The 144,179-nt window shown below is 38.3% G+C and overlaps 1 protein-coding gene and 2 long non-coding RNA genes across 3 annotated transcripts; 2 read left to right on the top strand and 1 right to left on the bottom strand.

The window, feature by feature from the left end:
* The first annotated feature begins 12,324 nt into the window (after positions 1–12,324).
* Positions 12,325–16,013, top strand: HAND2 (heart and neural crest derivatives expressed 2). Its single transcript, XM_089684040.1, has 2 exons — positions 12,325–13,349; positions 15,314–16,013. Exons 1-2 carry the CDS (start codon positions 12,813–12,815, stop codon positions 15,410–15,412), a joined length of 636 nt encoding a protein of 211 aa, XP_089540166.1. The 5' UTR covers positions 12,325–12,812; the 3' UTR covers positions 15,413–16,013.
* Positions 16,014–27,677: 11,664 nt separating this feature from the next.
* LOC149457126 (uncharacterized) lies at positions 27,678–29,375 on the bottom strand. The gene is made up of 3 exons (XR_016313745.1): positions 29,218–29,375; positions 28,031–28,128; positions 27,678–27,950 (listed from the first exon to the last, which is right to left on the bottom strand). It is a non-coding gene; the product is annotated as an uncharacterized LOC149457126 (long non-coding RNA).
* Positions 29,376–37,627: 8,252 nt separating this feature from the next.
* Positions 37,628–105,321, top strand: LOC149457125 (uncharacterized). The gene is made up of 2 exons (XR_016313744.1): positions 37,628–37,867; positions 105,081–105,321. It is a non-coding gene; the product is annotated as an uncharacterized LOC149457125 (long non-coding RNA).
* The last annotated feature ends 38,858 nt before the right edge of the window (positions 105,322–144,179 follow it).

The following is a 144,179-nucleotide window of genomic DNA, read 5'->3' as shown; positions in this document are numbered from 1 at the left end:
CTATCTAGCTGATGACTACTGAACACCTCTCACCTACAGTATGCTGTAGAATAGGGTTGAGGAGGATGTGTTCTGCAGTTCAATCCTAAGGTGACAACACTGCTCCTCAAGATATAGTTCTGTGAGTGAGGAAGAATAATACAGGCAGGATCATTCACCAGTTGAAAAAAATAAGACTTAGTGCAGCCACCATATCTCAGCAGAGTTAATTCTGATTGGTTGCTACAAATTATTACACCAAGATTATCCCAGCAAGCCAAAACGTTTTAAAGATGAGTAGAACAGTTCATGCAACCATAAGAAAAACAAGTAATAAATATTATATTTAAAAAAATTAAAAAGCCCAACCTAACGTCATGCTTAAAGGAGAAGTCTCATTAAATGTTTACTTAGCCCCTCCTGTCACCCAGAGTACAAAGTGAATGTAGTATTTGTCCAATGTTTCTATCTGGTTTGGCTGTTGAACTATCATGGTTGACAACAAATCCATCCACCCTCCGGTTGGTTGACCACACCACTTTCAGGAAGCAATGAGAGTAGATTGACAGCGTTAGTCTCAGCACTAGGTGCTTGTCCAAGGCAAGCACTTTTACCAGACAAGCAGAGGATGGGTCATGTCAGCTTTGCTGCCAGGATATAGGCAGGCTTATAGCAGAGGCAACAGAAGAATGCAGAGCTTTATCTGAGTACTGCGGGGAATTCATCTGTTACTCTGTTAGTCACACATCAGAAAGTTGGCCCTCTTTTACCTATAGTAACTCATATAACTTATTTGATCCTGTAAATAAAGTGCTACAATATTTAAATACAGTCAAGTAGCTCTAACAAACTGACATTTGTGGGGATCAAACACTTGTCTCTCTATTATTACCAGTAGCTGTACAGTTGTACTGTTGTGTGGTTTCCAGAGTACTCGAAGCAGACCAATGGTAATTCCCCCAGGGATGTAGGTTTGGATGTGGCACAAGAGTGAGTGACTTTCACTCCTGAACAAATAGCGTTGTCACCCTATTACAGGAAGTGGGGGAAAAGGGATCTACTTGCAGAATCAACAGAAAATAAAACTCTGTTACAGGGGAGACTGAGAAGAACCAAAAAATGCTTTATTAATGCTTTTGACCGACTGTGGCTAAATGGGTAACACTTCCACTTGGCAGCACTAGGTTGGTTGGTTCGAATTCCAACCACAGAACCAACTGCCTGTTTGCATGTTCTCCCTGTGCCTGCGTGGATTTCCTCTTGGTACTCCGGTTTCCTCCCACACTCCAAAGACATGCTGGTAGGTTAATTGGATCCTGTCTAAATTGGCCCTAGTAAGTGTCTGTATGAATGCAAGGTAGGGACTTTAGATTGTAAGCCCCTTGAGGGTTAGGGACTGATGTGAATGTACAATATATATGTAAAGTGCTGCATAAATTGACGGCGCTATATAAGTACCTGTAATAAATAAATAATAATAAATAATAAGCCCACATGTGCGACTCTATAATCACATGGGCTGCTCAAATGTGATAGGGAGGAAATGTTCAGGGTAGAAATACACTGAAAACTGAGCATGCACAAGCTGCCAACACTGCCCTGCAAAATCCCCAACTGCAGTGGTGACATGGACAGAAGGCAGAGATAGAGAACAGCAGGATCAATCAGGTTTTTTGCAGAATACAGAAAACTAATCCCATAGTGACTGAGTGAGTATAACCAGCATGTAATATTGCATTTATCAATAGTTTTTAAGGATGTGAGTTTAATGACACTTTAATTGTAAGCTCTAACGAGCAGGGCCCTCTGTTTAGTCTTGTACCAAATTGAATTGTAACTGTAATGTCTACCTTTATTTTGTAAAGCGCTGAGCAAACTGTTGGAGCTATATAAATCCTGTATAATAATAATAATTGTCAAAAGACTCCATTAATTAAGTAAAGGTTTCTTATTCTTCCATATTAATATTTAAAAGTAGTGACCCATAGCAACCAACCAGTATCTATCATGTATTGGTCTGACATTAGCAGAGTGACTTCTGATTGGTTGCCATGAGACATTGCACTTGAGAATTAACAATGAAAAATATGAACCCCTTATTGAACATCACTGTTTGTGTTTTTAGTAGCAATAATACATGATAAAGGTGCTTTGCGCACATATATTGCATAACACCAGTAAACCCTTTACTAAAATTGCACTTTTAACAGTCTAAACAACTTGCCAGAAGTCTTTAGTGTTAGGTGCTCCTAGCCTCATCTGATACAAATGAGCAGTATATCATCCAGCACAGACATAAACTAAACATATATAAGCAGGAAACTCAAGTGAACAGCGGTGTGGTTCTGAATTTATTTTTTCTTCCTTTAACAGTTTTTAAGAGGATTTAAACAAGAGTGAAGCAAGAAAAATGCAGCTGTGGAAAAAGTAACAAATCATAGCAGTAGTTAGACACGGAGAGAAATATGGCACGGGGCTTGGGCCTAATCATGCATTAAACTAAGGTAATGGAAGAGACTCAGCTAAAATGTGTTACAGCTAAGTCTGTAACTGCCACTAATGCCAAATGGAGGAAAATAAGAAACATGACTGCTCGGGAACCTTCTTAGCTCCCATGCATCACTACATAAAATGTATTATGTTCCTAAGCACAAGCCATAGCTTGACCATAACCCTAAAGAGTGAAATAGCCGAGGCACTGGAAAAAGGGGAGCCTTGCCCCCTCGCCTTTGCAGCCACAAGCCAATCTGTAATTACAAAGCAAACACGGATGAAATATTGGATTGGTTTCACTAGTGACAAGATCTACGGTTTTTGCCGCCAATTTGTTTGTGCAGCACTATTTAAGGGCACTTGATTGAGGAAATGTTGAAAATAGCAGTTAGGGTTTCCCTAATGAGACCTCTAGAGGAAACTAAGAAACATTGAAGGCTCAAATAAGATGAAGAGCCGGTGGAGGAGGTATTAACCCTTCAGAGCCCTTTGGGCTGGTGCCTCAAATCTGGCAATAGATTTCTTTTGTTGTTGGGTGTTCAAGATAATAATATGTCTTTCGAATAACTGTGCAATTTCTTGAAATGTAACAGTGTGTTTTAGCATTAGAATTAAAAATTGTATCCAAATTTGCTGCTGGTTGCAATGTAAATCCAGAATAAAACAAAGCACATTAATATCAATAGAAAATGTAAGGGTGTGTGCGTGCTATATGCCACCTTTAATAAAAAATAAACTAATCTTAATTATTTGTTCCTATTAATATCATTTCACATTTATTTCGGCCATCATAGTATCCCATCTTTAACACTTTTATGAAATTAATGCATCATCAACTTATATTGTAAAGCGCTGAGAAAACTGTTGATGCTATATAAATCCTGTATAATAATAATAATAATTAAATTGCTTTATGTGTTGTTAATTACTTGTTGTAACTATAAAAAAAGCTGGAAACTCAGAGGTAAAATCCATAAATTAAATAAGAAAAACCTCTTTATGGTGAATCCATTGATCAAGGATAAATGGTTATATTTTCAATACAATATTAGCCTAATTAGTATTTTGGAATAGCTGTATTGCTTTTATCTACTTTTTGAAAATTGGTGATATTATGTGGCTTTGTAGTTTTGTTTTGTTTTTTTGCCTTGTCTTTGTCTTGTTTTTTTTCTTTTTTTTAGTTCTTTGGTGATTAGACAACAAAGAAAAAGAATATTTAGAAGTAGGCTGTATAAATATACAGACATCAAAGAAAAAATGAGTACCTGAGAGCAAACTGCTGTAGAATTACACCAAAAACGTCAGCAATCTCAAGTTGAATTTATGAGACTTTGTTGATATTTTATAAATGAGAGGAAGGGAGTGTGGTGCTTTGAATTAAACGTCCAAGCTATGATCTATTAAATTATACACTTAGGCATATGATCCATTAAATTATACACTTCACTGACATAACAGCAATAAAATCACTTGCACAAACAAAATAGTATGGAAAGAACTAGTTCACATGATATCAGATTGCTGGGTTTAGATAATCTGCCGGTTCCTGAGAGCAGAAATCGTCCACTTTTCCCTTTTCATGTAATAAGTCAAAGTTGATGCAGCCCCTGCTGAATGTTACCTGAGCTCAGGGCAGACCTCCGTACATTCTGGGATCTAATGCATCCTACTGGTGACGACTGGTACTGCACATTCCCTACTCTGCCGGACAACAGCAATGTGAGAGAGAGATCTACTAAAAGAATATTCTTCCTCTGGTCCTAGGAACTTACAATCACATCAAGCATCCACTCAGCTTCAAGGGGAAAATATATATTTTTTTATTTATTTGAAGAACCACTGTATTATTGTATATTAATTTTTATCTTTCGTATCTGTTACCTGATGTAATATTATTTGGTATATGAATTCCTTTTTTTATTTTTTATACCTTTATTTAGATTTTTTCCACGATGCAGACTGAGCTGACCACCAAAAATGACAGTTATAGGGTTGGAATAAACCATACAACACTGTCAGGGGTGCTTACAACTGTCAGCATTGTGGATTGAACAAAAGAGATCTTACAGATCCCTAAACCTGGCCAATTTTGGTCAGTTCAGCAGGAACCAGCTGAATGTCAATCTATGTGTGGCCAATGCATTTGATCTACCGATCGACTTCTGTTCATCCTCCCTGTAGGATACAAGTCGCTCGAATCAGCGCAGCAGGCAATAGACTGCAGCACTGATCCATTTATTCTGAAACGGGGGGGGGGGTCACTCCACTGTCAGAGTACAATGGTTCAGTGAAGATGATTCCCCCATACACCTTGAATGTGTGGATAGGGGAAATTGGTTCAGTTTTTTTTCATTCAGCCCTCTGGCTGAAAGAAAGAACTGAACCATGTGTGTGGCCTGTATGTGCTGATGAATTAATCCCCCCTACTGGATTATTATATTTTGGCAACCAGAGCCTCTGGCTGCAAGACCACCTGACCAGCAGAGGAGGTGGTGTTTGGATGAAATTTTTTCCAACAGGCTTCTTCAACGACAATAGTCGATTGAACAATCAAACAAGCTGTTCCTTCAGGGCTATACACAGCTCAAATTTTAGCTGAACCATCAGGAATCAGTGTCAGTTTGAGTAGAGTATTGGCAGCTTTAGGCTTTCATAGACCATTTAAATCTACACTAACCTATAAGTCGAACCTGTCCGCAGGGTGACAACACTGCTGATAGATTTCACTTCTGATGAAATAGCGTTGTCACCCTATAACAAGAAGTGGGAAAAGGGATCTACTTGCAGAATCAACAGGAAATAAAACTATGTTACAGGGGGACTGAGAAGAACAAAAAAAATATTTGTTAATGCTTTTGACAGACTGTGGCTAAATGGTTAGCATTTCCACTGGGCAGCACTAGGGTCGTTGGTTCGAATTCAAACTACAGAACCACCTGCCTGGAGTTTGCATGATCTCCCTGTGCCTGCGTGGATTTCCTCCTGGTTCTCTGGTTTCCTTCTACACTCCAAAGACATGCTGGTAGGTTAATTGGCTCCTGTCTATTGGCCCTAGTATGTGTATGTATGAATGTAAGTTAGGGACCTTAGATTGTACACTCCTTGAGGGTTAGGGGCTGATGTGAATGTACTATATATATATATATATATATATATATATATATATATATAATTATTATTATTATACAGGATTTATATAGAGCCAACAGTTTGCTCAGTGCTTTACAATATAAAGGGAGACAATACAGCAACAATACAGTTCAGTACAAGAGGGAAAGGAGGGCCCTGCTCCTTGGATATCTATCTATCTATCTATATATATATATATATATATATATATATATATATATATATATATATATATATATATATATATGTAAAGTGCTGCGTATATAAGTACCTGTAATAAATGAATAATAAAATATATGTTATTTTTATTATTGGCCATAGTTACACTTTATGCCAACTGGCTAAGTCAAGATCTCTGAACGAGGATGAAAAGGAATCATTTAGCATATCAGCAGGATTATTTAGCAAAAGCAAATATTACAATTTGCAATTAAAAGTTAGCAAACTAGAAATTTGTATTAATTTTATACTATCTTCCTGATGGTCAATCAATCTATACTATGAAGCTTCCACAAATACTATGTTAGATGTCTGAAGCCATAGACAGAATTTTTGATATCAATTATAAATGCTATATGATTGGGATATCATCTTTTGCAATGTGCAAGGGAAGTCTTCCTCCTAGTGATACAAGTGAAGCAGTTTCCAACTTTGATTGCCCATCATGGAATTATAAAATGTTTTTTTTTTTTTTGCTTTGCACATGCCTGGATGATTGAACACAGCTCCATTTCATTCATTATTTAAGTGAATATATTCCACTCATTTAGTAAATGAACTCCCAAGTAATTCAGCATATCAGATGGAGTTACCGCATAACTAGTACTAAAATCACCATTTCATTGTACAACATTGTCAAACTCTGCTCTCTGCAAACACACCACATTCTGATTCATCCTCATCCAGTTAGATGTGCAACTTTATTTCATTTATATTTGGCAGAACATCGCCATAAAGTCGGTCTAAAATATGTAAATAAGAAATATAATGGATCTAATGCCAAATCCAACGAAGGAGGGAGGGAGATGCTGGTCCTTTGGCTCGTCTAATCAGCTGCAAGAAATCGAATTAGATTTTCCAGTAAGCATTGTGTGTGTGTGCTGTGTTTATGTTATAACAGTCCTGTCCTCAGTTGTTTTATTGCTAGGCATGGCATTTAACATAGCCCAGAAGTTGGTTGTTTGGTATACAAAGTCTCCATCCTGATAAGATGTTTTTTTCTTTTTTTTTTTTCAAAGATCCTAGCTAATTTATAACATTTTAAACCCTGGTCCTGGCTATCCCATTATTCCCTGCACTGAAAAGCCTACCCCTGTCTTGCTTTATTTGTAGGGCTGAAATGCAGCTTGAAAGGAGATCAGAGAGTGCAGGAGGGCCTTGTAACAGGAGAGTGACCAAATGACCTATTGGCTGATTATATGTCATTAACTGGAGACTCCACGTATCTAAATTACCGAGAGGACCTCACTCAGCCGGGTCAATTATCCTTACATACATTTAACAAAGTTTCCTCCTGCTAAAAATACTGAGCACTGCCATGTCTTACTATGTGTCAGAAATAGCCTTCCTCTGGGGTATTTATTTGTGTGAACTCAGGGAAAAAAATAAGGGAAATTTTACAAAGCATTCTAGCTATTCCATTGTGCTGATCCTGGCTACCCATATACTTTCTCCAACCAGACCACAATCATCAGCCATAGCTGGCAGTATCTCTCTCTCTCTCTCTCTCTCTCTCTCTCTCTCTCTCTCTCTCTCTCTCTCTCTCTCTCTCTCTCTCTCTCTCTCTCTCTCTCTCTCTCTCTATATATATATATATATATATATATATATAATTATTTTATACATATATATATATATATATATATATATATATATATATATGTATCATGAAACAATGTCCACCATCAGTATACCTATACCTCTATATATGTATATATATATATATAAATATATATATATATATAGACTGTGTAATTATATATATAGAGAGAGAGAGGGGAGACAGGGAGAGAGAGAGTTATAGGTATACTGATGGTGGACTTAGTTTCATGATGTAACATGGAAAGAGAGAAAACAAACTCCATACTAAGGTACACCAATATTAGTGTATGAAACAATCATAAAAACAAGATAAACATAGAAAGAACTATAGGTAGTTAATCATAAAAAAAAGGTTGCTGCAAATAGGTTGATTTTTAAAGCTAAGTAATGCAAACTGGAAAGAAAGTAATACTGTTGTGTATATAGCAACCAGGTTTCTTATTCCATCAAAAATATAGAATCCAACTTGTTGCTATGGGTAATAGCTTCAATTTTGTGTTGTTGATTTTCTTTTGTTTTTTTCTGTTTTGTTTTGTTTGTTGTTTCTTTGTTTTTTTGTGCTTGGGGTTTTTTTTTTAGGATTTTTATATTGCTTCCAGGAAGAAAGAAGGAAAGATCACTGCGTATGAATTGTTCAATTAGCAAAGGAAATAAAATGAAGCTGCGTTCACTTTGCTTACCCAACAGGCAGGGAAATACATAAAACACAAGATTTTGCCTTGCTCATTATTGGATGATTAAAGTGAACACAACTTCATTTTATTTACTTTATTTACGTGAGTTTTTTTTACTCTTCTCTTAGTAAATCAACCCCATAGTGTGCACTAAAGCAAGAATGAGTATTAATATGTTTATGTGTTTGTTATGGCGTAGTTGATAAGAATACATAAGGTAACCAACCCCATTGGGGTTTAATTACAAAAAATAGAGAGCTATATAACATATTTCTCTTGCACATTATTACGTTTTACTCAGCTTCACCTTACTTACTAGCAGTCACTTTGCAAAGTGAACATTTTCATTTAATTCCCTCTTATTTTTTAGAAAATAGGTATGGATGGCTATCTATGTGACATGTCATCAGAGGCTACCTCTGTGACTTCACAACCATATTTTCCTTTTTGTTGTCATATTATACAGCACATGGTGTTTGGCCATGAACCCAGGTGAATGCAGGTGATCCGGCTATAGCGAACGCTCCCAGTGACAGATGATGACAGCAGAATACACCTGATCACCCTGATCAGGGACTCCGTCCTCCAGGTACTATGAGTGTCGGCCCCGGGCACTGGGCTCATTTACTGCTATCATAGTCAATGGATTAGTACAAATTTCAGCATCTACCTAGCCTTGCCTCACATAGGTATTCCACCCACAAATACAAGACTTTGAAGAATTCCTGCAGCGCTCACTACAAAGCCGAACATTTATCACATTGACTACTTGATTGCTGTATTACAATTATGTCTGAACCAAAAAAAAATCTCTGAGACCAACTTTTCTATATTTCTGAGCTTACATGCATCGCAACGGCAAGACAACCTGAAATATCAGGTGAAGTCACAACCTTTGTATAATAATCATGACTGAGCTTTGTAGCCTACCCTACATATACATAGCACAAATATACATATGAACACAGATCAAATCCATTACCTCTTTATACTCTCTTCTACTTTTCTAGCAAAATATGATGCAAATGCAGACACAGACACAGTGTATTTACATATATAGGTGTGTGCATGTGTGTAGTACATGTACATATATAAGTACGTGTATAAATATTTCTGGTACATTGGACTGAAGCTTTATAATGCTTTAGTATAAATGTATAGATGTGTACATGTGTACAGATCTAATGTGTGTGTGTGTTTGTAGAAATATATATTTATATATATATATATATATATATATATATATATATATATATATATATAAAATTATATATTAGATAATGCAAAGTCTCCACTGTGAGAGGCATTACTGTAAATAGTAGACTACAAGACTATACTAGTATCATTGAGGAATGGGTACTTACTTAGGCTGGCCATGTATTATACAATTTTCTTATATAATTTTGCTTTAGAGTTACCAAAACCAAATAATATGAGGTCAGACCTAAACACAATTTGCATGCAACCAGGCAAACCCTTGCACTACATATTTGAAAGTAAATCTAAAAGGAAATTGAACAAGACAATTGTATAATGTATGGCCAGATTTTAGACAGACTTTAGGCAATAGGAACCCTCAAATACTAAAAAATAAATATGCTCACCAAATGACCTAATAGAGTACATCTGATATCTAACATACATTCATAACAGACATTGATATGAATGTGTACATGTAACTGCAAGTAGGAGCCGTCAAAACTATAGAGAGTTGGTGTTTTTCTTTATTATAATTCATTTAGATTCATTTTCATTATATTTTTCTAGCTGTGATGTCCTATAAGTCATATGTCTTTATACTTATTAGTCTATTAGTGGCTAATGTATTAGTAAACATCAAAAGCCCATTTTATGACTTTCCCTGCCTGGTGTTTTGGTTCTATCCCCACTGTAGATGTTATCTGAACTTTGCGGTTTATTAGAAAGGCTAAAACTACGTGATGGACAGGCCACCAGCCAGCATGTGCTGGAGAACCATCCCAAAGTTGTAGTGTGCATAGTGACATCCAGCGTCTTCTTCTGCTGCCATAGCAACTGCTGCCCAGGCTGCCATGGTACCACTGGGCAGGGAAAGAGTGATGACTCCTGGCTCCATCCTCACACTCTGCTCCGCTTATTCTGAATGAGATCAGAGGGTTACATGCAGTATACACGGCATTATATTCAATGGGTAACCTATGGTGTTAAGTGTGTGTATTATAAATGACCACTGCAATACAATCTATAAATATTTCCTGTGACTCACAATGAGTACTATACATTTCCCAGCACTATATTCATCATTACAGACATTACATGGTCTCTGTTTCCCAGACAGTAGAAGCAGCTCCTGAAGGCGCTATATAACACGTACAGCTTCAATACCAAATTGTGGGACAGCCTCAGCCACTGTCATTGTATCATTAAACATCCCTGGCAGTAGAAATGGATGATCCTATAATAATAAAATAGACACTCAGTTGCCTTGAATGAATAGCTTAACACGTTCTGTATGCTGTTCCTATAAATAACGGGTCATTTATACCTAAATACATTAAGAACCGTCCAAAGTTTATGTTACATATAACATTAACAAACATAATGTAAGTCATGCAATAGGAGACTGACAGGTCACCTTTAGTATATATTTCTGTGTCCTGCTGATCTGAACACATGCTTGGAAAGACATTTATTATTTAGACACAAATTATTAACAATGTAAATGAAACATAAAAGAGTCATTAATTATGGATCAGTAATTATAGATCAGTACAGGCACATACTCTGTAGACTCCCTGATAGATACAAGGTAGCAAGTAACAAAGCAATAAGTATAAAACTGACATCAAATAAAACGAATAGGAGGTAGCATCAAATCAGAATAAAATATACAGCTTTATAAGAAAGAGAAAAATAAATTACCAATGTACAATAGCCATCTGATACATCTACATGTGATAATATAAAATGTTATAATAAAGAAATTTAAAAAAAAGTTATAATAGGATATAAGGTATCTAGATGCAATATAAAGTATCTAATTATAGATCAGGACAGAAACATACTCTGTAGACTTCCTGAAAGATGCAAGGTGGCAAATAAAGCGTGCAGTATAAAAGACACAAAATAAAATGAATAGGAGATAGCATCAAATCAGAAAAAAATATAAAGCTTTATGCGAAAGAGAGAAATAACTGAGCAGTGTACAATAACCATCTGAGACATCTGCATGTTATGATATAAAATGTTATAATAAAGAAATGAAAAAAGTTATAATAGGATATGAAATATCTAAATGCAATATACAGTATCTAATTATAGATCAACACAGACACATACTCTGTAGACTCCCTGCAAGATGCAAGGTAGCAAGTAACAAAGCATGCAGTGTAAAAGAGATAGAATAAAATGAATAGGAGGTAGCATCAAATCAGAAGAAAATATCAAACTTTATGAGAAAGAGAGAAATAACAAGCAATGTGCAGTAACCATCTGATACATCTATAACTTATAATATAAAATAAAGATATATGTTTTAACAGGATACAAAAGAATATAAAGTATCTAATCATAGATCAGTATCAGGCTCTGAAGGACTCCCCGAAAGGTACAATGCTTTTGGGCAGCAAGTAATAAACAAAGCAATATAAAATAGACATACAAATAAAATGAATGAGATAGCATCAAATCAGAATCAAATATAAAACTGTATGAGAAGTAGAGATAAAACTGACCAATGACCATTTGCTACATCTACATGTTGTAATAAAAAAAAGTTATAATAAAGAAATTAAAAAAAATATAATAAAGAAATAAAAAAAATAATAAAATAGATTCAACATAAAGTATCTAAATGATCACACATGATAACATGTCATGATAATAATAAAGCATCTATAATGACACTAAATTGTCCAGAAAGGATACTGTACCTGAATGGGGTTTATCCAGTTTATTGATTAGTATCAATAAGTGTACATCAATAAATCTATACATATACATGTGTGTGTGTATACAGTAAAGCATCTGCTGCACACTTGCATTAACCTCTGTCGATGGAGGACTCCTTTCTTGTTTTAATGATATTATGGTTGTGCAGAGGCAGCCAATCAGGAAATAGAAGTCCTACAATTAGCAGAGTGAACATCAAAAAGGTTTATGGCTGAACGTGCGCGGCCACGCCCCTCCTTCTCCGGGATTGGCCGATCGGGCCTCTGACGACATATATTAACCCCAGCCTCCCTGAAGATGTAGCTGTACATGGAGATCTTGCTGGGATATAGTGCCAGTGCTGAGCCTTGCCTGCTGCTGCAGTATGGGGTGCGGGGAAGACTCAGGGAGATAGGTCTCCTCTAGGTGTCTGATGAGGGCTCCCCTGTCTATGGATTGAAGGGATGACAGCTCCCAGTGACACCTGATCAGTGATCTGGGGGGGGGACTTCCCATTGGGGACTATGGACAAGACCTGCTGTAAGTAACAGATCACTTGATTGCACCTCATGCAGCTGTGTTATGGCAGGACCTTGACAGCTCCCATCCAATGCCTGATGCCTTCTAATACTTGAATCCTTCAATCGATCTGATTGTTGCCTGCTGCTCCATTGACACTGCGATCTGATCGGGGATCTATCTATGGAGAGCTGGACATAGGCGATCCATCCCCCCACTTGTCTTCTATTCCTCAGCCCAGACCTGCTGCTCCCAGGGAAAGGACTTGGCAGAAGGTGCAGAGGAGCCATGAGCCTAGTCGGGGGATTTCCTCACCATCCGGTGGTCCATCACGATGGCTATCCGTTCGCGGCCGCCGCAGCCGCCGCCGCCGCCAGCCGCTGCCACGAAGATAACCCCTATTTCCACGGCTGGCTCATCAGCCACCCCGAGATGTCTCCCCCCGACTACAGCATGGCACCTTCCTATAGCCCGGAGTACGCCAATGGCGCGGCCGGCCTGGACCACTCCCATTACGGGGGTGTCCCGGGAAGCGGGGCCGGAGGCTTGATGCAAAGGCCTGTGAAGCGGAGGGGGACTGCCAACCGCAAAGAGAGGCGCAGGACTCAGAGCATTAACAGCGCCTTCGCTGAGCTTCGGGAGTGTATCCCCAATGTGCCCGCCGACACCAAACTGTCCAAGATCAAAACCCTGAGACTGGCCACAAGCTACATCGCCTACCTCATGGATCTGCTGGCCAAGGATGACCAGAACGGGGAGACAGAGGCCTTCAAAGCCGAGATCAAGAAGACAGATGTCAAGGAGGAGAGGAGGAAGAAGGAGCTGGTCAGTACTCCCCAAGCCACATCTCCCCATGATTGGCCGAGGGACAGATCGATAGAGAGAGAGATCGATAGATAGATAGATAGATAGATAGATAGATAGATAGATAGATAGATAGATAGATATAGATCAGTAGTTATATAGAGATAGATAAATAGATACAGAAGCCAAGAGGTATCAACAAAAAGATAGACGATAGATATACAAAGATAGATATAAAAAAGGTACATAGATAAATACAAACATACAGACATACAAATATAGAGATAGATTTTAGATAGATAGATAGATAGATAGATAGGCCAAGAGGTTTTAACAAAAAGATAAATAGACGATAGATATGTAAAGAGAGTTAAAAAAAAAGATACATAGATAAATACATACATACAAAGAGATAGTTAATAGATAAGTATACATAGATAGATTAAAAAAATAGAGGGATAGATATGCCAAGAGGTATCAACAAAATGATAGATAAATAGATACATGCATAGAGTTAGAAAAAAAAAAAAGAAAGATAGATAGATAGATAGATAGATAGATAGATAGATAGATAGATGTCAAGAGGTATCAACAAAAAGATAGCTGAACAAAGATAGATAAAAAATACATACATACATATATATATAGATAAATAGACAAATAGACAGACAGACGGATAGATAGATCGATAGATAGATAGATAGATAGATAGATAGATAGATAGATAGATAGATAGATAGATAGATAGATAGATAGATATGCCAGCAGGTATCAACAACAACAAAAAATATAATATATAGATACAATAAACACTACAGGGAATAAAAGAGAACCATAATCTAAACCACTGTACAAATATGTAGAAATTAAAAACAAAATATAAACATTATTGCAAATAATTATGTGCATTATGCTTTATATATTAATATTCTTTTTTTGAAAGGTAAAAATGTATTTCATTAATTGCAGTAATATATGGAAGTGTGTGATTTTTAAAGTGAAATATATGTATTGATAGAAGCAAAATAAAACCTTAGAGCAGGGAAATATAGCAATTCAAAGTAGATGTTATGCACAATATTTCTAAATACATACTGCTGTGGCTATCATTGTGACTGCAGGAAGTATATATCATCTAGGTGTTTAGTAAACAGTGACACTCTTGTATGAATATATAAATGTATTTGGATGGCATATTTCTAGTAAATGTATCTTTAACACAAATATTTATTTATGTATGTATAACTTGTATAATAAAATATATAATATGTACAAAATGTATGGATATATATTCAGAATGTGATGAAAGAAAGAAAGAAAAATAGATAGATAGATAGATAGATAGATAGATAGATAGATAGATAGATAGATAGATAGATAGATAAATCGATCGCTCGATGTGCTGATCCTGGAGCCGTGTTTTGTTATCTGGGTCCAGAAATAAATTGATATGATCAGAGTTCCCCCCCCCCTCCCCCCTGTAATCTGCACAATACACATGTGAATGTATTTATCGTTGGATGTAATGTTTAGTGTAGATTACAATTATCATCCATCATGGAGAAATACATTTTCCGTGAAGCCATTTCTGCAAAGTAAAAATAATTTTCTTTAAACAAATCTCCATTTTCAATCAGTCTTACAAAAATATTTCCCCCGGCCTTATTTGTAAGGCTAACATTTTTCTATTTAGAGAAACGTTTTCTTACAGCAGCTGCTTGTATACACTGTGTACCGGTGAGGACGATAGAACGGTAGAAGGGGAACATACACACGTATGTACTGATATGGTTTGAGTGATTTTGATTTATTTTTAGCATTGCACAGACACGGGATTCTCATTCTTAGAAGGTTTGCTACAAAGTGATAGTGAAAGTGAGTGTCAGCTCTTGTGCAACAGGCCCTGTTCTCTGAGAGCGGTGTAGGGCTATGAATGGCTGATGGTTAATGTGTGTTTTTCTCTCTCTTTTCTCTCCTGCTCCCAGAATGAACTCTTGAAAAGCACAGTTAGCAGCAACGATAAGAAAACGAAAGGGAGGACTGGCTGGCCCCAGCATGTATGGGCTCTGGAACTTAAACAATGATCCATCCTCTGAACTGATACAGAATGAAGACTTATATCAAAGATACTTTCTGAAAAATAAACTCCTGTTAATTTATGTGCAATCCCCCCTCTCCCCCCTAAAAAAGCACCCACCTTGTGGATTTCTGCAGAGAAGCATTCCATTATATGAAGAAGAATCTACAGGTTGATAGCAGGGGCCCCTGGCTCCTGTGATTGTTGCAGTATTTCTCTGTTTTGTACAGAAAACACAACACAGTACGAGGACACCCGGCTTCCTGGCATTCGTATGTATGTGAAGTGTACTTGTCCTATGGGATATGATAATTATTATTATAAAAAGATATATACTGACAGGAATCGCTTCCTCTCGGTAAAGGGCCAGTCTCTGTGCCAGGAGCTCTGCCATCCTGACTGCAGCGCAGTGCCAGTGCAGCAGACCTCTGCGGCTGGGGACTGGGCCCCTAACCTGCTCCTTTTATTTGTTGTCTTGTTCAGCATTTGAAGGTGTTTCATCTACTTGTTTTGTTGTGCACTTCTGTCCAGAATTGTGGAGATTAATTAATATTTGAAGGTGTAAATCGTTGTAAGTGATCAATAAACCACTGAGTGTCTTTTTTGTATACGTTATGTTTATTATTGCCCCGGGTAAAACTCAGGGTGCACAAGGTAAAAATATAAAAAAATCCACTACATATATATATATATATATATATATATATATATATTGATATATATATATTGATATGTTTATTGTTGCCCATATACACAGGGTAAAACTCAGGGCACAAAAAAGTAATAAGAAAAAAAAAGGATACAAATCTGATATAGATGTGTCTGTTTATTTTCTAAAACAGGAAAGTTGAGTGCAAAATCTGGTGCAACTCTGCATAGAAACCAATCAGCTTCCAGGTTTTATTCTCCAACCTTGTTCCAACAAGCTGAAGTTAGAAGATAATTGGCTACCATGATTTTTACATGCTCTAGTTTTAGTAAATCAACCCCATAGTGCTTAGATGTGTGTCTGTATAAAATGTGAATATTTTATAATAATTTTGGAATAGTATAATACATGTACAAATATATATTTTAAAAAATTTATATAGATAGATAGATATACATTTTCCATGTGTTTTATAAGAAACTCAAATATATCACAGCTGGTGTAAAATGTACTTTTTTTTCACCTTCCTGTTATGACCTGATAACATGAATGCATTTCTATAATATTTATTATCATTATTATCATTATTATTATTATCATTATTAATCCTAGTAGCAGTAATATTTTGTTTATGTGGTGTACATGTATACCTAAAGGCAAACTGAATAAGACTGATTTACTAACTGAGATGATGCAATAATGTGAAAGGCACATTCCTGTTTACTTATTTCATGTGCACGATTGGTGCTTGATGTAAATATTCACACACTCATTATTGCGGACATTCTCAACTCCTTTAATAAATCAGCCCATACAAATTAGGGGGGAAAGGGTATTAAGTCAATCATCTATAGAAGTTTAAACTATTCCCTGAAAATTGATTCAAAAAATAATCTATTTTAATATTTATTTTGTCATAACCTTTTTTTTTTTTGGGGGGGGGGAGTAAATATGGTAAATAACTGGTTGTGATATGTGCTATGCTTAGTTCATTATTATATTTTGAAGTTGTAGCAGTAGTCATATTTTATGCAGCATTTGCTGTGTAGTGAACGCATAATAATTTAGATAAGGTATGACAATCAAAACAATTGTCATAATAAAAAATAATATATACTTTGTAAATATAAAATCCCCCCCCCACACACACACACAATTGATAAATAGTTGTGAATCCTAATAATTCTGTAAACGTTTCTCCTGGCAAACCACTGCTTTTTTTTTTAAATAACTTGTTATGTAAACCAGTTTTAATTTCTCTCCTGTGAATATCTTGTACCAGAAGCTACAGAGAAGTCCCATGGCCTTGTTACATTTGTAGCCAGTTATAAAAAGATAAGAGAAGCCTTGCACCAGGTCCACATGTGTAGGTTGAAGGGTTACAATAACTGACCAGTGTGTAGTGCCCTTTGCTGTCAGGGGTCAGGGGCCTGCCTTGCACAGAGACACTTGCTAAGGTTCACTACAACTTACCAGCCCAGCTTGTAGGTTACTGGGTGACCCAGTGTCATAAAGAAATTAAACCAAAATGCAAAATACCAAATATTGAAACAGGGTAGTGCCATTACAGCAGCATTATTATGGCAAAGGTTACAGTTAATTTAAATTCAATTTACAAAGCTAAAACATGAGAATATAGATCCTTCTTTTTTTTAAGTGACAGTATTTTTCAACCCAGTTGTCCTATGTTTAAAACAAAGACTCTTAACTTCCCGAAATGAGCATTTTCTCAGGAATAGGAAAACATCTGAGACAATGCAGAAATATTATTTATGAGTAATCAGCAGTGGAAAATCACAGTGCCCAGAATTAATGCATTCTTACATTTCAACATTAATCTGGGCTCTGACAGATTTGGCAAAGCTATGATACTTTGTGTAATTAGGGAACCACTGCATGAACAAATGTTCCTGAGCAGGTGACAGATACTTTGTCAGGTAGATATATTATAGCCCACAGCAATCAGTTCTTTTCAATCTCCCATTTCTACATGGGTAAAAGAAAGGTAGAATGTGATTGGGTGATAAGAGCTTAAAAGCACATCATCCATATACTTTGATGAATAAAGACTATTACTTCTATAGTAAAAAGTGGGCTGATCCATATAGACTCTGTGCATTCCAAGCACCCAGTCAGCTAGGGGAAATCATCTTGTTTAATTTCCCATGACCCTGACCAGGTATCAGGCCAGGGTAAAAATAAGTCCTTTCCTAAATCAGCCCCTATTCAATACAAGCAAGGGGTAGGTTTGTGTTATGCATCTCTGTGCCCAAAATACAAATGTACTATATATGAGCAGGGCCCTTTTAACCTTCTTGTGTTTTATTGTATTGTACCTTTATTATCTCCCTTTAGATTGTAAAGTTCTGTGCAGACTGTTGGTGCTATATAAATCCTGTATGATAATAATAATGTGTCTTAAAGACTAATCACTACAATTTTAGGGGCAAGGTGACTTTTGTTAAAATATATATATATATATATAAAATCCTATACCAACATATATAGCCCTAAGAATTATAAATGTGGAAGGTTTGCATATGATAAGCAGATTCAAGCTGTCCTTTTCTGCTGTGGCTTTCAAAATAAAAGCTGACAGTTGACTGGTTGTCATAACCAACCGTTTTATTTTCTCTCTTCCCACTGGGGTCCACTGAAATAGATGGCTTACAAAATGAGTAGGTTTTTTTTTAGTTGTTTGGGGTTTTTTTTGTTTTTTATTTGTGCATCCATTCCCCTTTTTCTACCCTGAACATTACTAGATGTTTAAACACAAGCTAAACATAGAACTCCTTTATTAAAATACCCCAAAATATCTAAACTATAACATAAGATACATGTTTTTATATCTTTAATTCTTATGCTCAGTCATATCTGATAGAGCCTTAGCCGATACTTGCTTTTTACAAATGTGTATTATATCCTATTGCTGTAGGTATGGGATGTGTGTTGTCAATAGCACTTACATGGTTGCCAAGCCAGCTAATTAAGCACAGCCAGTTCTCTACTGTTCTTTTTTGTGCTGTACTGTCATTTGTAAGCCAGCAATTACTCCAGCTTTATTCTCAATGTGTAGGTGACAAGAGCTGAGGTCCTCTCAATATTCTAGAATTCTGGTAAGCATCTGATTGTACAGAGAATCCCGCTGTGAATACAAATTAAAAGCTCAGAGTTTTAGTAGTCACGGGGCTTTTGCCAGCTAAGGAAATCTTTTTAATTACTCTGTAATGTGGATGTTGCCTTTTTCTAGAGAGTAATCACTCTCAGAGTAAAATCTCAAGAGCCCTAGACAGGCCGGAGCCAACAAAAATGTAGCTTTTGACGTTAAAAGCTAAATGGTGGAGCTGGACTGGACGAGGGGGGAATTGATTGGGAGATTGGGATGTCAGTAGACTGGCCTCCGGTCGCCTTGTAGAGCTAGTCCACAGCTTGATAAGACAGGCAGCATGGGAGCCCCAGTATCTGCTCTGCTAATCCTCTCCCACCACTGCCCTGCTCTGCTGTGACACTACAAAGATTACTACATAGGATGGCTGATGAAAACACTTCTCCATCGAATGACTTTATTACAGGCATTGCACAATGATCACACACTAAATTCATACATGCATCGGTATAGAAGAAAGCATTTCCATATCAGTAAAATTATTCAGTTACTTGTATTTTTCTGATCAAACCTGCACTACCACCATAGGATTGTATATTTGTATGTAAATAGATAAAATAGAGAAAGTTTGTGTATATGTGTGTGTGAGTGTGTGTGTGTGTGTGTGTGTGTATGTTTCTTCATATGTGTTGCCAGGAAGCTCAGGTATCTACTCATTTCATATACAACATATATAAGAGAGAGAAAAGGAAGGAGAAAAATATATAATAAAGTGTGCTGATTTGATATACATATATGTTTATATACTAATCCTTTTTTGTTACCCCTTTAAACTCATTTTCTATAATATTTAATATACAGTATATATATATATAATATACTGTCTATTAATACATGTATTAATTAACTATTTATGAAAGGGCTGATTGCTATGTGTATATATATGTGTGTGTGTGTATGTGTTTGTGTGTGTATGTTTCTTTATATGTGTTTCCAGGAAGCACAGGTATCAACTCTTTTTATATACAACATATATAAGAGAGAGAGAGAGAGAAAAGAAGGGAGAAAAATATATAATAAAGCATGCTGATTAGCTATACATATATGTTTATATACTAATCCTTTTTAGTTACCCCTTTATACTAATTTTCTCTGTTATTTAATATTTAATAGATAGATAGATAGATAGATAGATAGATAGATAGATAGATAGATAGAATGTCCTTATATTTTCTTTATGTGTGTTTTAGGTTATAATGAAAGGGCTGTTTGCATTGTTATGTTTTTTTATACATTATACATACATATATTACAGTATATATATATATATATATATATATATATATATATATATATATATATATATATGTGTGTGTGTATGTATATATATATATATATATATATATATATATATATATATATATATATATATATATATATATATGTATCATGAAACAATGTCCACCATCAGTATACCTATACCTCTATATATGTATATATATGTAATGACCTTATCTTTTCTTTATGTGTTACCAAGAAGCAGAGGTATCTACTGCTTTATATAATATATATATAATATATATATATATATATATATATATATATATATATATATATATAGTATATTATCTTTATATGTGTTTTGCTTATAATGAAAGGGCTGTTCGCTCTATTATGTTTATTGAATACATTATACATATATATATATATATATATATATATATATATTTATATATAATATATATATATATATATATATACACATACATTGTATAAAGGATGTGTTGTGTATATTTATGCCTACAGAGAGACAAAATAAGCGATTTCCTAAGGTGACAGAGGCTCCCTAGGAAACATGATTTCATGGCTTTGTCCAGGACCGATAAGCTCCTTTATCAGCTTGCCTAAACAGAGCCAGTGTTGTGAGGACCTGTGAGCTGGCTGCTGATAGCACTGGGCTCAGTGGGAACCATTGGGAGGAGTGAGTAGGCTGCTGTCTCTATGGATTTGTCTTGTAATGAGCTGGCCTGTCACCCGGCTCTCTGCGGGTCTTTTCAGGCTGTACTTGAAGAAACAAGGGAAAAACCAGTCTGTACATATTTCAGGTTGGCCCGATGGCCCCTCGAGAGGGTAATTATTGTTAATTTGTTATTATTGTCAAGATAGGGTCAGAGATAGCCCTAATGAGGGTGTCCTATTGAAGAGGAACATAGGTGAAGCCTTTTCTGTCCTAGGGGCTTAAAGAAGAAGAAAAAAAGACTCAAATAATTGCTAGAAATGTTTCAAAAATAAACAATTAGGGGAGATTTGAATAATAAAGTGCATATTTGGAACATGATATGGAACGTGAGTTATGCAGGTCACATGATGTAGATGGAAGGAATTAGATGACATCGCTTCCATAGTTTATATAATAAGGAGCCTGGAATGATTGATCTAGATAGCTTGTAGCTTGTGAGATCTATACATTATCTGTACAGGTCTACGGCAGAGCTAAAGGTGCCAGCCGGTGTTTTACATATAAAATCAGGCAAGGGGAAAACAATGCATTATACTTGTTTGGAGGTTTTACAGAACTTACATGATAGAAAACTGTCCCCCAATACATGTCCCCCTACACCTACTGTGTGGATTACTATTACTCTCCATATAGCTTCATGTTGCATTGTGGGGATGTACAGACTGATTTACTAAATGTGTGAATTAACCCTGTTTTCACTGCAAGCACTCCAATTCTCATCACCAGTTCTAGGGGATTAAATTGACATTTTCTATGAATGAACACAATCATTATGCACACACTTCTTTAATAAATAAGACCCATCTTATTTTAAAGCCTAAACTTTATTAGCAACAGCAGTTTATTTAAAAATACTGGTCTCAATGGTTAGGTTTTACGAGTTTATTTTAATGATATTGCAGACAGCAGATCAGTATTCGGATGCCATGGTTTACAACACTCTGCTGTTCAATGTACTGTCATTATATAAAGTCTCTGGAGGTGAGGTGGGGTGCCCTGAGTTCCAGAGAATGTTGGTACTGTGTATTATTTTAGACCAGCAGCAGATCTGTATTTGCTTACTATGAGGTTGATTTACTAAAGGCAAATAGGCAGTTTACTTTGCAATGGAAGTTGCAGTTTGCAAGGGAACTTGCCCTAGAACTTGGAACTTACCCTAGGACTTTGCAAAGTGGAACTTCAGCACATCCATTAGGCTCTGGGGAAAAGTCCCTTGCCAAGTGCAACTTTCCTTGCAAAGTGAGCAACCTATTAGCCTTTATTAAATCAGCTTTTATTATTTACAACACTCCACACTCCATAATTTACTGTTAGGGGAGCATTTACTAAAAGCAAAACAAATAGACATTTCACTTTGCAAGGGAATTTTCCCTAGAGCTTGGCAAATGAGGTGAAGTTTTGCTGACATCAATCAGCCAACCATGAATAAGTAAAAATGCTTTTTTTTTAATATGCCTTGCAGGTAAATGGGTTTTCTTTGCAAAGTGAAATGTCATCATATTCATTAAGCTATGGGGAAAATTGCATGGCAAAGTTACCAGCCTAAATCCACTCCTATAGGTGCAATGTGTTGCTTTGGATTACAGAGGATTCTGGTACATTACACCATTTTGGGACATACTAGACTCAGGAGTGTGCAACAGATCAGTATTTGGATACCATGGGGTTGATTAATTAGAGGCAAATAGACTGTGCACTTTGCAAGGGCAGATGCTTCAGAGCTTAGTAAAAGAGGTGAAGCTTCACTTTGGAAAGAATACCCAATCACATGCAAGGAAAGAAAAAAAAATGCATTTTTTGCTTGCACATGATTGGATGATCATGTCAACAGAGTTTCCCTTCATTTACTAAGATCTGAGCTTCCAAAGCGCACAGTCTGTTTGCCTTTAGTAAATCAACCTTTGTGGATTATTATACTCCATGCACTGTTATTACACACTGTATGTGCAATGGGTTGCCCTGAGTTGCATAAGATGCTGGAAGATTGCACCACTTTAGTACATACTAAACTCAGAAGAGTATAGCAGATCTATAATCTGTTGTCCTGGATTATTAGGATCCACTGTTCCATGCATTATTACTAGATTGTAAGCTCCAAGGAGCAGGGCCCTCCTTTCCCTCTTGTATTGAACTGTATTGTTGCTGTATTGTCTCCCGTTATATTGTAAAGCACTGAGCAAACTGTTGGTGCTATATAAATCCTGTATAATAATAATAATAATAATTACATAAAGGCACTGGATGTGCAGTAGGTTGCCCTGCGTTACAGAGGATGCAGATAAGTTGCATAATTTTAGTACATATTAAACTCACCAGTGTATAGCAGATCTATAATCTGTTGTCCTGGATTATTATAATCCACTGCTCCATGCACTGTTATTACATAAAGTCACTATATATGCAGTCTGTTGCCCTTGTGCAGCAGGTTGCCCTGAGTTTATTTATCTTAATTTATTTATTTCAGGTACTTATATAGCGCCATCATTTTACGCAGGACTTTACATGTATATTGAAAATTCACATCAGTCCCTAACCCTCAAGGGGTGTACAATCTAAGGTCCCTAACTTACATTCATACATACACATACTAGGGCCTATTTAGACAGGAGCCAGTTCACCTTCCAGCATGTCTTTTGAGAGTGGGAGGAAACGGAGTACCCGGAGGAAACCCACGCAGGCACAGGGAGAACATGCAAACTCCAGGCAGGTGGTGCCATGGTTGGGATTCAAACCAACAACCCTAGTATTGCCCAGTGGAAGTGCTAACCGTTTAGTGAGTTACAGAGGCTGCGGGTAGGTTGCATCATTTTAGTACATACTAAACTCAGAAATGTACAGCAGATCTATAATCTGTTGTCCTGGATTATTATAGTCCACTGCTCCATGCACTGTTATTACATAAACCCATTATATAGGCAGATTGTTGTCCTGGTGCAATGGGTTGACCTGAGTTATAGAGGATGCAGGTAGGTTGCATTATTTAAGTACATACTAAACTCAGAAGTGTATAGCAGATCTATAATCTGTTGTCCTGGATTATTATAGTCCACTGCTCCATGCACTGTTATTATATGTAGTCATTATATAGGCAGTTTGTTGTCCTGGTGCAATGGGTTGCCCTGAGTTATAGAGGATGCAGGTAGGTTGCATCATTTGAGTACATACTAAACTCAGAAGTGTATAGCAGATCTATAATCTGTTGTCCTGGATTATTATAGTCCACTGCTCCATGCACTTTTATTACATAAACCCATTATATAGGCAGATTGTTGTCCTGGTGCAATGGGTTGCCCTGAGTTATAGAGGATGCAGGTAGGTTGCATTATTTAAGTACATACTAAACTCAGAAGTGTATAGCAGATCTATAATCTGTTGTCCTGGATTATTATAGTCCACTGCTGCATGCACTGTTATTATATGTAGTCATTATATAGGCAGTTTGTTGTCCTGGTGCACTAGGCTGCCCTGAGTTACAGAGGATGCAGGTAAGTCGCATCATTTTCATACATACCACACTCAGGAGTGTACTGCACACACACAGCATTCAGCAGCTTTGCACAAACGGTGACTTAACAGAGATATCAGTAAATTCATTGTGGCGTCTCCCCCCCCCCCCCCCGTTCTGCATCATATGTTTTTACCTCTTCTGAAAAATCCCCCCACTCCCCTCCACTATTTCCAAGGGCTTATTTTGCTTTGATGAGCAGGTCGTGCAGTTCTATGGCTTTAAAAAAAAAAAAAGGGAGATTCATCCGTGGGCAATCTATAAGTTCTTACATGTGCTATTTGTGACATCTGGGAGTGATTAGAGGCCAAATCCCTCCCCCCTGTGTGCTGGCTGTATCAGTGCAGGGAGCCTATAGAGCAGCTGACGTCACATCAGACGGAGCGGAGCCATCCTGCTCTTGACTTGGGTGGAATCAGCCCCCTTCGCTGCAGCTCCTCGTCCAGTCTATTCCCCCGGCTGGAATGCGGATGCTATGGCACCAACGTCCACATGATTTTTTTTTTCTTTTTCTTCATTTTTTATGTTACTGTGGTTTTTTTTTTTGTTGCTTTCACAGGTTTCCAGCCAGAACGCATTCATCCATTTTCCCTATGGTAACACCAAGGCTCCCCTGGGAATACATCATTCCTTTCGGTACTGAAAATAAACAGTCAGACTTGTATCTTGCAGCCATAAGCCCAGTCTTTCTATATTGCAAAGGATGGCTCCCTTCCAAAGTAAACAGGCGGCCTTATAATGGCCAACAGCAAACTATTAAATAAAGTGAAACTTTTATGATAATTCCTGTTTAGGGAAGATGTGTTTCTAATCATCACAAAAGTGATCTCAGCTGGTAATTACGCCTGAGATGTGAAGCTGGCTGATAAATCTGAACTGGGGAATGTGGCTACTCCTTCCAGTTCTTCCAGGCTGCAGCACGCGGTTCAGTACACCTGCTCCCACCGGCACCCGCTGCCATCGGGACACACCATACTCTGGGGCTGATTACCTAAAGAAGTACAGACCGTTCCCTTACCGGTTGTTCTCTGATCTCAGAAAATTCAAATGTTATGCCCTCCAGAAGGTTTACCCCCCTTCCTGAGAAGGCCTTTTTGTTGCGATACAACTCTGCGTTATTTTAACTGACATTGCGCGGTCATGCAATGTTACACCCAAATGAAATGTATGTCCTTTTTTTCCCCACAAATAGTTTTCTTTCAGTGGTGTTTGATCGACTCTGCATTTTTTATTTTTTGCACTATAAACAAAAACAGACCAACAATTTTGAAAATAAACCCCAATATTTTTGACTTTTTGCTATTAAACATTTCCAGTAAAAAAAAATTTAAAAAATCAAATTTCGTCATAAATTTAGGCCAAAATGTATTCTTCTACATGTCTTTGTTGAAAAAAAATCCCAATACGTGTAAATTAATTGGTTTATGTGAAAGCTTTAGCATCTACAAATGGCGGTATATATACTGCAATTTTTTTTATATACTAGTAATGGTGGCGATCAGTGATTTATAGCGGGACTGCGGCGGACATTCTGACATTGGGTGGGAACTAACTGTCACTGACATCCCCAGTGACACTAATACAGTGATCAGTGTTAAAAAAAGCACTGACACTGTACTAATGACACTGGGCAGGATGGGGTTAACATCTGGGGCGATTAAAGGGATAACTGTGTGCTGTGTGTGTTTCACTTTATGCTCTGTGTTCTGTTTTACTGTGTAAGCATGCTGAGCAATACAAAGCAGAATGCTGGTGCTGACATCTGTATTGTTTACATACAGACCTCTCCCCTGTCAGTGTTCCTTAGGGAATGCTTGGGGAATCTCCGGCCAGGACCTGGGACCTGGTGATCAACAGCTGTAGCTGCCAATAGCGGCACGCATAGGGTGGAACCTGTGCACCCCCTACCTGGAAATACAAAATCACTTGTATATATACACGTGATTTTGTGCAGCTGTGCTGCCCTGGAGCAGTAATTCTGCTATAGGGCAGTCTGTAAATGGTTAAACCCAAAAATGTAGTATATTGCAGGTTGCCAAACATTAGATGTGGTGGCTGCATTAGTTTTCTTTTTTTAGGCTTTTTACCCACCTGTTTTCACCTCCTGATCTGGACAGTAACACACCTTCTATATAAGTGCCTCTAGTCTGGGTGAAGGAGCACAGGGATAGAGAAATGTGTTTCTGTGTTCCAATAGAACACTATATATACACTTCTCGTTTATTTTTATCAGTCATGCTGGAAAATCCATTGGTGGCAGCATCGGCAATGGGGCCGACCGATTTTTCATTAATCGGCCGACAATTTGGCCGATAAACGGCCCATCTATGGCCTGCCTTACTGCTGCCTTTCTATCATCTCAAACCAGTCTGTCCATTCTCCTCTGACCTCTGACATCAACAAGGCATTTTCATCCACACAACTGCCACTCACTGGATTTTCTCTTTTTTGGACCATTCTCTGTAAACCCTAGAGATGGTTGTGCATGCGAATCTCAGTAGATCAGCAGTTTTTTTTAAATACTCAGACCAGCCTGTCTGGCACCAACAGCCATGCCACATCCAAAGCCACTTAAATCTCCTATCTTCCCCATTCTGATGCTTGGTTTGAACTTTAGCAAGTCGTCTTCACCACGTCTAGATGCCTAAATTCATTGAGTTGTTGCCATGTGATTGGCTGATTAATACTTTGTGTTACCATGCAATTGAACAGGTGTACCTCAAAGAGTGGCCAGTGAGTGTATATAAGGGACACCTCGTCCTCTAATATAATGCCAAAAAAATCTATTAGATTGTAAGCTCTTATGAGTAGGGCCCTTTTAATCCTCTTGTTTTGATTGTATTGTAGCTGTACTGTCTTCCTTTATATTGTAAAGTGCTGTGCAAACTGTTGGTGCTATATTAGTTCTGAATAATAATAATAATATACTGTTTGAGGAAATAGGACTTTTTCAGTGCCAGTGAGCAAACTCTATGACAATTACATAAAGGAATTTTTTGGGTGAAAGCAAGACTTTTATTATTACAAAAGGCATTTTCTATTTAAAAACAATATGAAGTCAGCCATAGTTCACAGATTCCCATATAACTGTAAAGCTATACCCATGTGTATAGCACTCATTACTAGTATATCACAAACATTTTACTTCAACACATGCCATTAGACAGATTCATCAATGACGCATGGGAAGCCATTTCGCAGTTGATGTATTTCCACGTTTCGCAGCAAATAGCTGCTTCTTCGGGAACAATGGGAATCACAGCATCTATAGAAAAAAACAAAACAGTATATATATATATTACATCAAAACACCCCTACCCCTGGGCAAGGGTTTAGGGAACTTACCCAAGGTTGGAGATTGGACCAGTATCTCCTGGGCTTTAGCTCAGGGAGCCAATTCCTACCCCCTGCAGGTATGGGAGACACACTAGCAGACCAGACACCTGATAAAAAGTGCAGATAAGAAAGGATTCTAATTCCAGTAAATGATAACCTTTACAGGAAACTAAAAGTGGGGATTCTAGTGTATCCAAAACACCTACCAAGAAAAAATTCTATCAGTGTTCATAGGTGGACCACATTTGGTTGGGACATCAAGTCTTCAAAGCACTTCCAACATGGTGCAATTATGGTAAGACACATCCAGATAGGCAGTGATGATATGATTATCCAAAAGGTAATACAGCATGAACTTTAATAACCTATACTGAAAATAGGACAACGGCTATATGCCACCAAATAGTGAGTATAGCATGCTACATATCCGGTGCAAGCCAAAGAGACATAGGGAGCCAAGGAGCACATGGAGCACAGCAGACAGCAGCATTTTCAGCCTGTAGGGAGGGGAGTGTTAGATGGGATAGCAGATCTAGATACACTAACAAACTCAAGCCAAATTCCATTTCACACTTTATAAGCCGTTACAGCATTTTTTTTCTTTTGTGATAAAAATTTTAAATGGTTTGTCTCATCCAGATACATCTAGAAGAGAGCTTCTTCTTTTAAAAAACAACAGATCTACTGGCCAGATCACTAGATGAATTAAAGTGTTACTCAATCCAGAACCCGAACACTTTTTGGCTCCAAAAGGACAAACTGGCCCCCAGGTGTTGAATGGCGGAAACTCCTACTAGATCAACTCCTACTTGCAAAAAATTGCCATAATCAAGACATTGGCTGCCAACTGGTAATCCGAGCATAAGGCTAAAGATGGACCTCACCTGCTCCTTCACTCTCCCCACAATCCAGCAGTGGACTGTCCAGCAATGGCTATGGACACTCTGCTCTGGTCTTGATGATGCCAGTACCCTGGACCGCAGGGATACAGAAGCTGCAGGGAAAAGGTTGGCTACACAGAGGAGCAGAGGATTGGGAATGTCTTGCTTTTATTGCAGTGTTTTAAGTGCATTTATCATGTCTATGGCAAGCTGTAATATAATAAATGTTTGCTTTTGGGTTTAATAATTTAAAGTGTTACTAAACCCACAACAGTAAAATCGGCATATGTAGTAAAGCATGCTTGTTATACTTACTATGGAATGGGTTAATCCTCAGCATTGTGTGAAAGACTGTTTGATCCTGTTTTCTCTGATCCTCCTTCTCTGATCCTCCCATTCTTCTACTGTCCCCAATGCATTTCCTGATACTACAGAGGTCTAGGAGTCACTCTGCACAGACGGGAATGAAAACCCCTCCTACAAGATTAACCAGTGATATAGTGAATGCAGGGTCCTGGGTTTAGTAATACTTTAAGTTAAATTGGTTTCACATTAGTAAACCAATCCTATGCTAGTAAATATCCTGTGATTTTAATTTTATGCAAGATTGGGTGTTCAGAGTCAACTCTTTAAAGTGGTATCAAACCCAAAATCAAAATGATTTATAATACAGGCTACCAGGTGCAGACTGACAACTCATGGGGTCCCCAGGCAATAGGGGATCATGGGGCCCCTGTGTCCTTGCCCACACTCAAAACACACCCAAAAAAGCCTATAAAAGGTAGCAGAGGCATTTCATGGGGCCCCCTACTGACCCTGGGCCCTCAGGCAGTGCCCGAGTGCTCAAATGGTCAGTCAGCCCCTGCAGGCGACTGATTCTTAGATGTGGTCACTGCATTCGTTTTCTTTTATATATTTATTTATTTATTCATTTTATTAAGTTTTTTTCACTTTTTTTTCAACTGGTGTTCCAGCCAGTAAGTATAGATGGGTAGTTTTTTTTTTTCATTTAGCCAACTTAACAGATTCCTCCATCCACACAAACAAGGTAGATGGAGGAATGCTTAACACCCCCCCACCCAAAGACATTGTACTGTGACAGTGGGACCTGACACACGTTTTCCAGCATGTCACTTTGACAGAAGTTAATCAAACAGAGCAGGGCTGACCACACGCTCGTCGAACTTCAGCTGGTCCCTGCTGAACCAGTTGAATTTTGATCAGTCTATGGCCAGCTTTCCACTGGAGGTTTAACAGAGACACCCTTAGATAGTAGCATTGTGAATTTGGAGAGGGCAGTGCTTACAATGGTCAGCTTTTATGTAAAACCCTTATTGCAAAAGAAAAACTGTTCTTGTAACAATTTAAAAAAGTGTTAGCTAGCATTTGGCTTTTGGTGTCCATTTAATAAACCATGATAATACCTGCATTATAATTTGTTAGCCAAGTCAAATCAAATCTAAATCTGCTAGTATAACTACTACTACCCTCTCTCCAGACTGGCAATGCTGCCCTCCAAATGTACCTCCTATGCTCCTCCATCCAGAGTGGAGACACCATAAGACATAAAGTATATGATAGATCACCAGGTGAAAATAAAGAGAAAAAAGCCTAAAAAAAATTAAAATGCAGTCACCACATTTAAAGTGTTACTTAACCCAGGACCCTGCATGCACTATATCCGGTCTCCCACAGTCACATAACATGGAAACGCAATTATTTTAGCTAATATAAACTGCTAAATACCTTTTCTCACCAGCAGTAAGAGCAGTCTTGTGACTTCTATCAGTGTCCAGCAGAGTGCTGGTTAAAGCTGGTAGGAGGAGTTTTAATTCTCGCCTAATTGTCCTATAAGACTGCATAACCCCTGCCCCTCTGTCTGGACCAGGGGCGGACTGACAATTAATGGGGCCCCTGGGCAATAGGGGATCATGGGCCCCCTGTGTCCTTGCCCAAACTCAAAAAAGCTTATGAAAAAAGTACCCGGGGCATCTTATGGGGCCCCCTACTGATCCCGGGCCCTCGGGTAGTGCCCGAGTTTCCAAATGGTCAGTCCGTCCCTGGTCTGGACAGTGCTGATTGGCCCTCATATGCACCCTCCCAAAGAAAGACAAACTGAGCATGTGCATAGTGACTCCTAAGGTTCTGTACTATCAGCAGATGGATTGTGGACAGTGGAAGAAGGGGAGGATCAGAGAAGAGAGGATAAAACAGCCTTTTTTCCACAGTGCAGAATATTATCCCCTTAGGTTCCACAGTGAGTATAACAAGCATGCTTTACTGCATATACTGCATATACAGACTGATTTTATTGTTGTGGGTTTAGTAACACTTTAAGGATTGGTAAGCTGCAATGTATTCATATTTTGTTGTTGGGTTTAAAACTGTTTTAACCTACTTACTAACATTCACTTTTTTACTTTGCTTGGTGAACAGCCCCTATTACTTTAATAAATCTTTCAAATATATTAGATCTGTCTAATGAGAGCCAGTGCAGAGAACTGTGATACTATGACCCAGAGCAACCAATCAGAGTCTTTGTTATGATTTCTCAGTGCAAGTGGATCATTATTTGCTTTATGTATGAATGAACTAGTTGGATGTGTCTTCTTTCAACCATAGTATGTAAATATAAATGCTATGATTCCTGAAGAGTTACTAAAGGCAACTGTATTCTCTCCTTTTGGAATTGTTACCATAAATTCCCAGTACAAAATAATTGAACTGTCTGAAAACTATTGCAATTAAAGTTGACCTTGTCAACCAATCAGAACTTAATTTTTTGGTATCAGAAAAAGTTTTGTTGCAAAAAATAAAAAATAAAAGGTGCAAGTCCTAGCGACCAGTCTGATTTCAAGGCTTTTAATTTCATACATTTTCTCTGAAAATTCTGGAACACTATACAAAGTATTTAGTGTCATTCACTATTCACTTGAAAGGTGTACCCACTCTTTTTAGATGATGGTCTTCTGATCTGCTTACTTTAAGAAAGGTCAGGTGATGGTCAAATGTGTTTGGAGCAGCACAGGTAGCCAGTTGTGACCATTCAGAAACCTACAAAATAAATATTTCCCTGGCCTTTAGATGATGATATTCTGACCTGGCCACATTTTTAGCAAGGTAAGGTGATGGTCAAGTGTGTCTCGAGCAGGACACATATCCCATTGTAACCATTTCTAGTGTACCCATAGACACTGGATGACAGTCTCCAAATTATGGAAAGAAATTAAATCCAAGGTTTATGGAACACCATCAGACACCACTGGCCAAGGCTTATGGGGCACAAAGGTTTCCTGATCACTATTGTCTTTCAATTGTTTACTTGGATCAGGAGGTGTCTTCATCAAATTTATCCAACCATTCTCCATGAGTCTATGCATGAATGATTACCTGATACAACAGTTAGTGTTTAGAGTCCCACAGACAGTGATACCATAGATCAGTGGTCTCAAAACTCTGGCCCGGGGGGCTGAATGCAGCGCTTGCTTCCATTATCTAGACCTTGGGGCATCATTCCTCCCACTGATATGAGACACTATTCTGCCAACTAACATCAACAATGGAGCACAGTTTCTCCTACTGACACCAATAACGGGGCTCTATTCCTCCACATGATACCAATGCTCTTAGATTGTAAGCTCCAAGGAGCAGGGCCCTCCTAACCCTCTTGTATTGAACTGTATTGTTGCTGTATTGTCTCCCATTATATTGTAAAGCGCTGAGTAAACTGTTTACACTATATAAATCCTGTATAATAATAATATAATAATGATGGGGCACTACTCCTCTGAATGATACCAACCATAGGGCACTATTCCTCCTGCTAATACCAAATGTGGCAATTTTATTCCCACTAATGCCAAGAAAATTTCCATTCCATCTGACCACAGTCTGGCTCCCCTAAAGTCTGAAGGACAATAAACATGCCCTTTTTTTTTAGAAGGTTTGGAGATCCCTGCCCTAGATGGTTAGACCATACCTGCATGTATGACCATCATCACTGTGTAAGGCCTCTCTCACATAATAAAGTGTTTGGGCAGATGGGAAAACCTTGTATAGTCATTAATGTTTCCCTTGGGATAAACTTGAACTGACTTTAAGGAATAAATCCACATTTTACCCTTTTAGGTCTTAAACAAGAATATTTGTGCAAATTAGGTGATCGGGTATAGAGACAAAGTTGACATAACAGGTATTATTAGATGGTCCATTCATGTTGACACTGCCTGCTGTTCCTTGATGTCTGTGTTTGGCTTAAATGCGGACATACAAAATATGGAAGAATATATTCCTGAACAGCTTTGATCATAAACATACATGTAGGGAATACCTAGACATTGCATGTGTATTCTTTGGAGGCAGGAAAGGAGAGCAGAGTGGAAGTACCTGCTGCACTCAGGAAGAACACTTATGAAAAAGGTTATTACATTTGTTTGATTCACCTGCTGCCATTGATAGGAGACTGTGATCAGGTGACCATTATCTCATATTTATTTCTATCACATTGCTCAGAAGGAACCAACATATACAAGAACTATGTTGGGTAGAAGCTGATTAATTTCCACTATGTTTTTGGACTGTGAGTGGAAACTGGAACAGCTGAAGGAAACTGACCAAACTAGATGAAGAATATAATCAAGGCTTTTTTTCAATGAAAACGCAGAGGAACGCAGTTCTGGCACCTCCAGAAGTGAATGTATGTAATGGCAAAAGGTGCTGGCACGTGCTGGAAGGTCTATTGATGCTGGCTGCTTGGGGATCTATTTTTGCATGATCGTCTACTGTTGCTGGGGAGGTCTGTTGTTGCTGGTGGGGGATCTATTGTTGCTGGAAGGGATCTGCTGTTGAGGGAAGGGTCTATTGTTGGCTGCTGGGCAGTTTATTGATGCTGGCTGCTGGGAGATCTGTTGTTGCTGTGTTGGTATTTTGTTGCAGGGATCCATTGTTACTGGGAGAATCTATTGTTGCTGGAGGGGGAGATTTATTGTTGCTGGAGGGGGAGATTTATTGCTGCTGGAGGGGAGGTCTATTGCTGCTGGGAGTCTATTTTACTGCTTTTTTGTTATCATTAAGAACCTTCCATACAAATTACTTAGCACCACAAAATGATAATTGGTTCTGTATTCTCTATATAGATCTGTACTGGGAGGTGGGTAGGGGGTCAAACCAAGGTACTGTGCTTGGAGATGGGTAGGGGGCGGAGACAAGAAGTGATTTGGAAGGGGGGAGTTCCTGCACTTATACCCTGAGAGAAAAAGCCCTGAATATAATGTGCTTTGAGAACTGAACCGAAGGCCTCAGTCAAAGTATGTGTGTTGCATGCTTAGCCATCTTACTGTCCAGAAAGGCTAATTAAAAAAAAAAATGGAGAAAGATAATACAATATAGTCATTTAAATTACAAGGTGGCCAAAAGGTTCCAAAAAGCACTCACTGAAATGGGTTTCATGTGTAAAGGATGATGATAGTGCAATGGTGCACTGCATGAAAAGCATCATTATATTCAATGTTAGCAATTACATATGTGGATGAATATGATAGTTTTTTTAAATGATGCAAGCAGTGGTTTTGAACACTGGTGGGGAGCATATGATCGGGTCACTAAATGTAATGGTGCCACATTCCAAAATGCAAGAAAAGGAGTTTAAGCTTCATGTTTATAAGTAATTTGCATGAGAGCAGCACCCTCATCATCGTTATTATTATTATTATTATACAGGATTTATATAGCTCCCACAGTTTTCTCAGCGCTTTACAATATAAGAAGGTGATTTATTCCTCATTTAAAGACAGCAGGTGGAGCCATGTAATTCCTATTCATAGCTCCACCCACTATATTTAGAAGAAGCATAGAGATTTACTAAAGCTGGAGCACTCAGAGTCTAGTGCAGCTGTGCATGATAGCCAATCAGCTTTTGACTTCAACTTGTTCAATTACGTTTTGACAATAAAACCTGAATAAAACCTGGATAAGGAGGAGATTTTAGTAAATCTCCTCCTTATTTTTTTTCTAATTCTGAAAATTCTAAAATGATGACATATAAATGGATATATTTTGATGTAAGCCTAGCTAAAATAATCCAGCATGTTTTGCAAGCCTCAGTTAAGCAAGGCACGCTGGGATTCATAGTTAGACAGCAGACATTGTTCACTCCTGATAAACCAGTATTTGTGTCAGTCCTGTGTTGATCTCAGAGACCATACTTTTAGAAATGTATGTGGGGCAGTGGAAGGGGATTACCATAACATATGGGAACAAAGTGTGTTTATTTCACAGCAATCTTTAAGATAATTCTATGAGCAACACTATTCCAGATGGATGTAAGGCATGAATGTAAATGTCTTGGAGGGGAAGTGTAAGTTTAAACGTTAGTTTAAAATGAGATTTAAAAGAAATACACAAATGCAAATACATGCAATCAAAATCTGGTTGCTTGCAAGAACCTTAAATACAATAATAATGTTATAAGTAGTAGAAATAGGAGTAGTAGTAATATTAATAATCCTTATCATTGTGATGGGGTTAATTGCATACCTGTATAAGCAGTGAACCTTACATTTTATACTGACACCAAACAGGATCTTTTAAACATTTAATTTCATTATGAGGCCTAATTATAAAGAAATGTTGTACTGAAATGTGTATGCCATTGCCTTGTATGATACTTCTAGCAACCTCAGGGGTTTTCCTCCAAATATGATCTTCTAACTGGTGTACTAGAAAAATGTAAACTGGCCAATCAAATGTATAATTTGAAATGTATTTTAATAACAGTAATACATTAGAGAAAAGTATTTCATTACCTAGCCTCATTGATCATATCACTATTTCTTTCAACACAATTGCTGCTGCCACCCTAATATTAATTTCACTTGTTTCATCAATATGTTTTCAGGGTTACCCTAATAAAACTGCATCAAGTATTCAATAAAGTAGCCTAACCTGCTTATTATTTATTTATTATTTACTTCAGGTCAGTTTATGCAGCTCGTTACATGTATGTATATTGCACACTCACATCAGTCCCTAACCCTCAAGGGGCTTACAATCTAAGGTAGCTTAGGAACCAATCATTTTTTTCACTGTAATCTGAATGGTAAATGACAAAATTCTGATTGGTGACTATAGGTTACTGCAGTCTACTCTTTGGCAATGAAAATTAAATAATATTATTAATAGTAATACATTAGAGAAAATAATATAATTGCTTATTTTCTTTGATCACATCATTGTTGCCTTCAACACAATTGCCCCTCTTCCCCTGCCTTAGCTTTTAGATTGTAAGCTTTTTAGTCATAATTCTCATTGCTAGTGTTTCATCAGTGTGTTTATGTTTTCAGGGTTACCCTAATACAAATGCATAAAGTATTCAATAAAGTAGCCTAACCTGCATAATAGGAACAAATCAAATTTTTTTTCCACTGAAATAATGTGAAGGACAATGTTTGACTGACTCTAGGTTATTGTAGTCTACTTTGCAGACTGCTGGCTTTTTAAACAAAAGAATGAGAATTTGCTAAAGGAGTTGAGGATCTTCACACAATAAATTATATGAATAATCACGCCAAATATCCAATCATGTAGATAGTAAATTATTATTATTGTGGATTATATAGTGCCAACAGTTTGCACAGCACTTTACAACATAAAGGAGGACAGTGTAGTTATAATACAGATTAATACAGAAGGAATAGGAGGCCCAAACTCATGGAATTTACAATCGAAAGGGAGTATATTCATGTTTACTGATTAATATATCTGCACATGATTGGGTATTAAAAGTGAACAGGAATTTGATTTTCACATGATTGGATAGTTTAATGTGAATATTCCCACGATTTATTTAATGAAGATTTCTAACTGTGTTAGAAAATCAGCCCAATTCTGTATCTCATTGAAGATGTTGCAAATAAATTAATGACTGCTAATCATAAAACAAACAACAACAAAACAACAATAATAATAACAACAACAGCAGCAACAATGAACATCATTATTTTCCTAATCATTTCTAACATACAGTGTTTTTTCCCACACATACATGCAGGATTTCCATCCTACTCTTTATAATACCATAATCCCTGCTCTCTCTCCGTTGGCTAGTATAGCAGAGCTCGCTCTCAGTGAATGTATGACAACCCTGTACAGAAGATAACACTCGAACGCTGGGGAGTCGTATACCAGTGAACTCGATCCAGTCCAGCCCAGTGCAGAACACTTTAATCCTGAGTACTTAGCAATGTCTATGGATTTATTGAGTGACTGAGAAGCCTCGATCACAGACAAACCAGATTATTAATGTCTCGGTTGCCAAACACAAGTTTGTCATCAAATTTATAAACTGCATAAGAACAAAAAAGAATGCAGATGCTAAGTCAAAACAAGCACAAAAATCAGCAAAACAAATCAGCAAAAGTATACTGGTGATGATTTAGGCAGAGTGATGTTCACCTGTCTGCAAAGTGAACCCATTCCCATTTGGATGCAGTGGCCGTGCTTTAGCAGTCCTTGGCCCTAAGCTCCAGAGGGGTATATATTTTATTCCTGGAAGTATTATGTATGTGTGATTTAGCAGGCTGTGCGATTAAACAGGGTAGGCTAGCTGTAGCTGTACATAGTGTTGTGTTGAAGATTCTGTCTGTGCCCTGTGGTGCTGTCAGGAGTGACAGATCCCAGATGGAACAGCTACTGTATGTGAGATTGAGTTTCTCAGCAGAAAAGTCTTTGCCTCCCTTCTAAACCTCTTCAAAAAGCTTCTCTAGATGATCCAGATCACTACAACACAATGAAAATAGAAGCTCACTGTCAGCCAGTGTCTTTTTTTGTCCGAGCCCTGACTCTTATGTAGTAAAGCCCCGGCTGGAAGCCCCATTCGGGAAAGTGGATGATGTTCTGGATCTGGGCTGTGCGGTGTGTGCAGCCCATTGTCACAGCTCCTCTCTCCAGGACACCTACCTGCCAGCTGGTAAGTGATCAGCTTTATGAACTATTCATACCATTCATGGATCTGGATGACAGGGACTGCAAAGGAAATAGTGCTGCTATGGGATTTGACTTATTTTGTATTATTTTTCGGTCAACGCATGTCATGTGTCATATCAATAACCGTTCATTTTTATTTTACCTAGTGTAATATATAGTCAATCTCTCTCTCTCTCTAGAGAGAGATATTTTAAGACTTTACACATATAGAGTATATGTATATATATATACGAGAGAGAGATGAGAGAGAGATGAGGGGGAGAGAGAGAGAGACGTTGCACATAATACACAGAGTATATAGAGAGAGCTAGAGAAAAAGAGAGAGAAAGAGGGAGGGAAGAGGGTGAGAGAGAGAGAGAGCGAGAGAGAGAGAGAGAGGAAGCGAGAGAGAGACTAATGTACAAACATATAGATATATATATATATAAAGAGAGAGAGAGATTTTGCACATAATGCATCGAGTATATAGAGAGAGGGATAGAAAAAGAGAGAGAAAGAGGGAGGGAAGAGGTTGAGAGAGAGAGCAAGCGAGAGAGAGACTAATGTACAAACATATATATATAGGGAGAGAGAGGGAGAGAGAGAGAGGGGGGGGAGAGACAGAAAGGTGGAGTACATATATAGAAAGAGAGAAACTTAAGGATGTAAACATATATAAAGTATATATATATGTATAGAAAGAGAAATAGGGGAATATAGACTTTACATTATATATATATATATCGAGAGAGAAATAAAGACAGAAAGATTTTACACACAAACACACACACACACACACACATATATATATATATTTCAAAATCTAACACAACATTGCCACTCAATCAACTGAACCCAATGAAAATATCAGCCTTTTGAGATTACAATTATGTTACAGCATTAAAAGCAATCATAATATCTATCTATCTATCTATCTATCTATCTATCTATCTATCTATCTGGAAGCCAAGCTGGTCCTGTGTGGGAATAGGAGAGAGCCCTTGAATTGTTCCTCCATGGATCCTGCTGGGTAAACCCACAAGCATTCATCCAGGCACCCAGACGTGTACACTTTGACCTATGAGAAGGAGAGAGAGAGCTGTCTGTAGCTGAGGCGTGATGTTCTGCAGCTTTACACAAGTCATCAGTGCACATTTCCTTCTTACACCAGATTTGTGTTTTGAGAAGAAGCCACGTAAAGCCTTTAATAGAGCAGCACATTGAGGCAGCGATCGGCCGGTGCAGTAAATAGATGGCCGCTCTGGATCGCTGCATGGTGCGTTGAGTCTCAGCGCCGCTCAGGTGAGCCCCCTGCTTATCTGCTCCATCTCATTCCCCTAATAACGGGAATCCTCCTCCTCGTAACACTCATTGCAGGATAAAGATCTGCCTTTTCCAGCCATTTGATTCCCATAAACGACATGACTTTTAAATCGCCTTCTCAGGCTGCACTCAGAGAAGCTTAATTTAAAAAACGTGTTACTTGCTGCAGCTAACCCACACAAAGAACTCGGCGACTTGTTTTTAAACCTAGCGTCAAATGAAATGGCAGCCTGTATTAGAGGCATAATTATGACCCTGTGAGCTCCAGAAAGCCTCCTGTGGGGAGCTGTTAGCTGTGGATGTGCTGAGGACAGACCTCCCAAGTGGCAGTGGGGTGGAGGTGGCAGCCAGCCCGTGTCCCCTGCAGACAGCCCTGTCCATGCATGTGTGCTGGGGACAGTCTGTTCACTTTTCATCTCTGTCCTCGGTATCTGTTCATAAATAATACATTAGTACTGTGCAAAATACACTGCATATATGTACCATGTACCACTGTATAGCCCGTCCTATGGAGCAGCCATGTATCTGTGTGCAAGGCAACGTTTAGCAATGGAACATACTGTATATAGGAATATATATATACATATATACACACAATATAATTTTTATAGTGCATCCGTTTCGTAATGTACTTTATTACAGTTATCAACTCACATTCATTCATAAGTTACAATCTTCTATTTCTCTCTCCCTCTTTTTATATATATATATATATATATATATATATATATATATATATATATATATATTGAGAGGGAGAGAGAAATAGAAGATTGTAACTTATGAATGTGAATTGATAATTGTAATAAAGTACATTACAAAACGGATGCACTATAAAAATTATAATGTGTGTATATATGTATATATATATATATTACATTTACCAATTAGCATGAATACCTATTATATTCGATTATAAATTATAGTGTATTCTCTCTCTCCCCTCTCCTCCTAGTCGGTCTCGTCTCTATTAAAATTATTAATGTAATAATAGACTACTGGGTTTATTACGAATTTATTACAATATGTTTTGTAATATATCCTATATTACATTTACAAATAGCATTGGCTATTATATTCAATTATAAATTGCAGTTTTCTCTTCTCTTTCACTAATATTAAAATCTTTAATTTAGTAGTGGACTACTGGGTTTACTATGAATATATTACATTAGTATTTTATAATATGCCTTGTAATACATTTACCAATTAGCATGTATGTCTATTAAATTCCATGATAAATTATAGTGTTTTTTTCTCCCTCTCTCTCTCTCTCTCTCTCTCTCTCTCTTTCCCTCTCTTTATTCTCTGTCCCTGAATAAATAATATATTTTGCAGTATGCCTTCTAATACATTTACCAATTAGTATGTATATCTATTATATTCGATAATAAATTATAGCGTTCTCTCCTTTTCTCTCTCTTCTCTCTCCCTACATCTCTATTAAAAATAATGAATGTAGTAATGGACTACTGACTGTATTGTGAATATATTACAGCTAAATTGTAATCATTAATTTCATTATGTGGAACACTAAAACAAAGGTTTAAATAAAAAAGCAAATCCTATAGCGGCGAGTCTTCTTTACATCTACAATAGTATTTGTAATTATCTTTATTTAAAATTCAGTTCACTTTTAAGTATATATATATATATATATATATATATATATATATATATATATATATATTTATGTATTTGTTTCTGTTTTTTTTTTTTTTTAATATAAAGCAGATTTCTATGGCATTTTTCCTATGGCTGCGGGGGGACTACAAGCCCCAGCATCAATGTCTAGACAATAATGATTTTGTAGTGAGCTGACCAGAGATGAGGTCGGTTTATCCAGCTGGAAGGCAGTTGAATGTGTCCGTATAGCAGAAAATCTCTTTTCTGCACACTTACATAATACAGGTTATTAGTAAGATACACCGTTTAATATGAAACATTTTAAAACAGTCACCCTGGCTCCATGTAATAGCCATAATGGACTGTTATTTTTGCTAAACGTTTAGGACTGACACTGGCTGACCTCTGACTCAATTAAAATCATTTTGTATCATCCATGAAGTTGGGAATGGGGACTCTATCTTAACACGTGTGTGATGAATTGTGTGCATTCCTATCAGTCGGATCCTGTCCTGTACAGGCTTCACTTTTTTTAACATGCAGACAAATGGCTGAAATTCAGACTAGTCTTCGGATTCATCATCCGACAGCATATCTACATTTCTGAACGGATAATTCTCCTTACTTTATCAACAGGATGCAATGAATATATTTTAGCACTTGTATCTATATGTTGTTCGCACATAATAAAACGATGACAATGGCTGTTGCTGAGACTATTATTCTGCGGCTCTGTTCTCCAAACAGTATATGGATGGGAGCGCTGAACAAACTTCACCAACAACCAGCAGCTTACCCAGCGTGTACCAGAACAGGGATAAAAATACATCATTATCTTCAATCATCCATAATCCAGTGTATTCCTCTAAAATAACGTATCACCCCAATAAAAGATGTTAAAATTATTTATATATCAGATTATATTAAATTTTACATTTCGAATTATGTTTTTATGTCATCAGTGAGAGCCCACATTTAGAATTAAAAGAGGGGTAATGTATCCACTATAACCTTTTTTTTTTTAACTAGATGCGGTACAATTATTTAAAGCACAACCAATCAAAATTCGAATTATGCTCACCTCGTTGGATGCCATAGGTAGATGAACCGTGTACATCAGTATTTCTTTACACACAGCTCCATTATTGTACATATTCAGCTTCTGTGATATTAGCCATATATCTGTCCGTATATTTCTATTGTCAGATTAGTCCATGATGCAATCCATCATCTGTTGTCCAATGGCTGTGCTTGTCAAAGCCGCAAAAATTCTCTGATATTCTATCAAATAATTCTTCTATACGATCAAAAGGGGGATTTACACTTTGGTCTACTTTGCAGCTTCAACCTTTAGTGGTACCCTAGTATGCAGTCAAGCTTTCCCAGTACCAGTGTAATACAAATGTATTCTTAGAGCGACAAATAGGCGACAACTAGAGACAATTGAAAACAACTGAGCACAATTAGCAAAACGAATTTCTCAGAAAGTGTAAGTGGGAAAGAAAGAAAGAGAAAGAAAGAAAGAAAGAAAGAAAGAGAGAGAGAGAGAGAGAGAGAGAGAGAGAGAGAGAAAGAAAGAAAGGAGGAAAAAGAAAAAGAAAGAGAGAAAGAAAGAAAGAAAATGAAAGAGAGAAGGAAAGAAAGAAAGAAAGAAAGAAAGAAAGAGAAAGAAAGAAAGAAAGAAAGAGAGAGAGAGAGAGAGAGAGAGAGAGAAAGAAAGAAAGGAGGAAAAAGAAAAAGAAAGAGAGAAAGAAAGAAAGAAAATGAAAGAGAGAAGGAAAGAAAGAAAGAAAGAAAGAAAGAAAGAAAGAAAGAAAGAAAGAAAGAAAGAAAGAAAAAGAAAGAAAGAAAGAAAATGAATGAAAGAAAGAAAGAAAGAAAGAAAGAAAGAAAAAGAAAAGAAAGAAAAAGAAAAATGACGGAGACAGTGATATATTTAGATATGTGATGCGGTTGATTTACTAAAAAAGGAGAAGCAACGTTGACTTTAAACACTCCATCATGAGCAAGAGAAATCAAAGAAAAAACGAATTTTGTCTTGCATACGATTGGATAATTGATGCAATCGCGATTTCACCGTATTTAAGGCAGAGCCTCTACTTCTTTAGTAAATCAGCCACTTGATTACTACATGTTGTTATATGGAATGAATTGGTACCTATCACATAGCCCCTGGGGTTTATATATGCTGAGAGGATTTCACGTGAAGTCCATTGTGCATTGGGCATTGTGTATAGAAAAATGATCCCCTATTTTCATACAAACCCAAGCAAACAAATTTTAGTGATCCAAAGAAACTGTTATCGCAGAAAAAAATGGCAGAGGCATACATTTAAAAAAATACAGGTTTTATATGTATTGAACACATTTCCTAGAATTTAGATTATTAATTAGGACATGGAGTCACATTTGAAGCTTTGCTTACTAAAAACCGGTAAAATAATTTACCGTTATTCGATGTATCTATAAATTATTTAGTATATGTATTCATTGTCATAAAACCTTAAAAACAAGGTACATTGTGCCTGCTGGACTTGCTGCTGAAGCCTTGCTATGCCAGCCCCCTCGGGTGTCATTGTGCCTGTTGGGCTTGCGGAGGAAACCTCCTATGCCAGCCTCCTCCTGGTACATAGTGCTTGCTGGCCTTGGGGGGGGGAAGACTTGCTATTCCAACCTCCTTCAGGTACATAGTGTCTGCTGAGCTTGTGGGGGAAGCCTTCCTATGTCAACCTCCCCCTGGTACATAGTGCTTGCTGGACTTGTGGGGGGACGGGACGACTTGCTATTCCAACCTCCTTCAGGTACATAGTGTCTGCTGAGCTTGAGGGGGAAGCCTTCCTATGTCAACCTCCCCCTGGTACATAGTGCTTGCTGGACTTGTGGGGGAAGCCTTCCTATGCCAGCCTCCCCCTGGTACATAGTGTCTGCTGGAATTGAGGGAGAAGTTGTCCTATGCCAGCCTCCTTCTGGTACATAGTGCCTGCTGGGCTTAAGGGGGGAAGCCTTCCTATGCAAGCCTCCCCCTGGTACATAGTGCCTGCTGGACTTGAGGGGGACGTCTTCCTATGCCAGCCTTCCCCTGGTACATAGTGCCTGCTGGGCTTGAGGGCTAAGGCTTCCAATGCCAGCCTACTAATGCTTGGCTTTACCTAGAACTATGAAGTGTTGGTACCAGTCTGTTAGAACAGAACTAGCAGACTACTAGTACTGGCCATGGGCTGCTTTGTATGCTACGGGGCTCATTCTGTAGAGCAGGTGTTAAAAGCAATAAGCACTAACCCCTAATAAGCAATGAGCATCCTAGTTACATTAGGCCAGTTAAATATCATTGCTAATGATATATTAGGGGATTAGTGCTCATCCATAAAGCTGTACTATGAAATAAATCATAAAGGTGCAGAGCAGCTATCCACATCATGATGACCTTGCGTTTGGCCACTGTCATTTGTGTCCAGTTAGGGGTCAGAAGGACATCTGTAGAGTGACATATAGGGCTGTGCAGTAATCACAGGTCTCATTTGAAGATAAGAAGTGGTGCAGACACCTCGCACACAGAAATAAATGGTGTCTGGCCTTCTCCCCCCACAATGCTGGCCACTTCCTTGCCCCAGGCAACCCGAAGACTACATAGACTGTCCTTCTCTAGAGATCCCTGTGAAACCCGAACCAGACACCTATGGCAGTGTCAGCACACCACTGACAAGGGATTCTCAGATCATTCTAATAAAGATTCATTTCTAGCAATAATGGAGAAAACCTGCCCCACAACTGCTTCTTTTTTCCCCCTAACTTTTGTAATAGGATCATCAGTGGGAACAAGTGCACTGTTCTGCTGTTGAGTCACTAATAATTTACTAGCAGTTAATATTAATTCGGATAAAAGATCACCAGGGGATTTAATCACAGCCACGATTATAATAAACACTCTGGGGGATTAACGATAAAGAGACACGTGGAAATAAAAATATAGAAAAGAATTCACGATTGCTTATAATTCTCATCGCAATAATTTCTGCAAAGAGTGCCCCAACTGGGCAATGTGTAGCTATCTATAGCCTATAATAGCTGCTTACTATATATAAAGGCAATGCTCCTGGGCTGTAGAGTGTATACAGTGCGCTCTGGCGACACCGTCTGTCTGATTTCCGCATTACACCACGAAGTCAGACTAGCACATTTTAGTAAAGGAGAACTTTGACACAAAGGGCACTGCAGGCTTGGTTCTTCCATTTATTGAAACTAGATTCTATTTAATGAAAAAAAGTAAACTAATTAGACCTAGTGATTGCTTTAATAGATTCAATTACAAGCTGCTATATTTTAATATAGTAAAAGTGCAGAGTTGCAAGTTGATGCTAAAGCTCAAGAAACAAGTGACTTTAACACTATAAATTCCCAACATGCTCAGCTTGCAAGGCATGGAGACAGGGACTTGTACCTGCTTCATCACATTTTTCTTTTTATTAAAATAAATAAAATAATAATAATGTTATGCTACTACTAATAATAATGATTATAATAATTATGTTATACTACTACTACTAATAATAATAATAATAATAAAAATAATAATAATAATAAAAATGATTATAATAACAATAATGTTATACTACTAGTAGTAATAATAATAATTATATTATATATTATATAGTGGTATATACTACCACTACTACTACTACTAACACTACTACTACTACTAATGTTATACTACTACTACTACTAATAATGTTTATAATAATACAAATGATTATAATAATAATAATAATAATGTTATACTACCTACTACTACTACCACTACTACTAATAATAATAATAATGTTATACTACGACTACTACTACTAATGTTTATAATAAGAAGAATAATAATGTTATACTACTACTACTACTAATAATAGCAACAATGATATTTTTTATTATTATTATTATTATTATTAGTAGTAGTAGTAGTAGTAGTAGTATAAGTAGTAGTAGTAATAGTAGCAGTAGCATATCCAGACACACACACAGATATATAAATATATGTTGTGTTTACTGTTGCAATTATCCCCCTGTACATATTCGGATGCTTGCAGTGTTGCCAAGTTGCACACTTTAAATTATTGAAAAAACACAGTAAGATCTTCATTTTGGTAGATTCCAAGGAGAAATAAACTTCGAATTCACATAGGTTATAATAGGCTTCTATATATTTTATACATATAACACTGTTTTTAAGGTAAAACTATTGTCATATAAACCATTACCCAAAAGAAATGAGAGCATGAAGAAGCATGCCCCATACACGAAATGTAAATTGTGCAGAATGTATGTAGTATACATTACAGCAGCATCAAAGGTAATTTTAGATTAGTTTGGGCAATGTAATAGTAGACTCTTCATTTGTGAAGGACCTTTGCGAATGACACTGACCCTAGAAGTATGACAGGTAAAGATAGCATCGTTCTGTCATTGTAATGATGTCCCATAAATAATTTGTGGACTAGTGCTGATCAGAACTAACTAGATCAGTGAATAAAGTATCACACTGATGGTGAATGCTGCTGCTTGGTGGCCAGCTTCTTCCATACAGGGGACAATATACACCTATACCACACGGGGCAATAGTCAATTCCATAGAGGGGGCATTTCACACAGTGGACAAAGTCCCTTTCCTTGACACTACACAGGGGACAGTACTCATTTCCATACAAGGGACAATATACACCACAGGGAACAATATACACCACACAGGGAAATATATATATAACACAAAGGGGACAATATACACCACACAGGGAAATATACGGTATATACAACACACAGGGGACAATATACACCACACATGGAAATATATATATACCACACAGGGGACAATATACACCATACAGGGAAATATATATACACCTCACAGGGGACAATATACACCACACAGGGAAATATATATACACCTCACAGGAGAAAATATAGACTTCCACACAGTGGACAATTATCATTACTTTATAAGGGGAATTATAAACTTCCACACAGGGGACAATGCCCACTTCCATACAGGGTAATATATACACCACAAAAGGGACAATATACACTACACGGGAAAATAATCACTTATATACAGGGAAAACATACATTTCTACACAAGGGACAGTACTTATTCTAAACAGGGATATTATAACATTCCATACAGGGGACAATGCCCACTTCTATACAGGTGACATTACTGTCACCTTTCACACAGGTGACATGATCGATTTTTCACCCAGGTGATATGATCGATTTTTCACACAGGTGACATGATCTATTTTTCACACAGGTGACAATACCCCAGAAGAGAGAACATTATGCATTCCCTGGCAGGGGACAATATTCATTTTCAGTCCTTTCTAGCAGTGCCGCATTTTACAAGTCAGCCGAGCAGCTGCATTTCTACATCAAATACAAATATCCTTCCTATCGTTCAGGAATCAATATGTAGTACTAGCTATGGTTTAGTATAATTTAAGAAAATACCTGCTTTCTTTTATGTTCTTATCACAATTCATTTCAACCATATTCAACATCAACAAGGTCCATCTATAGACTACAAGACATTAGAAGAAGGATATTAAACATCTCTTTCATGGGGAAATAATTGTATGAAATATGCGTACAGTATATCTGAAATGTGTGTGTGTGTGTATTTTTCTATAGATGGGTTTACATATTTTTTTGTATTGTTAGATTTTGTTTTATTTTCTAGATTTTTGCTATCTTGTAATAATGTTATTGTAGTGATAATTCTCTGGACTTCCAGGCATGCCGGATAAATGGGCTCCTTATCCCAGAATTTCTTAGTTGTAAGTGGAGACTGCCAGAGATCATCGATCAATATTTACTGCAACTTGACAGCACCGTTCTCCATTAGATTATGGCTCAGACTTTTTTTCCCCCCTTGAAATAGGCAACAGACCGTATGTGTGTATATGTGTAAAGTTATATATATGGAGGTGTATACTCCAGGTATATATATATATATATGCCTGGAGTATATATATATATATATATATATATATATATATATATATATATATACGTGTGTGTACGCATCAGGTCTGGTGAGTGTTAGTGGGATGCAGCGTCTCCCTCCGGTGTATACTCCAGGGTTTTCTACTATGTTTGTTAATGATACATCGGAATGCAGCTTTAGATAAACCTCTCATTTTCAGCCTCTTAATTGCCAGTAATGCTGCAGTGTTTATGATACGCTGATATTTAAAACAAGCCCTGATATTATTCTGTTTGTTGGTTTTAGCAATCGGGATAAAATTGTGCCCATAGATATTTCAAATTCCATTTCTGACTTGTAATTTGCCCTCCCAGACATGGATGTGAATGCCGGTGGGGAAAACAAGGAACATCATAGTGTTGGGCTAACCGGCCATATAGAAGGGGAACAATGTTCTAATGTCACTGTATTGGTTTATCAGTAGGGATTCAGCATTTTAACGCACCGACATGTCAATGAAATGTACTGTATAAAATAATAATACTAATAATAACACCAGCATCAATATTATTATTATTATTAATATTATTAATAATAATAATAATAATAATAATAATAGTAATAATAATAATATCATCATTATAATTTATAATATTAATAATAACAATAATATAGATAAAATGCAAATATTATTATTATTATTATACAGGATTTATATAGCGCCAATAGTACCAGATTGTATTGCAAACATTACAGTTACAATACAATCTGGTACAAGAGGCCCTGCTCGTTAGCGCTTACAGTCATAGGCTAAACTCAATTCTCAAAGGCTTGTTTTATATTTTATACAATCGCCAACTAAAATAAGACAATATATAAAACAAACACAATCCTTGAAGTTTCACTTAAGTGCGTGCATGGCAAAAAAGCGTATTTCAAAAACTTTGGCTACTCTCACATGGGCTGATAAATGTTACTGATCTTATTATATATCTTTTTTTTCTTGCACAAACGTTGCTGTATATTGATCAATGAATAACTCCATAAAATTATCCTTTTTTTTCTCCTCCAATACCTGCATCTGGCATATGTGTATAGGTATGTCCTCAGATACAGATTTTTTATTTTGTTCAAATTATAAATAAAATAAAAATGCATGTATAATGAATCCTTTTTTTGTTTACATATCTGAATGCAATTGCATTGTTTTCAATGAGGCCATTCACACAGATGCACAAACATGCTCTGTGTTTAGATTCGTAACCAAAAATTGAAAAATCTGTGTCTGAGGGCATGCATTTTACAATACGTGTGAACACATGTGTAGGCATATACATAGATGCAAACAGTGTATTGTGGTATTGAAAAAAAGGGGCATATAGAAGGACAATTTTACACATAAAAAAAAAAGTATCTAAAGGCAAGCATCTTACTGATCCTTTTGTGTTGGAAAAACTTTGCCTATATGATCAATAAAATTCTTACACTGTGTACATGTGACCTTCATGTATGAAATTGCCCTATTGCTCCATTGAGACAGATTTACAAAGGGAACTGAGAATCTTCACTCAATAATTTATGTGAATATTTAATTTATTTTTCCAATCATTAAAAGCAAATTCTTGTTTACCTATTTCATGAGCATATGACTGGGAAATTAAAGTGAATTTTCACATAATATTTTGTGTGAAGATTTTCAACTTCCTTAGTAAATAAATTGAATTAGATTAATTTTGACATTCAAAAGTACTAGCTAAATATTAATAATATTAATAATAACAATAATAATAATAATAATACCACCAGCAGTAATGCCCATTATATAGTTGCACAACTAAACCTTAAACCAAAAGGTATAATTAACTCCACTTCTCAAGTAGGCAACCATAATCCTATTGGATTTAAATACTAAATAGACTAAAACTAAATACTAAAACTAAGACTAAAACTAAATAATCAGTTTTTGGAAGGGAATTATCATTAGAGCTTATTGACTTCCATCACTAAGGTGTAAGCAAAAATGTAGTTTTCTTTCCCTGCACCTGATTGGGGATTCATTGCAAAGATTAATTTCACCACATTTACTAAGCTCTGGGGAAAATTTACTTGCAAAGTGCAACTTCCCTTGCAAAGTGAATAGCTTATTTGCCTTTAGTAAATCAACCCCTATGCATGATCAGTAGTGCAGATCCTTAGGAGTGGAGAAGCACAGTGCTGTTTCCCAGTGTTAATAATTTGTTAATAACAGCGTTTATCAGTTTTCCAGCTATAAAAGAAGCCAGCATAAAACTCCTGAAACATGCACAGACCTCCCATAGGAAATAATAGACTTGGCTAGGTCTGATATGGTGAGCTGACTCTAGACTAATGCCAGCAGCGATTCAGGTCCTACAAGTTGTAAGCAACACCCAGAGAACAGGAAATCAGGTGGAAATAAAACTGATGTTTTGAATTCCCACTTTGATTAATATGCCCTAGGTCAACAGTGCTGGCATCAGGATATTACTGTATGTCACCATTTACTGTGCTAGCAGCCATTTTGGCAAAATATTGCATCAAATCGCAATCATTTCACTTTTGGTTTGGAAAAACAGCTGTGTGGGAAAATATTGCTCCCTATTAGATCACCTTTTTTACACGAGTCCTGAACCTAATACATATTAGGCTACGTCTATCAGTATGAAGGTTGTTGTCGCAATAGTCATTTCATTGTGATTATGGTCACTGTGAGTCTGCAGTGTCCAGGATTACAGCTTTGCTGACAGCTTTCAGCCCATGCAATGTATTACTACAAAGTGGAGAGATAGTAGACACCAAATTAGAATTGGCCATCTATTCATATGTGAAATGGCTGTAGACACAGCAAATAGCAATGGCCACATAGGTGCATCAGAAAAAGATCAATAAAGAGGTATTAAACTCTAAGGGCTAGTTCACACCAGATGCAGTCCAGAGCATTTTTTTTCTGCATCAAAAATGCATGCACAGTGCTTTTCATGTATTCCAAAGGCCCTAGTTCACACTAGTACAGTCAGTTCCAGCTAGTTTCTGGTTCAAAAAAAAAAAATAGAACATGCTGCATTTTTTCTGCACAGAACTATACTGGAACATAACAAACTGCATCAAAACTGCTCCGGAACGGAGTGTGGTGTGAACTGCAAGCAAAAACGTATCCGGAATGCATCTGGAGTGCATTTTTGTGGTGTGAACTGGCCCTAGGGGCTAGTTCACACTAGATGCAGTCCAGTGCATTTTTTTTTTCTGCATCAAAAATGCATGCACAGTGTATTTCATGTATTCAGGTGGCCCTGGATCACACTAGTGCAGTCAGTTCCAGTCAGCTTTTGGTGCAGAAAAAAAGTAGAACATGCTGCATTTTTTCTGCACAGAACTGTACTGGAACATAACAAACTGCATCAAAACTGCACCAGAACAGAGTGTGGTGGGAACTGTAAGCAAAAACGTATCTGGAATGCATCTGGAGTGCATTTTTGTGGTGTGAACTGGCCCTAAAACAAACAATGAGTCTAATGCAGCTTACTAATCATTAGAGGAAGTGGCCACATTAGTTTTCTTTTTTTCAGGCCCTGTGTTTGCAGCTGGTGATCCTGCCAGTAAAACACCTCTATTAGAGTGCCTATACTCTGGATGAAGGTGCACAGGAACATCTTTGGACAGCAGCATTGTCAGTGTGGAAGGAGGGGAGTGTTAGATGCACTAGCACAGGGGTGTCAAACTGGCGGCCCTCCAGCTATTGCAAAACTACAAGTCCCATCATGCATTTGCCTTTGGGAGTCATGCTTTTAAAGTCAATCTTGCAATGCCTCATGGGACTTGTAGTTAGGCAACAGCTGGAGGTCTGCCAGTTTGACACCTGTGCACTAGCAGATTAAAAGCTGGCCATGATTGGACCAAAATTTGTCAGATTTAGCAGGGACTGTCTGAATTTCAATCCAAGTGTGGCCACTGTGGTTGAGCAGAAGTCAATCTATTGATCAACTTCTGTTCAACCACCCTCTCAGTAATTTTTCACTCAATCAGTCACAGGCAATAGCCCTGTATTCTGAAGGTGGCGGAGTCTCCCACTGTCATACTACAATGACACAGTGGGGAGGTTGGAATTGGGACAGTTTTTTTGTTGAACCCGCTGATTGAATTAAAAAAATGACCAATGTATAGCCCATTGTATAGCTTTAGATGTACAAACAAACTGAAGCCAAAGTCCAGCTCACAATTTTTAAACAGCAACAGCAGCAGTTGTTTTCCTTTTTGGCAAATGTTTTAAATAAATGAATAAAAGCTGATCATTGTAAGCACCCCTGTCAGCGTTAAATGGTTTGTCTCAGCCCTCTAACTGCTACATCTGCAGGACAGCTTGTTCTGTTGAAAAACAAAAGACCTACTGGGCAGATCACCATGTGAAAATAAAGGAAAGAAAGACCAAAAAATTAAAATGAATACAGCCATCACATTGGTAAGCTGCAGTATAATAAATGTTTACTTTTGGATTTAATGCTACTTTAATATGTCACATGCACATAGATCACATTGTAATGTGACTGCACTACAGAAATGTATTGCACCTACTTCTGAGCAACCAGATCTCATTTTGAAACTCTTTGGAGCTCTACTATATCTGGAGAGTGCAAAATCTGGTGCAGCTCTGCATAGAAACCAATCAGCTTCAAGTTTTTTTTTTACTGTCAAAGCTTAATTCAGTGTTTCTCAACTCCAGTCCTCATGGACCCCCAACAGGTCATGTTTTCAGGATTTCCATTATTTTGCACAGGTGATTTGATCAGTTTCACTGCCTTAGTAATTACTACAGCTGTTTCATCTGAGGGAAATCCTGAAAACATGACCTGTTGGGGGTCCATGAGGACTGGAGTTGAGAAACACTGGCTTAATTGAACAAGCTGAAATTAAAAGCTGATTGGCTACCATGCAGAACTGCACCAGATTTTGAACTCTCCAGTTTTAGTAAATCAACCCCTTTGTTTATAGCCATGTGGGCCGCAATTTGCATGGGCATGAGAGCCCAGGGGCAGACTGACAACTCATGGGGCCCCCGGGCAATAGGGGATCATGGGGCCTTGGTGTCCTTGCCCAAACTCAAAAAAGCCTATGAAAAAGGTACCAGGGGTATCTCATGGGGCCCCCTACTGACCCCGGGCCCTCGGGCAGTGCCTGAGTTTCCAAATGGTCAGTCTGCTCCTGCAAGAGCCCATTCATTTGAATGGACTCCCGTGCCCTGGGACTTGCAGAGAAGAAGTTCCTGCACTACTTAGGAAATCGCAGTCCACACAGGAACCAAGGTTCCCAGTATGGTTGCGATTTCCAGTGCAGGCGGGCGGCGTGCCATTAGAATTAATGGCACCTGCCTGCGGGTCCCGCATTCCTCTGTATGGGTGGTGCGCCTGCAGGTATATGTGACAGTCCTGCAGTGGCACCACCCACACAGATGTGAACCGAGTGTATAGACTACACTGCAGCTGACCATATCAGCACAATGTAGATCCCATCTCAATATTAGTAAATCAAAAAATAGGCTAATGTCCACCCAAATCACAACATCAGTACATAAAGGGTTAATTTACATACGTATGTGTATTAGAACTATAGACTGGATTTTCTCAAGAAAGACTCAGGATAATACGCATTAAATAAAAAATAGGCAGCACTTCAGACAGCTAGCTTTCCAAATTTGATATATTTATGAAACAATAAATATATGAAACCTGACAATTAAAGTGTCTGGAATGCTGCCTATTTTTTTATTTAGACTAGATCCCACCCCAGCCTGCGACTGCACAATGAAAGACCAGCAGCACACTGACAGTGTCATCATTTTGCTCTAACCTCCTGTTTGGAATCCTCCAGTGTTAGTAAGACTGCAATGTGCAATGCACATTTTTGAATAATATGCCATAGCTGACTATTCTTATATTGGTCTTTAGTTCACTTTTAAAGAATCACAATGGATGTTGGATACAACATATAATTCCTTTTCAATTTTTTAATAATCATTCTGCCATTGCTGTGTAATCAGCAGTGGAAATATTCCTTCTGGTGCCTTGTGTTTAAATATCTCTTTAAACAGCAAAGACAACTTGCTATGTCGCTGTTATGAGATTAAAGGGCACTGACACATACTGTATGTCAATCTGTCTGATTAGTGAATTTATGCATGCCCAAGTACCATTTTATAGGTGAAAACATTTGAATTTCTATTCTACCTTGCTGGGATTGTTTGCATGTTACCAGTAAACTAGGTTACTGGGTAGAAGGAATTATTCTGCTGTAAGCATGTATGCAGGTACTGAGAATACTGGGATTATCTGCATCTTTTATTGGCACTTAGCTCTTACTGATGGTTTAATAGCCACCTCCTATTTACACAATGTTATCTCTACTGTTCACTATGGCATCTATTAGCAATTAGATGTCTCTCAGAGCTTTATGCCTCCAAGTATTTGTATTCTACTGGAGAGAAGGCAGACACTTTCACTGAGAGCTTCACAAGCAAACATCAACAAAGGGATTTTCTTGTTAAGATATCAGCTTCAGATTTATGATCAGGAACATTCACATTCAAACAAGACATAGATGGGACAATTTTGCTGACCAATTTGTCAAAAATTCAACAAGCTGTAATGGTATTTCACGTAAAAATAACCTTCCAGTGATATACTGTATATAATAATAATACAAATAAACTGATATTATATATATATATATATATATATATATATTATCATAAATCTCATTTAAATATATTTATTAAAATAAATACATTTAAATAAACACACACACATATATACAGTCAGGTCCATAAATATTGGGACATCGACACAATTCTAAAATTTTTGGCTCTATACACCACCACAATGGATTTGAAATGAAACGAACAAGATATGCTTTAAATGCAGACTGTCAGCTTTAATTTGAGGGTATTTACATCCAAATCAGGTGAACGATGTAGGAATTACATCAGTTTGCATATGTGCCTCCCACTTCTTAAGGGACCAAAAGTAATGGGACAATTGGTTTCTCAGCTGTTCCATGGCCAGGTGTGTGTTATTCCCTCATTATCCCAATTACAATGAGCAGATAAAAGGTCCAGAGTTCATTTCAAGTGTGCTATTTGCATTTGGAATCTGTTGCTGTCAACTCTCAAGATGAGATCCAAAGAGCTGTCACTATCAGTGAAGCAAGCCATCATTAGGCTGAAAAAACAAAACAAACCCATCAGAGAGATAGCAAAAACATTAGGCGTGGCCAAAACAACTGTTTGGAACATTCTTAAAAAGAAGGAACGCACCAGTGAGCTCAGCAACACCAAAAGACCCGGAAGACCACAGAAAACAACTATGGTGGATGACCAAAGAATTTTTTCCCTGGTGAAGAAAACACCCTTCACAACAGTTGGCCAGATCAAGAACACTCTCCAGAAGGTAGGTATGTGTGTCAAAGTCAACAATCAAGAGAAGACTTCACCAGAGTGAATACAGAGGGTTCACCACAAGATGGAAACCATTGGTGAGCCTCAAAAACAGGAAGGCCAGATTAGAGTTTGCCAAACGACATCTAAAAAAGCCTTCACAGTTCTGGAACAACATCCTATGGACAGATGAGACCAAGATCAACTTGTACCAGAGTGATGGGAAGAGAAGAGTATGGAGAAGGAAAGGAACTGCTCATGATCCTAAGCATACCACCTCATCAGTGAAGCATGGTGGTGGTAGTGTCATGGCGTGGGCATGTAAGGCTGCCAATGGAACTGATTCTCTTGTATTTATTGATCATGTGACTGCTGACAACAGCAGCAGGATGAATTCTGAAGTGTTTCGGGCAATATTATCTGCTCATATTCAACCAAATGCTTCAGAACTCAGATGGACAATGACCCAAAGCAGACTGCAAAAGCAACCAAAGAGTTTTTTAAGGGAAAGAAGTGGAATGTTCTGCAATGGCCAAGTCAATCACCTGACCTGAATCCGATTGAGCATGCATTTCACTTGCTGAAGACAAAACTGAAGGGAAAATGCCCCAAGAACAAGCAGGAACTGAAGACAGTTGCAGTAGAGGCCTGGCAGAGCATCACCAGGGATGAAACCCAGCGTCTGGTGATGTCTATGCGTTCCAGACTTCAGGATGTAATTGACTGCAAAGGATTTGCAACCAAGTATTAAAAAGTGAAAGTTTGATTTATGATTATTATTCTGTCTCATTACTTTTCGTCCCTTAACAAGTGGGAGGCACATATGCAAACTGTTGTAATTTCTACACCATTCACCTGATTTGGATGTAAATACCCTCAAATTAAAGCTGACAGTCTGCAGTTAAAGCACATCTTGTTTGTTTCATTTCAAATCCATTGTGGTTGTGTATAGAGCCAAAAATGTTAGAATTGTGTCGATGTCCCAATATTTATGGACCTGACTGTACATATATATATATATATATATATATATATTTTTTTTTTTAAATGAAATGATTGATATGAAATCATTCCTTGTACACTGTTTTTGGAATTTTCAGTCATGGAATTGCAGTGATATCTATGTAAAATCTGATAAGTAACAAACACATACAACCAGAGCAGAAGATCATTAAACATCAACCACCTCCTTCCTAATATGATTACCCTATAACACAATCAACACCTTCCCCTGAAAGTGTACCAAACTATATACGTGACAGTGTTATTAAACAAATGCTCCAAAACAATAATACCCAATTTTGCGTAAGGTGAATCCACTACCAATATATAGTCCACTATAAATCTTATGCAAAAAAATGTCCCATATTCTTCCAGCGATATTCCAAAACACAGTCCACCTCAAAAAAAAGGAAAACTCATATAGTGCATTATCCTTTATAAAATTATATTTTTAAACTTTATCTGTGCTTCCTATAGTGAAAATACGTGGAAAAAATAGTGAAAAAACGTGAACCACACGTGATCCGTGAAAAACCACTTCAGTGTACACAACACTCTTTCAGTGCCATATCACAGAAAATCCAATACTAAAAATGTGTACACTTCTAGATGCAGTAAGGGTACCCTTACCAACTTTCCCAATATAATAGGCTTTATAACAATCCAGGAACTTCTCAGGCTGATCCACTCAGGAACCTCTGCTGTGTCCCGCAGCCACCCCACTCTCTGGATTCCTCAGACACTCTGCTCACAGTGTCACCAAAAAAACATAGAGGACATAGTGTGATACCGCCAATAAAATTAATAATAAACACTTTATTTGTAACTGCTCACATTGCCAAAGCTTAAACAACGCGTTAGAGGGAGTTCAGAAGGTGTAAGGATCTCACGGTCATCCAGGGAGACACGTCCCGTCGCTCCTGCTCGATCTCTCCCTTATCTAAAATGGCCGCCAGGTAACTTCCGGTTTCCGGGAAAACGTCTTAACGTCACTCCGCCTTGACGCGTTTCGTCATCGACTTAGTCATAAGGGGTCATTTTTTTTTTTATCCCCTCTCTTTGTTCCTCCCCCCTTCCTTGGGGAAAGTCCTCTCTCTCTACTCTTTGGTAGTTCTGATAGGGGTAAAACTGATCCCTTGGTATTCCTCTCCCCCATCCTTGTTGATAATATGGTCTCCTGTTTGAGGGCCCTGGGGGTCTCCCCCTGAAATTCCTTTGAAAAAAACCCCCACTCCCTCTTGGATTACCCCCATATCCACGTGGGTTCCTCCATTCCTCCAAGGGTTGAAATCTATTGTAAATGGGTATGTTGTAATTATTCCTATAGGGACTTCCATAGTTTCCTTCTTTAGGTCTCCATGGGGATTTTGGTTGTACTTGATGTATATGCCGGACATTCTCTTTCTTATTATTTGTTACTTTGGTCTCGGAAGTCTCACTCCTTGTTTGCATCCTGCCTTCTCCAGGAGAACTATCTGGTGTAGTGTTCGTAGAAGAACCATTATTACCTGTAATGTTCTGCCATTTGTAAACATTATTGGTCTGATAGTCCCCCATATCCCTCATGTATTTTCTATGTTTCTTCTTTTTAGTCTCCATATCTTTTTTATTCAATTGGTCATGTAATTTCTTAAAAGCCTCATCATATTCTTTTTTATCTTTAAAGGCTTCTACTTTATTTTTTAATTCCAAAAGTTTAGATTCTAACAGTATCACCTTTCTCTTTTTTCTATCCAATAACATATTTATCAACTGTCGTTCACATGATTGAAAGAAACTTATCCATTCTTTATTAGAGTCCTCATCTACTAAGCCATCATTGGGACCTAAATCCCATCTCAGGCGTCTAGGGATAATCCCTTCTACTAGATACTTCTCAAAAGTGATAATGTCCCACCACAACTGAATTTTTTTCTCCATGGTAAAGCCTATTTTTTTCACCAAAATATCAAAATTATCATCAAACGTTTTTTGTGTAGTGGAAAAAACCTCCTCCAAATTAATCTGTCTATTGTTAATAAAATTAAACACATCCATATCTACTAGTGGTAAACAACTAGTGACCCTTATGACTAAGTCGATGACGAAACGCGTCAAGGCGGAGTGACGTTAAGACGTTTTCCCGGAAACCGGAAGTTACCTGGTGGCCATTTTAGATAAGGGAGAGATCGAGCAGGAGCGACGGGACGTGTCTCCCTGGATGACCGTGAGATCCTTACACCTTCTGAACTCCCTCTAACGCGTTGTTTAAGCTTTGGCAATGTGAGCAGTTACAAATAAAGTAATTATTATTAATTTTATTGGCGGTATCACACTATGTCCTCTATGTTTTTTTGGTGACACTGTGAGCAGAGTGTCTGAGGAATCCAGAGAGTGGGGTGGCTGCGGGACACAGCAGAGGTTCCTGAGTGGATCAGCCTGAGAAGTTCCTGGATTGTTATAAAGCCTATTATATTGGGAAAGTTGGTAAGGGTACCCTTACTGCATCTAGAAGTGTACACATTTTTAGTATTGGATTTTCTGTGATATGGCACTGAAAGAGTGTTGTGTACACTGAAGTGGTTTTTCACGGATCACGTGTGGTTCACGTTTTTTCACTATTTTTTCACGTATTTTCACTATAGGAAGCACAGATAAAGTTTAAATATATAATTTTATAAAAGATAATGCACTATATGAGTTTTCCTTTTTTTTGAGGTGGACTGTGTTTTGGAATATCGCTGGAAGAATATGGGACATTTTTTTGCATAAGATTTATAGTGGACTATATATTGGTAGTGGATTCACCTTACGCAAAATTGGGTATTATTGTTTTGGAGCATTTGTTTAATAACACTGTCACGTATACAGAGCAGAAGATCATTTTTAGGAAAATGAATAAGTATTAAGTGTTCAGTTAGAGATAACATGCATTCTGGAGCAGCATTAATATTGTTTACATTGTTTTAAAAGTGGAACTACACTGCATCTAAGCAAAAAAAAAATTAAATTTGTTTCATGTTCATATTTAATTCATTTTCAATATCCAAAGCAAACTCACCCACCCATGTCTGAAAACCACCCCCCCTTCGGCATTTCTGGCTGTGGCCATCTTGAGTAAGGGCAGATGATTAATGTAGCAATTACTTCCTGGAATTCATCTGCTTTTAGCTCAGGCATGCAGGCAGGAGGGTGTGCTTAGCTGAGAAAATCCCTCCCCTCCTGAAGACTCCTGGGATGTGTGACATCATTTGCCTAGGCATAGAAACCAGAAAGTAAGTAAACCAAAAAAAATTTAAAAAGTTTAAAATAAGTAAATATCATATACCTTCCTATCTATTTGCTAATTCGAGAAATAAGGATTAACTACTTCCCGCCCGGCCTATAGTCAAATGACGGTCAGGTGAGCCTCTCATCCCTCCAGTAGGGCATCATATGACGTCCCTTCTGGATCACGCATTGTGCATGCCCGCAGGGCCATGCTGTGGCAAGATCTGTCACCTGCTGTGTACCTCAAACAAGGCCAATGACAGATCTGTGTACTGCCCCTGTTGCCACTACTATGTGACCTGCTGTGACCAATCACAGCAGGTCACATGACAGTTGTATAAAATGGATGGCTTCCTTTCGTGCCATCCATTGTATACAAGTGTGTCTAGCTGTGAATGGTCACAGTGATAACGTGCACAGGCTGGGCCAGTCACAGCCCATCTGTGTCATGTGATTAGCCATGGCCAACCACAGCTAATCACAATAAAAAAACCTGAATGAATCGATTTAAATGCTTGCTTATAACAAAGAAATTCTTTGCTATAAGCAATCAAATTATGTAAAAAAAAATGCTGATCAGTTCCCCAAAGTAGTACAATGTTACTATGGTAACATTATACTACTTTGGTCATAGTGTAATATGAAAAAAAAAATCTTAAGAAAAGAGAAAAAAATGTAACAAAAAATAATAAAAAATATAAAAATGAAAAAAAATTATTATTTTTTTTTTTGGTACTGTCACCAGTCAGTGTCCCTGATCACCACCATGCCAGTTATAGGATGATGTTGTACTGCACTGGTGAAATTATGTAAAAAAACAATTGTGAAAATAAAATAATTTTTTTCTTCATTTTCCAAAAAATTATGACAAAAACATTACAACTTCAAAAAACTCGCCATGCCTCTTATGAAATACGTCAGACTGTCTACTTTACAAAAAGGGATCATTTGGGGGATTATATGAACTGTTCCGACATTTTTGGGCCGCAAGAAATTAGATTGGCTGTCAGTACTTCAGGATTGATCAATTTTCAGATATATTCCATAGTTTGTGAACTTTATAACTTCCTACAGACTAAATAATAAACACTGATTTGGGTTATTTTCACCAAAAACATGTAGCAGAATACATCTTGGCCTAAATTTATGAAGAACAATTATTTATTTGCAAACGTTTATAACAGAAACAAAGAAACGTGTTTTTTTAAAAAAATTTTTGGTAATTTTTTGTTAATTTAGCAAAAAATAAAACCCCCCAGTGGTGATTAAATACCCCCAAAAGAAAGCTCTAGTTGTGTGAACAAAATGATAAAATTATAGTTTGGGTACAGTGTTGCATGACCGCGCAATTGTCATTCAATTGTCAAGTGTGAGAGCGCTGAAACCTGAAAATTGGCCTGGACAGGAAGGAAGGGGGTAAAAGTGCCCAGTATTGAAGTGGTTAAAAATAGTCAATGCCAATTGAGAGAGTGAAGTTCCACTGTAAGTTAATTTTTTTCATTTGATTGGACAAAAATTGTCCTGGTCTTTGCCAGCGTTTCATATAAGTATATATCTTCAGAAGGGGTGATGCCCCTTCTGAGGATATATACTTATATGAAACGCGTTAAGGAGGAGCCCTACCACCCAGAGACGCCAAGCCGCCGGATCACGGAGGTCCGGCGGCCACTATAACTACCATACTGGACCCAAGTTTCATCCACTTCGGAGGATGGAATTTTTTCCATGACCAGACCATTTTCACTATCCTGGAGAGGATCCTTGTTTCTAACTGGAAGAAGCGTTTAATCTCCTGACCAGACCAGTGGCCCCTCATTTGATGGAAGTCTTCCAAATTAGATATATTATTATATGCGCATTCATATAATATTTCTGGTGAGTTTGCATTTCTGCTAAACCTTCTGCACACCACCGGATAGGTCCTTCACAGCTCTAATTTTACCTCTCCTCACCTACACTCCGTCGTACTATTTATATGAAAATCTATGGCTATTTCACCATCTAGCATCTAACATATAACTTTTTGTATCTGGACTCTATTCATTTGTTTTTTATGTGTATTATTATTATATGTTGTAAGCGCTGCACTATTTCTATGTCTGCGATTCTTTGGAGGATTTGTAGTTTTTCCTTTCATTGGTGCATTTGCTGCTATTTAGGTTAGCACTCGCTGGCAATATTTGTTTTTGTTCATATACAAATAATACACACATATATATATATATATATATATATATATACAGGGCTGTAGATAAGGGGGTACCACCAGTCCCCCTGTACGGGGCCCAGGCAGCTGGGTGAATCAGATATGGGCAGGAAGGGTAAACGGGGAAATTACTGGAACCAATCCCCTGTATGACTCTCCCTGCAGGAGCTGAAAGCTGGGTTCTTCTCCTTTCCACCCCCGCTGGCTTTCAGCTGCTACAGAAGAGAGAAACATACAGGAGATTGGTTCCAGTAATTTACCAGCCCCTTCCATTCTGGAATGAACACTGTGAGTGATTGTTACCAGCCACTCATTGTGTTCATTCATAACTGAAGCATAGTAAACTGTGTTTTTTTGTGGGGATTGGGGTCCCTGTTAGGTTGGCTGTATGGGGATCTGTCATGTTGTCTGTAAGGGGCCCCGTGGTTTCTAACAGCAGCCCTGTATATATATATATATATATATACAGTGGGGTTCGAAAGTTTGGGCACCCCAGCTAAAAATTTGTATTAATGTGCATAAAGAAGCCAAGGAAAGATGGAAAAATCTCCAAAAGGCATCAAATTACAGATTAGACATTCTTATAATATGTCAACAAAAGTTAGATTTTATTTCCATCATTTACACTTTCTAAATAACAGAAAACAAAAAAATGGCGTCTGCAAAAGTTTGGGCACCCTGCAGAGTTAATATCTTGTACTGCCCCCTTTGGCAAGTATCACAGCTTGTAAACACTTTTTGTAGCCAGCCAAGAGTCTTTCAATTCTTGTTTGAGGTATCTTTGCCCATTCTTCCTTACAAAAGTCTTCCAGTTCTTTGAAATTTCTGGGCTGTCTGTCACGCACTGCTCTTTTCACGTCTATCCATAGATTTTCAATGATGTTGAGGTCAGGAGATTGTGAAGGCCATGGCAAAACCTTCAGTTTACGCCTCTTGATGTAATCCCCCGTGGATTTCGAGGTGTGTTTAGGATCATTATCCATTTGTAGAAGCCATCCTCTCTTTAACTTCAGCTTTTTCACAGATGGCATCAAGTTACCATCCACATTTTGCTGAAATTCTATTGAATCCATTTTTCCTTCTACTCGTGAGATGTTCCCTGTGCCACTGGCTGCAACACAACCCCAAAGCATGATTGATCCAACCCCATGCTTAGCAGTTGGACAGAGGTTCTTTTCATTAAATTCTGTGCCCCTTCTTCTCCAAACGTACCTTTGCTCATTCCGGCCAAAAAGTTCAATTTTAACCTCATCGGTCCACAGAACTTGTTTCCAAAATGCGTCAGACTTGTCTATATGTTCATTTGCAAAGTTCAAACGATGATTTTTGTGGTGAGGACGTAGAAGAGGTTTTCTTCTGATGACTCTTCCATGAAGACCATATTTGTACAAGTATCTCTTTATAGTGGAATAGTGTACCACAACTCCAGTGATTGACAGATCTTTCTGGAGGGATCGTGCAGTCAAACGTGGGTTTTGAATTGTTTTTCTCACAATCCTGCAAGCTGTTCTGTCTGATATTTTTCTTGGTCTTCCAGATCTTGCTTTAACTTCCACTGTTCCTGATGACTGCCATTTCTTAATTACATTCCGAACAGAGGATATTGACATCTGAAAACGCTTTGCTATCTTCTTATAGCCTTCTCCAGCTTTGTGAGCGTCAACTATTTTCAGTTTCAGTTTTCTAGACAACTGCTTAGAAGAACCCATGGTGCTGATTGTTGGGGCAAGGTCAGATGAGTCTGGGCATTTAAAAACCTTTGAGATTGACATCATCTGGTCTTCCCAGATGATGATTGAGAACAATCCATGACACTGGCAGGTCTCAGCTTTGCAAAGGGGGCAGTGCATGCTATAAATTCTGCAGGGTGCCCAAACTTTTGCAGACGCCATTTTTTTGTTTTCTGTTATTTAGAAAGTGTAAATGATGGAAATAAAATCTAACTTTTGTTGACATATTATAAGAATGTCTAATCTGTAATTTGATGCCTTTTGGAGATTTTTCCATCTTTCCTTGGCTTCTTTATGCACATTAATACAAATTTTTAGCTGGGGTGCCCAAACTTTCGATCCCCACTGTATATATATATACACACACACACACAAACACATATATCCATATACAGTATATTTATAAACCTCTCTATGGTTTTGGGGGTGTTGTGAAAGGCAGGGGGGCTTTACCACTGTCTTGGAGGCTCTGAAGAAAGAAGAAGAAAGTCCAAAAACTTCCTCCTTCCTCCTCAGAGCTCCAGCTATTCTTCATTCTCTCCCCAATTCTCTACCTCTAGGCTGAAAAATCTGGGATGGAGAAATTTTACACAGGTCGCCAGTGAAGGGCTGACATCTCTCCTTCATAAACTGTCTGTTTCTGTGTCTGTCAATTTCAGATTCTCATAGTTCAGAGAAGATCAGCATAGAACTTGTTCTCTGCTGATCTTCTCTGTTTCATAAACCACTAATGTACTGAAATCAGCAATGCTCAGGACATCATAGATAGGTTAAAAAAGCAACACTTGTCCATTATGTTCTACCAAAGCCCTGCTGTTAAATGTTTCCTTAGGTTAGTGAATAAACTAAAGCTGTGATCACATTTAGGGCCAGAGGCAGCCCCATTGATAGCAATGGGAGGCTGCAGACTCCTGCAGATAACCATGCCCACTCCCATGTAATTGCTCATGCAAGTGATCAACCTTGGACGCAGACTGCCGGCTGATTAGCTGTGGAATCCTGCAGCCTCCCATTGCTTTAAATGGGCCTGCCTCTTGCAGCTAATCGCAAGAACCTCCTCTGGGGTTCTCACATGTAATCGGACTGCGCGTGCATTTTCAAGTGTGGATTCACTGTTAAAAATCAGAATTTCCCCTTACACCTGATTATATACTTGAAGTTCACACTGCTTACCTTATATACTAAGCTAATACTAGCCATGTATATAATGAGAGAAAGCAGGGCTGAGTGAGAGAAAATCCAGCATCCCTGGATGACTGAACACCCAAACCTTGACTGCATTTGATTATTATTATTATAATACAGGATTTATATAGCACCAACAGTTTGCTCAGTGCTTTACAATATAACGGGAGACAATACAGCAATGATACAGTTCAATACAAGAGGGATAGGAGGTCCTGCTCCTTTGAGGTTCAATCTAAGAGGAAGGGGCTGGTGGCAGGAGGAATAGAAGATTCCACTATTAGCTGAAGGCAGGATAGGCTTCCCTGAAGAGATAGGTTTTCAGAGATCACCTAAAAGTGAGCAGAGTAGGCGATAGTCTGATAAATTGGGGTAGAGAGTTCCAGAGGATGGGGGAGGCTCTGGAGAAGTCCTGGAGATGAGCATGGCAGGAGGAGACAAGGGAGCTAGAGAGTAGGAGGTCTTGTGAGGAGCGGGGAGTGCGGTTTGGGTGATATTTGGAGACAAGATCGGTGATGTAATTTGGGGCAGAGTTATAGATGGCTTTATAGGTTATTGTTAGTGTTTTGAATTTTATTCGTTGGGCAATGGGAAGCCAGTGGAGGGATTGGCAGAGAGGGATGGCAGATACAGAACAGTTAGTAAGGTGGATGAGTCTGGCAGCAACATTCATGATAGACTGAAGAGGGGATAGCCTGCGATGAGGTAGGCCAAATGAGGAGGGAGTCACAATAGTCAAGAGGCGAGAGATAACAAGGGAGTGGATAAGTTACTTAGTAGTTTCCGAAGTTAAGAACAGGCATATCTTGGAGATGTTGCGGAGGTGAAGTCTACAAGATTTGGACAGCGATTGGATTTGGGGGTGAAAGGACAGATGGGAGTCTAGGATTACACCTAGTACCCTGGCATGAGGGGAGGGACTCATGGTTGTATGATGCTATCACTGTTCAGACAATAAATTTCCACCCAGCTCAGTTGATTTTTAAAGCATGTTTTGGTGCACCAAATGATGCTGGTGAAGCCAATCATGGGTCAAATTTTGGCTAATTCAGCAGCAAGAGGCTGACTTTCAAGCTGTCTATGACTAGCTTAGGTGAATGGTCTCTACTCCTTTAGTAAATCAGTTATTGTAGTAAGTTAACAAAAGAAAAGCTCTTAAAGCATAGCATGTGAGGCAATAGTGTTGTTAAGAGGACTGAAGCTATAGAATCCACTTCAGTCTGCCACTGTTGACTAATTAGCCATGGATAGCCATGTCAGCAGGATAAACCCCTCCTATTTAAATCTTTGACGATTTTACAGAAAGCAGTATGGAAGCTTCTCTGTATCTGGACACTACACATAAGGATTAGATAGTCTCTCACTGTGAAGATTGTATTCAGTTTTAGATTCCCAGACTTCTGAATTGTACAAAGTATTGGTTATCTGACACTAAACTTGCAACTTTTGTAAAAAAATAGATAGATAAGTGCAATGCCTTAAAATATATAAGGCTTCATTTACATGTTTGTAAAAAAATAACCCACATAACAGCTGCATTGTTTTCAATGGAGCCATTCCCACAGGTGTGTAAACATACACTGAATTCGGATCCTTAGTACAGAGTCCAAAAATCTGCATCTAAGTATTTATTTATTTTTTACAGGAACTTATATAGCGCCGTCAATTTACGCAGCACTTTACATATATATATATTGTACAACAGTCCCTAAGCCTCAAGGATTGCACAATCTAAGGGCTCCCAAACTCCCAGAGATATATACTAGGGCCAATTTTAGGGTAGCCAATTAACCTACCAGCATGTCTTTGGAGTGTAGGAGGAAACCAGAGTACCCAGAGGAAACCCACACAGGCACAGGGAGAACATGCAAAGTCCAAGTAGGTGGTGCCATGGTTGGGATTTGAACCAACGACCCTAGTGCTGCTAGGTGGAAGTGTTACCCATTTACCCACCATGCTGCCCATGTGCTTTACACCTTTACGTATGTATACAAATTTGTAAGTGCATAAATTAAGTAATTTAAATGCATTTATACACAAGTATTTTACTGATCATTACACTGGAACTTTTCTCCTAGAAAACACATATATAATAACATCAGTAAGATTTTTAAGGCCTTGTGAATTAAGCCTAAATGTTACTTTGCATCTGACACTGTATGGACTGTTTATAAGATCAGTGAGTAGAGGTGTGAGGATAGTCAACAACTAATTTTTAAAGTCTTAATTTTTTTTCTTAAAAAGACCCGTGTAGGTTAGGATTATTACCTTTGTACAAGTGAAGCTCCTTTTTTTAATTTTCCAGCACGTAGCTAGACTTTGAAAAAAAAACACCAACAGAACTGAAAATGTAATTATATAGTAAATTCTTTCTGTGAAATATGTTTAGAATATATTGGATTGCATATTAATTTTTCACAACAAAAGGATGCAAATTGTAATTTACTGCAATGAGATAAGGAGGCAGGCTGTCATTGTGCACCTCCTTTCCATCTGGCAATGATAGCTGCCTGCTGTCTCTCTACAGGCCAGAAACAAGCATGCAGCAAGTAAAGTAAAACTGAGGTCAGAGCTCCTGATTTACTTACTTGTTTCGGGTCAGTGTCAAAAAAGCAATGAAGCCATGGGATAAGACTGACAGCCAGGTAGCTAGCATATTGAGAAGAAGAGGTCATCAGATGAAGTCTACTTATTTCGCTCAATATAGGTTTCTTTTAATAATGATTTATAAACAAAGCAAGCATATAATACATTTTCATCAGAAACATATATGATTCAAAAAGATACTGCTTCATAAGTTGATTTTTTTAATTGACACCACTAAATAAAAACCATTAACAGCTATGAATCAATAGTACTACTGATACTTACTCCGTGAATTCTAAGGTTCTTTACACCTTTTTGTTTCTTTCACAGTGAGGTCTATTGATAGAGAAGTGGTTTACTGATATTTTCCTCCACATATATAATGGATCACACAGCTAACTGGAGTATTGAAAACAACAGTGAACTGGCCTCTTGACATTTTTGTATGTAAGCTCTGTATTTTCAGAAAAAAGGGCTTAATTTTTGGTAAAAAGGAAACATGAAATGGAACAAACCTAGAGAAGAGGGAAAGGCTGTATTACAAGTAACTTCATTTACTGCTGTAATAGTACCAGACCAACCATGCAAACATTTTGTTTTTAAACTCCATTTACACCTCTATGTAATGTAGTATATGTAAATAAAATACACTAAAAATTGCTAAACAAATCCATTTGACAATGGCTAGCAAATATCAAACTGGAAAAATGCAAAACTGTAAAATTTCTTGTTGAGAAAAACCAAGCATCCTGTTTTTACGATGGAATGAAAAAAAAGAACACAAAGAAAAAAGAGTAAAAGCTCACCAAAAAATGGATCACATAACTATTTGGCCTTTGTAAATAGCCCCAAAAATATTTTCATACATTTGTGCTCTGATTGACACAGTCTCTAAACACAGTGAGAAAACAATATTGTATTTGGTCATTTTTGTATCCCAATCAAGGGGTGATAAATTAAACATCAGATAAACAATCTAAGGTGTGTTCAGTTTAATCAGCAAAAGAGAATAAGAGAAAAGCTTAATAAATTGGTATTTCTCCTTTTTAAATTTGTTATCAGCAAAAAAAACTCTGCAGGGCTTGTAAAAGTAAGAAAAAAATAAAAAAAAATATTAAAATAAAATAGCATAATTTCTATTAGCACTATTATTTTTATGCATATTCAGAATTTTTAAGAAAATGATTAGATCTTATTAAAGAAGGGAATTCTGTAATGCTCATTTCAAGCACACATATTTATCATTACTAGGGGAGCTTGGGCATATCAGTTTCACAAGTCCCTCTAAAGTCTAATACTATTCCATGCACTTTTTCTGTTGTATTTATGAAGTTGCAGTTCTCAGTATTATCCAACAGAAAAATGGCTACAGACTAAAATGTTTTGATGCAGAATGTCAGTAGGCATTTGGAGTACTTATTCCAAAATGGGCTTCAAAATACAAGCAGAAACCAAAAAGCAGTTTCCTTCTAAATAATGACCTGCATTCAACATTAATCTCCATTATTCCATACATGTATTACAATAATAATAATAATCATAGTGTGCATCTCTGTAAACTGCCAATAATGACCTGCTTTTTCTTTTTATTAAAAGTTTCTCCAAATTTCCTAATTTTGCTACCTTCACCTTTAGACTTAGTATATGTATTGCCATAACCTTCTTTTTTAGTTTTGGATAGAGTAGGGATGCATCAAAATCCCTCTCAGTTTTCTTTTTGTTGTGAGTGTCCCTTGAGGGAAATTATTCCCGTAGACAGTTGTCAATAAAACAAGTATTCTCAGTGGAACATTTACCCTAACGTTTTGGGGTGACAACTGTAGTAAGTCAGATAACCCATCATTTTCTGTCATAGATAGCAATTAAATGCTTCTCCACTCTATCTAAAACACAAAAAACGTTTTAACTATACATGCACTTAAAATTAAATTGGCTTTAAAGGTTTCATACATACAAGGTTTCATACATACATACATTTGCAGTAATTATTGCAATGGCAAAAAAGGCTGAAAAGCATTGAAAACAAATGGAAACACGTTAAATGCATTCGTAGCAAAAATTCTCCAACAGCAAGTTTATGTGAGAAATTGATGATTAGAGCTCATTATATTTGCCCCACATTTGGGATAAGGTGGCAAAAAATATTAAAACAAAAGTCAGCCAAAATGAAAAAATGCTTAGGGGTTGATTCACTAAAGGAGTAGAGGCTTTTCACCAATCAAAGTGAAAGTTAATTTTTTTGCTAGAATACAATATTACAGTATAAGTTATGGTTAGCAAGAATTCATGAAAACCGAAGTTGTTAAATAAATCTTATATCTTTTTATGGGGAAGTAAGCAAAAACATAGGCAAACAAGTGGCTGTGGATATAGTATGCTTGGATTTTGCAAACGCATTTAACACAGTTTAACATAGAAGCTAATGTGTTAATTAATGTCTACATGCTTATAAAATTAATCCTGTAAATGGATAGAAAAATTGTTTAAAGTTCATATTCAGGAAGTAGCGAATAATGCTTCATACTCTGAATGTTCTAAAGTTATTGGTGGCATACCCCAAGGTTCAGTGTAGGTACCTTTATGCTTGCCAAAGATAAATTGTTTTTTTCATTTAGCCAGTGGGCTGACCAAAAGAAAGAAAAAACAGATTCCTCCATTCACACAAGTAAGATGGATGAAGAAATCTCCCCCACATTGTATTCTGACATCCGTACTCTCCAGTTGGCTGCATCTGCTGATTGATAAACGTTTTCAACATTCACATTTGACTCTAACGATTAACTCTTATCGAACAGGGGGGGGCATATGTGGATCAAAATTCAGTCCAACTATAGCCAGTTTTACTTTTTTACCTATTTAAAAAAGATATAGGATTTGAGATCTCCTAGATTGTAAGCTCCAAGGAGCAGGGTCCTCCTATCCCTCTTGCATTGAACTGTATTGTTGCTGTATTGTCTCCCGTTATATTGTAAAGCGCTGAGCAAACTGTTGGCACTATATAAATCCTGTATAATAATAATAATAATAATAATAATTAAAAGTACAATTTCTGTGATTTTAGTTGACACCAAGATATATAGTGGAATAATGTATTTACAGGATGTCTCCAACTTACACAAGCAGACCTAAAAGCACTGTTTAACTGGGCAACTAGGTTGCAAGTGTGCTTTAATGTTGATTAATGTAAAGTTATGCACTTGGGGGTTAAACACTATTATGCATCATACATTTTAGGTGGAATAAAATTGAGGCAGTCAATATTCAAGAAGGATTTAGGAAGTTCAGTAGATCATAGATTAATGGCAATTAATGTCTAGCTGCAGTTTCTAAAGCAAGTAAAACACCTCATCTGGCATGAGCACCAGCTCACAAAAAGGATGTGAAGAAAGCTTGTCTGAACTGAATTTATTCCCTTATGTGAAGAATAGGGGGATATAATGTCATAGATAGTCCACGTATTGAATGTGGTGCAAGGTCATTCACATTAAGATCATTACAAAAGACATAGAGCCACTCTTTACATCTGGAGGAAAAGAGGATGAACCTCCACATACAGAAAGGATTATTCACAGTAAGAACTGTGAAAATGTGAAATGGAGTCCTTCAGTAACTAGTTCTAGCCAGCTAAGTTAATTTTTTGGAGGCATTCCTAAATGCACAGAATCTTAACTGGCTGTTACCATAACTATAAATCATAAATCCAAAGATGTTGATCCAGTTGCCTTAGGGGGTTGTAAAGGATTTTTTTGCCTTTCTTTAGATAAACTATGAGCACAGATTCTGTTTAGAGGTTTTCAGTTTATTTATGTATTAATTTTTTTCTATCAGTTGAATTAGATCAGTGGTGGTGAACCTTTGGCACAAGTGCCACAGCGGGCACGCAGAGCCCTTTCTGTCAGCGCACAAGCCAAGTTGCCCCTGCAGCTGAACATCAGATACAGCGTAACAGTGCACATAGGGGCCATGCGCATGCTTGGATAGGAGTAGTGGCACCAGGCGATGACGTCACGAGCCACAACTCATTAGCCGCAACTCATCCAAGCTTTCGCATGGCTGATCAGTGCGCTGGCCAAGGGAATATATATTGGACTGGTTGTGAGTTTTAGTACATTTATTTTTTATTAACACAAGATTTTAGCTTGTGCTGGTGGTCAGTGGAACTTTGCCCCCTTGTGCTGGTGGTCAGTGAAACTTTGCCCCCTTGTGCTGGTGTCAGTGGAACTTTGCCCCCTTGTGCTGGTGGTCAGTGGAACTTTGCCCCCTTGTGCTGGTGGTCATTGGAACTTTGCCCCCTTGTGCTGGTGGTCAGTAGAACTTTGCCCCCTTGTGCTGGTGGTCAGTGGAACTTTGCCCCCTTGTGCTCGTGGTCAGTGGATACTTTTCCCCCTTTGTACTGGTGGTCAGTGGAACTTTGCCCCCTTGTGCTGGTAGTCAGTGGAACTTTGCCCCCTTGTGCTGGTGGTCAGTGAAACTTTGCCCCCATGTGCTGGTGAGCCACAACTCATTAGCTGCAACTCATCCAAGCTTTCACATGGCTGATCAGTGCGCTGGCCAAGGGAATATATATTGGACTGGTTGTGAGTTTTAGTACATTTATTTTTTATTAACACAAGATTTTAGCTTGAGCTGGTGGTCAGTGGAACTTTACCCCCTTGTGCTGGTGGTGAGTGGAACTTTGCACCCTTGTGCTGTTAGTCAGTAGAACTTTGACCCCATGTGCTGGGGATCAGTGGAACTTTGCTTCCTTGTGCTGGTGGTCAGTGGAAATTTGCCCCCTTGTGCTGGTGGTCAGTAGAACTTTGCCCCCTTGTGCTGGTGGTCAGTGGATACTTTTCCCCCTTTGTACTGGTGGTCAGTGGAACTTTGCCCCCTTGTGCTGGTAGTCAGTGGAACTTTGCCCCCTTGTGCTGGTGGTCAGTAAAACTTTGCCCCCATGTGCTGGTGATCCTTGGAACTTTGCCCCCTTGTGCTGGTGGTCAGTGGAACTTTACCCCCATGTGCTGCTGATCAGTGGAAATTTGTCCCATTGTGCTGGTGGTCAGCGGAACTTTACCCCCTTGTGCTGGTGGTCAGGGGAACATTTCCCCCTTGTGCTGGTGGTCAGGGGAACTTTGCCCCCTTGTGCTGGGGATAAGTGGAACTTTGCCCCCTTGTGCTGGTGATCAGTGGAACGTTGCCCCCTTGTGCTGGTGGTCAGTGGAAAACTGCCCCCTTGTGCTGGTGGTCAGTGGAAAACTGCCCCCTTGTGCTGGTGGTCAGTGGAACTTTACCCCCTTGTGCTGGTGGTCAGGGGGACTTTGCCCCCTTGTGCTGGTGGTCAGGGGAACTTTGCCCCCTTGTGCTGGGGATAAGTGGAACTTTGCCCCCTTGTGCTGGTGCTCAGTGGAACTTTGCCCCCTTGTGCTGGTGATCAGTCGAACTTTGCCCCCTTGTGCTGGTGGTCAGTGGAACTTTGCCCCCTTGTGCTGGTGGTCAGTGGAACTTTGCCCCCTTGTGCTGGTGGTCAATGGAACTTTTCCCCCTTGTGCTGGTGGTCAGTAGAAGCTCAGTTATTGTGTTTTTCTTTTAAGACAAAAGATGTTAATATATGGGTTGTTTTTTCTAAACTAAAACCTCAATATTCAGGTTTAATTGCAGTGTTGGCACTTTGTGATAAATAAGTGGGTTTTGGGTTGCAGTTTGGGCACTCAATCTCTAAAAGGTTTGTCATTACTGAACTAGATTGGCTTTGTTTTTCTTCACCCTGGCAAACTAGGTAACTATGTAATATGTAACTTTGAAAAATGTATGTCCAATTTGCAGAATGGATAATGGTAAATAAGCCCATCTTCTGATGTGAATACAGCTTCATCTTATTTACTAAGCTCAGTGAACATTCACTTGCTCAATAAGCAGGCTCTCAGTAAATCAATCCCATTACCTTGACTGTCAAGCAACAATTCTTCCAGGATGTTTTCAGATGCAGTGACTGACAGATATTAGCAGAAAAGTTGATTAGTCTAGATAGATTTTTCAGCATAAGAGTCTTTCATAAGAGTCACGTGACTGTTGGCCAGTGCGAGGATCTTTGTGGAATGCACACATGTGCTAATGCTTAGGTAAGCAGAATGTGAAAATTCTCTCTCCCAAGAAAGAATGAATTTTTAAGAAAAGGTGAAGTCTCATAGGAGAAAATGTTCATACAGGTGCTCATAATAACAATCATGCTTTAAATATTACTTTCCAAAAAAAAAGTTCAAAATATCCTAATCAGTCTGGAAAAGATTAAAACATCATTTCCTGTCCATGACTTCCTTGCAAATCAGACGATACAAAAGAATGAATGCAATATATGTGTTGTTTTATATGCTGATGTCTCTGGCACATACTGGGGTTGATTTACAGCAAAAGTTAGCTGTTCACTTTGGAAAATGAATCTGAATAAACAATCAAAATATCTACGAGGGAAATGAAAAACAGAATTTTTGCAAGCACATGATTGGTTGATAGAAGTGAACACAGTCTCGTCTTATCTGCTAAGGTCGGTGAACATTCACTTGGCAAAGCAAACAGTCCTTATTTCTTTGTTAAATCAACCCCAATGGCATTTCAGGTATATTTGGGGGCAGTATATATTCATGAATGACCAACAAAACACACAAAAACTAGGACAATGGTCGTCTGTCACACACTAATCCTAGCCTAATGCCTATATATACCCCAAAAGGGAAATAAAAAATTGCATTTCAGCAGAACCCGATGAGGTGTTTAAGTGAGTGCAAGTTTGCTGAAGCAGATAAAATATGCACCTTTACTAAATCCCTTTACTTATGTTTGACTTTTGTCACAAACACAACATTGATTCTCAAATGCTTTTGTGACTTGGCCAGGGTTGCTGTTGCCCGGAATATTCTTTTTATCATCATTGTGAATACCTTGGTATCATAACAAATGAAAAACACAAAAATTAATTAAAGTGTAACTCCAGCCATGCCTTTCTTATTTTTTGTGCTGTCTGTGTTCCCATTGGGGAAATGTACCCTAATTTCCAGGGCTGGTGACCACAGGACAGGAATTGTGGGGAAAGCCCCCAATAATAACACAGAATGAATTTGTAGTGCATTCAATTTCCCTCACAAAGAGTACGTCTGTTTAGAAAGGGAATAAAATGATTTTTGTAATGTTTTGTTACAATTTTACTTTTTTATTTTTTTTTTTTAAGTTATTAAAAATTATTTGGGCTTTGAGATGTGTCACTGCAACAATTTAAAAAGTAAATAAATGACAAATTTTAAAATTTTCTATCAATTGCGCTATCATTTTCTTTAACTCTCTGAATAGCTGTACTTTTTAATGTACTTCTGTTAACATGGTATATGTGTAATTGTACAGCTGTAGATCTTGCTTTCTATGTTTAAAATACCTAGTATGGGATCAGGAGAGTCTAAATATACAGTATAATGTTATACATATTTTTAAGTGAATTAATGTGAGACTAGATCTAAAAACATAATAAATGGACCACTCACTAATATTTTTTATGCCACCCTCTGCTTGTACACATGCACATGAATATATGCCCATAGTCACCTTACTATACACAATGCAGCCAATGAACCTGGGAATCCAATGTGAATAGGTATGCCCTGCCTTTCTATGTAAGGCACAGGTGCAATGCTTTTAACTCACTTATGTCCTTTGTCACCAGTGTTCTGAGCAGTATGGAAAAATACCTCTTTGTCTATACACGAATTACAATATCAAAAGCTTTCTCTATGAAAGTCAAAGAAGAACAGCAGTCAACACTGCAATCAAAATGGCCCATAAATAACTTAATTATATAATTAGTAGTATTAATAATTACTATAAATGACAGTACTGTAAATAGTAGTATTAATAATATATAAATTTTTGCTATATTGGTACTTTATACTATTCTAATATCTGATTTTTCAAACAATAAATTTATGGTTGAATATTCATAAAACGGAAGCTTTTTTTGGTATTTATTTGCATAATTTAATTTTGGAATTTTATTTTCAAATGTATGTGATGTTTTTCAATTGCTTTCAACATAATAGCAGTTTTATTATCGTTTAATTACATTTTGTAAAATTGTTTTGCAGGGAATTATTTTGGATTAACTTTTTAGCTGACCATTGTTTAATCAATCACTCACCGAAACCTATATCCCACCATCTTGTCATCATCTAAGCATATTCCTATAATTAATGTGATTTTTTTTCATGAAAAAGGAATGTCGCTGCCATTGCTGACCACTTCTTCATTCCACCTTGAAAGTGTGGATGGGGGAATTAGTTTTTTTTTTTTTTTTATCCGCTGGCTGACTGATCAAAAAAACCCCAAAACAATCCATCTGTGGCCAGCTTATGTTTGCTTGCTGTTGTGCTGATGTATGAGCTTCAGAGGGCTGAATGAAAAAAACAGATGCATTCCTCCATCCACACCTCCACACAGACATCCACAATCCTCCCCTCTGTACCACTGTATCTTGGCAGTGGGACTCCTTCGATGTCAGAATACACTGATCAGCATCTTCAGCCACTGACTGACAAACATTTTCCAACATTTCCATTAGACAGAATCTGATAGTTAGAGGGGAACCAGCCCTAAAAGGACCAAAATTGGTTCAGTCTCTGCTAACCCAGTGAAATTTTGATCTGTCAATTGTCAGCTTAAGAGGGGAATTCCCCTTAATTTGGGAGATTTCTTCTAACCTTTATTTTCTCTTTACAGGAAATGAAGGGAAATTTCCATAATGGTGTTCACACAGCATAAAATAAGCTGGAGAGGGTTTTAACCCTTTCCTACTCTATCCAAAACAAAAAAATATTTGCTGACACATACACTGTAAGGGAGAGATAATGGGGTAAATTTAATAAAAGTATAGAGGTTGTTCTCCTAGCAAAGGGAATATTCATGCTGCAAAGCAATTGTTACTAAATAAGGTGAAGGTTACTGCGCTCACTTTGGAAACTCAATCATGTGAGAGGGAAAATAAAAAAAAATGCTAGAGATGATTGGATATTCAAAGTGAAAACAAGTTCACCTTATTCATAATAATTACTTTGCAAAGTGAATATATGCTTGCTAGGTGAGCATTGCTCTACTGCTTTGGACATACAATATTTTCAGGCATGAGATCAGGAGAATAAATATATTGGAGATTCATCTGTTTGTTTGACATCAGATTGGTTCACATATAATCACTCTAGATTCTGCTTTGCATCTGAAAACTGGAGACAATTATTGTCACAGACACTAAAATATGTCATACAGTATATTTCAATATTAATTTACACTTCTACTAATTGGCTGCACATTTATTGGATCCTTATGTTGAACCACTGCATGTGAAAGCTATTTTTTGGGAAGCTATTTAAACATAATTCACATTTTTAGCATTTTTGTCTCTGGTAGTTACAGATCTAGATCCACCAAAACAGGAAAACATTGAATATATACACTCTATGTACAAATATTTTTTGTCAACATAAGCTCAAAGGAAGCTATGCAACAAACAATTGGGTTGATTTACTAAGAAAACTCATATACTTTGAAAGCAGCATTTCCTTTGCTAAAGTAAACACACTCTCCTCCTTTAGTAAAGGAACTCATATGGTCCTATTCACATGGGCTAGAAAAGAAGGCATATTTCAGGGGGCTATGGCCCCTAAAAAGTACCTCCTGAACAATGGAGCCATTTCAGTGTACAAAACAAAACATGCAGAGCTTCTTCCTTAATATTATCTGCAATGTTCGGGTCATAGTGGGGCTACGGCCTCCTATTCAGTATATTCCAACCCCTGGCAGGAGAGCAGTTGCAACTTGGGTGGACTGCCACTCAAAAATAGAGGTGCTGGATGTTGTAAACATATTTCCCCAAAGGACGATTTCCTCTTTATTCTTGTTCTAGTGACAACTCAAAATTTTGGATTTTCCTTCTCTAGCAAGCCCAGAGACAATGGCCACCAGGAGAGTGAATCTCCCTAGTGGGGAGACAGAACTCCTTAAAAACCTGACAAGGGTTCTACCCTTTCCTACTTTATTCAAAACAAAAATAAAAAGTTTTAGCTGTACATAAAGTTAAAAAAAAAAATTAAACTAGGTTCATTATGAATATATATGCAAGAGAACATAAAAAAAACTGGATTTTTGCCATTTGGTTGGATGATTGAATTGAACATGTCCCTATCGTATTCAGTAACCTTCCCTATCTTATTCTCCAATTCCTTAGTAAATTCTTAGCAAACCCCTCTGCAGGTCACCTTACCAATAACCTAAATGCTAGTTCTCTATATCAAGTGTAAAAAATAAAGTTTATTTTATTATTTAAATAAGAATTAGCTGTTCAGACAGTTCACATGCACACCTCACCTCATGTCATAAACTGTACACTTCTTTGTCTCAACGCATAATGTAGCAGGTGGATGGAGCTGAGTGATAATGGTAAATAAATCACTTTTCATTTCACTGAGGTTCAAAGATTTTAAATATCCCTGTTCTTTTATGATACTGTGTGGACCCCTTGTGTGCAAATGTTTATATGATTTGGCAGAGTACCAGACACAACCTTTTTTACTCAGCCTTTCTCCGCAGGGGGAGCCTGGGGAAGAGTACGGGGGTGAGTGGGGTTAAGAAGAATATCAACATCTTGCCTCTATTTCCACAGCAGTTATAGTAGATCACATTTCACAAAGCAACATGAGCAATGCTTGCAGAGCAAGGTTGTTAAATGATTGCAGTACAATGGCGTCATCATACTCTTCAAAATGTGCCATAGTGCCAAAGACATCCAAACCTTTTAATTACTTAACCCATCTGGTACCTTTTCTATTTATATTGAAGGGGCAATTCACTTTGGTCTGATAAAATAAAGCACAAATCCATACAGGTATGTTCTCATTGAATAAATCATTAGGTGTATTTTCCTATGCAACTAATCTAAGTACAATATACCGGAATTTGACTTTGTGTCAGCCTCTTGTAGTTTCCTGTACAGCAAAGCTCAGATGAGGAGAACAGTTTGAGCCAACAGAACAAGCAGCCAATTTGGTGTGCTGCAGTGCTCATATGTTAACAAGGGTCATTCAGGAATAAAAGCTCTTGCTTCACGTTTACTGTACAGTAACAGGCTGAGGGCAGGGACAAGACCTAGCTATATTACTGAGCTGCAGTTGAGAAAAGTCTGGTCTCCAGAATGAGCTGGGCTGTGTCGCAGGACTATGTAACTTTCAGCACTAGATGGATTGACATAGAAATCCTATAAATCCTTTGACAGTCAAGACAGCAATCATAGGTGCATTTTATCTGTTTTTCTTGTGTTTGCCTTGAGTTTAACTTTAAAGGTTTTTGATAGTCCAAAGCATACAGTATATATTTCCTTCAAATCTTAGGGTCAAAACATGTATTTTTGAAAACCTATTTTTTGAGTGAATCAGCAATATATCTATCTAATCTTTTGCATGCAGTAGAACTAATTTACTGATTAATTAAAGATTATACATAACTTGGTTAATTAGACATTGCAAAGTCTATCATAAGCATTGGATTAAAAAGGGTTTTGCCTTCTGCTAGATTGAATGATTGACATAAACACAACAAAGTAAAAAGATAACTGAGCCATCACTTTGCTAAGTGAACATTACTTACTTCTATTTGTCCATTAACCGAATATTGGAATTCTAAAGGCAAACTTGAAAACAGGAAAGATAGTCTACCAAGAGACTTGTTAACCATGGGCCCTGATTTTTGATGTTCTAATCCACCATATGTCTAAGATGACCTAAAGGGTCAAATGGACCAAACCCACCAAGTGACCCTTCCTGTCGAAAAAGTGCATGACATGAAAAATATGCTTCAGTCTACTTAGGTCTAAAATTAAAAAGGGCTTCCACGTCTGTCTGTATTTATATTGTAGCCCTAGATTTCTCCTGCGCCCCCCCCCCCACCATTATGCAGGCAAGTACTGTGGACAACAGAGACAGATTTTATATTGTATGTTATTATATATTTTGTATTGGTATGACACAAAAAAGTGGAGAAACAAAAAGCAAAATCTGACATATTTCACATAAAACCTCAAAAATGGACTGGACAAAATTATTGGTACCTTCAATTTATATTTGGTAGCACACCACTTGGGAATAATAACTAAAATCAATCGCTTCCTGTAACCTTCAATGAGTTTCCTACACCTCTCTACTGGAATTTGGACCACTCTTCTTTCACCAGCTGGCTCTCACAGATTGGAAGAGTTCCTTTTCCCAACTTCTGTTTTGAGATCTATTCACAGGTGCTCTATGGGATTGAGATCTGGATTCATTGCAGGCCAGTTCAGTACTCACCAGTGCTTTGTCTGAAACCATTTCTGGGTGCTTTTTGATGTGTGCTTTAGGTCATTGTCCTGTATGTGACTGTATGCTCACTATAGATCACATATTGCCTGTACCAAACACACTACAGGTCTCAATAAATAGACTCAATACTTCTTAGCAATCACAGCCTCTGATATCCTTGATTCTCCTAAAGTATAACTAAATGCAAAGCTTTTTTTTTTTTGGTTGTGGATAGAGTGGAGAGGGATTAGAACATCTGCAAGTTTTTATTCCAGTCTATGCCCCCACTAAGGAGATTAATGCTCTCTATTCACCTGTTTACAATTAGCATTGAAAGTGAAAGTAAAAGAAAATCCCAAATTTTGGGTTGTCCCCAGAAAAGTAATAGATGGGAAATCTTCCAATGGGGACACTGATTCTGGCGACCTGGGAATCCCCAAGGAATTACCTTAATTTTTAGGGATTTCCTCTCACTTCCTGTTTGGCTATGGGTTAGGAAGTAAAGAGAAATCTTTGCAATGGGACACAGATGGTGAAAACCAATCTGACAGGGGTTTTAACCCTCCCTTGCTCTATCCAGAATGAAAAATAAGTTTTGCCAATAGCTGAATGAAGAACAACTCCATTTCAGCTTATCTTATGGGTCTTAGTCTATCATCTAAATGCCTTAAATGCAACCATGAAGATACAGACATTTGCCATGCTTTTTGGGCTTGCTCTACAATAAAGCAAAATTGGAAAATGATTGCTATGGATTACCTGGTAAACTTTCTCCCCCTAACTCCTGCTTGGGCAAGTTTTGGTGCTTTGGAACTACCAGGAGCCAGAATCGCAGGTGACAGAAAGCTCCTACCTTTTATATTCTTGGTAGCAAAAAAGGAGATCCTTTATACATGGATCTACTCTGAAGCACCCACACAAAATCTAGTTTTAAGTAAACTGATGTTTGTTTTCCAAATTGATTGAACTGAGTCATTGGGGTTGATTTACTAAAGGCAAATAGTCTGTGCAGTGCAGGTGCACTTGCAAGTGCACTTCAATTACAGTTGCTCTAGATCTGAGGGGAACCTCTGAAATGATGGGAAGTTCTGCTGATTGTATCATCCAATCATGAGCAAGCAAAAAATACTATTTTTTATTTTTCTTCCATGTGATGGTGTTCTTTGCAAACTGAAGCTTTACCTCATTTGCTAAGCTCTGGAGCAATTGCACGTGCAGTGCACAGTATATTTGCCTTTAGTAAATCAACCCCAATGCTAGGAAGGAAAGATGGACACAAAAATCATCATGTATTAATACTTTGCTGACTATAAACAAAGCAAAAAAAGTATACAAAGCTGTACTATTGCTACCCACAATAAAAAGGCACTCTTTGAATGAGGACAGCTGGATGAAAGAAAGATCTGCCTCATTCATTTATACAGCACCTTTCTTTAAGAGAAGGAACAGTGCTTTTATGAATGGAACAGAGGTGTGGAAACGGAGAGCATAGTTTGCACTTTGTTGAGTGCCTGTGACAGGTCCAGTGGCTTATATTAACCCCAACAGCACCAGAAGATCACAGCTGTGGGGATTTTGAGGGAGCAGAAGAATGACCATCTCACTGAACAGAGCAGTAGGCAGCAGCAGGGACATTTGTCATTTAATGTAGGTTTCATCCCTTGTGCTGATTTAAAAAAAAATAAATTAAGCTTTAACTTCCTAGCTTTCAATTATAACACCCTCCAATGACCCTCTCATCCAGTATCCATCTCTAATTGAGACACCACCTTAGTGCCTACTTTCCCTTCTATCCTCAATAAAATATTTTTGATTAAAAAATAAATGATAGATAGATAGATAGATAGATAGATAGATAGATAGATCGAAAGATAGATCGATAGATAGATATATAGATAAATAGATAGATAAACAGATAGCTAGGAAAAGGCAGATCTATGGAGTTAGACTGAGAGAGTGTAAGAAAAGAGGGTAGAGTGATATTGATATTGATATATTGATATTATCGAGCACATTTTTTCTTTTGACATCATTTCCATAATTTGTAGACATCACTAAACAGGTTTGCACCAAATATGGATTAAAGACACTTTTTTAAATTCATTTTGCTGTATATAATAGGATTGATCCATTAAAGGCAAAAAAAGCTCTGCAAGGGCATTTGTTCCAGATCTTAGAAAATGAGGAGAAGCTCTGCTGACTTCCATCTTGCAATCATGTACAACCAAAACTGCTGCGTTTTAATTTATCTTGCATGTGATGAGGTATTATTAGCAAAGTGAAGCTTCATCTCATTTATGCAAAGCAGTCTATTTGCTTTTAGTAAATCCACTTCTATGTGTATTAGTTTCATTCACTAAAATAAATATTGTTCTGCTTTGCATCTGCACAGCTCTTTAAATAATATCCTCATAATGAGAGTGATTTTTTTTTCATCCTGTAACACGTCCATGTAATATGGTACATTTATTTTATGTGGCCAGAGTGTTGATGGGACAATAAATGCAGTGTACTGTGGAAGTGAAATTGCTCAAGCTATGTAAAAGTGCATTTTATTTGGCTATATAATATCCTTTTTTGGCAGGCTCACCTCTCAGTCCAGCCTTTATATCACATACATTAAAGTACATCCAAAGCCTGTATGGCTCCCAAATACTAAAACTGGGGAAGTTATAATCTGAATTAAGGTAATCAGTGACCAATACCTTTAATACAACATGTGACTAAAGCAAGATTTACAGAAACAAATCATGTTTGATTGTATCCAAGCACAAGAGAAGATAAATATTGCTTTAAAATGATAGGTTCCTGGCACTTGCATTAAAAAGTAGCAAGCTCTTCTTTATTTATATGCTACATAAACACCATTTATTGTGGTTTATTTTACCCAGGCACATGCAGGTTTGAATGGCTTGCCAAACAAGGATTTTAGCAAGGTAAGACTGTGACTCAGAAGTAAGCCGCTCTCACTGAGATACGTGTATGTAGTGCCTTGTTCTCCTGCAATTCATTTATGTTTAAAGTCCATAAAAAATCCCAACGGAAAAATAAACCCATATTGAAATCAGCAATAAGAAGACAAAGAAAAACAACAGATTGCAAGATTTACTTATAGGTAATCACATCCATACTAGCTTTACTAATTGCATCCATACTTACCATCATCGAATTATAATAATTTAAAGTTTTGATTTAGAGAATTGATCTGATTTTGATACAAAGATGAAAACCTTTCTTCTCACGCAGAATTTCCTGGGGGGTATACTTTTATCTTTCTTTGGGTCAATACAGCTAAAGATGGGGAGAGATGGAACTTGATGGACAAATGTCTTTTGTTTAACCTTGTACGCAGATGATTACTGACGACAGATAAAAGGAGTTAACAGCCTACATGATTTTCTAATATTTATAGTGCACTTGTGCTCAATCTTACTAGCACTGTAATCTTGCAAATACAGCGCTAGCAACAGAACAGATTGGTGCCACTCTTAAGCAGCCCATAGATTATTCACCTTTTTTTCAGTCAACTAGTGGGTTTACCAAAAATAAGAAAAGACTCAATCCCCCCATCCCCACACTCAAGGTTGATGAGCTTGTATCCTGAGCTATTGTATTCTGAGAGCGGAGAGACTTCCCTGCCCTAGGAGTACACTGATCAGTAAAGCCGGCTATAGCCTGCTGTACTGATCAAGCAGGAAAACCAGTACCAGGGAGATCAACTTCTGTAAAACCAGTACCCTATGCCCATACATGGACTGAATTTCAATCCATGTATGAGTTGCTTTAGCCTAGAACTAGTCACGATGCAAATTTAACTGTGTCTGTGACCTGCTAAGAAACTCTAGTAGCTGGCAGCTCTATTTAGGAATAATGATAAGGGAGGTCTTGGCTCCTCTATCACCCCCCTACCCCTTTATGTACTAGCAGGCACTGCTCTGAGAACGTTTGCATGTGATGAATGAAATATATGGCAGTAAGTTAATTGGCTCATTTCTAAAATGGCCCTAATATGTGTATGTATGAATGTGAGTTAGGGACCTTAAGCCTGGTACATACAATGAAAATACTGTACGAATTATCATTCTTTCTTTTTTTTTTGCATGCTAGTCTCATTTAGAAAATGAATAGTTACTAGAGTTATGAAAATTCTCGTAAGACTGAATACAGCTTCTCGCGATGATGGAATGTATTGTAATGTATTCTTTTATTTCTGAGCATGCGCAGTCTTGGTCACTAGATTTTTTTTTTATGGATGACTACTGCACTGATTACATGAAAATAATTAATTCTGTTAGCTTGCGGGAAACATTTTTATGCTTATCCCGTTGGATAATTTTGCATGAACTGTCATGACTGGCTCTCAAATGCTGTGTACTAACAGTCAGATCGCTCCAAAAATGGTTTTATTCGTATGATATTCTCACTGTGTGTACCAGGCTTGACAATGTAAGCTACGTGAGGGCAGGGACCAATGTGAATGTACAATACATGTAAAGCGCTGCATACATTGATGGTGCTATATAAGTACCTGTAATAAATAAATGAGAAAAAGAGCAAGGCAACAACAATATTCTTTTTGGATACCTAACAGGCAATAAAGAGGAGCATCTGGATATTTTTTAATTGTGAGCCTAGACTTCAGCTTTAATTTCTTCTCATTGCTTGTAGACACAGAGATGAATGAGGATATGTTTTAAAGTGTGTGTACTGCTTATTCAGAATATGTAAATATTTTAGTGTATATGATCTGGGCATAGGTTAACTTTAAAGATCAGAATTTTACAGTATCCTTATGACAGTTAAATGTATGTTTCCAAGAAAACTTTGCGTCAAGATCACATAAAACAGACTAAATTATTATTATTAAATTATCTAAATTATCTAAAATCTGTCTATTTTTCAGGCTAATAACCTAATTTAATTAAATAGACACTGCAAAGTTTTCCATTCAGGACAGAGTGACACTGTCTTTGCAAATAGCCTACCTCCAACTCATTGATACTCATCTTTCCAGCTATCCCTTTCTGTTCTTTCCTCTACCATACAATATGCAGTGGTTCTGGATATGGGGAAGCATTGGACCTTTCTTGAGACAGTGCTTAGGTGTAGTGGCCTATTGCAAGGCCCAATTTCTGTCACATGATGGAGGGGATGAAGTTATTGCTCTTGCTAGAGTCTAGTTGCAATAGAGGAAAGAGCAGTGGAGGATCGCTGGAAAGGCGAGTACCAGTAGGTCTGGGGCTTTTCACAGGCACTATCACTGTCACTTTGCCCTGACATTGCCTTTTGGTAATTTCACTTTCTTTCTTCACAAATGGTCTGTATTCCCTAAGTGTACCTTATTTTCTGTAGCTACCATATTCTGTTTTATTCTTCCTTGAATGCCTGAGGCTTGAAGCACACAATGTCCTGTAACAGCTATTGCAGAAGTGGATGTAATTAAATTAAAAATACTGACAACAACTTACGAAGCCATCCACCACTCTTTCCCCAGCTACATCACTAACCTAGTCTCAAAATATCAACCTAATCATTCTCTTTGTTCCTCTCAAGACCTCCTGCTCTCTAGCTCCCTTGTATCCTCCTCCCATGCTTGCCTCCAGGACTTGTCCTGAGCCTTTCCTATCCTATGGAACTCCCTACCCCAATCTGTTCAACTATCTCCTATTCTGTCCACTTCTAGACAAGCCCTGAAAACCCTTCTCTTAACCACTTCCTGTCCGGACACTTTTACCCCCTTCCTGGCCAGGGCAATTTTCAGCTTTCAGCGCTATCACACTTTGAATGACAATTGCACGGTCATGCAATACTGTACCCATATAAATTTTTTACCATTTTTTTGAGACAGATAAAGCTTTATTTTGGTGGTATTTATTTACCGCTGGGATTTTTATTTTTTTTACTATGTAAATGAAAAAGTCCAAACATTTTGAAAAAAAGTGTTTTTTTAAATAAAATTTTGAAAATAAATAATATTTCATCATAAATCTTGGCCAAAATTTATTCCGTTATTTTTTTAGTACAAAAAAAATCCAAATTAGTTTATAACCAAAAATTATAATTTTTAAACATTTTTTTACATTTTTATTTTATTTTTTTTATATTATTATTTTTTATTTATTTATTTTTTTTTACATACTGTCACCCTAGCAGTACAGTGTCACCATGGTGACACTGTACTACTTGTGGGGGATGATGAAGATTTTTTTTTTTTTTTTTACACTGATTGCTTTTACACCCATATAGGATGTAAAAGCAATCATTTCTCTTTCTCTCTGTCTGCATTCTTGCAGTCATTGAGAAGTACTGAGTGAGCTGTGATTGGTCACAGCTTGTCACATGGTACAAGGCTGTTGTGAATAGCCTTGTACCATGTGACCTCTGTGATCATTCACAGATTTTACACGTAGTAAGCAATGATGTCACAAGTGACATCTTGCTTACTACTTTGCATGTGATCACTGATTCGCCAATCAGTGATCACATGATCAGGACCTCGTACAGAGGTCCCGTCCGACGATCGGTGTTTCACTGTGTCCGGAGGACACAGCGGGCACCGGATCACGGTGGTGCGTGCTCCCAGGGAGCGCGCACAGCTAGAAAAGGCGGGTGCCGTTTATGAACGGCAACCCGCCCCTGGACTGCCACCGCCCTGCCATTTTATAAACAGCAGGCGGACAGCAAGAGGTTAAGAGAAGCCTTTCCCACCTCCACCTTACAATTGTACTTCTATTTTCTCCATCAGCTCACCCCCATAGCTAGTACCTTTTGTATCTCTTAACACTCCCTCTTAGATTGTAAACTCTACTGAGCAAGGCCCTCTGCCTGCACCTGTATTAAATTGTATTGTAATAGTACTGTCTGCCCTTTTGCTGTACAGCGCTGTGTAAACTGTTGACACTATACAAATCCTGTATAATAATAATAATAATGAAATGTAACCACCTCAGGGGCAGTACTGTCATGCCTCTGTAATGCTTACATGTCATTATATGTAGCAGTGATTCCCCCTTTGGTGCTGCATCTGAATGAGGAAAAGTCTTTATTTTTAAGTGTGGGGGCCTGAAGGAGGGGAATGCCCCTTAAAAAAGAAAAATTGCTGATTATTAGTTAACTCTTCATTATCCACCCATTCTTTAGTAATTACTTATTTTTATTTTATTTATTAAAGTAGTGTCCAGAGTTAACCCCAGGAACACTCCCCTTTCTCTGAAGAATCATTAACGTGACCCTTGCTGTCCAATTCAACAGTACTTGTGCATAGAGGCTGTTGCAAGCTGATTATGGTTCCCTCTCTTGTCACAATTTCCTAGATAGCAGCTGTGAAACTCTGTAAATTTCAACTTTGCTTTCAGAAGTCGGATGTGCAGAACTGCAGAGTGCTCTTTATCCAGTAAGTCTACCCAAATACTTATTTGGTGGAATTAATGTTTTTTTTTTATTGACTGTCAGCTCACTGTCATAGCATAGTACATATACTATAGACTTTTTTGGAATGTTTTGATCATAATTTCCAGGAAACACCACAAAAATGGGCAAGTCTATCTATGAAGAAAAGCATCAACTGATAAAAAGGAAATAATCAGTTTATTTTATATACACCAAGTGGAGACATGTCTCAGTTCAGTAGTAACTGGTTGCTTGTACTGTACTGGACATACTCCATATTGCCAAAAGTATTGGGATGTCTGCCTTTACATGCACATGAACTTTATCCCAGTCTTAGCCCGTAGGGTTCAGTATTAAGTTGGCCCACCCTTTGCAGCTATAACAACTTCAACTCTTCTGGGAAGGCTGTCCACAAGGATTAGGAGTGTGTCTATGGGAATGTTTGACCATTCTACCAGAAGAGCATTTATGAGGTCAGGCACTGATGTCGGACAAGAAGACCTGGCTCGCAGTCTCCGCTCTAATTCATCCCAAAGGTGATCTATTGGGTTGAGGTCAGGACTCTGTGCAGGCCAGTCAAGTTCCTCCACCCCAAACTCGCTCATCCATTTCTTAATGGACCTTGCTTTGTGTATTGTGTATTTGTGTATTGGTGCGCAGTCATGTTGGAACAGGAAGGGACCATCCCCAAGCTGTTCCCACAACGTTGGGAGCATGAATTTGTGCAAACTGTCTTGGTATGCTGACGCCTTAAATGTTCCCTTCACTGGAACTAAGAGTCCAAGCCCAATCATGAAAAACAACCCCACACCATAATCCCCCCTCTGCCAAACTGTACACTTGGCACAATGCAGGCAGGCAAGTATCGTTATCCTGGCAACTGCCAAACTCAGACACGTCCATCGGATTTCCAGACAAAGAAAAGTGATTCGTCACTCTAGAGAACATGTCTCTACAGCTCTAGAGTCCAGTGGCAGCGTGCTTTACACCACTGCATCTAATGCTTTGTATTGCACTAGGTGATGTAAGGCTTGGATGCAGCTACTCGGCCATGGAAACCCATTCCATGAAACTCTCTACGCACTGTTGTTGTCCTAATTTGAAGGCCACACAAAGCTTAGAGGTCTTTAGCTATTGACTCTGCAGACAGTTGGAGACTTCTGTGCACTGTGCACTTCAGCATGCGCTGACCCTGCTCTGTCATTTTACATGGCTTACCACTTCATGGCTGAGTTGCTCTTGTTCCCAGTTACTTCCACTTTGTTATAATACCACTAATAGTTGACCGTGGAATATTTAGTAGCAAGGAAATCTCATGGATGAACTTATTGCACAGGTGGCAACCTATCACGGTCCCACGCTTGAATTCACTGAGCTCCTGAGAGCGACCCATTCTTTCACAAATGTTTGTAGAATCAGTCTGCATACCTAGGTGCTTGATTTTATACACCTGTGGCCATGGAGGTGATTGGAACACCTAAATTCAATGATCTGGAGTGGTGTTCCAATACTTTTGGCAATATAGTATATGTGATTGTTTCAACATAGGTTGCTACTAGATATGCATTTGTATTTGGTAGAAAAAAAATAAAAGACTGTTAGAGCATCAGACAACCTATTCTCTGGAGTTCTAATGCTGGAGACAAGCTGTACGTATGTACTGAACCAGAAGTCACACATCTAAAAATACATTGCTATACACAGCACTATTTACCAAAACACTGGAGATTGCACTTCATAAGATGCATGGTCTAGTTAGTATATATAAGAGCTGATGTAATTTTGCAGATTACAGCTGAAACAATTCCTGAGAGAAATAAACTGTCTTTCAAGAATGAGTTGTACATTTGTTTCCCAATAAGAACAATGCTTACAAAGCAAGCTTTTATACAATATAAGCATTTAATGCAAGTTTTCTGATAGGAGGTCTCTACAGCCAAACACATCAAAGAATATTACATATAATGTATGGATCACAGATGTTTTCAGTATCTTCTCCTGCCAAATTCTACTTTATAGGAATGTTTATGCTGCTAATAGTGTGTTAAGTAGTGTACATATTACTCTAACTGTATCCTCTTACATGAAGACTGCACTGGGGACCTTCACTGGAACAAGTTACTGGGAATTATTAAACTGCAACATTCAGTTTTGAATAATTACAAAACTACAGAATACAGATAGAGGTTTTAGGATAATACATCAATTAGTTGCATAAGCAATTATTAAAATTACATTTCATTTATTTTAGAATAAATACTTTGCACTTCAACTACTGTCTAATAATTAAAGAAGAATGTTTAATTGCTAAGGGAAGTTGGAGTGAAAAAAGTAAACCACCAATGGCAGCACCTAGCATTAACCTCAAGGTACCTAGCTAGGAGACTGTCCAGAGTAGTGAAGGGATTGCCAGGTTAACCTCCCTGGCGGTCTGATTATGTCCATATTTCTGTGCTCAAAGCGGTACTTTTTTTGTATGGAAATATGTATTTTTTTTATTGTAGGCCTGTAATTTTTAGGAATAACTCACTGAAATCTGTCCGAACAAGAGTCTAGTAAACATCCCGGGTAGGATAAAACTTGAAACATGAAATCATAAATTATAATTTAATAAATAATCATAAAAAATAATAATATAATAATAATAAATTTAATTCAATAATATAATCAAACCAAAAACACTGAAAGTTGAAATAGAGTGCCAAGTTCGCACATCACTGAGCAAAGTCGCAAAATCGTTTTCAGTGTTTGATGACGAATTTCCCCACGAATCATTATCACTCAGTTCTGCAAGTGGTTCTAATTTACTATCGCTGTTCTCTAGCCGGTCTAAAACCGCTTTTGACCTAAAGGGACGCTTTTTGGACGCCATAGACGTTTCTCAGTTTCCAGGCAGAAAGAACAGTAAAAATGCAGGCAGGGCACAGGACAAAGCACTAGGGACAAAATGTATGTGAAATGGTTTGATACAGTAGTGTTATACTATGTGATTTTAGTGATTTTAGTGAATGTCACTTTTTGTCATTTTCAAATTTCCCGCCGTTCCATCCCCCGTACATCCCGACGCTCGCAGGGGACGGAACCCAGATGACAGATGCCGGCATTCGCTGCAGGAGGGACATCGTGGGAGCACAGGACAAGGTAAGTGATCGAGGGATCCCGGAGATGCGCCGCATGGTAAGCCCGAGTGTAGCTCGGGGTTACCGCTTGTGGTACTGAAACTTTACCCCGAGCTACACTCGGAATACCGCCAGGGAGGTTAAGGTATCCGTTAATAAATCCTTATAATTCTTGCACTGTCACAGTTCATCTTTTCACTCTCTATCACAGCTGAGTTTCACGGCTGCTGTTAGAGTGCCGAGGGGAACAGATGAAGGCTTTTGATCGGGAAGCGGGTTCAACAATTGCAAACAATAGCGCCTTAGAATTTGGGGCACCAATGGGGCATTTTTGGGCCAGCAGTAGTTAAGGGACTTTTTTGGAGCATGTTCTCTTTAAAAACAGTTATGTTTTAATTAACCAGAATTATATTTATGAGGCAGATTTTAAGGGCTAAATACAGTACAGGTTATATCCAAATTATGTGTATACAACCATGTATGGAGCATAAATCAGGGTAACCTATGCTACTGCCTTCACACTTAGTACTTAAAAAGGAAGTAAACTCTGCTTTTGAACTTGTACCTACAGGTAAGCCTATAATAAGGCTTATCTGTAGGTACAGTGAATACAGTATCTCCTAAACTTGCACTGTTTAGGAGATATTCACATGGGATGCAGCCAGTGATGTCACCGACACATGTACTCTGAAGGGACGGCTTAGCCATGCTGCCCATTCAGAGCGCTGTGCCATGGTTGTGATTGCATCGCGGCACGACCATTCAAGCGGCCGCAGCCCGTAAACACAGAAGAAAGATAGGGTGAAGGTGGAAGTCCTGTCAGCGGTGACTGCATGCCGCTGGAGGGCTTTGCGTTAAAGTGTTACTAAACCCAGTAAAATCAGTCTGTATATGCATTAAAGCATGCTTGTTATACTCACTGTGGAACCTAAAGGGTTAATCCTCTGCATGATATAAAAAGGCTGTTTTATCCTTTCTTCTCTGTTTCTCCCCTTTTTCAAGTGACCACCTCTTATCTCCAGACTGAACAGTAGGCATGCACAAGCTCAGTTTGGTGTGTATTGCTAGAGTGTTTTTTTTTCCTTGGGAGAGTGCATGTAATCAGCACTGGGCCAATCAGCACTGTCCAGACAGAGGGTCAGGGGATTTCCATCCTCCTAGAGCAGAAAGAAAACTCTTCCTGCAAGCTTTAGCTAGTGGTGGGCTGGACACAGATAGAAGTCACAAGACTTCTCTAACTTCTGATGAGAAATGGTATTAAGCAGTTTATATTTACTAAAATAATTGCACTTCCATGTTCTGTGTACTGTGGGAGACCAGATATAGTGAAAACAGGGTCCTGGGTTTAGTAACACTTTAAGGTAAGTTAACCACCCAGGACCCATGTTTTTTATTTTTAAAGAAAGTTTATTACCACTTTAATTTGTTAATGCTGACCTCATGCTTTTAATGAATGTAAGCCTTGGTTCACACTATGAATTGCATATAAACTGCACAGGAATTGCTCTGCATTCCTGTACAATTCACATGCGATTCAGTGTAGTGTGGTTTGAGCCCATTCATGTTAAATGGGCTCAAATCACCCTGCATCAGCATCAAAGTCATGAATGGAGCAGTTTTGGCAATGCACTGCAACTCGATTGTATGGTCTTTTTTGTATCATGCGATCCGGTGCAGGCAAAGCACTATAATATCAATGTGCAGCGCTAACAAAATTGTGTTATAATCAATGATGACCAGTGTGATAGTAAAAGAGAAAGGAAACATCATAAAAAAGAAATAGAGAATAGTGAATACTCCAATGAAGAATCAAAATGGATGATATAACAAATAAGAAAATAAAATATATAAATCCTCCAAATATCATAATAGTCCCAAAAATAGTGATGTGATCAAATCAACAAAATGTAGTGACTTCCGCACTGCACCGCCACCATAATGCACTCACCAAAAGTAAGTAACAATCAAGCCAAGAGCAGAATGACACTAAGGGGTGTTCCTGCTTGTTCCTCCTGCCGGTGACCAGGTTGAAGGTGGGAACTCTCCAGAAGCCAGTGATGCACCAAACAAACAATCAAAAGTAGAGTAGCCAAGTCTCCATCTCCAGCCCATGGTGAACCAAGGAAAGGGATTCCTCCTAGAGGGTAAGCTCATAAAGCAAGCCTGGAGACAATATCATATAGTGTAGTATGTTTTATTAAAAAAATAGCAATGGATAAAAAACACTTACAAAGATGGCCACTGGACCATCATGTGGATGCGCGGCGTGACGTCAGCACGTAGGCTTTTGCTGACGCATTTCGTGCGTATGCACATTCTCAAAGGGATCCAAAAGCACTGCATTTGCGACCTGCATTTGGGGTGTCGTTATAATTTTCCTAACACCCACTACAGATTGCAAAGGCAGTGTGATTTGAATGAGGTGCTGGAAACGCACACAAACTGCAGATTTCCCCAACCACATTCTAGTGTGAATCGAGGTTAAGTAGTGTTCAATTTTCCTGTCCATTAAAATGGTTTACACGGTTGTTCATCCATGCATGTATGTATCCACAAAGGCAAATGGGTTTAATAATGCTAAAATAAATCCTTCCATTATCCATATTTTACATGAAATATTTAACTAGATATAATAATAGTAGAACTGGTACCCTTAAGATCAGTCAAATGGTTTTAAAAAAATGTTATTGATTTGAAAGACAAGTGCTTACTTTATTCATGTAAATTTGATTTAATGCATAGAAATGTATAGTCATGTCCACTGATTTGCCATAACTGGTCTCATTGCGCAGTGCTTAGTCAATACTTAGAGGTAAAGTGATTGCCATCATAATGCAGTAATAAAATCACTTCCTTTCCCTAATGATTCCTTAAAATAAAAGGAGTATGTTGCCATCCTGTTACACATTGCTCAAAGCATGTGATAAACTAAATGTGTAAAATGTGTATGAATAAAGGCAACTAAGTATTTGATATGATTGGGCAATGTTCCCTACTGCAGAACAACTTTTCATATGAAGTCATAATTGAAATATGAACATTTCAAAGTTATAATCCTGCCCACTACCCAGAAAGGCTTCTTTCTGTCTGTAGAAATGGCTTTCTGGAGGGGTAACTAAATGATATGTGTTGCCATGCTTGCAGTGGATCTCACCAAGCCCCCTGCAGCTCATCAAAAGTTGAAAATTGAAAGTACTCTAATGACAAAGCACAGAACTGGTCTAACAGCAAGTATCTCCATCAGCCACATTCAGCATCTGAATTTAAGTAGATAAAGTATAATAAAGTAAGTATAGTAAAGTATTATACAGTATTTATATAGCGCCAACAGTTTGCTCAGCCCTGTATAATAAAGTTAAATAAATAAAGTTAAATTCATTTATCTCTATTTTCCATCTTTTTCTGCAATCAATTTATAAACTCAGGCTATAAATTGTAAACTTTTAAATAAAATTGATCATAAACCTTTATAACTCCCCATTAATGGATGTTTTTTCAGTATACTTAACAAACAGTTGTATGCATTAAGTTCAAGATTAAATTTAGTGTTTGTTACATAAGTATACGGTTTTTATGGCATTTCAGAGGTGTTAGCGTCTGTATATTTATATATTACATTTACAGCATCATCACAGCAAATATTATTATAATTATTTATTTTTGGATTTCCCATCTATTTCTCTCTCAGTGACAACAGTCACCAACAATAATAGAAAAGTTTAAACTTCCTAGCAGAAATTTACACATCAATAAACACTTTACAAGGGACTTTCATACTCTATATAAAAAAAAAGTTTTGGCTTTAGATATGCTTTAAAGCGGTATTAAAACCAAAACCAAAAATATGATATATTGCAGCTTAACAATCCTTAGATGTGGTGGCTTCTATAGTTTTCTTTTTTAGTTTTTTGCCTCTGTTTTCACTTAGTGATCTGGCTGGTTACACCCCTTCTGTATTATAGTGCCCCCACTCTGGATGAAGGACAGTGGACACTTTTTGACAGCAGCACTATCAGTGTAGGGGGAATGGAGTGCTAAATGTACTAGCAGATTTAGATACAGTAACAATTTTTTTCCAAACACCAGCTAACAGTTTATAAGAAGTTACAGCAACTGTTTTTAAAAAAAGCTAATAAAAGCTAATCATTATAAGCACTACTGTCAGTGATCAATGGTTTGTCTCATCCCTGTAACCGCTACATCTGCTGGAGAGCTTGTTCTTTTGAAAAAACACAGACTTGCTGGTCAGATCACCAGGAGAAAATAAGGGAAAGAAAGCCTAAAAAAACACTAATGCAGCCACCTTGTCTAAGAATTGGTAAGCTGCAATATAATTAATGTTTGCTTTTGGGTTTAATACTGCTTTAAGTCAAACTAGTGGTAAAGATACCATAAAAGAATTCTAGAAGAAAAGGAAATGGAAGTATTAAACATGCAGTGAATTAGGCAGATGAGTAGTGGCCAAAAAGCATAAGCGTGGATTGTTTTTACTCTGCAGTATGAATCAATAAAGTGAATTTAAAAAAAAGTTGATGAGTGAGGGGAGAGCAGTTCATGTTTGGCTGAACATTTGCTATTGAGATCTATGGACCACAGCAGCTCTAAATGCAGGGTGACGTGGTACTGTCTGTGAATAAATTAGATGGGAATCATTAATAAATGCATTGCAAGTAAGGACTGGAATTTGAATGAACTCAATCAGTTTGGCTAATTCTATTTGTCAAAAAATAAAATGTTAAATTCAAACCAATATTGTAATGGTCTGACTACAGTACAGTGAATTCTGATTGGCTATAGATAGGTAATTCTGCAGTTTGCACATATTTTTTTTTTTGTGCTTGTACTGTTTATTGAGTACGGCAATATGTTGCTTATTTTAGAATCATAACAATGTCAGAATTTTTTTCTCCAGAGATTCCTGGATACACTGACAGATGAACAGAAAGCTGCTATAGAAGGAAATAATAAATTTGAATGTCAAATCAAAAAATATTTATTGTAAAGTGTAATATGTACACATCAAAACTGTAAAGTATATTTCCATTACAAACATTTGCACACCACACACTGCTTTTCTGTTGAGTACATGAACCTCTTCACCTCTTCCATATTTTTGCCATTGTTACCTACAGTATACTTTACTATATTATCTAATTACTCTTATAATGGCTTGTGTAAAGAATACTGCTCTCTTGCTGCTGCCATTACATTGGGAGAAAAATTTAATTTTTCAAAGTGAACGCTCAGTGAGCTTAATTAAATAAGGTGACATTTTGTCCACTTTAATCTTTCAATCATATGAAAGAAAAATACCCCAAAAATAACAGCACTGGAGCAGCTTTGGGGGACCCGTCGCATGGAGAGGAGGGGCCTGAGGGAGCGAGGGGTAGGGTAAGTAAAATTGTTTTTTAAGGTACTCTAGACAAAAATGAACATTTGATCGTTGCAGCACGGGGAAACATAACCACAAGGATAGTTTTGTAATTTTCTTAGAGTTTAGCTTTATCTTGCTGAGTAACTGCTCAGGTCTTTACTACTTTAGTAAATTAATGCCAATGTGTTATAGAGTGATAGAAGCCCCTGGCAACAGAATGCTATACTTCGCATATGTGGAGTAGAAGAATTATATCATTTTATGTGTGATAGATTCTTTTCATGTTCTGCCAACAATTTCTTCTAGTTGGGAATTTTATAAATTTACATAAAAAAAAATCTGTGACATTTGCTATAGATTAACAGTAAACGATGTCCTATATGTGATGCAGACAGAAAATATTATTAGAGAAAACAGATATTATGAAGGGCATCCTTTGTGTCATTATTAATTTTTTACCACTCATAACACATTGCATCACAAATCAAAATTTACATCTAATAAGTGTATTCCTCTGCATGATAAATGCTGATGGACAGTCCTCCATTCTCCATATATAATAAAAGGAAATCTTCTGTGAACCACTCATGGCTTGAACAGCTAACCATTTTAAGAGGAATTGTATTTTATAATATTATCAATAATTCAATTGTTTAAAGCAATACCGAATTGCAGGGTTCTGGCATAATCAGTATATACTGTATCTTAATATATCTTTATATATCTATGTCTATCAATCTATCTATATGTATCTATCTATATGTATCTATCTATATATATATATATATATATATATATATATATATATGTAGTATATATCATGTCTTTTGAATGTATTTGTAGATATGCATGCTTTTTTTTACCAAAGAGACAATAAAAACTATATTTATTTCTAAGCTAAGTTTAGTGAAACGCCCAAGATAGGTGTAACAGAATGAAGTTTTACACTTCGAATTCGGGCCACTTATATGAAACAAGCAAATACAACTAAACGGCTGCAGTACAGTTTATTAAACATTTAAATTTCTCAAGATGTGTTAAAGCTGACATCCAGGCAAACAGCTAAATATGCAAGTGAAATACATACAGTTTCTAAGATCTATTTTACCTGCCAAGGAATTAGTATTTATGTCAGTTCACTGTTGATATTTACACAACCCTGCCACACATCACATAATGCCTGGAGACATGACTTTTCTCTACTGCAGTTAAGTAATACAAATGGGTCTTGTCTGTCCCTTACTCTGTGATTGAACAGTGAAAGGTAAGAAGCAAGCTAATAGGCTCATCTCTTTGTCACTTTGCTCTCTCCTTCTATCAGCATTTCCTTGTTAGCACATACAGTACACATTGCAGCACAATTGATTGACTACTTGTGCTACTTCCAGTTTGAGCTCTGCTGCTCTGTGCTGATATTTTTCTGTTCCCATGACAACTCCAAAATGTTCTCGTTGCTTTCTGTAGTGAAGACAATGGTCACCAGGACAAATAGTGAGGATGAATCTGCCCAATGAGGACACAGACAAAAATAAAACCAGTTCTAATCCTTCACAACTCCATTGAAAACTTAAAAAAAAGTGTTGGCTTTACATACATGGCTGGCACAGTGGGTAAGTGGTTAGCACTGCCCAGCAGAACTAGGGCTGTCAGTGTTCTATGGGTTATATTACAAGAGTGTCTCCTTCGTGCTCACCAACTGTGCAAACAAAGTGTTAAAAAATGCACATATATGCATCTCCCCATTGCAGCTGTGACACATGTGACATGTGATATGTGTTCCCATGGATTATTTAGTAATTGTTAGTGTAAATACAGTATATGAAATTGGTTTTCATTTCACTTTTTTATGTTGGTAGATTTTTTATTTCTATAAATCAGCGACAAGAGACAAGATAGTGAACACAAGATATATACATGGATATGTTGATAAATTTATTGTATTACATTTTTTTTTTTAATGGATGAACAGCTCACACCTTATTTGATGCAGCACATGGACAGTAATCATATAGGAGGTTGTACTGCACTTTATTTTTAGATTGTAATTGTTCTAGGGGTACCTGGAGTTCTTCCTGTGCCTTTATGGGTTTCCTCCCATACTCCAAAGGCATGCTAGTAGGGTAATTGGCCTAGTATGTGTATGTATGAATGTGAGTTATGGACCTTAGATTGTTAGCTCCTTGAGATCAGGGACTGATGTGAATGTAAAATATATATGTAAAGTGTTGTTTAGATTGTTGGCACTACATAAGTACCTGTAATAAAATAAATATACTGCAAGTATCAGATACAATGATATAAAAAATACAGATATATCAAATGATACCCTCAAAAACAGTTATATTAAAGATTCCTGGGTTTTGTCTTGGCTTTTTTTCCTAGTAATTCTCTTAGTGGAATAGGAAGTGAAACTCTGTTTTGCTAATTCACGTACAGTTGGTAGACTAATAAATAAAAGGTCTGACAAGGATCAAAAGCCTTTAAATAAATTTAAACATCATGATTAAATTGCAACACATCAATGAAAGGTCAAATAGAAAAGAAGGAAAACAAGCCTATACTGTATACATTAGTAAATGTATTCCATTCCGTTGTTATTATTTTATATCACTTAGCGGCTCATATGTGACCCATTTTCATTTCCTCATCTCCAAGAATAGTTGAAAAGGGGACATGCTATCAGTTCTAAGACATACAGCATGTCTCGCACCACTTCAAACACAGTCTCAAATCCCATTTATAATAGCAGACTGTGATCTCATTCAATACAACAACTGTTGCAGAGAGAAGAAACACATATGTTTTATGTCCCATCCTTAGACTGAATGCAGTAGGGGGATGATAGAACTTTCCTTTTAAAACCTTCTCCCCTGCACATACCGCTCTTAACACTCTCTTTGCATACTTTGTACATAGCGCACTTCACACCCTGTAATAATTCACTGACAGTGCAATATCATTTAGCACATACATTTCAAAAGATTTTTCTAGTAGCATGCTTTAGAAACTAAAAATATTTACAGGTAAACCTCAAGTAATGCAAGTATTGCTATCCATTCTTAGAAAATGATCCCAACATCCCCATATCAATAGGGAGGACTGGTCAATGAGCTATCACTACAATTAAGCAGTCAAAAGACTATTAACAATGCACTTTCTATTGACAACTGCTGATGTTAGAAAGGTGGGAGGGATTCTAGAAACTACTTTAAGGGGAACCTGTAGACATGACATAAAGATGGCAACCACCCCAATTGATAACTAGCCTTTGCAGCAAGGTGCACATGGAAGGGCAACACACATCACAAACAACAAAAATTTCCCAGCACACTTACCAGCTAAAATCAAAGTGACTATGTCTAACAATTCACATTAAACCAGAGGGTATTGTTGCACACATTTGCAAAATATGTGAAATTTGCAGTGCCCACATCAAGGCCCCTCTCTATATTGCAGTGCTAACTCCATAGTTTTGAGAGTCTGGAGTATATATAGCACGGGATAAATTAAGGGCAGATTTGCCTGGAGGGAGCCCGCTCCTCCTTAAAATGCACAAGGATGCACTGAATGCCCAGAAAGAGCACAATAGCAGCTGGAGGCATCAAACGTGCTTCCATGCCAAATCAAATAAGCTATACAAAAATATTGCAACCACTCCAATTTATAACTAGCCTTTGCAATAAGGACAACGCACATCAAAAACTAAAATTTCCCAGCAGGCTTACCAGCTAGCTTGTAAACAAACCAAATTGACCCTGTCTAACAGTTTCATTTAAAAACAAAGGGTTTTGTTGCACATATTGCACACCCTGTAGACATGACAGGATAGCATGAAGCAGAAACATCTGTTCTGAATCTTGATTCAAGAGTTATAATTAAAGTGTAACTCAGTTTTTAGTGGAGTTACATTTACTTCGCTCTGATGCCCTTCCTCTTCCTCCTAGCATAATTATCTTTCCTTGTTATGTAGAGTCTCCATTGTGTGGCCAATTCAATACCGCATAGCCTCTTTTTTAAACTAAGGACTCTTGGGTCATCCTCCTTCCATAATAGTGGAGTTTAACTTTAAATCCTGTCCCCAAACAGCCCCACCTGGCACATCCTGTCTTCCCAATGCCCCTTTCTTGGCATTGACCTTCAACCTGCATAGTTCTTCCTCTTCTCTTCAGTATTCTCTGATGACATTGTGTGAAGGAATTACATGTACACAGGGCAGTGAAGGGACCGCAAAAGACTGAGAGTGGTCAGGAGAAGTTTTTAGTCACATGCCCCACCTGTTATTGCACAACCCTCTTTGATCATGTATGACCTGCAAAATCCATACATTTTAGATTATATGAATAACATTAGTATAGAAATGATTATTTTCTTAGTATCCTTAAAATGTATATCCAATTTGAGCTAAAAAACACAGAAAAGAGATGAGGACGCAAGTAGCAGTTTGCTACTCCGTTGGTTCCGACCTTTGTTGCCATTCCTCAAACTGGGGCCTGGAAATGGGAAGTTGGGACAGGGGTTTTAGTATGGTGTCCCTCTTCCTGGTCTGTAACCCCAAGTACTGGATTTTTTCATGGAACTTTGTTTGGTCTGTTTGGTCTGAACACATTTGAACACGCATGCACAGTGTCCCAGCACATGCCCAAAAAGAGTGCCTATCTAGCCCTGTATCTATTTTCAAAACATGCCTGTTTTTTGCATATTTATGGAAGCTGCATGGTAACCTAAACAACATTACAGTATATTTAAAAACAAAAATGTTATATATTAATATATTACAACTTACCCGTTTTTAGATGAAGTGGCAGAATTTGTTTCCCTTTTTTAGTCTTTTTTTAACCTGGTGGTCCTATCAGTAACACACAAATTTCTGTCCTAGGGTGACAACGCTCACTCACTGGACTGTGTCTATGGTAGAGCAGCATTTTCACCCAAGAACTGGTGTTTTTAGTGTTTTAGAACTAAAGAACACCTCTCCTTCTCCTCTTCACCAAAACATAGGGAGAGTTACTCTGTAGTCCACAGAAGAAAACAGCGGGGCTGATATAACTACTTGATTACAGTACAGCACAGACAGGCAGAGCAAGAAGTTACAAGCTCATTTGTTTTATGACAGAATCAGTAGGTATTTTTCTACACTTTTAAAGAGGCAAAACATGGGGAAACATGCCTATACTTTTGTTGTGCCCTTACACTTTAAATGAATTAAAAGCTAGTATACCTGAGGGTTATCCCATTACTCCCTATGGAGTATGAAGCATAAGAACAAACACAAAGGGTTCACAGATGAAGACTTTTCCTGTGCATGAAGCCAATGCAACAAAGATGTGTAGATAAGGGGGGAGATAAAGGGGACAGTCACTGAGCACCCAAAGCACGTGCTCCACATCTCTTTTTTGGTTGGTGTTGCAGTGCCTATTCCATTTGCACTCTTGCACTGCAGCTGCTGCTCCTGCAAGTTGACAGACCTTAGATGCAGGCAGTGGCAGTTCAGAGCAATGGAGGGTCTCCTTAGCACCTCCTCTGCTCTGGTCACAGGACCAAGCTGAGCGAAGACATCCTCTCACTTTCAACTGCCTGGTCTGGCAAGTGGGTTTCATAGAGGTGGAAAGAGTTGTACTTAGGGGAGTTCTGTACCGGGAAGAGCTGTACTGAAGGTTATTTGTACTGGGGGAACACTATTTAGGGGGAGCTGTAGTGTGGGAAGGGCTGTGCTATATGAGAGAGATTTACAGGGGTGTGGATCTGTTCTGGCTTGAAGAGAGATAATTCTTTGTTGTACTCTTTCCAATGACCTTTGCATTATGCTTTCCTGACCCCTGCATTATTTATATTACATACTCATAACCCCTACACTCTGTCCATTACATACCCCTGCACTCTGTGTATCACATACCCTGCCCCTCCACTCTGTACAGAATGCACTCCTGAATCCTGTGCTCTTTTCATTAAATACTCCTGACCCCTGCACTCTGTACATAACTTGCTCCTAATCTCTGTGTTCTGTGCATTATATACTCTAGACCCCTGTACTCTAGTGTGTTATGTACTCCTGATCCCTGCACTTTGTTCATTATGCACCCCTGACTCTTGCACATTGTGCGATATTGCATGCCTAAGCCTGGTTCTATATACACTCTGCTGGGTATTTCAGACCCCAGAACAATGCACTCTGTACGTCAGGCTGTATACAGCATAATCCTGACTCCTGTACTCTTAATGCTATTTTGTACAACAGTTGCTGGTTGCAAGTAGTCACTGAATTTATTACTGAAGTTATTGAAGGTAAGCTGATTGCAGAAAAGCATATGTAATGGAAGAGTCTCAATTGTTACTAATGATTGTATTGAGTTCTGTTAGACTTTCACTTGTGGCACAGTAATTAAAGCATATTTTGTAGGTACAATGACTGAGGCATATGTTACCATATATGCAAAAAATAAGAAAATGCCACGGTAAATAGGTAGATCACCCTATATAATTGCTCTCTGACTCATCAACAAACAAATATGTGGGTTTATCCCCAAAAAAACCTATAGCATACAAAAAATGAACAGCCCTAAAGAAAGGCCGTAAAATAACGATTTAGATTAAACCCAATCTAAAGTTCCTGGTACAAAAATTACTTTATTGTAAATCTCACATAAGAAAGGTGAAACCTTGCAAGGTGAAATACACATCACAAATATAAAAATTTAGCAATCCGGATTCCTATATCCAACGGCTAATCTAAATTACCATTCATCATGGACATGCTCCATAAATATAAAGTATTCATAACCCAAAGAATAGTGATGTAAAGTACTAGATAAATGACAGTATGTCATCATCATGTGCATTGACTATGTTAGATGGCATGATAGTGAGTTTCAGAATCATACAGGTTCCAATCGCCCTAATGATAGGAGTTATAAAGGATTATGTAGAATCCAGAGGAACACTAAATCATTCTGGCCCAAATGCAAAAGTACGCATATCGTAACATGTTTATATCTTACCATATAAATAGTGTGTATGCTCAAGTTTTAAGCCTCTCCTACTTTTAGTGCAATTTTGACACACCCAAAATTTACCCCAATTACTCTCCTCTGGGAGCCCAAGGCCAAAAAACTCCCAAGAAAAAAAAAAAACATCTACGGCCCTGAATGTAACAGATGCAACCATTGCGTTTGCTGGATCAGGTCACCTTAACATATATTTGCTGTACATCTTGATTTTAAATTTTTACATTGTAAATCCATGTCTCGTCATAGTATACCATGGTGAATGATACAGCTCCATTAATGTTCCGGGATTGTCCTGCTCTTCATAAAAATACCCTCACATCATGAATATATGCAGTATATTTGCATAGTATATGTGTGTGTATGGGGCGATTATAAACACAAACATACGAAAACAAAGTTAAATCAGACTCCAGACACCGGGGAACCTAAGCTGCCCAAATGTGGCTAAGTGAAGCATGGGAGTTTGATAAAGAACAGCGCTGCCCTGTCATGAGGGTACACATATACTTGTAAATAAACTAAAATGAGGAACACATTCTCTTCCATGAAAAGAATTACATCGGGCAGCTGAAAGGAGAAGAAAAATATGCGGTTGAGAATATGAATAACTGTATATCGCTGTAACAACAATTTTTTTCTAAGTGATTAAACCCTGCTCATTTTTCATTATTATAGTGTCATGGATTTACATTAAATAATAAGATTTATTGCCTTAACTACAAAAGTTTGAAAACATTAGGAAACAACAGTTTATATGTATTCAGAATATGTTTAGAAAAGGATATATTATGGGATAAACTAAGGAGAGAGATATTTTTTTTTTCTACAACATGAGCCGTATAAAGTTATTTGGAAATGAAATATTCTCAGTCTGATGATAAAATATAAACATTTAGTAATTTTTTTAAATAATTAGGCAACAGAATAGGAAATTTAAAAAAATCATTATGTAAGGGATTTATATGAAGTAATACAAAATAATGGAGTTTCAAATTTTTGGCTGTATTACTTTTAAGCATACTTAGGATAAACACACAAAAAAGGAAAAAGCATATTTCAGACTCAAGTACTTCTATTTTCTAGAGTTAAGGAAAATATATTTAATAGTCAAAAGGGTATAAAGCTTGGAATACACTAAGTACAGCCCTGAGTAAGATGAAATTAAACAACTGATAGCCTAATAATATTAAACTATAAAACAGAAGATATGGTTTCATAATAACTGCATTCCTTCTATTCGTCCCTCTTTATTTTCTGCATTCATAAAATAGCCTATCTTACTTAAATTATACATACCATCATGTCATACGTAGGTGATGCTCTATTATCTACAGCAGGTATAAAGTTTACTGCAAGTATTATGTGTATGCATGCAAGTGAGTTAGGGGCCTTAGACTGTACGCCCCTTGAGGGCAGGGACTGATGTGAATGTAAAATATATATGTAAAGCGCTGCGTAAATTGACGGCGTTATATAAGTACCTGTAATAAATAAAATAGTAAATAAGTTCTACAGCTAATCAAATGGAAAGTGGTCCTGCAAAATTATAGTGTGTGTACAACAAAATGTTTTCCTAGTTTTGGATAGCATGCAGAAGGATCATATCCCTGGTCACGTTGTTACTGCTATCCAAAGCTTCACAAAAGAGATTTATTCTCTTTTCCTGTTCTGCTGATAACATTTTATTAGGCAGAAAAGGAAGAGAGGTCTGCAATGTTGACAGAAATGAAAAAAAATGGTAGTAGAGTAGAAGACAGAATCCCTATCAGATATTTTTGTCTATGTCCCTGTTTTTTAATCACTATTGACCATCTTGCGAAAACATTGTCCGTAGGACAGGAAGTGAAGAAAAATCTCTTATACGGACATATTATATTATATGTTATATTGTTATGTTATATATATATATATTATTGTTATATATATGTTATGTTATATTGAAAACCTGACAGGAGTTCTAAACCTTTTTCTACTCTGTCCAAAACTATCCAAAAATATTTTTTGCTTGAATTAACACTAAAGTGTTTCTTAACCCACAACAGTAAAATCAATTTGTATATGCAGTAAAGCATGCTTGTTATACTCACTGTGAAACCTAAGGGGTTAATCATCTACATTGTGTAAAAAGGCTGTTTGATCCTGTCTTTTCTGATCCTCCCCTTCTTTAAATGTCCCCAATCCATCTGCCATAGTACAGAGCAGCAGTGGCAAGTCTGAACATGCTCTGTTTGGTGTGTATTGCTAGAGAGTTGTTTTCTTTTTTGGGAGGGTGCATGTGATCGGCACAGGGCCAATCAGCACAGAGCGTCAGGGGTCATGCAGCCTCATAGGACAGTCAGAGGAGAAAGAAACCTCCTCCGACAAGATAAACTAGTGCTCAGCAGGACACTGATAGCAGTTACAAGACTGCTCTAAACTGCTGATAAGAAAAGGTATTTAGCAGTTTATATTTACTAAAATAATTTTCATTTTCCATGTACTGTGGAAGACCAGATATAGTGGATGCAGGGTTATGGGTTTATTAACACTTTAACGTTTTTTACAATCTTTTGGACAGCAAAAATACCTAGGTTTAAAAAATATTTTGTCCAGTTGTTGATTATACTTTCTATTATACGACTAAATTAAGATTTGTAATGTTGTGCTTGTTTATGAATATTTACAATATCTTGTTTTTTTTTCAGAAAACATACCCTACTAATGATTTGGGATGAGGAACTTGCACATTCGCATGACCAATTATTTACAGACATCATTCCCACAGTGTCTGCCTTTGTTTCTGGCCGCATTTTGAATCTGGATCCTATCATTCATTTAGTTAAATGATAGCATGAAATCATTGTGATTATACCATACCTGTTTTAGTAACAGTCAGTATGGCCTTGCAATTTTAAACTCAATGGGTATTAAATATTTATGAAAACACTTACAAGCATCAACAATTGGATTTTGGTATGTCTATGTTTTAATACTGACTGTGTTTTGTTAGTGAGATATATAACTCCCCAACACATCAGTTCCAGGTGTTGTTTATCACGTGTTTGTGCTGGGAAGGGAGATTATGCGGGTCTTTTAGTATCATTTTATACTGCCGGACGAGAACACCTAACATTTTAAGAGCTTGCATCTTTAAAAGGTTGAATTAACTAATAAATGTTATGACTCAATCTCAAAACCTTTTGCTTTCATCAAAGTTTACATGAACCCCTGGAGAAAGCAAACTTTAATAAGACATTATGTTGCATCTGCAAAGTTTAGACACTCTTTCCATCAGTACTTAGTAATTTTGACTTGGAAGCCTCCAAACATTTCCTGAAACCGGCTAACAGTATTTGTCCCGTCCCTGAAGGTAGTGTTTGCTTGCAAAAGACTTTTAGTTCTAAAATATTGTTATGCCATGTTGCATATACTGCATATTTGACATATACCAACAATGTTTTAGTAACTTTTAGTGGTTTATTTACTAAAGGAAAATAGGCTGTTCACTTTGCAAGGCACGTCGCATTTTGCAAAGGAATTTTCCCCAGAGCTTAGTGAATGTAGTGAAACTTCACTTTGCAATGAATACCAAAACATGTGCAAGGAAAAATAAAAAACATTTTTTTTTGCTTGTACATGGTTGGATAATGGAAGTCATTAGAGCTTTACCCCATTCACTAAGCTCTTGGGAAATACCCTTGCAAAATGTGACTTCCCTTTTACGTAGTAAACAGTCTATTTGCTTCATCCCCAAGATGATCAGGCAGATAAAAACACTTTAAAAAACTAACTAAAGCCGGCCACAGATGAATCGAATCTCTGCCAGTGCAGCGGGGACCGGACAAGATTTTATCCATTTATTGGCAGGCTGATTGTTCCCTATTCGATCCATTGATCAATTTGAGTACAAACAGCATTTAAAATTTTTAGTATGTGATTACTGCCCATGGCTACAGCTGCTAGCAGTGATCTTTGTATTCTGCAGGCCTGGGGGAGCTCCCCATCCTTGGTGGAAGGAAAGAAAATCTATTAGTAGATTACTACATCTACCAAACCAAGGTGGAAAAGGGAATCCCCCTAGTCAAGATTTTGAGTTCTGACAGTGGGGATTCTCGAATGTAAGACTACACTGATCAGCAGCTGCAGCCCATAGGCTGCAGGCATTGATCGAGAGAAATTTTCCAACAAGCCCATTTGACAGAATTTGAACATTGGATCAACATCTGTAAAGTATAAGCAGCTACATGGATCAAAATGTGGTCAGTCCCTGCTGAACCAGTTGAATTTTGATCCATCTATGGCAAGCTTAATGCTGTTTGTTTAACCACTTAAGGACCGCCCTACAGCAGATATGCTGTGACAGGGCAGCACCTGTGCGCAAAATCACATATACATGATTTTGCATCTCCAGGTAGGGGGCGTGCGCGATCCGTGCATGTGCCCTACCCGAGCCGACATTCATGGCTGTGGATGTCAATCGTCGGGTCCCAGCCGGTAATTACCCGCCGGCACCCGGTGATTACCGAGCAACTCCAATGGGGAGGAAGATTGTTTTGTTCAAACAAACAATCTTCCTCCCTGTCAGCTCCAGTACACTGCTCGGGATGGCTGTGCACAGCACAGCCATCCTGATCAGTACACTTACAGTAAAGAGCACACCCCCCACCCCCTAATAAAACACTCCCAGCACACAGTTAACCCTTTGGTCACCCCTCACATTAACCCCTTCCTGCCCAGTGCCATTAGTACAGTGTCAGTGCTTTTTTTTAGCACTGATCGCTGTCTTGGTGTCACTGGAGATGTCCCACTAAAAGTCGCTGATCACCACCATTACTAGAAGAAAAAAAAATCCCATTATCTATACCGCCATTTGTAAACACAATAACTTTCATGTAAACCATTTATTTACACGTATTGGGATTTTTTTTAGCAAAGACATGTAGCAGAATACATTTTTGCCTAAATTTATGATGAAATTTAATTTTTAATTTTTTTTTACTGGACATGTTTAAAATGAACATGTGGAAAATTGTTGGTATTTTTTTGCTCATAGCGCAAAAAATAAAAAATGCACAGGCGTTCAAATACCACCGAAAGAAAGCTCAATTCATGGGAAAAAAATATGTAAATTTCATTTGGGTGCAGCATTGCATGACCACGTAATTGTCAGTTAAAATAATGCAGCACTGTAACGCAAAAAATGGCCTGGTCAGGAAGGGGGATAAATCCTCAGGAGAGCAAGTGGTTCAATAAAAAATAATTAGCACTGGGTGTTTGATAAAAAGCATAGAATGCAGGATCAATAGTTTGGTAATTACTTAATGTCTCCTTCATTGTCCAGTCAGCATGTTGGGGACTGGTTAGATGCTGGCTGATGAAAACCTTACATTATAGATCTTCCCTCAGTACAAATGTCCCCCATGGCACACGAAAGTGAGGTCCCCACTTGGGTGTGCCATGTGCGAGTGCAGCTTTGGTCATAAATCTTAACAAAGTTATAAATGAATAGGTACAGCACAAATAGCTGCTTCTTGGCCCATAAGGTCAAAGGACCAAAGCTTCATATTACATTCTATACACAATAAAGCAACATTTCTCTTTCCTTTGTTGTGATGTTCAGAGTGCTTGCTGTTTGTTCTGTACAAGGAGTACTGAAATTTGACAAGGATCAAGCTTCATATAGATACAACGGGGCTGCAGTTTTTAATTATGGTTCTAAGTTAAGATGATTCAGTTTTATTTTTTAATGAAAACCCTTAACACAAAAATAGCAAAAAAAAGCATTAAAAAAAGGTAAAACAAAAATCGAACTTCATCCCCGATGGCCATCCTTGTGACCACTCTATTGTGCCAGCTCCTAAGAAGAAAACAGGCAAGGATTTACGAATCAGACAGACCAGCCACAGTGATCATATGTCAGAATTCTTGACAGCTGTGGCAAATCTGGTAAGTGATCTTATAACATGGTAAACAACTGCTGACTGAGGCCTTCCATCCAGAAACCAGAGTAATCTAATGAGCATCAATTTTGTTTTCTGCTTAAATTTAGGAAAAATGCAAAGACAGATTTTCCTTGTGGGTAGGCTTAACATTGACTACCAGTGCCAACAGGAAGATGGGTTTTAAAAATACAGAAGCTCCAAGGAATCTGGCAAGCACATCCAGGACCTATTAATAGATTGTTTGCAATTCAGAATAAACAAATCCAATAGTACATATTCACTAATTTAACTTATACCTGAACACCAGGGACAACCAGGGTGGGCCATACCCTGCTGCCCCTTCCCCTTTGTCTCCTACCTGGCCAAGATGACAATTTTTGACTATGGTGATTTTTTTCAAGATAATGCACAGTATTGTGGAATATTGAAGTAAGCAGCTAAGACGCAGATTTTGATGATTTAGTGGACATCCCAGATATTCCTTGAGGCACCATTGATCTACATATATAGATTGAGCCATACATCTCCTAGACAGACATTGCCTATTTGTGTGTTTTAAACATGGCAAGATTTTTTGGTGTTATACCCTGCTAATCTCCTCAGCATGTGGTCAATATAGTCCACATAATGCAGAGAGAATCATCCTTTTTATCCCACTGCGTATGCAAAAGATCTTAACATTCTTGTATAAATTTGAATTGCTTGATACCATACAGGAAAGATAGAGATAGAGGGGATGCAATAACATTGTTTGATTACATTGTTGTTAACAATTTATATGTTCTTTTATGAAGGATAAATTAATTTATTAATTTTATAAACTAGTATTGTGTACTGGTACCCACATTTTTATATTCATGTTGTCACACCAAGCACATGATAAAAAAAAAGTGCTGATATTTAACAGGATATTATTTTGAAAATTTAGTTCTATATTTCTTTTTAATTTCTATATTTTAATTCTTAAAAACTATCTCCTGTGGTTCTGTTTTGCATTATTTGCTTTTAAAAATTTGAAAGTAATGTAGTGTTCAGACAGCAACTGATTCATCACTAGACTGTTAAGAGTCATTTAGAAACAGAGTGTTCCACTCATGGGGAGTATCTGGAACTAGGCTTGCAGTTTGTAGGAGAAATACCTACAGTATATAAAATGGTCCCCCATGTTAATAAAAGTCCCCTAGCTGGAGCTTCTGAAAAAGTACAACTTTGTTTTTGACCTGGAATTAAGATTTCAACATTCGAGAATATAATTAGAATTATGTATCACATCCAACTTATTCTGGGTTACAAAATGTAAAAGAGCAATATTGCTCTTATAGTGATGAGTAGAAAAAACCTAACCTGTTTACATAATTAGAAAAACTGTAACTCTAAGCAAAACTTTTATTTTTTATTTTATAGGTTAGCATTTCTGTTAGGATTTCATTGCTGCTTTTGGCTTCATTGGGGAGATTTTCTTCACTACTGGTCCCAACGTTATCACATGGACAAGAAATGAGATGAAATCTGCCCAGTGGAGACACAGACAGCACTAACAGAGAAAATCTTTTAGAATTTTTTGCCTTTTTAATCTAAAGTTTGGACAGGAGATACACATTTTTTTTTAATCCGAACAACTTTTATTGTCAAGATAATAGAGAAAATGGAACAGTACTTACAGAATCCACAATGACATTACTGCAACAGCAGGATTACAGGAGATACACATTTAAAGGGTCAGCAATAAGAAGAAAGAGAAATCTGATGAGGACCAACAAAACAAATGTGATATTAGTGAATGGTCAGTGGTAAAAGAGAACAATGCTGCTCCTAGTAACTAAGAGGAAAAGTCATAAAAGAATATACTTTGCTTAGCAACTTATGGTGTGTATGTATGTGTTCGGGAGAGGGGTCCATAAAGATATGAAATCAAAATAGCACAGTGATATCAATACAAAATAAAATAAGAGAAGGTTTGAAATAAAGGGTATAATACAATCCTTTAGAGCAGCCTTTCTCAATATTTTAACTCAAACATTTGAAATAGTTTTCCGGTCTCAGGAAACCCCAATGCATGCTGATACCTGAAAATTGTGTATGTACTATGAGAAACCTGAAGTCATGCCTAACTCTGTACTAACAATATTATGTACCATGCCAGATGACTTATTGTACTCTTCACAGTATGGCCCAAGAATACATAGTGATCATTTGCACAAGCTTAGATATACTGTACATCAAATATTCACACTTTAAGTTGATGATATAACACCTCATTCTAGAAAGCATTAGTGGCTAGTTTATGCACCTTAGACCATTAATTAGTTCTGATTTGTCAATGACAAACAACACCTATCACTAACCTTACAGAATAAAACACAGTCTTGTTCCTTAAGGAAACCTATATTCAGGAATGCTGTCTCCCCCCCCCCCCTTCTGAAAATATTAGTTGGCTGCCTTTCATGTTTATCTAATAGCTTCATTACTTTTAGAAATGCTGATCTGGAAAAAATATGCAGATTTGAAGCTCTGATCTGCTTTTCACTTTCCTGTTCCTAATGCCTATTCCTGGTCTTTAACTCAGAAAATGTTGAATCCATTGCATTAAAATAATAGCCAGGAAACCAGCAGTTTCAGAAAAACATTGTTTAATATCATGCTAGATACTGGAGGCATTTGTTCTATTTGTTCCAAAGAGCAGGATAGTAACGAGGAAAGCTGCCTCTTCAGTTTTAAAGCGGAACTTCACCCACAAGGAAGTTCTGCTTTAAGTCCTCCTCTACCACAATTTTTGTATAATTTTTTTGTATCATTTTTTTTTGGGTGGGGGGGGGTGAGCAGCGGGAACCTGGCTTTGACAGGTACCCAATCCAACTGCCCCTCAGTTCAGAAGTTTGACCCCCTTCTCTTAATCCTCAGCTTTCTGGGTCAAGTCACAGGTCCCAGAAGGCTGCAGGACCATTCACAAAGCTCAGAGTGGCTTGCACATGTGCAGTAGGAAGCTGGCTGTCACAGCTGGCTTCCCACACTAAAGATGCAGGTGCCAGGTACCTGAAGACTAGTGAAGAATTAGCCCGGGTAAGGACTGCATTGGATCCCTGAACAGGTAAGTGACCTTTTATTAAAAGTCAGCTGCTACAGTATTTGTAGCTGCTGACTTTAAATTTTTTTGTGAGTGAAGAACTGCTTTAAGTAAAGGAGAAGCCAAAGAGTCAAATTGGTGTGTTTAGTAAGTTATACTTAATCTTGTGGTTAATGTTTGATTCATGGAGATTAGATTCAATGAACGATAACAAGCTTGGATTGCAAAGTTTATGATATTGGTTCCGCAATTTTTTTTATGATATTGGTTTCAGCAATTTTTTAAAGTGATTTTTAAAAAAAGTTTGTTATATAAATCTTTTCATTGTTGATTTTTTTTTAAATACGCCTCTCCACTGATTTAGAGAGATGGAACATTGTATCATTGTGGCTATCAAATGAAAGCACTCAGTCTAGAATTGTTTCTAGTCCACCAGTTGTGTAAATTATTAACTGGTAATCCATACCTTCTGAAACAAAAATCATGTAAAGTCCCAAAAATTTGTTTAATTTTTTTATGAGAATTTTAGCAGTTTTAAAGAATTCTACAGCTTATACGTGTATTAGTCTTGGTTGACGGGCATACCAGATAGAAGCATGCACAAAGGAAATACCCCCTTTTTTATGGGGAATGTGTAGAAGTTTTTTTTCATAGGTAGTTAATAAGAAAGTTGTATATTCTTTAAAATATGGTAGATATGAAGTGTTCTGTTTGACGGAAGCTAAACATTTCATGGGAGCTTGTATAACTTTTTTATTCGTGCCCATGAGTATCAATTAATACATTTCTCATTGTATGTATACCAACATCCTCTATTTGTTTTTCTGCACAGGTTTCCTTTAGAGACACTTCTCGGCAATACAGTAAAAATGATGCTTCCACTGGAGAATTATCATGATAATGAAAGCATGCATTCAGTCCTATGGACACCCAATGTTACGAGTCCAGTAGTTTCTGCTACATTTGCTATATCTGCTTTTACTCTACTGCAGCCTCTCACTCCCTAATCCCCCCCCACCCCCCAAAAAAAGCGCAACATAATATTTGTGATTTTTATGCGGGGTGTTACAAGTTCCCTACATGGAATGAATATTGGTAATGTTTACTGTTCTAGCCTCTTTTATCCTCCTGTATTCCTGCTGAATGTCTGTAGTTTTTATATTCATCTCAGTGCCTGCCACAATGTTTCCACATGTTATTGGGTTTATTAAAATGCATAAGGAAAACAAAAACATGTGGCATATTAAAATAAAGCTGGAAACTTTTTCAGCATAGTCATTTCATTTGTCAAATGCAATTTTCTAATAGTATCTCATTTATTTTCCACACACAATTCTTGTGGGCTCTACAAACATAAAATATTTATATAGATGGTAATATTCTCATGCTGCTAAGTAATTCAATTAAACTATTAGAAAGTAAGGAACAAGCCACTGCTTTATTATTAATGCACTTTAGTTTTCTTATTTTCACTTTGTTCATTGTTTTCCCAACAGAAAAAAACATTTCTACACTGCTGGATATTTGCATTGTATTAAAATATTAGCTGAAAGAGCAATTCTACTTGACATGTGAAAATATTATTGAGTTAATAATGTTCTAAAATAAGAAACGTCACTACCTAAGGTTAGGTTCACACTACTGCAATCCGATTTTGTAGTGCAACTTGGATGCAACTTGGCTAAGATTTGTATATTCTATGGGGCCAAAATCACATGATAATCAAAACAAAGTAGTATAGGAGCCTTTTGCAAAATCACGCCATGTTGAGTTGCATTGATGTGAATGGGGACCATTGAAAACAATGTAATTTCCATTGTCATGTGATTCTGTGCAACTCAAGTCACATCTGAAATTGCACTAGTGTGAACAGGGCCTAAATCCAAGTTATGTGTACAGAATAGTCAAATAAAGCTCTATGGAGCATCAGAAGGAAGGCAGTTAATGTGTTCTTCAAACCTGTGTCTGAAAAGGTCTCTATTTCTTTGATTCATAAGTCACCAAATACATCAAATGTTCAATACATAACTGCATTAATCAGTATTTTTATTATATCTGTATGAAATTCTGCTTCAAAAAATACTTGACATGCTTGTCTCATTGATGACACATTTCCTTGATGCCAGCTAGAACACCTCCCTAGTATTTAGGGTAGAGAGCAAATTTTTCTGGGGTCTAATTATACTGCATATTATTAAATCTGCCCTTTACCCTTACTAATACCTTAGGGACTACATAGATTGTTTATTCTATGGTATTCTGGGAAATGTTAGTCCCTATCCCTGGTTATTATGCAGTATGCAAAGCCCAGCCAAAGGTATATACTATTTAAGTAACAGAGGTAGAAAGTGTTGCATCCAGATGTGGATCAATGACCAATCTCATAATCAAATAATTTAATAAAAAGGGTTTTAATTTGCTTGTAGTGTTCTAAGGTTGATCTTTGTAGTTTTTATTTATTTTATCTTTTCTTTGTCCTTCAGCTCTATTTTATTATTGTTTACTTTCGTTTGGCTCTTTTATTATTTTCAGGGACAGCAGCAGCCACATGAAGTTATTGGTGACATTACAAAAGCTGCACCCTGCAGCACTGCTGATTATTATTATACAGGATTTAAAAAGCACCAACAGTTTGCTCAGCGCTTTACAATATAATGGGAGACAATACAGTAACAATACAGTTCAATACAAGAGGGATAGGAGGGCCCTGCTCCTTGGAGCTTACAATCTAGGAGGGAGGGGCTAGTGGTACAAAAGGTAGTAACAGTGGGGGATGGACTGGTTGGAAGAGAAGAAGATTCCATTATTAGCTGAGGGCAGGATAGGCTTCCCTGAAGAGATAGGTTTTCAGAGATTGCCTAAAAGTGAGCAGAGTATGCGATAGTCTGATAAATTGGGGTAGAGAGTTCCGGAGGATGGGGGAAGCTCTGGAGAAGTCTTGGAGACGAGCATGGGAGGAGGAGACAAGGGAGCTAGAGAGTAGGAGGTCTTGCGAGGAGCGGAGAGTACGGTTTGGGTGATATTTAGAGACAAGATCGGTTATGTAATTTGGGGCAGAGTTAGAAATGGCTTTATACGTTATTGTTAATGTTTTGTATTTTATCCGTTGGGCAATGGGAAGCCAGTGGAGGGATTGGCAGAGAGGGGTGGCAGATACAGAATGGTTAGTAAGGTGGATGAGTCTGGCAGCAGCATTCATGATAGACTGAAGAGGGGATAGCCTGCGATGAGGTAGGCCAATGAGGAGGGAGTTACAATAGTCAAGGTGAGATATAACAAGGGAGTGAATAAGTTGCTTAGTGGTTTCCGAGGTTAGGAACGGTAGTATTTTGGAGATGTTGAGGAGGTGAAGTCTACAAGATTTGGACAGTGATTGGATTTGGGGCTGAAAGGACAGATGGGAGTCTAGGATTACACCTAACAATCTGGCATGAGGGGAGGGAATGATGATTGTGTTATTGATCTTGATGGAGAAGTCAGGGGAGGGGGCACGGGCTGGGGGGAATACTAAGAGCTCAGTTTTGGAAAGACTGAGTTTGAGGAAGTGGAGTGACATCCATGCCGATATGTCACTTAGTAGGTTAGTAATGCGAGTGGAGACTGAAGGGATGAGGTGAGGGGTAGAAAGATAGATTTGTGTGTCATCAGCATAGAGATGGTACTTAAAGCCATGGGAGTTTATCAAGTGACCAAGGGAGGAGGTGTAGATGGAGAAGAGAAGGGGTCCATGGACAGAACCTTGAGGGACCCCTACAGAAAGAGGAAGTGAAGAGGAGGAGGCAGCGTTATAGGTAACGCTGAAGGAGCGCTGCGATAGGTAGGAGGATAACCAGGAGAGAGCAGAGTCTCTGAGGCCAAGACAGTGGAGTTTTTTGAGGAGCAGGGGATGGTCAACCGTATCAAAAGCTGCGGAGAGGTCAAGTAGTAAGAGTACGGAGTAGCGGCCATTGGTTTTAGCAGTTAGTAGATCATTAGTGAGTTTTAGCAGGGCAGTTTCAGTGGAGTGGAGTGAGCGAAAGCCAGATTGTAAAGGGTCAAGAAGGTTGTTGTCGGTGAGGTGGGAGCTCAGGCGATTGTAGACTAAGCGTTCTAGGAGTTTAGAGGTAAATGGCAGCAGGGAGATGGGTCTTAAGTTGTTCAGGTTGGTGGGGTCCAGGGAGGGCTTTTTAAGTATAGGAGTGATGTGCGCATGCTTTAGAGGGGAGGGGAAGACACCAGTAGAGAGGGAAAGATTGAAGATGTGAGTGAGGGAGCATAGGATGGAAGAGGAGGGTGACTGTAGTAGTTGTGAGGGGACAGGATCCAGGGGGCAGGTAGTGAGACGGGCTTCTGAGAAAACCTTAGTGAGCTCTTCGGTAGTGGCAAGGTCAAAAGAGGAAAGTGTTGAGGGAGGTTTAGTATAAGGTATGCTAAGTGGGATGGATGTCTGTGCAGTGGTGATGCCCCTACGAATTGCGTCAATCTTGTTTTTTATATGATTTGCAGTCTCGTGAGTAATGAGTGAGGTACTGGGTGGAGGTGGAGAAAGTAGAGAGTTAAAAGTAGATAAGAGATGATGAGGACTGGATGAGAAGGTATTAATAAGAGTGACAAAGTAGGCTTGTTTGGTAGCATGAAGGGAGGAATTGTATGTTAAGAAAGCAGATTTATATCGGGTGAATGCTTGCTGGGATTTGGTTTTACGCCCCATTCGCTCCAGTGCACGACTATGTCGTTTTAGATTTCTGGTGTGGTCAGTCTGCCAAGATTGTAACGGTCGGGGCTTGATGCTTCATGTTGTTAGAGGAGCAAGCAAGTCTAATGTGGATGAAAGCGAACTGTTATAGACAGCAGTGGCCAGGTCAGGGCAGGACAGGGGAGAGATTCTGTCATAGAATTGGTCAGTTGCAGAGCGGAAAGGAGCAGGGTTCAAGTTTTGAAGGTTTCTGCGGGTAATTGCTGCTTGGAAGGATAGGTGTTTGAAGACGAGGAGACTGTGAAGGTGATGAGATTGTGATCAGAGAGAGGAAATGGGGTGTTTGTGAGGTTGTAGGGCGTGCAAAGATGGGAGAAACTAAGGTCTAATGTATTCCCATCAGAGTGAGTGGAGGACTCTATACACTGTGCTAATGCAAAAGATGAGGTTATGTTGAAGAGTTAGGATGTAGCCAGGTTGTTGACATTAATAGGGATGTTAAAATCTCCAGGAATGATAGTGGGTAGTTCAGAGGAGAGAAAGTAGGGTAGCCAGGCGGAGAAATCATCAAGAAAGCGGGACACGGGTCCAGGAGGCCGATAGAGCACTGCAATCCTCAGAAAAAATAGGAGAAAAAAAGCGGATGCAGTGAGTCTCAAAAGAAGAGAAGGATAGAGAGGGAGGGTTAGGGAGGACTTGAAAGGTGCTCAGTGGGGATAGAAGCAAACCAACTCCACCACCTTTCCGACCACTGGGTCTGGGTGAGTGGGTCCAGATGACCTCCATAGGAAAGTGCTGCGGGGGAAGCTTATTACAGACAGAATGGGCATTCCAGAGCGCACATGAAAAAGGGAGGGTAGTTTTCGGGAGCATGGGGACTGATGTTAAATTGAAGGGATTGCGGCTATTCCCGGAAGAAAGAGGGTGCCTGGTGTGGGGGTGAAACAGTGGAGGACCAGGGCTTGGTGAGATATCCCCAGAGGGTAGGAGAAGGAGAAGGGTGAGGAAAGTAACATGGGAGCGGGATGTACACGAGCGCACATGCCTTCCAGTCCTGGTGTTTGGGTCAGCAGTAGAGTGAAGTATCAGCAGGAGGTGATGAGAGCAGTAGTAGGGAGATGGTAGCAGTGAGGGTGAGATGTACAAGTTTTGTGGTGGAGCAGAGGGATAAAGAAGTGATATTTTGGGAACGCAGGAAAGTAATATGAAAATGAGGAGTAGAGGGGACATATTAAAAGGTACACGGAGTGGGACTCAGACTTGTAAGAGATGTTTCCCAGGGTGTTTGCTTGCAGTCTGTCCAGCATGCAGTAGAGTTTCTTGTTGTTGTATCTTCCTGCTGCTTGAGTTCTCCTGCTTTAGTTCAACTGCTGTGTTTAACTGCTTCTTCGCACTCAACGCAGCACTCACGCAAAAGCAGCACCCCATCAGTGACTGTGCCCCCCATCAGTGATCTCCCCCCATAAGCTGGTCTAAATTTATAGGGAGTTGGTCAAATGAGCACTCTTCTCCGCCCCAATTAGAAACTGATAAGGATCACATGAATAGTGGGGGATGTTTCTCAAGCACAGACCAGAAACAGACTACAGTCATAAAACGGGTGCAGCTAAAGGTGAGAACTGGTCAACATATACAAAAATATAAATACACTATTTGTTCTGAATTTAACAGGAGTCAATGCATTTTTCTAGTTAAGAGTGGAGATAGGTGCATTTACCCAGAGAAAGCAGCAGGAGTCAATGCATTTTTCTAGTTAAGAGTGGAGATAGGAGATAGGTGCATTTACCTGTGAAAAGCAGAGAAGGCATAATTAGATTGCTGTGTTTAACTGCTTCTTCGCACTCCATCAACGCAGCACTCACGCAAAAGCAGCACCCCATCAGTGACTGTGCTCCCCCCATCAGTCCCCTGCAGCACTACTGATGGTAACAGTAACAGCATATTCATCTCCATCTCCTTCTTCTCAATGCTCTGTTCAAGTGATTCTAACAACTGAACCACCATTGTTCAGAGGCTATTCAAAACAGTACCAAGCAGTGTTGCAGCTGGCATACCTAGTGGACATAGACAGCTTTAAAAAACAAGAGAGAAGTTTCAGCAATTGTTTGCCTTTTTTAATACAAAGTTTGGACAGGAGATACACATTTAAATGGTCACTAATAAGAAGATAGATAAATCTGATGATGACCAACAAAAAACTGTGCTGCTCCTAGCAACTCTGTTATGAGGAAAAACCATGAAAGAAGATACTCTGCTCAGATTTATGTATATGTTGGGGGGAAGAACTTATAAAGATATGAACTCAAAATAAGAGGAGGATTGAAATAAGGGTATAATAGCGTCCCTTAGAGTAGCCTTCCTCACCCGATTAACACAGAGTAACCGTTGAAATAGCTTTCTGGTCTCACGAAACCCCTGTTTTATTAAAGTTGTCATTTGGTAAGTTAACACTAAAAATATAAAAAGATCTGTTTTTCATTCAGTGTAGAAGTAGATGCATGCTGATACATGGAAATTGTGTATGCATTTTGAGAATCTTGGAGTCATGCCTAGCTGTGTACTAACAATATTATGGACCATGCCAGGTGACATACTGTACTCCAACCTGCTGTCTGCCCTTCAGCACATAAAGTTCAAACACATCCCTGGCACACATCCTTAACCTGGAGTTACAACGCTTCCTGGATAGGAATCCTGGTTTATAGGAACATTTGAGGCAAGTCAGAAAAGTTTGTAAGTCATTTCAGGTAGTCATATCCAGCCACTGTGCAGCTGGGTGAAATTCAGCGAGAACTCAATCTACAGGTGCACAGCCTGACATTTGACATGCCCACCCACTGGAACTCTACCTTGGCCATACTGCAGCAGCTGCATATTCATCATCAGACCATAAATGAGTACCTACGCACTTTACTGTCACCATTTGAGGAGGCAAATAGAATGGTGTGGTGTGAAAAATGCAGGCATCAGCATCACAATTCCTGCAGTATTCCTATTGGAGCAGAACCTGCTTGATATTATAGTAAGGGAACTGGAGGCACAGCAGGTGGCAGAACTTCCTGGTGCCTCAGGGCCTACTATATACAGGCATTATCCTTGTGAGGCCTCAGCATGTACAGGAGGAGTATGAGGAGGAGGAGAAGAGTATGATTGCCATGGCAGTGGTCAGGAGAAAGGAGCACATGAGGCAAACTTCTAGGGGTTAGGCTTCATCCCTCAGAAATCACAGGAGTTGTGCACGGCTGTGGGGAAGTAACTAAGGGTAATGTTGTCCTCAGCATTCCTGAGAACCCAGATTCCTCCACCTCCAATAGCTTGTGAAAGATGGACTTGTTTATGCACCAGAGCCTGGAATAGGAACCAAGGATTTGCGTCATCAATGAGAGGGACTATTACTAATTAGCAAACTTCCTCGATCCACGTTACAAGAGGAAAGTCTCAAATCTCGTCCTGCCCTTGCATAAAGAGCAAAAGATGAAACACCCTGAGGACATGGTGTAGATGAACCTGTTATCTTCCTTTCCAGAGGTTGGAAGTATACTGTCTGTCACAGTTTATCCTGCAGTTTTTTTGTCTGTGGAACTCTTACCTCCTTGCTGCAGTGCTTCTGCTAGACCTATGATTCTATTGTGGATTTGTATCCCTTTGCCTTCTATAATTTCCTGACCTGTTTCCCAATCTACTTCCCTATATAAGATATGCTCAGTGCAGCCCGCATTGACTGAGCAAATTCCCAGTTTCTCTGAGATCCTGGTTTGCCTTAAATTACTTGTATTCTGTGTCTGACTTCCCATGTAATCACATATTAAATTTTTGGAGGATTCTGCCACCCCAAGGTATTTATGTTCTGTACAGTCTCTCTCCTTTCATTGTTGCAGGCCTGAAATAAATTCTATCTTCTAAGTCCATTGCCATTTTCCACCCATCCATTCAGCCATCCATCTCCTTCTACCACTGCTGGCTTGGCACTGTTAACATCAATTACCCCCACCGTAGGCCTGCCACCAGAACCATCTAATACTGGGCCCATTGCTGTTGTTTGTTGCAATAGTCCTTTTAATTTGGGACACACAATTTTTCTGCCACTGTTTCACAGATGAAAAGAATTACATTTTTATTTTGACCAGGTGACATCCTGTGCTTTGTAGGACTATATCTGTACAGTTACAGTGTTTTAACACTACTAACAACCTAAACTTAATTTAAAAAAAATGCAAAACCTAATTTGTAAACAGCTGCTTTCCAAAGATAGACATTTTTACATATTTTGGGCTAGGTAACTACTGTGTTGGCCATTAATGTTTCCATTTCATTACAATACATTGTTTTTAAAAATGTACAACACTTGTTTCTGCATCATTCTCTTTGTCTACAGTTTCTTGGGCTTTCATGCAGGCTATATCATCCTGTTTGCAGCAATTTTCTTTAAACCTTACGTGAATACCATCAGGGTGCTATGAGCAAACATGAGCATGTGCTGAACTAGAGACAGAAGAAGTGTGTGCTGAGGAAAAGACCTGGCATAATTGCCAATATTTTAAATGCATGCAGGCGCACATGTATTGGCACACATTGCGTACATCTCCTGCCAGAACTGGCACCAAATGTCCTATATAAGGATAGTGGCTGTACTCAGACTTTCCTGGATGATCTTCAGCTACCAGTTCTCCTTGCTCCTGTGTTTCCTGTATCCTTTGGACTACCTGTTACCAACTGGCTTGCCTCTGGACCTCCCTGCTGCCTGATCCCTGGTTTTGACCCCGGCTTGCTCTAAGGACTCTACTTCTCTTGTTATACTGTGCATGACTCTGGCTTGCTATTTGATTTCTCTTCTTCTTGCTCCACTGAATCCCTGTGTATGACCTCGGCTCTGCCTACTCCCTGGCTTGCCTTGTTGTGTATGACTTTGGCTACCATCCTGACTACGCTTCTTCAGTTCAGTCCTGCCAGCCTGATCGTGCTTTTTCCTCGGGTGCCACCTCACCTGTGGTCACTTCCCTGGTTTCGCTACAGAGGTCCTGCTATCTGTTCTGACAGACTAGCTGACAGCTATCTGATTGACTGTGCTGCAAGCAGCTTCAAGCAGATCTACCTAAATCGCACCTGTGCTTTTTTGAGCCTAGAACTCCCTGTTCTCACCTTCAGGGGTGCTGGGCACATCGGCTTCAGACCAAGTGTGTGACAAGTACAATGCAACGATTCAGAATTATTTTTTATTCCTATTCTTTAAAGTAGTGTAGCATAACAGTGATTCTTTAAATAGCACCCGTTCTCGTTCCCCAACTCTGAATTTTGGGGCCCAAAAAAACCTGTATATTTTGCCAGCTAATTTTTCTCCATTTCCCACAAGAGGAATACAATTTAGTTTATTAAAATAAATATGCCAAATAGATATTGTGCAGATGATCAGTTTAATTTATAAATTGTGTATCTGAACAAAACAATAAACATTAAAAATTTGACTCTTCTTTACTTCCAAAATGTAATCCTATTTAAAAGGATGATATTCTGTGCATTAAATATTTAAACCTTTTTAAACTGTACAACTTTTTAAACATTTTTGAATAATTTTATTGTTAAAGCTTTATTGCGAATACTCCCTACTATTAAAAAAGAGATCAGTAAAGCACATAGCAATATAATATTTTCAAAAATAATATTTCTGGCTAAAATATGACTTTTCCCTGCTTCTGACATATGCTTGACTTAAAAAAACAAGTGATTCCATGCATCAAATCTAGCAATTTTTTTATATATTTAATGAGCTATATTTTCATTTCATATTTTGCATGATAAATGCCTACTCCTTGCCTCCCAAATTGCAGCCTATTAAACATGATGAGAGTCTGTGCCTAAATCTGTACAACATTTCTGGGAAAATGTTTTACTTAATATTTCTGGGTAGAATATGTCTCCTCTCTACTTTTAAACCCCCATTACATCCTAAAGAATGGGATTCAGTTGAGCAAATAACTACACTTAATTAATAAAATGCTTTTGCCAACAATAAAGTTTCATTAAAATTTATAGTTGAAATATGCCAACTTCCTCTTCCCAAATTGTTTCTATGGTAAAGTATAGGATTCCTGCCTCAAAATTATTCTCCCGTGAATAAGGATGACCTTCTCTGTAGCAAATGTAAACAAAATGTCTATGCAAAGATTTTGTCTAATGTTATATTCATTGATTAAATCCTGCTCTCACTCAGGAATAGGAATCTATAAAAAATGATCACGTACCATACATCTTCTGTTTTAATTTTCAATAAAAATGTAAAACATTTTTTTTCAGATGTAACTTGCCTTCTCTCTAACGCCATGCTATGGCTTGGCTATAGGGGTATAAAAGCTGCAATTCTAGTTCTACGTTGTTTACTTGCTCTGTCCCTCAGAAAAAAACAGCCTACCTGTGAAAAGGTATTCAATATTTGCTCACAAATGCAATCTACTTATTCTTCCTCGGAAATTGCCACCTATTACAAGTGAAGGCTTGAAAATTTTGATAAAATTCTTTATTGTTTATTTTTTCAAATATACAAAAATAACCAAAGTTTTTCCAGATGCAATATGCATGCTCACTCTCTCAGAAATTGCAGCCTGCTCATCCAGGCATGATATCTGTAGTGAAAATCTCTATCCTTTTCTCATCTCCACTCTCCAAAACAAGATACCAATTTTTTTTCCAGATTCTGTGTGCTTTCTGTGACCCACAGAAATTGTGGCCTTGCCAATAAAGGCTTAAAAAGTTTGCTGAAAATTTTCAATTTATTTCTTTGAAACTCAAAACAAATAGACACTATTTTTTTTAATCTAAACAAACAATTTCCTTTGTTTCCCCCAAGACCTCCTGCTCTCTATCTCCCTCATCAATGCCAATCCCCCCCACTGGCTTCTGATTGCTCAATGAATAAAATCCAAAATACTATCAATATACAAAAGTCATTTACAATTCTTCCCCAAGAAACATCACCATTCATGCCTCAGAATATCACCCAAAATGTCTTTCCATTGCTCCCAAGCCCTCTTGCCCCTAGCTCTCTTGTCTCCCCCTCCCCTATGCTCACCTCCACCATTTCCCCAATGCCTCTCTCATCCTCCGAAACTCCCTACCCCAATCTGTCCCACTATCTGCTACTCTTGTCCACTTTTAGGAAATCCCTGGAAATCCTTCTCCAGATGCAATATGCCTGCTAACTCTCTAAAAAAATGTGACCTGCCCAGAAAGGCATAACAGCTGTGGAGCTGAGATGTAATTTTTTTTCCCAGATGCAATATGTTCTCTCAGAATTTGCAGCCTTTACATTTACAGCCGTAATATCTGTGATGCTAAACTGTAATATTTTGACCTTGTCAGACTCTGAATCAAGACACAATTTTTTTTTTAAATTCCAGATTCAATATGCTTGCTCAATCACTCTGAAACTAAAGACTTAATGCAGGTTTATTATTTGTGGTGCAAATCTGTAACATTTTTGCATATCAGTCACTATTTCATTATTTTTTATCTCCAGTTGCAATGTGCTTGCTCTCCCCCTCAGAAATTGTGCTCTATCCAAGAAAAGCTTAAAAGGCATGCTGCAAATTTATAAATTTTTTCTATCTTCAATCCTAGGTAATGTACAACCATTTTTAATCATTTAGACATCTTCCTGCTCTTTCCCTCAGACATAGCATCTTAGCTAAAAAGAAGTACATACTGTTATTTTACTACTGTTTTTTTCACTCCATTTGGTTACACATTAGACCCATCAAGTCTCTTGTCTTTCACTGTGGCCTAGTAAAAACACTTACATGGTGTGCAGTGTGTCTATGGAATACTTGTGGCTTTTTACTTTGACATAATAAACTTTTTTTCTTCAGAAAAACATAAGCCTCATCTTTTCCGCTAACATAGTGGCCAGATAAAAATGCTTGCATTATGTGCAGTGAGTCTATACAATATTGTGGCTGCTGTCTTTGAAATATCATTTAAAAAATTAACTTATCTCTTCCTCTTAGGGTATACGCACACTGGACATTTAAATAACTGCTCCTGACATTTGTTTCTGGACAATCAAATAAAAAACACACCCAAACACTAAATGCGTCTGGCGTTAAAACGTGCATATGTGCATTTTTGATGCATCTGGCATTTTTCTGTCAAAACACTGCTCTCCTTTTTATTATTAATAATATACAGGATGTATATAGTGCCAACAGTTTGCTCAGCGCTTTACAATATAACAGGAGACAATACAGTAACAATACAGTTCAATATAAGAGGGAAAGGAAGGCCCTGCTCCTTGGAGCTTACAATCTAAGAGGGAGGGGCTAGTGGTACAAAAGGTAGTAACTGTGGGGGATGGACTGGTTGGAAGAGTAGAAGATTCCATTAGTAGCTGAGGGCAGGATAGGCTTCCCTGAAGAGATAGGTTTTCAGAGATCGCCTAAAAGTGAGCAGAGTAGGCTATAGTCTGATAAATTGGGGTAGAGAGTTCCAGAGGATGGGGGAAGCTCTGGAAAAGTCCTGGAGATGAGCATGGGAGGGTGAGACAAGGGAGCTAGAGAGCAGAAGGTCTTGCGAGGAGCGGAGAGTACAGTTAGGGTGGTATTTAGAGACAAAATCATTGCTGTAATTTGGGGCAGAGTTATAAATGGCTTTATACGTTATTGTTAATGTCTTGTATTTTATCCGTTGGGCAATGGGAAGCCAGTGGAGGGATTGGCAGAGAGGGGTGGCAGATACAGAATGGTTAGTAAGGTGGATAAGTCTGGCAGCAGCATTCATGATAGACTGAAGAGGGGATAGCCTGTGATTTGGTAGGCCAATGAGGAGGGAGTTACAATAGTCAAGGCGAGAGATAACAAGGGATTGAATCAGTTGCTTAGTGGTTTCTGAGGTTAGGAACGGGCGTATCTTGGAGACGGTTGTTGTCGGTGAGGTGGAAGCTCAGGCGATTGTAGACTAAGCGTTCTAGGAGTTTAGAGGTAAGTGGCAGCAGGGAGATGGGTCTTAAGTTGTTCAGGTTGGTGGGGTCCAGGGAGGGCTTTTTAAGTATGGGAGTGATGTGCGCATGCTTTAGAGGGGAGGGGAAGGCACCAGTAGAGAGGGAAAGATTGAAGATGTGAGTGAGGGAGCATAGGATGGAAGAAGAGGATGACCGTAGTAGTTGTGAGGGGACAGGATCCAGGTGGCAGGTAGTGAGATGGGCTTCTGAGAAAACCTTAATGAGCTCTTCGGTAGTAGCAAGGTCAAAAGAGAAAAGTGTTGAGGAAGGTTTAGTATAAGGTATGCTAAGTAGGATGGATGTCTGTGCAGTGGCGATGCCCCTACAAATTGCGTCAATCTTGTTTTTGAAATGATTTGCAATCTCGTGAGCAGTGAGTGAGGTACTGGGTGGAGGTGGAGAGAGTAGAGAGTTAAAAGTAGAGAAGAGACGAAGAGGACTGGATGACAAGGTATTAAGAGTGACAAAGTAAGCTTGTTTGGCAGCATGAATGTGTTCTCTCCTGAACACATTTCTTCTCTGTACAGGAGAGGAGAATTTTACTGTCTCTAAACATTGTTGCTCCTAAACTCTGGTAAAAGCCTATGTGCATTTTTTTCCTTTCTTGTGTTTTTTACAAAAATACAAAAAAAAAATTATATAACTTTTTAATATGTTTGGTATTCATGTTCATGCACCCTGAAAGTTCCATCTTCTCTATTGAATATTTGCAATTTTATTAAGTTGAGTTCAGGGGCTTTAGCAAAAAAATGACAAAAGCTCGTAAACATGAGTTTAGGAGCAGCAGTGTGCATGAGGCCTTACCATGCTTTCATGAACCTCAATCAAACTGCATACATGCCATACACTATACCATATGTCTGGATGTTGTGTCTGAAACACGGCAAATTAATTTTTTTTTTGCTTTAAGAACTGCTTCATTGCTGGAGTGTGCCCATTGCTGGAGTGTGGGTTTATGGTTTTGAGTTTTGTGGCTCTCTTGGTTGACATTTTGTTAAACTGTGTACACAATACAGTGTGGTATTGAAAAGAAGATCACAATCTATGCTATCTGACTTGTTTTAACCCTGTTTGGTAATTTGTTTGCAGTTCATAGCTTTAGCTTTATTTTATTTTTTCAAAGTACTGTGTATACGTTTCAATAGATTCTAGCTATATTGTCCCTGCTACTTCCAGTGTTCAATTATGGTCTATCAATGCTACATCAAACAATTGTTCTCTCTTAAACAAAATCTACCTAATAAAATACTTTTTCTTTTGGAATGTAATCCAATGACTAATATAAAATAAACTAAATTTTTATGCGTGCAATTTATTTGATGCCACAATGTGGTGTTGCTGGTGTTGTCCCTGAGAATTGTTATGTTTTGCGAAACCCCATACAGCTTTAAGGCATCCCCTAAGCATGGAATTTGAAAGATTTTTGTATTTTAATTGGTGCCTATTAAGCCCCCTGAAAAACCATGCAGCAATTGCAGGACTCCCTTGAAAGAAGGGTGAGGTGCAAAAGGAGAGGCCTAGGCACTTGTATTCACCAGGCACCAGGGTAGCATTGGATAATTGCCTGAGATTTGATCCACAGAACAGTTTTTCCAGTGGAGCTCTATGTTTGGCACCTGGCTTGCGAACTGGCTTAGCTGTAGCATGGTAATATGCACTTGAAAGATCCACCAGGTACCACCACTTCTGCAACATGCAGAATGGCAGAGCCACAGTGAGCTGGGTGATGGAATGCTCTCTGCATTCCAACACCCATCACTGAAAGAACCCAGAACTGTCAGCTGGAGTCATCTCTACCTGACAGTAGATGTATAGTCCCAGGCAAAGGGTAGAGGCAGCAGCATGGGATCATGTGCTCAGGTAAGTAAAGCCCTGAACACAAATGTTGGGGAGTTTTTACAGTTTCTTTTTACAGCCTAAGCATGCTGCTGAGCTTCAATTCTAAGGAGTTGCCATTATTACCAATGATCACCAATAAAAGGAGGATTATTGCAGGCTCCTAACATCAATGATGGGGCTCATTTTATTCCCACAGTACAAACCATACCCTGGAAAGCAGTATTCACATTTGGGTCTCCAGGTGTTCAGTAGGCCCTTGCATTCTGTGCGTTACACACCCTATGAAATATATGAGCTACATACCACTGGCCCCTAGAATCTGTGTGTGTTATGTACTCCTAACCCTGCACCCTGTGTATTACATAAACCAGACCTCTGAGCTCTGTGTGTTACGTACCACCATACTTTGCACATTACATAGCACTGACACCTGCACTATACACATCCTTGACTCTCACTCTTGTGTTACACCCTCCTTACTCCTACACTCTTGTGTGACACATCATTGACACCCTGCACTTCATGCATGATACACTCAATGAGTTACACACTCCTGACCCCTGCACACGGTGCTATACATACACCTAGCGTCTCTGCATTAGACACTCTGATCCCTGCACTTTGTGCATTACATATTTCTGGCATGTTATGTATCCCTGACCTCTGCACTCTGAGTTATGTCATCCTGAACCAAGCAGTCTGTGCTTTACGTAGTGCTGGCCACAGCACTTTGTGCATTATGTTCTCCTGACCACTGATTCCTTTATTTATCACTATACTGTATATTTATTGAATTTATCAAACAAAGAACAACAGATGTGAAGCATGTTTAATTAATGCTTTCTAAATCAATACAGAAAATGTGAACAATAAATAAAAGGTTAGAAAACAATATGATATGTTACAATATAATACAATATTCTATGCATTACACACTCCTGACCCCTGCACTCCATGTTCTACAGACCCTTGCACATTTACAGTATATTGTGCATTGCATACTTGTGACCAAAGTGTTCAATGCCTCAGCAGATATTGGTTGCTGAGCAGACCCTGACTATTTTAACCGCTATAGCAGAAATACTGCTACAGGGCGGCACAGTGCGCAAAATCACGTATTTTGCATTTTCAGCTACCCCTGCCACCAGTTACGGCCGCGGCTGTCAATCACCGGGTCCCAGCCAGTGATTGCTCGCCGGTGCCGGCGATTTCCGATGATCTCCGATAAGGAGAACTGTTTTGTTTACTAACAGTTTTCCTCTCTGTCAGCTTGGGCACACTGCTTTGGATGGCTGTGCAAAGCACAGCCATCCAAAGCAGTGTGCTTACAGTGAAGCACAATGACACGGCTCCCTATGTAAAACACTCCCAGTTACCATTTGATCGCCCCTCATGTTAACCCATTCCTGCCCAGTGCTATTAGCACGGTGTCAGTGCTTTTTTTTTAGCACTGATCACTGTATTGGTGTCACTAGGGATGTCAGTGACACCAAGTCAGTTCCTCTCAGTGTCAGAGTGCCCACTGCAGTCCCGCTATAAGTCGCTGATTGCCGCCATTGCTAGTATAAAAATAATAAAAAAAATAATTAGTACCTATACTGCCATTTATAAACGCTAAAACGTTCACGTAAACTAAATAATTTACACGTATTGGGATTTATTTCTAGCAAAGACATGTAGCAGAATACATGTTGGCCTAAATTTATGACGAAAATAGATTTTTACATTTTTTTACTGGACATGTTTAATAGCAAAAAGTCAAAAATATTGTTTTTTTTCTCAAAATTGTCAGTCTTTTTTTTTCTATAGCGCAAAAAATAAAAACCACACAGGCAATCAAGCACCCCCAAAAGAAAGCTAAATAAGTGGGGAAAAAAGGACATAAATTTCATTTTGGTGCAGTGTTGCATGACCGCGCAATTGTCAGTTAAACTAACACAGCGCTGTAACGCAAAAAAATGGCCTGGTCAGGAAGGGGGGTAAATCCTCAGGAGGGCAAGTGGTTAATGTAGTTTTTCACTAAGGTAGGCTCAGTCAAAGTGTTAGTTCTTTGTCTTTTTTCAGAGTGCACAAAAGCATATGTAATGACAGCATTTCATTTTTAAAAAAATATTGTGCTAAGATGTATACATGTTTGTGGCATTCTAATTTATGACAGAGCAATTCTAGCATATTTTATGGATACAAGAACTGTGACATATGTTGTAGAATCTATCCATACGACGGGTAGGCTTTAATTTTATTCAACAAATCACTTTTTAACCTCTCCACCTCTGCTCACTGTTCCCTACAGCATTCCATGCACACCACTTTATTACTCTTCTTATTGTGTCCACAGATACAGAATATCTCTCCAATGCTGATGACACCCTTGGCATTGGAAAGCAGTGAAAAAGCAATGACGATCATATAAATGATAAAAAATAATGTGCACCTTATTTATTTTCTATTGGAGCATGCACTGCCTGCACAGACAGCAAAGCATTCTAAGTAGGGAACAAAATTCTCATGGTATCTCGGTTTCCCCTATCTACTCACTGTAAATGTTGGCATGTAACTCTAGAAACATAAATCGCATCTTAACAGTTATTTGTCGACAATATTTCCTGATCAGTTTTATATGGCTATGTAATTGGAGCTAATTGTATGTATATGCAAACAAATGACACAATCCAATGGCCGTATCATATCTGCCAACCCAAATGCTAGCCAGCTGTGTACATTAATATGATCCCTGGCAGTGAAGCAAAGCCCATAAATCAGGCTAAAATGTACTTTTCCCCAATTAGCAAAGTTAGAGGAAAAAATAAGATATTAATATGTGTCTACAACGTATATGACATCTTTATGTGAACAAAAATACACTAGTGTTTCTTTCTGTTATTATAAAATGAATTTCTAGGCTTGGTTTTCATTTTTCTGGGGGTGGATGTATCGTGTTTCCTATGAGGGCATTTCGCACCACAGCATTACTGTGATGTGTGCTGGAAAAAAAGTACTGCATGTATGCAGCACTTTTTTCAGCACAATGGGTTGCATTTTAATAAAGTTCTGTGAAAAAAAAGTGTAAACAGTGTGATGCGCCCGGATCCATGCATTGGTTCGTGTCCATCTAGCACACATCAGCACCATAAGTTCAACATGGCTCACTGTGTGAATGAGCTTTGGCTTCAATCTCACTTGAGAAACAGTGTGTATTTCTGGCTCCAGGCCCCCTGTGTTCCATGTAAGTTACCCCATCTTCCAAGTAATCCCAAGTTCTGAGTCACCACAAAAGAGTACCGAGTTACCCTACATTCTAAGTGTCTTCAAATTCTGAGCTCTGAGTTACCCTGTCTTCCTTGTGACTCCAAGAGTGTACCTTGGTTGTAAGTCCCAGGGCTGCTGTTAGAAATCATGGGGCCCCATACAGCCAACCTGACAGGGCCCCCTTCAAAAAAAAAACAAAACAGGTTACTATGCTTCAGTTATGAATGAACACAGTACGTAATCAGTACTGATCACTCATTGTGTTCATTCAGGAAAGGAAGGGGCTGGTTAATGTAACATAACTATCGGACCCTTCCCCCCTCTCTCCATCCTGAAGGATCCTATTGTGCGCTTGCAGCTGCCAGTGGGAAGGAGAGGAGGGAAGCCGGCACTGTGGGGGCCCAGGCAGCTGGGTGAATCAGATGTGCACAGAGTGGGTGAATGGCATGGTGGTCGGGGGAGAGAAGAATCCAGCTTTCAGATGCTGCACAGAGAGCCATATAGGAGACCGGTTCCAGTAATTGTTTCCCCATCGTGCCAATCCCTGCCCACATCCGATTCACCCAGCTGCCTGGGCCCCCCTGCTGGTCTGGGCCCCGTACAGGTGGACTGGTGGTACCCCCTTATCCACGGCCCTGAGAAGTCCTGTTACATATTCCCAGAGTGACCTCTTAGTATTCTGGCCTCTTTGCATTCTCTGTTGCACCTGCATTTTCCAAATGCCTTTTTGCATATCTCCAGTGACCCCCCCACTGTTCTGTGACCTCCATAACCTCCATTGGCCCCAGTAATCCTAAGGCTCTATTAACACCTGTTTTATGTATGTTTTCAGTGCAATAAAAAAGTCTTTCATCCTCGTAGACAGGTGCAGTTTATTTTCTCCACTATAGGCTGTGCTCAACCAAAGCAGCATTGCAGAGGGAGAGGAAGTCAAGAGGAACATACTTCTCTATGGTTTCATTGGTCATTGGGGAAGAGTCGGCTGAATCTGGCAGACATCTTGGGTCAGGTAGAGTCTATTGAAGACCTTGGTTTGGTACTCGTCTTGCAAGAGGGTAATGTGAATAGCGGTAGGGAAAGGTTCAAGATGAGTAGGAAAAGGGTAAGGACACGCCATCCTTCCCAGAATCTTCCTTCTTGGTTGCAGACCAGCAAGGCCACACTCCTCATGCTCAAGTCCCATTCTGTTCTACATTGCTGAGACATATTGTGAGTGAGTCCCGGTCTGGTTCCTTCCCGCTGGGCTGTTTGTAAACTGAACTTTTACTTTAGTACAAATTTTATTCCCACAATTAGACTCTGTGTGATCACTGTGGCCGCACCATGCTGCACCTCCCAACACGCTGCATCTTTTATGTGGTTTCATCAAAATGCATGTTATATAGAGTTCAATGTCTAGGTACTAAAAACACATAATTTAAAACACACTTAAAATGCAATGTACCTAAAAGCACACCACACAGATGTATACTGACTCTTAGGTGTCTCCAATGTTAAGTGATCCCTCGCATCTCAGCTACCCCCAGAGAGTTTCCTGCATTTCAGCACATGTGTATCTTGTATATTCCCTGTGAAGTGCCAGCATTTTCTATCCTGTTGATAGAATGCCCATTTATACATCCATCCTTCATACACTCTTTCTACTTCCACTGCAAATGTGAAGTACCCTGTGTTTTCATAACAGTAAGAATCAATGATTGTATAAATCAGACCTGATTGTAAAAAAATGCCAAAAATTCACATGGAGCAAGGACATATAACTAATGCTGGATATCTGGCACCTCTAGGTGTCTGCACACTGGACTGTTTTGCTTTTAGAATACATCATAATCCCTGAATATCAGAACATATTGCAGGAAAATAATGACATTCTATCATTGTCTCCAGCTACAGCTGGCATCCTTCCACCTCCTTCACCTCGCTATTGGTTAGTGAGGTTACTTTGGGCAACCATGGGCCGATACTGGGGCACAAGGAGAGAGTGGTCTCATAATATAGTTGCTATAAGACACTATAACAACAGAGAGTCTAGCTGAGAATCACTGCTTCAATAAAAACAGTTCAGAACACAGACAGCCCACATGGAAGAAAAATATAGTTTAAATTTTGGCCGTATTCAATATATAAAAAAAAATTATATATATATATATATATATATATATATATATATATATATACTGTATGTCGAAATGCTTTTTTTCTATATTACAAAATATATGAAAAAATATTTTTTCATTTTCAGAAATACCATATGTCTTTAAAAATACATTTAATCTACATTTTTGGAATGAATTTACAAATATTTGTAAAAACATATATTAAAATGACTTTTTTATATGTTAAAAAAAATCTGAAGAATATATTTAAGAAATATATATTTTTAAAAATATCTTTTATATTTTTTTTTCTTAAATATATTGAATATATTTGGGAACAATATTTTAAAACATATTTAAAATATATTTTTCTTCCATGTCTGAGTTATTTGGGTTTACCCTCATAAACAGCATCCCTCTTAGTGAAGTCCAGGGTAGTTCTGGTAAAAAAAAAGTGTCAAACTGCTGGCACTGGAGTACTCTGGTAGCAATAGGGGATCTGCTCTCCATGGTCTTCAGGAGAAGCAACATTAGACTCCTGTCTGGCTGCCTGCACACCAGTCCTGACAGTGATGGTTCTGCTCACTAGGCTGCAGATCACCTGCTCAGCTACCTCTGGTTTCAAATTTGGCTTTGTTGTGCTGCTTTGGGAGGGGAGGCTGAAGAACTCATCTTCCCTAGGTGTGTACAGGAGCCCAGGCAGTTGTTGGGAAAGTAGTTAGAGAGTGGTTACTATTCACTGTGAAAGTGAGATTCAGTCTTTATTTCTGATCACAGGAGTTCATTACATATTTATAATTTAATAATAATAATTTATTTATAATTTAATAATAATGGCCTCAGAGACTCCGCTCTTTCCTGGCTCTCTTCCTATCTATCACAATGCTCCTTCAGTGTTACCTATAACGCTGCCACCTCCCCCTCACTCCCCCTCTCTGTTGGGGTCTCCCAAGGTTCTGTCCTCGGGCCCCTTCTCTTCTCCATCTACACCTCCTCCCTTGGTCAACTGATACACTTCCACAGCTTTAGCTACCATCTCTATACCGATGACACTCAAATCTATCTCTCTACCCCTTGCCTTACCCCTTCAGTCTCCGCCCGAATCACTAGCCTTCTGAACGACATATCAGACTGGATGTCACTCCACTTCCTCAAATTAAACTTTGCCAAAACCGAACTCCTAGTTTTCCCCCCAGCCCGCGCCCCCCCTGACCTCTCCATCACGACCAACAACGCCACCATCAGCCCCACCTTGCAAGCCAGAGTACTAGGCGTCATTCTAGACTCCAATCTGTCTTTCCAGCCCCAGATCCAATTGCTAACAAATTCATGCAGACTCCACCTCCGCAACATCTCCAAAATACGTCCGTTCCTAACCCCAGAAACTACTAAGCTACTCATTCACTCCCTTATCATATCGCGACTCGACTACTGTAACTCCCTCCTTGCCTACCCCAACACAGGCTATCCCCGCTTCAGTCTAACCTGAATTCTGCGGCCAGACTCATCCACCTTACCAACCGCTCCATATCCGCCACCCCCCTCTGCCAATCCCTCCATTGGCTCCCAATTGCGCAACGCATAAAATTCTAAATATTAACATTAACGTACAAAGCTGTTCATAACACTGCCCCAAACTACATCACCGACCTGATATCCATCTACCACCTAAAACATACTCTCCGCTCCTCACAAGACCTCCTACTCACTAGTTCCCTGGTCTCCTCCTCCCATGCCCACCTCCAGGACTTCTCCAGGGCAGGGCCCTCGAACCCCTCGTTTATTGTATTGTATTGTTACTGTACTGTCTCGTGTACTGTCTCCCAGTAAAATGTACAGCGCTGAGCAAACTGTTGGTGCTATATAAATACTGTATAATAATAATAATAATTTAGGAACAAGAATTTTACAAACTGTGACAGTGTGAGACTAGGCTAGACCGTGGGTCTCGATAACACAGATTCGACCGCTAAGGGAATTGATCAGAGCACTGACCCCCTCACTACCAGAAAACCATTCACCCATGCCAGGTACCATGCTAAAGACTGGCTGTTGTACGCCTGCACTAGTTCCGATTACCCACAGCAGATGAACTCTTTCTCTGTCTAGTCTTGCTCAGTTAAAGTGTTACTAAACCCATGACCGTGCATTCCTTATATCTGGTCTCCCACAGTACACAGAACATGGAAATGCAATTATTTTAGTAAATATAAACTGCTAAATACCTTTTCTCATCAGCAGTTAGAGCAGTCTTGTAACTTCTATCAGCAGCCAGCAGAGCACTGGTAAAGCTTGTAGGAGGAGTTTTCATTCTCCCCTGATTGTCCTACGAGACTGCAGGACCCCTGACCCTCTGCCTGGACAGCGCTGATTGGCTCTGTGCTGATCACATGTACTCTCCCCAAAAAAAAGAAACTCTCTAGTCCAATACACAACAAAGTGAGCATGTGCAGCTTGCCCCCAGGGCTCTATTATATCAGCATATAGATTGGGGACAGTAGAAGAAGGGGAGGATCAGAGAAGACAGGATCAAATATCCTTTTTACACAGTGCAGATGATTAATCCATTAGGTTCCACGGTGAGTATAACAAGCATGCTTAACTGCATATACAGACTGATTTTACTGTTGTGGGTTTAGTAACACTTTAACCTTCAGTAGGGGGCTTGCTTCATACCCCAATTGTGCCTTACTTACCCAAGTTCTTTTTATACACCAGGAACCAACATGCACCCATGTTTAGGTAACTTCAGACCAGACTTAGAAACAGTTGATGCAACTTTTGCTGAACAGAGTGTAGTACAGTTCAACATGAGCAAGTTCAACATCATCCCCTAATTCTCTGTCTAGTGGCCCAGGCATACTTCAGTAGGTGAAAGTCCATAACGGGCACAGTCCATAAGTGGCGGGCTCCAGAATCTGGTAACCTTCGGATGGACTGCAAGGTGCAGCAGTCCCCCTCCATAGCTTCATGGTATCACAGCATTTTTGGTAAGACAGCTCTTCTCCCCCCGACTTCCCCCCAATATATATAGTATGCCACAGGGTGGGAAGGCTGAGTCCAGAAAGCCTGCGAAAAGAGCACAAAACAATGAACCCCTTCCCCAGCCTGGGCCAATGGCTATTTAACTATCTAATGTAGGCACCCTGCCTACAGGTTATTATCTTTTTACTGGGGAAGAACCCCTGTGTGGGCAAAATTAACATGTGTGAACTTTTTCTTTTCTTTTGCCTAATAAAACTGGGCTGCCATGCCCAAACTGCACTTCGGACTGATGTGACTCGTCAGTATCCACCATATGAGCTTGCCAACCTCCATATCACAAAACACACATGCCAAACATGAATATTTGTCCTTCTAGAACAGGGAGGAGGCAGCACTCAGAAAACAGCTTTTATCTCTGGAAGATTTTAGTTATTGGGCGGGACAATCCATCCGAGCCTATTGATTCTTCCTGCCAGAAAATTTGACCAGGAATTATTTTAGAGTATTTACAGACATATAATACCCTAAATGGATCATAAAGAACTGGTTAGAGTAAAGCTTCTCCTAGACACTTTGTACTGTTTAATCCATCATGATTGACAATATGCAGCCAGGTTTCCACAGTGCCACTCATAAATCCATGGGTGCCTTCACTTTTATTACAAAGCGGAAAAAATCCATAAAAGCAGAAATGTAATTACTTGTCTTATGTTGATTGATAATGCTCAGTAAAACAAGACCCTGAGACTATGATGACTCAAATGCATTGGAGCATTTGCATTATGTCATGAATGAAAACAAGAACACCATAATAAAAGGTATACAGTAGAATGTTATTGATTTGCCAGCAAGAATGGCATCTAAAAAAGAGAAATGATATTTCCATGTGACATTAACAGGAAATAAGAGCCCCATAAAAAGAAAATGTCATTATTAAAAATGATAAAAAGTAAACATTTTGAGCAGTAATTTTATTTATTCTGAATGAGGAGAAGTAGTCCAGCAAGTGTTTTTCTTCCTTCATTAGGAGCTCTAAAGAGGTAACTGCCTTCCTCAAGAGAGATTGAGGACTTTGATGGCATTTTTCTTGAGCACATAACATTAATGACCAGGATAAACTGCTCCCAAGGGGGCCATTTTCCTGGCCGCCCAAGTAGAGACATGCTGCTACGGGAAGCTGTGACAAACAAAGGTGATTTAGGCAGCAGACAATAGACCTCTCTCAGTTACACTGGCAACATATACTTCTTTGCACTAATGAGTGTGTCATAATTCTTTACTGTGTGTCAAAATAAAAATGAAAGCAGATCTGTAACAATAATTAAGCAAGTAGTCCTAAAGTGCAACATTGAGGTGGTGTGTGTGTGTGTGTGGGGGGGGGTCCTTAGCATGGTCGACTAGGTGTTCTAGAACTTCAGCTCACATTTCAGGAGATAAACAACATCTATAACTGATGTTCTACCTTCCATGTGGTATGCAGTTTATCTTGAGTACAATAGGATGTATTTATGATCCAGGAGTGGCACCTTTTCTACTGCTGTCCACTCATGGTAGAAGCAACCACTCATGACAGAAGATTGTCCCATCCGTAATAATTCCACAGTGCACAACTTACAATGAAGTGCAGTTGGATATCTTTGGGCAGTTGAGTAATTTGCATAAGCAGATGTCCTACCTATGTCCCCTCAGGCCCAGTTATTGAATCTCCTGATTCATAGACCTCTTTCCTTTGGAGAGCACATAATGGGTGGAATGTTGGCTCAAATGCTATATATGGGGACCCAAACCCTATGGGTAATTTCTTGCTGTTTTATTAATTTCTATGGCCTTATAGGGCCTTATAGGGCCCCTACAAAGATTGCGGGGACCAAGATATGGGACAGATATTTCTTTAATGCCACGTAATGGTGAGCAGTGTTTTATGTTTCATTTATAGTACACCTTTATTAGTATTATGCGTATATGGCAATGGGGTTACGCTAGGCCTGTCTGGTAAATAGTCTCTTATTGCAAAGTTTATGGTTTAGTGCAATCAATGCGTGAATACACTTAGGAATTGGAACCTACAAATAGAACCTTTCCACCCTTGGTATTGGCATAGGCTTCTCAGGCAGAGAAACAAGTGCATCCCCTGTATAATTAGGTGGGTACCCTGGCATCAATTCTTTTCCATAGCTTACATTCTTAGATAGATGCTCAAGGGTGAGCTGTCATTAATTTTGGTCTTTCCATAGCCTGCTCTTTTGTTTGCCCCCACACTCTCCCAAGGGGAGGCATTGTTGGTTTGATGTCCTTGGCTTATTTCCTCTCTGTTGTGTAAACTCTCGGAGCTTATGGTGAGTTTATAGATGGGTTAACTCCAATATGTAGATATGCTGTCTTTCGAAGTCTTAGTATTCATCATTATTATTGTTGTTTTTCGTTAGTAGTGCTCCCCTACTCCTCTTGAGGAAGCATGTACTCCCAGCAAAACTCATTAACCCTGCAGTTGAAGCACCCCCAAAATAAGGATAACATCTATGATTAATCGTATACAACTTTTGTATTTCCATTAGATAAATACAAAGTGGTTTGCTCCCTCAGGTTACATGTGATTGGAAGGCATTAGTTGCAGAAAGTGAACTGTATCATTTAAATTCACACAGTTTTTTGTGGTTGACATGATGTAATAAAATGTGTTATATTTTCATACATTAGTCTCCCTTGTCTTGGCACCAGAAAAATCAATTTCTGCTACAAATTATTTTACTAAATTAGGATGTAGGTGCCCAGCCTGGATATTATATTAGGCCTCTATCCATAAAAGGCTTTATGCTATCTATAGAGAATTTATATTCAACTAGTATGTGTTCTCCTTTCAAAACCTACTGTCAATATAAATGACCAAAAGTTTTAGATATTTTTTTTACTTTTTGGATAGGACGAGGAAGAACTGGAAAACCTAGCTGGCTTGTATTGCTGTTAGTGTCCCTGTTAAGGGGATTTCACAGATTTCCCATTACTTCCTATCCCAGCGTCTGCACAGGATGTTAAAAGCATCTTCCAAAATGGGACATTGAAAGCAATTAATACCGACTTTTATACCTTTCCCTGATCATCTCTCTGTGTTGAGTGAGTGGTGCTCCAGATGAGCAAAAGAGTGCTAAAAAGCCAATAGAGAGTTCTTTCAAAGGGTAGTATTCAGTTCAGTATGTATGATAAAATGGCATAATGTGTAGTAAGTGTATACTCACATTCATAAGGTTGCTGGATACCTGTACTAGGGTCAAGCAACCTATTTTAGCACACGTGGAGAATACGACTGTCTCCAAGCAGAGTGTGGGCAGTCCCACTTGATGCTCATCGGGGTTCTTCGAAAAATTATTGCACTACTACTCTAGGTTGCGATCAGATCCTGTGAACAGTGGAAGAAAGGATAAGGCCCCAAAATGAAACCAGTGTGCGGTCAGCAGAAGTACTCATTCAATGAAAAGGTGCTTCCAAGTAGATACTTCAAGAAGGTTGGTGTTTATTGATCATAAAAACAGTTTAAAACATTAACAACTAATGTTATGACTCTTTAGTGGCCACTTCGTCAGAAAAAGGTGTACAGTACACTGGATAAAATACATAAAAATATGAAAATCATTTCAATGTGGATCCAAAGGATGGAAGATAAATACTGTACATTAAAAAATATATGTAATTTAAAAAGTGACAAAAGGCCTATTATTTATGGTGATTGTAGGTAAAACTTATAAAAATAAAAGTTAAGAAGTGTAATGTATGTATATTAAATTATGCATAAACTTTTAGTCTGTACTGTAATATTTAGTGGTGATGGTTATAGGGGTATAATCCCACATCAAGCATCCCAGTATATGGTGAAGTGATAATTTGCATGATACAAATTGTAATGGTGATAATTGCCAGTCCAAGAATAGTAAGGCTGCACCATAAGTCCATACCCATGTATACATACAGTATATATATATATATATATACATATATATATATATATATATATACTGTATATACACACCTTCACACATATAAACACAAAAAGCCTCCCTCTGAACACACCCCAAAACACAGAATATGGCCCAAAACCTGACAGCATTAATATAATATTGCGTTGTAATTTCTGTGTTCCTGTTGGAGAATTCCATTTTTTTCTGTCCCTGTTCACACACAACAATAAAACATGGTCACAGACAGCAATAAAACCAACCTGAGAGAGTTTCTAAACCATTAGCAATCTAATCAAACCTGGGTAAAAAAATGTCCAAAAGCAAAAGTAAACACAAATAAATGGGTCTGTTTTATGGGTTGCCATACCTTCCTGCTGCAGACTATCTCCTCTAAATCTTATGGGAAAAGCTGTGCATCATCAAAATGACTGACAAATAACAGCCTTAGAAATAATGACTAAGGTAGCTTATACATTAGTTATTTTTTTCGGTCAGCCAAGTGGTTGAGCAAAAAAAAAAAAAACCTGATTCCCCCATCCACACATTTGAGGTGGATAGAGGAATCACTCCCACTGAGCTAATGTGTTCTGACAGCAGGGAGACTTCCCCATCATCAGAATACACTGATCGTTCTGCTGCCTATAGATAGCTATAGCTGGCGGCTCTAATCGAGCAGAATTTATCCGACAGGTTTATTGTACTGTACAGAAGTCGATCCATATGTCAACTTCAGTATAACCACTGTACTTATACATGGATCAAAATTGGACAGTCCTTGCTGAACTGGTTGAATTTTGATCCATGTATGGCAGGCTTAACTAGGATATTGCTGCTTTGAGTCTTTAGTTACCCTGCAAGTGCCTTCTATGTTAAATATTTTGGCTGAAAATTTTCCTTAAAAAGTGTTGTATTAGCTTGCTATCCAGGATGATTAGCAGGTTGTGTCTTAAGCAATCTATCAAACCCAATAATCAACCTGTGTATTGAAACCATTACTAGCTAATCTATACTAATTATAATATCGTATAATAAAGCAGTACTAAAGCCTCACAATTTTCTCCTATGATAATGTGTATATAAGCCGGCTGAACAGAGGAAACTTTAAAAAATGCAGAAAGTCATACATTCTGATGTTAATAGACCAAAAAGTGCAGTGACAAAAACATATAAAACACTATAAAGGTGATCATATCAACATATGCAAGTGAGAGAAAAAAACTCTATGCAAATATCTGTGCCTAAAAGTCAATAAAATTATATAAATCAATGTGACATGATAAACTAATGATAGTGTACATAAAACAAATATTGAACATTCAACAGTGACATATATGAACCCATAAAGTGACCATCAAAGAAAGTCACATAATTAGTATTCAACCCAAAAAAGAGTAACATAAAATAATAATCCTGGGCTGAGAGTATTAGAGCCTTCAAGGTAGTGTGCAGCACAGTGACTAAATGGTTAGCACTGCCACCTGGCAGTACTAGGGTTGTTGGTTTAAATCGCAACCACAGCACCGTCTTCCTGGAGTTTGCATGTTCTCCCTGTGCCTGTGTGGGTTTCTTCCCATACTCCAAAGACATGCCGGTAGGTTAACTGGATCCTGTCTAATTGGCCCTAATATGTGTATGTACAAATGAAAGTTAGGGACCTTAGATTGTACACCCCTTGAGTGTTAGGGACTGATGTGAATGTACAATATATATGTAAAGCACTGAGTAAATTGACAGCGCTATATACAGGTGAAACTCGAAAAATTAGAATATAGTGCAAAAGTTCATTTATTTCAGTAATGCAACTTAAAAGGTGAAAATAATATATGAGATACTCATTACATGCAAAGCAAGATAGTTCAAGCCGTGATTTGTCATAATTGTGATGATTATGGCTTATAGCTCATGAAAACCCCAAATCCACAATCTCAGAAAATTAGAATATTACATGCAATCAATAAAACAAGGATTGTACATGGAACAATATCGGACCTCTGAAAAGTATAAGCATGCATATGTACTCAGTACTTGGTTTGGGCCCCTTTTGCAGCAATTACTGCCTCAATGCGGCGTGGCATGGAAGCTAACAGCCTGTGGCACTGCTGAGGTGTTATGGAAGACTAGGATGCTTCAATAGCGGCCTTCAGCTCTTCTGCATTGTTCGGTCTCATGTCTCTCATCTTTCTCTTGGCAATGCCCCATAGATTCTTTATGGGGTTCATGTCAGGTGAGTTTGCTGGCCAGTCAAGCACAGTGATCCCACGGTCATTGAACCAGGTTTTGGTGCTTTTGGCAGCGTGGGCAGGTGCCAAGTACTGCTGGAAAATGAAGTCAGCATCCCCATAAAGCTTGTCTGCGGAAGGAAGCATCAAGTGTTCCAAAATCTCCTGGTAGACGGCTGCGTTGACCCTGGACTTAATGAAGCACAGTGGACCAACACCAGCAGATGACATGGCTCCCCGAATCAACACAGACTGTGGAAACTTCACACTGGACTTCAAGCATCTTGCAGTGTGTGCCTCTCCATTCTTCCTCCATACTCTGGGTCCTTGATTTCCAAATGAGATGCAAAAGTTGCTCTCATCAGAAAAGAGGACTTTGGACCACTGAGCAACAGACCAGGTCTGTTTTTCTTTAGCCCAGGTAAGATGCTTCTGACGTTGTTTGTTGTTCAGAAGCAGCTTGACAAGAGGAATACGACATTTGAAGCCCATGTCCAGGATCCGTCTGTGTGTGGTGGCTCTTGATGCACTGACTCCAGCCTCAGTCCACTCCTTGTGAAAGTCCCCAACACTTTTGAATGGCCTTTTCCTGACAATCCTCTCCAGGCTGCGGTCATCCCTGCTGCTTGTGCACCTTTTTCTTCCACACTTTTCCCTCCCACATAACTTTCTATTAATGTGCTTTGATACAGCACTTTGGGAACATCCAACTCCTTTTGCAATTACCTTTTGAGGCATTTTTTTCCTTATGGAGGGTGTCTATGATGGTTTTCTGCACAACTGTCAGGTCAGCAGTCTTTCCCATGATTGTGATTCCTACTGAACCAGACTGAGAGACCATTTAAAGGCTCAGGAACCCTTTGCAGGTGTTATGGCTTAATTAGCTGATTAGAGTGGGACACTTTGAGCCTAGAATATTGCACCATTTCACAATATTCTAATTTTCTGAGATTGTGGATTTGAGGTTTTCATGAGCTGTAAGCCATAATCATCACAATTATGACAAATCATGGCTTGAACTATCTTGCTTTGCATGTAATGAGTCTATCTCATATATTAGTTTCACCTTTTAAGTTGCATTACTGAAATAAATGAACTTTTGCACAATATTCTAATTTTTCGAGTTTCACCTGTAGGTACCTGTAATAAAAAAATAAATAAATCAAATAGTGTGTTCACCAATCAGAAAGAGGAGAAAAAGCACTTCACCAAGTGCCACAGTGTACACATACCACCAGATGGTATGACCACCACTGAAGAAATGGTCAAATGCGCTCTTTTAAAGGTCAACACCGGGATGTCGCTGGATCTCTAAATGCTATCCCACACAGCCTGCTCCAAAAGTGTCCAGAGGGTTAAGAAATGATATAAAGGACTCTCATAGTGTAGTAAGGTCAATCATCCAATTTATTACAAATAATAAAAACACTCACATATTAAAAATACCCCACAGGCAATACCACATAACATCAATGTAAAAGCATCTGATCCTTGGCTTGTTTTCAGCAAAAGCCCACTTCTGGGTTTCCGCTTGCTTCATAGCGTCACCTCCACTGACCCCGCCAGGCATGTTTTGTCATAGCAGTCATCATTCTGATGTGCTTAGTATTGCAGCACCTGACTTGGTCTTTGCTACTCTCCAGAACATCTGGTCGTTTAGTCAGAAATTATAATGGGACAGGAACCTCTCCTGATTTCCTTCACCAGAATGTCCAATAAATCCAAGTGCTACCACACATGCATGTCCTGTCTAGGTCTAGTCCTCTGTTGCTGTCAGTTCATGTCAGCACAGGCAGCATCTCTTTCTTTGGAGCACGTTCCTATGGGGATCTACCGGTGTCCCCATGGGTCCACACAAAGCAATGGAGCCACTCCAGAAGAGGAAACCTGCAGCAGGGATATTTAGAGCAGATTAATAATGAAGAAAAGCACATTTCTAAAGGAGAAGAAGCAATAGACCTCTTATGTTTATTAGATGTACTTAGGAAAAAAGAGTCCAATATGACCAGCTGGAAGCAGTCTCCAGCTATATCAGATGACAATCATCTCATGAGTAACGTTAGCTTTTGATACTGCCAATCTTTTACACAGTTTGACTTTGTTCACTACTAAATTTATAACAGTAACATTCTGTTTGCTCTAAATATCTAGTATTATTCAGAACAGGTTTATTTTATTGTAGCCCCCAGAAATTCTGTCTCCTTGTGAGAGGTTTATATCTATGTACGGTAGGAGATTATCTGCTTTGTAGGTATCAGGAAGCATCAGGCAGACATAGAGCATCTGTACACCAGCCAAGTCGTACAATATATTCACAACAAGAATTTAATTTCATTTACTTCTGAACATTCAGAGGAGAGTTTCGATTATATTTTGGCTGCAGGGATTTATTTGCCCTCATTTAATTAAATAAAACCATAGGGTGTAACAGAAAAGCTCTTGTTAAATAAAGAGAAGGAGAATCCCACCACAGGCACCATGATGAAAAGGGAAACTTCTTGCCAAAATAGCCTAATACAGTTATTAAATAAATGAACATGAGACTAAGAAAACCTAGACACAAGTAAGGAGTTTATAGACTATTAAAACAAATGAAAAGAGAAATTCCAGCTTTATACCATGCTGATTTCAAACACTACAATAATGCAATGTGTACTGTATTGCAGCATGCACAATTTACCTGAAGGAAGATAAAAGATAAACCATATACAGGAACCTATTTCTTACTGTTTTTTGCAATTTTGTATAGTAAATAAAGAGTAAAAAATACAGTGAGCGCTGATAAAACGGCTATTGCAC

This window comes from Staurois parvus, unplaced genomic scaffold (assembly GCF_062004578.1).
Source record: "Staurois parvus isolate SC_StPar_1 unplaced genomic scaffold, SC_StPar_1.0 ptg000334l, whole genome shotgun sequence".
NCBI lineage: Eukaryota > Metazoa > Chordata > Amphibia > Anura > Ranidae > Staurois > Staurois parvus.
Note: the sequence above shows the minus strand (reverse complement) of the source record. Positions and strands in the feature narration are given on the sequence as shown.

What these genes read in the sequence shown, in the direction of transcription:
- HAND2 (XM_089684040.1), top strand. Translation starts at nt 12,813, where the DNA reads ATGAGCCTAGTCGGGGGATTTCCTCACCATCCGGTGGTCCATCACGAT. An exon ending in AGAGGAGGAAGAAGGAGCTG is followed by an intron (nt 13,350 to 15,313) that starts GTCAGTACTCCC and finishes TCCTGCTCCCAG; the next exon opens with AATGAACTCTTGAAAAGCAC.